Source organism: Carcharhinus amblyrhynchos, chromosome 12, assembly GCF_965287045.1.
Source record: "Carcharhinus amblyrhynchos chromosome 12, sCarAmb.v2.hapA, whole genome shotgun sequence".
Taxonomy (NCBI): Eukaryota; Metazoa; Chordata; class Chondrichthyes; order Carcharhiniformes; family Carcharhinidae; genus Carcharhinus; species Carcharhinus amblyrhynchos.
In genome coordinates, this window is record NC_137335.1 from 19,175,353 (window position 1) to 19,290,389 (window position 115,037).

At 42.5% G+C, this 115,037-nt stretch overlaps 2 protein-coding genes across 3 annotated transcripts; both read right to left on the minus strand.

The window, feature by feature from the left end:
- Positions 1-24,509: 24,509 nt before the first annotated feature.
- On the minus strand, positions 24,510-71,940 carry LOC145350556 (protein SPEC3-like). 2 transcript variants are annotated; one of them, XR_013888221.1, is made up of 4 exons: positions 71,330-71,940; positions 55,343-55,540; positions 36,068-36,218; positions 24,510-24,578 (listed from the first exon to the last, which is right to left on the minus strand). XR_013888221.1 is itself a non-coding variant. In XM_080199755.1 (3 exons), exons 1-3 carry the CDS (start codon positions 71,658-71,660, stop codon positions 36,142-36,144), a joined length of 606 nt encoding a protein of 201 aa, XP_080055881.1. In that variant the 5' UTR covers positions 71,661-71,940; the 3' UTR covers positions 35,799-36,141. The 2 variants fall into 2 exon arrangements, 1 of the variants encoding a protein (XP_080055881.1); XM_080199755.1 differs by lacking the exon at positions 24,510-24,578 and having other exon boundaries at positions 35,799-36,218.
- Positions 71,941-81,531: 9,591 nt separating this feature from the next.
- On the minus strand, positions 81,532-114,760 carry LOC145350822 (heterogeneous nuclear ribonucleoprotein L-like). Its single transcript, XM_080200158.1, has 13 exons — positions 114,302-114,760; positions 105,860-106,044; positions 100,655-100,892; positions 100,274-100,361; positions 98,343-98,437; positions 98,178-98,250; positions 93,577-93,636; positions 89,082-89,281; positions 88,606-88,727; positions 88,313-88,514; positions 84,999-85,056; positions 84,140-84,235; positions 81,532-82,150 (listed from the first exon to the last, which is right to left on the minus strand). The coding sequence occupies exons 1-13, from the start codon at positions 114,449-114,451 to the stop codon at positions 82,095-82,097; spliced, it is 1,623 nt and encodes a 540-aa protein (XP_080056284.1). The 5' UTR covers positions 114,452-114,760; the 3' UTR covers positions 81,532-82,094.
- Between the last annotated feature and the right edge of the window lie 277 nt (positions 114,761-115,037).

Below are 115,037 nucleotides of genomic sequence, written 5' to 3' on the forward strand. Positions count from 1 at the left end.
GGTGGGGAAGGGATGAGGGCTGAGATCTTTGAGGGAGGGAAGGGAGGGGGCTGTGATCGGTGGGGGAGAGAGTGAGGGGGGCTGCAATCAGTGGGGGGGAGAGGGAAAGGGACCTCGATCAGTGGAGAGGCTGCGATTGGTGGGGGTGGAGGGAGGGGGCCATGATCAGTGGAGGGCAGGGGAGGGAGGGCTACGATCGGTAGGGGGTAGAGATGTTTGTGGGGAGGAATGGAGGGGAGCACGATCGGGGGAGAGGGGGGCCGTGATCCGTGGGGGGGAAGGAGGGCGGGGGAGTCGCGACCAGTAGGGGAGGGAGGGGTGGCCTCGATTGGTGGGGACGAGGGGGGCAGCGATCGGTGTGGGAGGGAGGTGGGGCCATGATTGGTGGGGGACAGAGGAAGTCAGTGGGGCTGCGATCGATGGGAGATGGAGGGAAGGGGCCACGATCAGTGGGGAAGGGAGGGAGGGAGGTGGGGCCGCGATTGGTAGGGGATGGAGGGAAGGGGCAGCAATTGGTGGGGGACGGATAGAAGGAGCCACGATCAGTGGGGGATGGAGGAAGGGGGGGGCCGCGATTGGTGGCGTATCGAGGGAAGGGGCCGTGTTCAGTAGGGGATGGACAGGGGGGTGGAGCTGCAATCAGTGGCGGAGGGATGGGGGCCGCAATCAATCTGGGCGGCGGGGAGGTCAGCAGGAGCTGCATCTCAGGCCGTGGGCCCTTGTGATTGCCGGGCTGGGGGGAGCTGTAGGAGCTACTTGAGGCTGCCTGCAGTAGCAGGGGCCTGACAGCTCCCTCTCTGTCTGTCAGACCCCTACAGTTGTTAATGCGTACGTGCAGCATCAGAGATCTGCACTTGCACACTATCTCCCTCTGCAGACTATTGGGGCATTATGGCCCATGGCCTCTCTGGCTCGGAATAGCGTAGTCCAAAAGTTTGCAGACAGAATGCATAAGATTGGGTGTGAAAACTCACCCAAAAAACGGATCTGGAACTCTTCCAGTTTCATGCCCCCTAACACTTAGAAAAAATCTTGTAAAATTGCACCCAAAGTGAACTACTTCTCCAAATGTGTACTTCCATATTCTGACAGATATATTTTAATGGTCGTATCGGATAACTGATACAATGTTTAGTATCCATAACTTTTATTTCCAAGGGTCACAATGTGCAGTATGTGAAATATTGTTATTGTCATGCAATATCTTTCTTGTACGTGATTCCCTCATGGACTGCTGAGTTGCAGAAAGGTCCAAGCTGTAACTTAGTAATGCAGGACTGTCTGTCCTAGTGTGTTAAAGGTTGCATCCTTGCAGCCCTATCAGGTTGGCAGCAACATTTGCTGACAAGCTATTTATCATGGTGGCTTGAGAATTTACTGTCATTGATAGAAGCATTTTCTCAATTCCTGTTGGAACAAAGCCACTGTTCTTTCTACTCCAGTTTAGACATTTTTGATTTAGTATAACAAGAGACTTGTTCAATTGTTATTGCTCATATAATAACAAACTTATTTTCCTTGGCATGTTGCACAGGGCCATGATAGCAATTGATTTAATCCTTTTTAAATTTATTTTTAAATTCTGTTTAATGGGAGCAACAATGTAGCAACCACTAGCAATGCATGTGGTCAGGATTCTCCTCTTTTCCCACTCTCTCTTTCCCCCCCCCCCATATATCTTCTAGAAACTCACTATCCTCATTCAAAATTGTCTGAAATTGTGATAAGTAATGGGTGGCCTAGTGTGCTGCAATGTAAATTGTAACCTTGAGGCACTGAGTTGACATTATGGTCTTGTTTGCTTTTCAGAAAAAAACAAACATGATTAGATATTTACTGAATTTCTTTGCAATAGCATTAGTTTCTATGTGTGTGTATCAAATCTGATAATCCAACTCCTGGTAATGCTATGAAGGAAATATTACAGTTGCAATTGTACAGGCCTGTGCAATTTAGTAGCTATTCTAGCAATCGCATAAATGAGAATCTCATTATACATCCGGAAAATAGTGTTTAGATAACACTTTATGCCCAAATTAAATTTTCTGCACTGTCAGATTTTCAACCTTGGCACTGTTTATTTCTCTGTTAAGTTGTTTGCTGGTTCTCAATTTTTGAACTTGTTCTAAGATGAAACACTAGCAAACTCAAACAATTTGGTGGGATAAGAAGTGGGAGGTGGAAGCAGATTTGGAAATATTTTTAAAGAAAGGAAAATGTAATAAGACTTAAATGCAACGGAAATAAAAAATTAACACATTGCAGTTACAAATATTGAAAAGAATACGTCACTGTCATGGCATCATATTCAAGTAACCTACCTGATGTATTGCCATGATTATGACAGAAATGTAGTTTATAGGTGATCTTTGCGCATCTTTAAAAAGTAGACTATTTTAAGGGGAGTCACCCTTCTCAAAATGGTTTCTGCCATTGCATGATGGAAAAATTGCTTTTCTGTATAGCCTTGCCTAAGGCATATTGTAAGTCAGTCAAGGAATTGATTGTCAACAGATCTGAAAAATACAAAGACTCAAGTGTTTAAAGCAATTAACAAATATTGCTAGCTGATTAATATCAGGTCAATCCTGGGTTAAACAGCATTTGTTTAAACACTTCTGCCTTTGACTCAATCACATCTGCCCTTTCTTCGCTCTTTCTTCCCCATTCTCTGCTTCTGTATTGCTTAAAAGCTTTTACATCTGTAACACTTATTCAATTCTGATGAAAGATAATTGATTTGAAACTTTTTGTCCAGAGATGTTGCCTGATCTACTCAGTATTTCCTGCATTTAATGTTCACATTTTCATCATCTGCAGTATTTTATCTTTTGTATTAGTGTTTTAATTCTAAGGAATTCCCACCTTGAAAAAAATCTCACCCACAGATTTCCACTTGTCTCTTTTCTCTCGCTCACTTTCAGTGTCCCCTTTTTTCCCCCTGTTTGATTGATTATTAAAATCCACTTTTACAGCCACATTTTGTTCCTCAGAAACTGCTTCCAGCATCCACTTACTCCTGTATATTCCAACAGAAATTACACCCTTTGTAATTCAGTAATTATCACTCTCCGTAATATTCAGCATTCTTCAAATTACTGCTCTCACAGCTTCTCACGATCCAAACTTTTTTTTTAGCATAGTGGTTAGCACTGCTGCCTCACAGTGCCAACGGTTCGATCCCTGACTGGGATTACTGTCTGTATGGAGACAGTATGTTCTCCCCATGTCTGCGTGGGTTTCCTCTAGGTGCTCCGGTTTCCTCCCGCAGTCCAAAAGATGGTTAGGTGCATTGCCCACACTAAATTTTCCCTCGGTGTACCTGAACAGATGCCAGAATAGGGCAACTAGGGGGTTTTCACAGTAACTTCACTGCAGTGTTTATGTTAGCCTGCTTGTGACAATAATAAATGAACTTAAAAAAAACTCAGCACTGCACTATGTGCTGCTCAAGTGCCTGCATTTTATTATCTTCAGAAGAACTTACTCATGGGCCAGGTTCTCCCAAAAAAGCTCTAACTTCTAAATTTGTGGGAAAATTGGTGTAAATCACGATTGTTTTTTCAGTGGGAGTGCAGACTCTAATCTTCCACACTCTGTGCAATGCAGAAGTCACAATCATGAATATCACTAAAACCTTGAGGGGGTGGGGTCTATTCACACCGGAGTTTGACAATTCCAGAACTCTGCACATGCGCAGTGGCCCCGATCTGTCAGCCTCCCATTTGCTGGCCAGCTCAATCACTAGCCAGCTCGGGACCACCTCAGTGCTGCCCCTCCACATGACCCAATCGCGGCCTCCACAACCATTCCCACGTCAGCCCCAACACCCTCCCCATCCCAGACTGCCCCTATTTCCAGCAGCCACCACACCCCCCATCAGTGACAATCCCCTCCAACTCCCACATGGGAGGCAGACCCCGCCCCTCTCCCAGGAGGCAAACCCCCCTGGCATATCAGCCAGCCCCAATCACTGTCCTCTTTCCAACCTCAACTGATCCCCATCAAGAATGGCAGTGGGATCCCCCCCCATCCCCACCAATCACCATAAACCCTACACCCTAGGCCCCACTCCCTTGGCATTGCCCAATGCCCAGTGGGCAGTGCTAAGGTGCTCCCTGGGCTTGGGCACTTTGCCCCTTGAGCAGTGCCTGTGGGCACTGCCAAGTTGCCCATGCCAGGGGCTGCCATCCCCACCACCTGACACCCTGGGGGGCCCCCATTGCCCCCTCTTCACTCCGGTGAGGTCTCCCACTAGCTCCCCGAACATAGGGAGCTACTCTAAACCCCGCCGGAGTGAAATACACCTGGCAGGGTGAGAGATGCTATCGGGCCCAGAGAGTTCAGTCCTGGGCTTGATAATCACATTTAAATTACATTAAAAACAGATTACAATCACTTACCTTGTCTTCCTGCCAGTTCCGAGTGTCAACTTGACTGTGCCTGCTCTCCGGCAGTGGGAGACACACATGCATTGGGAACACATGCGCGAGTCCAGTGAAATGGCTGGCACTCGCTTCTCTCAACCCGATGTGCCAAAAAAATCAGCGTGTTGCATTGGGAGAATGGGCCCACATTCTCTTAACCACCTTGGTTTGCAGGTTTGTATTATTTTTCACCTCCTCAGTCCCTTTAACAAAGCTTTTTTCCAATGTCACGGACCGGGGGACAGGGGTGGGATTCTCCCATCCTGCTGCGCTAATCACGTGTCCATCAATTTGCGGGATTCACACATGCATTCCTGATGCGTTCATAGATATCTATGTCTCTCTAAATGCTCCTTCCCCTTTATTTTTCTCTGATCCCATCCCTCCTGATCTCACCCCTTGCCATGTCTTTACATTCCCACCGACCCAAAATGATCGGTCTCAGCACTGTGGCCAAATGGACCAGCTAAAATGGCGATTTACAGAGCATGCTGGGATAATTGGACAAGCACTGAAACAGGCTGCAGCTTAAAAAACAGATAAACAGGCTGCAGCTCAGACGACTGAATACACAGGAAATAGGCCATCCCAAAGATAATAGACACTTACTGGGCAAACATACCAGACAAAGCAGCACCTTAACCCCTTATTTGGGAGGGAAGTATGTGACCTATGTGCCTCCAGCACCTACAGACATGGGGACACACCCAGATATCAGCGTGGCAATACCTGATTGGACTGTTATCAATTAAGGTGATCAAGCCCTGATTGGTTGATTGCCAAGAATCAGGAGACTACCCAAAAGGACACAAAACCAAGGAGGGATAAAAGGTGCTGCACAACAGAAGAAGCTCTGTCTCTGACCCTGACCCTGTGAAGGAGCTACAACAATAGTGATCATTGCTCTTGGCTAAGATCAAGTGTAGTATTGACAAGCTGTACTTGGTTGGAGTCATTCAGTTACATTTTAGCTTCATTTGAAGCAATTTTTTTAAAGCAGCATCTTGTCCTTGTGGCTAAGTTGCAAATGAGATCAAGCCTTAGAGGTGGAGCTACACCTACTCCAATCAGCTTGGATCATGTAGGTCAAGCCCAAGACAGGAGGTGAGAGCCCTGTCTTGTCAGCTTGGATCAGGAATGTCCCAACTTGTTGGGACTCTGAATTGGACCTGATTTGATTGAATTGAAATAAAAACAAAAAAAAATGATGACCATTGAACATAAGAACATAAGAAATAGAAGCAGGAGTAGGCCATCTAGCCCTTCGAGCCTGCCCCGCCATTCAATAAGATCATGGCTGATCTGTCGTGGCTCAGTTCCACCTTCCCGCCCTCTCCCCATAACCCTTAATCCCCTCTCTTATCAAAAACCCATCAACCCGCGTCTTAAAAATATTTAGCGAGGCAGCCTCCACCACTTCAACGGGCAGAGAATTCCTGAGATTCACCACCCTTTGAGTGAAGAAGTTCCTCCTCAACTCCGTTCTAAACCGCCCCCCCTTTATCTTGAGGCTGTGCCCCCTAGTCCTACTGTCTTTTTTGAGCGGGAAGAGTCTCTCCACCTCTATCCTATCCATCCCATTCATCATCTTATACGTCTCAATGAGATCTCCCCTCATTCTTCTAAACTCCAACAAGTACAAGCCCAGTTTATTCAGCCTCTCCTCATAGCTCAACCCCCTCAACTCCGGTATCAGCCTAGTAAACCTCCTCTGCACTCCCTCCAAGGCCAAAATATCTTTGCGCAGGTGCGGTGCCCAAAACTGCACACAGTACTCCAGCTGTGGCCTCACCAATGCCCTATACAGCCGCAGCAAGACCTCCCTACTTTTATATTCAATCCCCGTCGCTATGAAGGCCAGCATCCCATTCGCCTTCCTGACCACCTGCTGCACCTGCAAGCTGGGTTTTTGCGACTCATGCACAAGGACCCCGAGGTCCCTCTGCACCGTCGCCTGCTGCAGTTTTTCGCCTCGTAAGTAATAGTCCTTCCTACCAAAGTGGACCACCTCACACTTGCCAACATTAAATTCCATTTGCCATTTCCTGGCCCATTCGCCCAGCCTATCTAGATCCTTCTGCAGACTCTCCACACCCTCTGCACAATTTGCCGTTCCACCAATCTTGGTGTCATCAGCAAATTTCGACACCCTACACTCGGTTCCCTCCTCCAGATCATCTATATAAATGGTAAATAGCTGAGGCCCCAGCACCGACCCCTGGGGCACTCCACTAGTCACCATCCGCCAATCCGAATAGCACCCGTTGACCCCCGCTCTCTGCCTCCTATTTGACAACCAATCCTCTATCCACGCTAACACCCTACCCCCAACTCCATGTCCCTCGACCTTCTGCAATAACCTCTTGTGAGGTACTTTGTCAAACGCCTTCTGAAAATCCAGAAAGACCACATCCACCGGCTCTCCTCTATCCACCGCCCTAGACACATCCTCATAGAACTCCAGTAAATTTGTCAGACACGACTTCCCTTTAATGAAACCATGCTGCGTCCGCTCTATCAAGCAATTGCCTTCAAGATGCCTCGCAATTTCCTCCTTAATGACGGATTCTAACATTTTACCTACCACAGACGTTAAACTAACCGGCCTATAATTCCCCGCCTTTTGCCTGGCACCCTTCTTAAACAACGACGTAACATTAGCCGTTTTCCAATCATCCGGCACTGCCCCAGAATCCAGCGACGTCTGGAAAATAACCACCAAGGCATCCACTATCACCTCCGCCATTTCTTTCAGAACCCTTGGATGCATTCCATCCGGTCCTGGGGACTTGTCCACAATCAGCCCCTCCAGTCTGTCGAGCACCGCCTCTCTAGTAACAGCAATGTCATTAAGACCCTCCAGTCCTACCACCTTTCCATCACTAACACGCGGCAAATTATTCACGTCCTCCTCCGTGAAGACAGAAACAAAAAAGTTATTCAATACCTTAGCCATATCCCCATCCCCTACCACTAGGTCCCCTTTCTCATCCTCTAAAGGACCAATGTTCACCCTAGCCAGCCTCTTCCTTTCTATATATTTATAAAAACTCTTGCTATCCTTTTTTATATTAAGCGCTAGCCCAGCTTCATAGTTTCTCCTACCCTTCTTTATCAACTTCTTTGTCAATCTTTGTTGACATTTAAACCTCTCCCAATCCTCTTCTCGTCCACTACTCTTAGCTACTCTAAATTCCTCCGCTTTTAATTTAACACTTTCCTTCACCTCCTTCGTTATCCACGGCTTATTACCTCTCCTCCTACTGTCCTTTTTGACCATTTGGAATAAATTTCCGTTGAGCACCAAGAAAGATCTCCTTAAAGATCCTCCACTGCTCCTCAGCAGACCCTCCCTCCAACGCGCTCCCCCAGTCAACATTCGCCAATTCTTCTCTCATCCTACCGTACTCCCCTCTATTCAAACAAAGTACGCGTGTCCGGGAACCCACTTTCTCCTCCTCCATCTGCACTAGAAACTCCACCATACAATGATCACTGTCCCCAAGAGGATCCTTCAGCGCAAGGTCCCTAATTCTACCCGCCTCATTACATAGCACGAGATCCAAGATAGCTCGCTCCCTCGTCGGCTCCAACACGCACTGTTCCAGGAAACTATCCCGGCAGCATTCCAAGAACAACTCCTCGAGCCCTCCGCATCCAACATGAGTCGACCAATCAATATGCAGATTGAAATCCCCCATAACTACGGCCGTCCCATTCCTGCACGCCGCACTTATTTGCGCGTTAACAGCCCGCCCCACCTCCAGATCATTATTCGGGGGCCTATAGACAACACCCACCAGCGTCTTCCTCCCTTTGCTGTTCCTAATCTCCACCCACAACGATTCCACGTTCTGCTCCTTGGCTCCAATATCATCCCTTGCTACCACCTTGATGCTATCCTTAATCAGCAGAGCTACGCACCCCCCACTTTTCCCTCCTGCCTATCCTTCCTAAACACTTGATAGCCCTGTACATTCAGCTCCCAGTCCCTGTCACCTTGCAGCCACGTCTCTGTAATGGCCACCAGATCGTATCCATTTGTGTCGATCTGCGCCACCAGCTCATCCACTTTATTCCGAATGCTTCGTGCATTCAGATAAAGCGCTTTCATCCCAGCCTTCACCTGGACCCTATTTGCCGTAACGCCACCAACCATACACACGCCCCCTACTCCCTCTATTATTGGGACATCCTCGGCCTCTTCCCTTACCTGTACCCTATCCTTAACTTTAGACCTCGTAACGTCACCTACCCTCGCACCCTCTTCCCCCCCCCCTAATTAGTTTAAAGCCCTGTCTACAGTCCCCTTTACTCGATTCGCCAGCACTCTGGTCCCAGCACGGTTCAGACCAACCCCATCCCGCCCGAACAGGTCCCACCTACCCCAATACTGGTGCCAATGTCCCATAAATTCAAACCCATTCCTCCCACACCAATCCCTGAGCCACCCATTCACTTCCTTAATCCTGTCAACCCTACGCCCATCTGCACTCGGTTCAGGCAGTAGCCCAGAGATGACCACCTTTTCGGTTCTACTTTTTAATTCCATTCCCAGCTTTTCATACTCCCTCCCCAGATCCTCAGTCCGCATTTTGCTTACGTCGCCGGCACCCACATGTACCACAACGACCGGATTCTCACCCTTCCACTCCAGGTTCCTCTGCAGCCCAGCTGCGACATCCCGGACCCGAGCACCAGGCAGACAACACGCCCTTCTGTGCACTTTGTCATTGCGACAAAGGACAGTGTCAATAACCTTCACCCCACTATCCCCAATCACTACTACGTTCCTTTTCCCCTTCTCTTTGCCTATGTCCTGCTGCATCACTGTACCGTGTGCAGTTTGCTCACCAACCTCACCTGCCTTGTCCTCTTCCAGACTGGAAGCAAGAACCTCAAACCTGTTATGCAGATTAAGAGGCTGAGGCCTCCACTCCCCACCCTCCTTCCTCCTCTCCCCACTCTCCTTCCTCCGCTCCTCACCCCCCTTCCTCCTCCCAGCAGCCCCCTCTTGTCCCTGACCCTTAGAGTTAGCCAGTCTAGGGGGGGTGGTTGTCTCTTGCACCCCATTGACAATGGCACCCTCTCTCCCCCTGATGAGCCTCAGTGTCTGTAGCTCAGAGGCCAGCTCATCCACCTTGAGCTGGAGCTCCTCCAGCAACCTGCACTTACTGCAGACATGGTCACTGGGATGGACCCTGGAGTCCACCAGTTCCCACATCATACAGAAACCACACATCACATGCCCCTCCATTATTCACTGTAGTAGTGTTGAAAAAAGATTTTTTTTTCCTTGTTTTTCAAACGAACTCACCTGGCCTTTTTTCCTTCCAGCCCTTTTTGATATTAAGCCCTAATAGCTCACTCTGCTTCCCTCTCACTCCACTGCCTGCTCCAACGCTGCCCGCTGTCTACACCAGGCCTCCTTTTAAACCTGGCGCTGATTTAAAGCTGATGGCCCACAACTGCCTGCTAACCACTCCCTCAGAATTCTTAAAGCAGTAAATACAATAAATAAATGCTTTAAACAGTTCTACAAAGAACAACAACCAGCACGAGGAGAGCCACCACACCCAAGAAGGAAGGAAGATGAGAGTCAGTGTCAGACCAGACAAAAGGACCAGACTACATAGACAACTACCAAGACCAGTGCACAGATAAAAGCTAGTATTTGCCTGGGTATTTGCCAGTCACACAAAATTATGTCAAGGTCTAGTGTTGGACTTGAACTTTAGTATTTCTGTAAGATAACTTATTGTTGGTTGGGTGGGTGATTGTTGATTGTGAGTTTAAATAAATATTGTTGTATTAACAAGAAGTCTACTCACAATTCTTTGCCTACTGCATAAGAGTTAAAACAGACTGTGCAGTACACACAGTCCCTTACAACCTCGAGTCAATACATTTCAAGCCTGATGCTGAAATCTTCTGTCAGCTTAATTTCCAATCTTGTAACTTTGAACTTGAGTCTTTTTCCCTCCTGCCCCAACATTCCATCTGGTCCATTTCCTCTGGCTTCTTAATTTTTAAAAAAATCTCTTCATTAGAAACTCTGTCTGTCTCCTACCATATTCTCCTCATTTGATCAACCTACCTATAGCACTGCATTCTCTCAGATCCAACATGACATCTGCTGACGAGAGTGGTGATGTTTCATGAACAGACCTCTACCTTGCAGCAACTAAACACCACTTGCCCATTACCTCCAACTTCCCCCTGGACTCTACTACTGAACATCAAGCCATTGTTTCATAGAATCACTACAGTACAGAAGGAGGCCATTCAGCCCATTGAGTTCCTAACAACCACAAGCCCATCTAAGCCGTATTCCTGTAACTATCATATACCCTGCTAACCCCCCCGACACTAGGGTCAATTTAATATAGCCAATCAACCTAATCCGCACATCTTTGGACTGCGGGAGGAAACCAGAGTACCCGGAGGGAACCCACGCAGACACTGGGAGAAAATGCAAACACCGCACAGACAGTGAACCGAGGCCAGAATTGAACCCGGGTCCCTGGTGCTGTGAGGCAGCAGTGCTAACCACTGTGCCACCGTGTCACCCTGATGGTTTGGTGGGCCATCACTAATCAAATTCCCCTCACAGTTTCCAACCTCATAATTCCCTATACCCACACAGCCTGCTTTCAACCTATTTCCCCAGATTCATAAACATGATTCCCTGGCAGCCCATCGCTTCAGCCTGTACTTGCCCCATGTAAATTATTTCTTCTTCCTACTTTTACTTTTCTTCTCTCTGCTTTGTTCAGTTCCTTCCCCCAGATTGATAATTCTAACACCATCAAACTCTTAAACTAGCTGTCTCCTTTAGAACCATGGATGTTTACTTCCTCTACACCTTCGTTCCCCCATCCAGCAATCCAAATGCCCTCTGCCTCTCCCAAAACAACCAGTTCCCATCTATCAAGCTCCTCCACCTAGCTAAACTTGTTCCTGCATTAGAGAACTACTTTTATACTTCCCATTTCCTCCAATTCGAAGATACGCAATGGAAACCTGTATAGTCCGAGCTATGCCTCCCATTTTGTGGGACAGATCTTAAATTTCAGTCCCCTCCCTCAGCTTTCTTTATAAAAACTGTATCGATTCTGCTTTTGTCTCAAATGGAAAATTTCAACAACTTGGCTTCAAATTTTCAGCCTTTTGTGTCTTCCTCGACTCCTTTATCTGCATTCCGATGGATAAAGTTTAAACCAATATCTACCATAAGCCAACTGACTCTCAAGACGATCTTAATTACATTAGTTGCCAAGCTGCTATCTTTAAACAATGTTCCGTTGTTCAAGTTACTCTGTTGCATATGTTCTAATGATAATTCCTCCCCCCCAACTGAGTACTTCCGATAATGCCATTTTCCTCAACCAAGAATTCCCCTTCTCTGAGTTTGATAGTGCCCTTGACTGTGTCTCCTTATGTAATTAGTTTAAAGTTTGTTTATTAATGTCACAAGCAGGCTCACATTAACACAAAATGAAGCTATTGTGGAAATCCCCTAGTCGCCACACTCAAGCTCCTGTTTGGATACACTGAGAGAGAATTTAGCATGGCCAATGCGCCTAACCCGTGTGAATTTCGGACTGTGGAAGGAAACTAGAGCACCTGGAGGAAACCCATGCAGACATGGGGAGAATCTGCAGGTTCTGCACAGACAGTGACCCAAGCCAGGAATCAAACCTGAGTCCCTGGTGCTGTGAGGCAGCAGTGCTAACCACTGTGCCACTATGCTGTGAATTACTTCTGTAAATCAGATTATAAGGGCTAATTCAGTGATCCAACAGGTGAGACAGTTCCTTTGTAAAGTTTAAAGGGGAGTTGAGATGTATTTGAGGGTGAATTACATCCTTTATGGTGGAAGATGATCTGTTGAATGTGAAGATTGTTGGGTGACAGGTGAGAACAAGGGGAGTTGAGGGAGTGAGGGGGAAAGGATGAGGGTAGAATTGTGAGAAACCATGGTCACTCTTCCATCACCCTTCTCGTTGTTTGTTTCCATGCAAGCACAGGAGATGCAAGGACCAGCCTTTTCACCTCCTCCCATCCAGAGTCCCAAACACTCCTACCAAATGAAGCAGTGATTTACTTTTCAGTTTCGTATTTTCCACTTGCTGCTGACAATGCAGTCTCCTGTACATTGAGGATTCCAAACACAGATTGGGTGATCACTTTGTTGAACATCTGAGTTCAGTTCCCAAGCTGATGTTCATGAAGTCATGTCTGATTTAAATTCCCCGTATCTCTGATCTCTTTGTCCTCTGTACAACACCAGAGGAAAAAGTCTGACAACACCAGGTTTAAGTCCAACTGATTTATTTGATAGTAAACTCACTAGCTTTCGAGGTTACCCTCTTCGTCAGGAGAATGGTAACCTTGAAAGCTAGTGAGTTTACTATCAAATAAATTGGTTGGACTTAAGCCTGGAGTTGTCAGACTTTTTACTGTGTTTACCCCAGTCCAACACCGGCATACCCACATCAATACCAGAGGCCCAGACTAATGCCCTGGGAATATAGGTTCAAATCCATTGAATTCAGTTAATAAAATCTGGAATATAAAGCTGATCTCAGTGATGGTAACCATGAAGCTATCACTGATCATTGTAAAAATTGATTCACTAATTGATTCTTAGGAAAGAAAATGTGTCATCCTTACCTGGTTTGGCCTACATGTGACTCCAGAACCATAGCAATGTTGTTGAATCTCAACTGCTGTAATATCCTCCAGCCCATAACCCTCCAAGTTGTTTCTGTTCATCAAATTCTGGCCTTTTGAGAATCCTCAATTTTAATAGTTCCGTTATAGATGGCCATACCTTCAGCTGCCTGGGTCCTTTGTTCTGAAATTCCCTCCCTCAACCTCAACCTCTGTATCTCGCTTTTCTCCTTCATAATGTACCTTAAACCTTTCTTTAACCAAGTTTTCCATCATCTGCCAAATTTGGCATTGTGCCACGCCTTTTTTTCAATAATAGGTTTTTTGAAATTTTTTGGACATGTTATTGCATTGAGGGGGCTATATAAATACTAGTTGTTGTGCCTAATAGTGAGTGGGAATTTGGGGTTTTGTTTACTGATGTCGCCATTGGTTGGATCAACCACAAAAAACCTGACCTGAAATGGGTTGTGTTGATGGCCTCCTCACATCATTCAATTGTAATAACATCAGGACACTATGGAAAATATACTCCACAGTCTTCATTTTATATATTACTTTAGTAGCTAAGGAAAAAATAGAAGCACCTTTCCCTTCCCCATGGCAAAATGCTTCATTTGTGGCATGATTCTTAGTTAAGAAACTTTTTCTCTTCAAGTACAAAATGAATATTATGCTACTGGGCCCTTAGTAGATGTTTTAAGAGTCAGATCTGTGATTAAGTAATTCCTCATTAACATTCAATAAAGATCATAAGATATAGGAGCAGAATTAGACCATTCGGCCCATCAAGTCTGCTCTGCCATTCAATAATGGCAGATAAGTTTCTCAGTTTCATTCTCCTGCCTTTTCCCAGTAACCTTTGATACCTTCACCAATCAAGAACCTATCTATCTCTATCTTAACTGCACTCAATGACCTGGCCTCCACAACCTTCTGCAGCTATGATTTCCATCGATTCACCATCCTCTGGCTGAAAAAATTCCTTCTCATCTCGGTTCTAAAAGGCCCTTTACTCTGAGACTGTGCCCTCGGATCCTAGTCTCTCCTAGTACTGGAAACATCTTCCCCATGTCCACTCTATCCATGGGGCCCAAAATTGCTCACAATATTTCAAATATGGCCTGATCAAAGCCTAATAAAGCCTCAGCAGTACATCTCTGCTTTTGTATTCTAGGCTTCTCGAAATGAATGCTAACGTTGCATTTGCCTTCCTAACTACCAAGTCAACCTACAAGTTAACCTTAAGAGAATCCTGAATTAGGGCTCCCAACTCTCTTTGGAATAATAAAATCATTTTAATTTACATAACCTTTACAGATTAAAGAGGAGGAGGCGCTGGCTGTCTTGAGGCAAATCAGAGTGGATAAATCCCCAAGACCGGACAGGGTATTCCCACGGACCTTGAGGGAGGCTAGTGTTGAACTTGCAGGGGCCCTGGCAGACATATTTAAAATACCAATATTCATGGAGGAGGTGCCGGATGATTGGAGGGTGTCTCATGTTGTTCCGTTGTTTAAAAAAGGTTCCAAAAGAAATCCGGGAAATTACAGGCCAGTAAGTTTGACGTCGGTGGTTGGCAAGTTATTGGAAGGTGTGATAAGGGATAGGATCTACAAATATTTGGATAGACAGGGACTTACTAGGGAGAGTCAACATGGCTTTGTGCGTGGTAGGTCATGTTTGACTAATCTATTAGAGTTTTTTGAGGAGGTTACCAGGAAAGTGGATGTAGGGAAGGTGGTGGATGTTGTCTACCTGGATTTCAGCAAGGCCTTTGACAAGGTCCCTCCTAGGAGGTTAGTTAGGAAGGTTCAGTCACTAGGTATAGATGGGGAAGTTGTAAATTGGATTAGACACTGGCTCAATGGAAGAAGTCAGAGAGTGGTTGTGGAGGATTGCTTCTCTGAGTGGAGGCCTGTGACTAGTGGAGTGCCGCAGGGATCTGTGTTGGGTCCATTGTTGTTTGTCATCTATACCAATGATCTGGATGATAATGTGGTAAATTGGATCAGCAAATTTGCTGATGATACAAAGATTGGAGGTGTAGTGGACAGTGAGGGAAGTTTTCAAAGCTTGCAGAGGGACTTGGACCAACTAGAAAAATGGGCTGAAAAATGGCAAATGGAATTTAACACAGACAAGTGTGAGGTATTGCACTTTGGAAGGACAAACCAAAGTAGAACGTACAGGATAAATGGTAGGACTCTGAAGAGTGCGGTTGAACAGAGGGATCTGGGAATACAGGTTCAGAATTCCCTAAAAGTGATGTCACAGGTGGATAGGGTCGTAAAGAGTGCTTTTGATACATTGGCCTTTATAAATCGGAGTATTGAGTATAAAAGTTGGAGTGTTATGGTAAGGTTGTATAAGGCATTGGTGAGGCCGAATTTAGAGTATTGTGTACAGTTTTGGTCACCTAGTTACAGGAAGGAGGTAAATAAGGTTGAAAGGGTGCAGAGAAGGTTCACAAGGATGTTGCTGGGACTTGAGAAGCTGAGTTACAGAGAGAGAGTGAATAGGTTAGGACTTTACTCCATGGAGCGGAGGAGAATGAGGGGAGATTTGATAGAGGTGTATAAGATTTTGATGGGTATAGATAGAGTGAATGCAAGCAGGCTTTTTCCACTGAGGCTAGGGGAGAAAAAAACCAGAGGACATGGGTTAAGGGTGAAAGGAGAAAAGTTTAAAGGGAATATTAGGGGGGGTTTCTTCACGCAGAGAGTGGTGGGAATGTGGAATGAGCTGCTGGATAAAGTGGTAAATGCGGGGTCACTTTTAACATTTAAGAAAAACTTGGACGGGTTCATGGACGAGAGGGGTGTGGAGGGATATGGTTCAAGTGCAGGTCAGTGGGAATAGGCAAACAATGGTTTGGCACAGACAAGAAGGACCAAAAGACCTGTTTCTGAGCTGTAATTTTCTATGGTTCTATGGTTCTAGTTATTCTGCCTTTTATCACGGCTTCTAATTTGTGCACAATGAAGCAATTCTCCTGTAGTCTTCTGTTCTGAAGGTTTACAGAAGGAGGCGCTCAGCTGTTACATCCAAAGAAAGCTGCTTGACAACAGACTGATCATTTGTGGAAAAAGTTATATTGACCTCTTTATGTTTCAGGGATGGCAGTTCAGGCAGTAAGCTGCATCTCCTGTGGGATGTATGTGGTGAGGGAATCTAGTAGTGTTTCAGGTGATTTTACTTGTAGGAAGTGTGTTAGATTGCAGCTTCTGGAGGAGCGTGTAAAGGAGCTGGAGGTGGAATTAGAGGAACTCCGCATAATTCGGGAGGCGGAGGTGGAAATTGATAGGAGTTATAAGGAGATTGTCACTCCTAGAAATGAGTCTTGGGTAAATGCCAGGAAGAGGGGAAAGAAGCAGGTGGGGGGACAATCCCCTGGGGCTGTTCCCCTCCAAAATAGGTTTTCGGTCCTGGAGGCTACAGTTGAGGAGGAATCAACTGGGGATAGCCAAAGGGAGCAGGCTGCTGGGGGTGAGCCTAGTGTGAAAGCTCAGGTGGTTAGGGGCTGTAAAAGATTGGGCCTCGTGATTGAGGACTCCACAGTTAAAGGGACAGATAAGAGAGTTGGAAGTAAAGGTAGGGACTCAGGGCTGGTGTGTTGCCTACCAGGGGCTGGTGTCCGGGATGTATCGGAAAGGGTATTCAGGACTCTTAGGGGAGAGGGAGAACAACCCCAAGTTATAGTTCATGTGGGGACACATGACATAGGGAGGTTAAGGGAAGGGGACATTAAGCAGAGATTTATGGAGTTGGGGTGGAAGCTAAAGGCCAAGTCTGATAGAGTGGTTATCTCTGGACTCTTGCCTGTGCCACGGGATAGTTTAGAGAGGAATAGAGAGAGGGAAAGTTTGAACTCGTGGCTGAGGGGTTGGTGCAGGAGGGAGGGGTTCAGGTACTTGAGCAATTGGGGCTCATTCTGGGGAAGGTGGGACCTCTATATGAGGGATGGTCTGCACCTGAATCAGAGGGGGACCAATATCCTGGGTGGTAAATTTGCTAAGGCTATCCAGTTAGGTTTAAACTGATTCGGAGGGGGGGTGGGATCCTGAGTAGAGGGGTTGAAAGTGAGGGGGGCATAGATGGGGACTGCAATGCACAGCATCGCAGGGGTGGGGTGGAGCAGGGTTTGAAATGTGTATACTTTAATGCGAGGAGTATTCGCAATAAAGTGGATGAACTTGCAGCGTGGATCAGTACCTGGGACTTCGATGTTGTGGCCATTTCAGAGACATGGATAGAGCAGGGGCAGGAATGGTTGCTGCAGGTCCCGGGGTTCAAATGTTTTAGTCGGAGTAGAGAAGGAGGTAGGAGGGGGGGAGGGGTAGCTTTATTGGTCAGGGATTGTATCACAGTGTCAGAGAGGAAGTTTGATGAGGACTTGTCTGTTGAGGTAGTATGGGCAGAGATTAGAAATAAGAGAGGAGAGGTCACCCTGTTGGGAGTCTTTTATAGACCTCCTAAAAGTTCTAGAGAGGTTGAGGAAAGGATTGCGGAGACGATCCTGGTTAGGAGTGAAAGTAATAGGGTAATTGTTATGGGGGATTTTAACTTTACTAATATTGATTGGAATTGTTATAGCTCTAGCTCGTTAGAGGGGTCAGTTTTTGTACAAAGCGTGCAGGAAGGTTTTTTGACTCAGTATGTAGATAGGCCAACTAGAGGTGAGGCTATATTGGATTTGGTGCTGGGAAATGAGCCAGACCAGGTGCTAGACTTGGAAGTTGGTGTGCATTTTGGTGATAGTGACCACAATTCGGTTACGTTCACCTTAGTGATGGAAAGGGATAGGAATGAACCTCGGGCTAGTGGTTTTAGCTGGGGGAAGGGTAATTATGAGGCTATTAGGAGAGAATTAGGAAGCATAGGTTGGACTAGGAGATTACAGGGACTGGGAACGTCTGAAATGTGGAGTTTTTTCAAGGAGCAGCTACTGCGAGTCCGTGATAGGTATGTCCCTGTCAGGCAAGGAGGAATTGGTAGGGCTAGGGAACCGTGGTGCACCAAAAAAGTTTTTTCATTGGTTAAGAGGAAAAAGGAGGCTTATGTTCGGATGAGACATGAGGGCTCGGGTAGTGCACTAGAAAACTTTAGATTGGCTAGGAGGGAGTTGAAGAGTGAGCTAAGAAGGGCTAAAAGAGGACATGAGAAGACTTTGGCTGATAGGGTTAAGGAGAATCCTAAGGCGTTCTATAGGTATGTTAAGAACAGAAGGTTGGTTAGGGCAAGATTAGGGCCAGTTATAGACAGCAGAGGGAAGTTACATGTGGAACTGGAGGAGATTGGAGAGGCATTGAACCAATATTTCTCTTCGGTGTTCACGCAAGGGGACATGGATATAGCTGAGGAGGACACTGGATTGCAGGGGAGTAGAATTGACAGTGTTGCAGTTGATAAGGAGGATGTGCTAGATATTCTGGAGGGTCTGAAAATAGATAAGTCCCCTGGTCCGGATGGGATTTACCCCAGGATTCTCTGGGAGGCAAGAGAAGTGATTGCAGAGCCTCTGGCTCTGATCTTCAGGTCGTCGTTGGCCTCTGGTATAGTACCGGAAGATTGGAGGTTAGCGAATGTTGTCCCATTGTTTAAGAAGGGGAACAGAGACTTCCCCGGGAATTATAGACCGGTGAGTCTCACTTCTGTTGTGGGCAAGGTTTTAGAAAAAATTATTCGGGATAGGATTTATAGTTATTTGGAGAGTAAAGAATTGATTGGAGATAGTCAGCATGGTTCTGTGGCGGGTAGGTTGTGCCTTACTAACCTTATTGAGTTTTTTGAGAAAGTGACCAAAGAGGTGGATGGGGGTAAGGCAGTGGACGTGGTGTATATGGATTTTAGTAAGGCGTTTGATAAGGTTCACCATGGTAGGCTTCTGCAGAAAATGCAGATGTATGGGATTGGGGGTGATCTAGGGAATTGGATCAGGAATTGGCTAGCGGATAGGAGACAGAGGGTGGTGGTTGATGGTAAATATTCATCATGGAGTTCGGTTTCGAGTGGTGTGCCTCAGGGATCTGTTTTGGGGCCACTGCTGTTTGTAATTTTTATTAATGATCTGGATGAGGGTATAGTTGGGTGGATTAGTAAGTTTGCTGATGACACCAAAGTCGGAGGTGTGGTAGATAGTGATGAAGGGTGTCATAGTTTGCAGGAAGACTTAGACAGGTTGCAGAGCTGGGCCGAGAGGTGGCGGATGGAGTTTAATGCGGAGAAGTGTGAGGTAATTCACTTTGGTAGGAATAACAGATGTGTCGAGTATAGGGCTAACGGGAGGACTTTGAATAGTGTGGATGAGCAGAGGGATCTAGGTGTATGTGTACATAGATCCCTGAAAGTTGGGAGTCAAGTAGATAAGGTTGTTAAGAAGGCATACGGTGTCTTGGCATTTATTGGTAGGGGGATTGAATTTAGGAGTCGCAGCGTCATGTTGCAACTGTACACAACTCTGGTGCGGCCGCACTTGGAGTACTGTGTGCAGTTCTGGTCCCCACATTATAGGAAGGATGTGGAGGCTTTGGAGAGGGTGCAGAGGAGGTTTACCAGGATGTTGCCTGGTATGGAGGGGAGGTCCTATGAGGAGAGGCTGAGGGATTTGGGGTTGTTTTCGCTAGAAAGAAGGCGGCTAAGAGGGGATCTTATTGAAACATATAAGATGATTAGAGGTTTAGATAGGGTGGATAGTAATAGCCTTTTTCCTCTGATGGAGAAATCTAGCACGAGGGGGCATGGCTTTAAATTAAGGGGTGGTAGTTATAGGACGGATGTCAGGGGTAGGTTCTTTACCCAGAGGGTGGTGAGGGATTGGAATGCCCTGCCTGCTGCAGTTGTAAATGTGCCTAGTCTGGGAGCGTTTAAGAGATCTGTGGATAGGTTTATGGACGAGAAGGGATTGGTTTAGGTTAGTGGGTCATTGTTTTGTAACTGGTCGGCGCAACATCGTGGGCCGAAGGGCCTGTTCTGCGCTGTAATGTTCTATGTTCTATGACCTGATTCTGTTATTTCTAACAATATTCCACTGTTTCTATACTGTTGCTGTGTATTTTTGCTTGGATGTACGCAGGGTGTGGCATAGTGGCACAGTGGTTAACACCGCTGCCTCACACTGCCAGGGATCCAGGTTCAATTCCCAGCTTGGGTCACTGTCTGTGTGGAGTTTGCATGTTCTCCCCGTGACTACGTGGGTTTCCTCCAGGTGCTCCAGTTTTGTCCCACAGTCCAAAGGATGTGCTGGTTAGGTGCATTAGTCATGCTAAATTCCCCTTCAGTGTACGCAGGCAGGCGCCAGAGTGTAGCAACTAGGAGATTTTCAGAGTTAATGCAGTGTTAATGTAAGTCTACTTGTGATGCTAATAAATAAGCTTTAAACTTCATTAATGAATAAAAATGTACAAGAATGAACAAGAATTCTACAGCAGCCTCATGGTTGTATCTAGTTCCCAATATGTCCCTGCCTCAGAGCCTGTCTCACCATGAGGTGATACCACACTGAGTCCTGAGTTATCACACAGACCATGTGACCCTTACTCTGCTGTGCTGCCTTTAAAGGGACATTCACCATTTCGTATTTTATCTCTAAGGTAAATCTAAACAAGTCAATTTTACATCTTCTGTGATAACAGGAGAATGTGCTGGAGATCCAATGTTAGCCGTTAAACTTGGGTTACTCCAATCAATTCACAACAGAAAATAAAAATCCGTCCTTCAGTTTGTAAAGTCACTGCTTTTGAAAACTGTTGATTAGCTATAAACAAATGAAGGAGAACAAGAATAAACCATTATTACAACTGATAACAAATGTGCACTTCTTCCATCATTGGAGAGGCGATGTCGTTGTGGTAATGTCACTGAACTAGCAGAACGTGGAATCGTTGTGGGTGGAGATTAGGAACAGCAAAGGGAGGAAGACGCTGGTGGGTGTTGTCTATAGGCCCCCGAATAATGTTCTGGAGGTGGGGCGGGCTGTTAACACGCAAATAAGTGCGGCGTGCAGGAATGGGACGGCAGTAGTTATGGGAGATTTCAATCTGCATATTGATTGGTTGACCCATGTTGGACGAGGTGGGCTCGAGGAGGAGTTCTTGGAATGCTGCTGGGATAATTTCCTTGAACAGTGTGTGTTGGAGCCGACGAGGGAGCGAGCTATCTTGGATCTGGTGCTATGTAATGAGGCGGGTAGAATTAGGGACCTTGCGGTGAAGGATCCTCTTGGAGAGAGTGATCATTGTATGGTGGAGTTTCTGGTGCAGATGGAGGAGGAGAAAGTGGGTTCCCGGACACGCGTCCTTTGTTTGAATAGAGGGGAGTATGGTAGGATGAGAGAAGAATTGGCGAATGTGGACTGGGGGAGTGCGTTGGAAGGTAGGTCTGCTGAGGAGCAGTGGAGGATCTTTAAGGAGATCTTTCTTGGTGCTCAGCAGAAATTTATTCCGATGGTTAAAAAGGACAGTAGGAAGAGAGGTAATAAGCCATGGATAACGAAGGAGGTGAAGGAAAGTGTTAAATTAAAAGCGGAGGAATTTAGAGTAGCTAAGAGCAGTGGGCGAGAAGAGGATTGGGAAAGGTTTAAATGTCAACAAAGATTGACAAAGAAGTTGATAAAGGAGGGTAGGAGAAGCTATGAGGCTGGGCTAGCACTTAATATAAAAAAGGATAGCAAGAGTTTTTATAAATATATAAAAAGGAAGAGGCTGGCTAGGGTGAACATTGGTCCTTTAGAGGATGAGAAAGGGGACCTCGTGGTAGGGGATGGGGATATGGCTAAGGTCTTGAATAACTTTTTTGTTTCTGTCTTCACGGAGGAGGACGTGAATAATTTGCCAGGTGTTAGCGATGGAAAGGTGGTAGGAATGGAGGGTCTTAATGACATTACTGTTACTAGAGAGGTGGTGCTCGACAGACTGGAGGGGCTGATTGTGGACAAGTCCCCAGGACCGGATGGAATGCATCCGAGGGTTCTGAAAGAAATGGCGGAGGTTATAGTGGATGCCTTGGTGGTTATTTTCCAGACGTCGCTGGATTCCGGGGAAGTGCCGGAAGATTGGAAAACGGCTAATGTTACGCCGTTGTTTAAGAAGGGTGCCAGGCAAAAGGCGGGGAATTATAGGCCGGTTAGTTTAACGTCTGTGGTAGGTAAAATGTTAGAATCCGTCATTAAGGAGGAAATTGCGAGGCATCTTGAAGGGAATTGCTTGATAGGGCGGACGCAACACGGTTTCATTAAAGGGAAGTCGTGTCTGACAAATTTACTGGAGTTCTATGAGGATGTGTCGAGGGCAGTGGATAGAGGAGAGCCGGTGGATGTGGTCTTTCTGGATTTTCAGAAGGCGTTTGACAAAGTACCTCACAAGAGGTTATTGCAGAAGGTCAGGGGACATGGAGTTGGGGGTAGGGTGTTAGCGTGGATAGAGGATTGGTTGTCAAATAGGAGGCAGAGAGTGGGGGTCAATGGGTGCTATTCGGATTGGCGGTTGGTGACTAGTGGGGTGCCCCAGGGGTCGGTGCTGGGGCCTCAGCTATTTACCATTTATATAGATGATCTGGAGGAGGGAACCGAGTGCAGGGTGTCGAAATTTGCTGATGACACCAAGATTGGGGGAAAGGCAAATTGTGCGGAGGGTGTGGAGAGTCTGCAGAAGGATCTAGATAGGCTGGGCGAATGGGCCAGGAAATGGCAAATGGAATTTAATGTTGGCAAGTGTGAGGTGGTCCACTTTGGTAGGAAGAATGGTAGGAAGGACTATTACTTACGTGGCGAAAAACTGCAGCAGGCGACGGTGCAGAGGGACCTCAGGGTCCTTGTGCATGAGTCGCAAAAACCCAGCTTGCAGGTGCAGCAGGTGGTCAGGAAGGCGAATAGGATGCTGGCCTTCATAGCGAGGGGGATTGAATATAAAAGTAGGGAGGTCTTGCTGCAGCTGTATAGGGCACTGGTGAGGCCGCAGCTGGAGTACTGTGTGCAGTTTTGGGCGCCGCACCTGCGCAAGGATATTTTGGCCCTGGAGGGAGTGCAGAGGAGGTTTACTAGGCTGATACCGGAGTTGAGGGGATTGAGCTATGAGGAGAGGTTGAATAAACTAGGCTTGTACTCGCTAGAGTTTAGAAGAATGAGGGGAGATCTCATTGAGACGTATAAGATGATGAATGGGATGGATAGGATAGAGGTGGAGAGACTCTTCCCGCTCAAAAAAGACAGTAGGACTAGGGGGCACAGCCTCAAGATAAAGGGGAGGCGGTTTAGAACGGAGTTGAGGAGGAACTTCTTCACTCAAAGGGTGGTGAATCTCTGGAATTCTCTGCCCGTTGAAGTGGTGGAGGCTGCCTCGCTAAATATTTTTAAGAAGCGGGTTGATGGGTTCTTGATAAGAGAGGGGATTAAGGGTTATGGGGAGAGGGCGGGAAAGTGGAACTGAGCCACAACAGATCAGCCATGATCTTATTGAATGGCGGGGCAGGCTCGAAGGGCTGGATGGCCTACTCCTGCTCCTATTTCTTATGTTCTTATGTTCTTAGAGGCCCAGACTAATGCTTTAGGGTGGCACAGTGATTAGCACTGCTGCCTCAGCATGCCAGGAACCTGGGTTCAATTCTAGCCTTGGGTGATCGTTTATGTGAGTTTTCACGCTCTCCCTTGTCTGCGTGGGTTTCCCCTGGGTGTTCCTGTTTCCTCCCACTGAGCAAAGATGTGCAAGTTAGGTGGATTGGGTACGCTAAATTGTCCCTTAGTATCTCAAAATGTGTAGGTTAGCGGGATTAGCAGGGTAAATACATTGGGTTACCAGAGTACGGCCTGGGTAAGATGTTATTTTGGAGAGTCAATGCAGATGGCCTCCTTCTGCACTATAGGAATTCTATGATTTTAACTGCAGTAATGAATATAAATAACACAATCCTGATGGCAGGAGAAGTTCTAACTTTGATTTGTTTTAAATAGACACAATTAAAATGGATATTGTCTTCCCTTTGGGCTTAAGGCTCGCTGTATTTGAGATATGTGTAGTTTTTTAATATTAATGTGAGCATCACACTATGTATAAGTTTCTGAGTTACTCTTATTAACTGGCACAAATTCATAATTGAACAGATGGGAGAAGATTAAGTCGGCAGGAGCAAGCAGCAAAAAAAAGCACCAATTTATGAAATTCAAAATGATGATTCAAAGATGAGTCAGCAACAAATATCAAGGTTAAAGTTTATTAGTCACAAGTAAGGCTTACATTAACACTGCAATGAAGTTGCTGTGGAATTCTCCTAGTCACCACAGTCTGACACCTGTTCAGGTCAATGCACCTAGCCAGCACGTCTTTCAGAATGTTGGAGGAAACTGGAGCACCCGGAGGAAACCCACACAGAATCGGGGAGAATGTGCTAACTCCACACAGATAGTGACCCAAACTGGGGATCGAACCTGGGTTCCTGGTGCTGTGAGGCAGCAATGCTAACCACTGTGCCACCATGCCACTCCTGCAAAGGAAAAAGAATTGCATTGCTCAAGAATATTTTTGGAAATCAGCTTTGGTAATGTTACAAACCACACTAATGTTAAATGTGAAGGTATCCTAAAAACCAGAAAGGTAACTTGGAATAATGGTTCATAATGGTGTTTTTTTGGTATTATGTGAGAAATGCTGTACAACCCAGTGAGGAAACAGTCCAGTCGTTATGTGAAGAACTAAGAAAAAAATAAAAACACACATGACAAGAAGAACTATAATATTCTATGACACATAAAGATACTGATTGCTACGCACACAATTTTACATGAAACTATCCCTTGGATCTTTTATCTGAGCTCTGAGACATCCCTTTTCCCAAACAACATCCAATAACAAATACATCAAACAAATAAATACCACAACCATGGTTAAGGTGGTTACATCTAGGAAAAAGTACTCTGGTTCAGCAAAGGTGGAAAATGGTGGCTTCTCATGAGAGACTACAGCTGCAACTTTCTGCAATTCTAATGTTAGCTGTTTCTCGTGCTTGTCTTCCTCGGGTTCTACAATTATACCATTTCTTTCCCTTTGATTTTATCACCTTGTGAAGTCAGATTTTGCCAGGTACATGTCAATTTCCTTATTTCTCCACTATGAAGTTACCACTTCCATAGCCCCATTGTTTACGCGAGGGACACATGTAAAATATTTATTTCCCAAAGATAGGCTAACTTACATCTCATCAGTTCTCCAGTCGCCTGCCTCTAATCAACTCCCTGCTTTGACTTTTTTAGAAACATAACAGTAGCCAATTTGGATTCTCCACTAAGCATTAGAATATAAGGAAGAGGAACAGGACTGGACTTGTGGCCCCATGAGTCTGCTTTGCTATTTACTATAATTATCACTAATCTACCCCAACTCTACTTTCCTGCACACTCCTCATGTAACTTGGTGAAAAATCTATTGATTCCTGCTTTAAATATAGTCAATGAGGACTGATGATTGGAAATTGACAAATCTATTGGAATTCTTTGAGGATGTAACTAGTAGACCAAGGCGAACCAGTGGATGTGCTTTATTTTGACTTTCCGTAGGTTTTTGACAAGGTCTCACATAGCAGATCACTAGTAAAGTTAAAGTGCATGGGATTGCAGGTAATGTCTTGATATGGATAGAAAGCTGTCTACAGACAGGACGCAAGGAGTTAGAATAAGTGGGTCTTTCTCTGATTGGCAGGCAGTGACTAGTGGAGTACCTCAGGGATCTGTGCTAGGACCCCAACTGTTCACATTATATATTAACGATATGGACAAGGAAACTAAATGTATTATCTCCAAATTTGCAGATGATAAAGTTAAGTGGGAGGATGAGCTGTGAGGAAGATGCAGAAATGCTTCAGTGTGATTTGGACAGGCTGAGTGAGTGGCATATGCATGACGGATGCAGTATAATGCGGATAGATACGAAGTTATCCACTTTGGTAGCCAAAATAGGAAGGCAGATTATTTGAATGAGTGTAAATTGAGAGAGGTGGATATTCAGAGAGACCCTTTGCGTCCTTATGCATCAGTTGCTGAAAATAAGCATGCAGGTACAGCAGGCAGTAAAGAAGGCAAATGGTATTTTGGCCTTCACAGTGAGAGGGTTTGAATACAGGATTAGGGATGTTTTACTACAATTGTATAGGGCATTGGTGAGGTCACCTGGAGTGTTGTGTGCAGTTTTGGAGACCTTAACTGAGGAAGAATGTTCTTGCTATAGAGGAGTGCAGCAAGGCTTTATCAGGCTGATTCCTGAGATTGCAGGACTGTCATATGAGGAGAGACTAATACGGTTGAGATTATATTCATTGGAGTTTAAAAAAGTGAGAAGGGATCTCATAGAAACTTACAAAATTCTAACAGGATTAGACAGGGTAGATTCAGAAAGACTATTCCTGATGTGGGGGAGTCCAGAACTAGGGTCACAGTTTGAGGATAAGGGGTAAATATTTTGGAACAGAGGTGAGGAGAAATTTCTTCACCCAGAGAGTGGTAAATTTGTGGAATTCACTACCACAGAAAGTAGTAATGTGATTTCAAGAAGGAATTCGATATAGCTTGAGGCTAAAGGGATCAAGGGATATGGAGGGGAAAGCGAGGTTGATATTGAATTTGATGACCATAATGAATGGTGGAGCAGGCTCGAGCAGGGCCTACCCCTGCTTTTATTTTCTAGATATGTTTTTATGTATGGATTTTTAATGTAATAAAACCGAGGAACATAATTAAGCTTGCATTGTCAAGGTATTTTTCTTAGAGCTGCTTTTAACAATGTTTTTTTCAATGTTGCTTCTAGGTGCGTAACTGTCTTTCTTTCCTTACCTAAATGCTGTCCCTTACACAACATGATAATTAAACTTAGGATTATCTTTTACAAAAATGCTGACAACATCCACTCTAACACACTACCAATTTTGATCTCTTTCTTGTCCTACCTGATTTTCTGTCCATTTTAATTATTAGACAGCAAATTGGATTAGCTGTGCTGCTCGCTACAGATGTTTATGTACTTCATATGTCAGGCAATCCAAATCTGAGACAATGTTTTAGGGAATGAGATGTTAAGGATGACAATATAATAATCATTTAAGTCTCTCTGATTGTAAGACTCGATTGGCCTCGAGGTAACGTGCCTGCAGATGGATATAAGGCTGAAACTGGCAGCCAGCAGACACAATAATGGAATACCTTAGTCCCTGGCCCTGTGAAGCAGCAGTGCCAGCCACTGTGCCACTTACCACTCACTGTACAGGCCAGATCAGGGAGGGGTGGCAGATTCCTTTATTGACTAACTTACTATCTCTTATGTATCTGGATGCCAGATTTACTTTTCAAACTAATCCATTTGATCATGCCAGCAGACAGGTGGTTATTAGCAAAGCATTGCTGGTACTTAATCTACACAATTTACACAGCATATGTAAGTTTTTCATTGCTGGTCTAACTCAGATTACGCCATCCACTAATGCAGGTACATTGATGAACTAATTGGATTTTAGTGACTATCCAGCTGTTGTTAATGATTATTTTCTCAAAGTCCATAAATTAGCAGAATTATTGAATTTAATTTCACAACTTGGATGGAATTATGAGCTCCTGACCCACTTGGCTGCTATATTTGATTTCTTGAGTTTGAATGTCTGCATTTGTCTTTCTTCAGCTGTTTAATGTTTGTCAAAAGCAGCCACCAATTAATACCAACAGATTAACACAGTTTCCAGCTCATTTCCAGTCTAATCTTTTTTAGGGCCCTTTTCCTTTATCCATGTCATGGAGTGCATTGCTGCGAAGGTTGTCCCCTGGAGTTAATTGCACTTATTTCCAACTGGCTTTGGTGCACAATTTTAATTTTTTTCCTTCAGATTTCGTTCTTCTCAAACACAGTCCTGGCAATAAATTGATGAATAGTCATGAATAAGTTATTCTTCCACCTCTGAAATCTAGGCTCAAATGCACCTCAAATATCTGGGACAAGAGCCTTTACTGGGCTCTGGGTCCTCCGTTCCAGAGGCGTGTATGTTTTCAAGCCAGCTTCTGGAGAGACAAGCTGGATTGTGACCCAAACTGACGATTTTGCTCAGTGGGCTCAAGGACAGCTAATCCGAAACAGGGAAGTGTAAAATAGTTCAATAAGATGTAAAGATTAAGTACCACTGTCAGCATAGAAAGAGACATCCTTACTCTGCAACAAGCTGGTAGGTAAAACATGGGTGTATGAAAGGGAGAATTTTGGTTTGATTTATTATTGTCACATATATTAGTGTACAGTTAAGAAATATTGTTTCTTGCATGCTACACAGACAAGGCATACTGTTTATAGTGAATAAAATGAGAGAGTGCAGAATAGTGTTACAGTCATTGCTAGGATGTAGCGAAAGATCAACTTAATGCAAAGCAGGTCCATTCAAAAGTCTGACGGCAGCAGGGAAGAAGCTGTTCTTGTGTCGGTTGGTACATGAGTCAGGCTTTTGTATCTTTTTCCTAATGGAAGAAGGTGGAAGAGAGTATGTCCGAGGTGCGTGGTGTCTTTAATTATACTGGCTGCGTTGCCCAGGCAGTGGGCAGTGTAGACAGAACCAATGGACGGGAAGCTGGTTTGCGCGATGGATTGGGCTACATTCAGGAAACTGTTCCATTTTCTAGTGTTGCTATCCCTAAACGTAAATATATCTAGAGTTATTTTCAAAGCATATCTCCAACACCTGAACATCACATCTTTAATGTGCATTCCAATCACTCGAACATTTTTATAATAGGGCACAGCTGATTAGGTAGGAAATTGCAATAAATTATATTCGGTGTGTGTTATCAAAAAAATTAAAGTCTGTGTCCAACATTCTTCTACATTTTTTCTTCAACTTACTACTCCACTGTTTATTTGAAAGAAAACAACTCACCAATTGTGCTGCTTTTTGGAACAGCAGTTTCAAATGTAATATGTTGGAGTTGAATTAACAGTGATGTCTGCGTACAATCTTTACTGTAGTACTTGAAGATTGGATGCAGAACACCAGATAGCTAACCTATTTGACAGACTATTGTTGTAAGCAGATATTTTAAGGTAATTCAGCAGAATTAAACAGTAACTACTAAGCGAAGCGCAGCAAAATCCATCTATTTCTTAAAGAATGAATCCCCTTCTCCCTGGTATTGTATTGTACTTATATCCTTTATAAAAAGCTATAGTATTTATAGATTGCATAGGACAAAAAAATCTCATTTGCAGTATTGATTTGCTTTCTTGTACATACTGTGCATTTGGTTTTAGTCAATTTCTCTAGTGCATGTAAACAAAGCATGCTGATTACAGGCTTGTATTTACGTCATGATTTTCAGGACCTCTGGACATCCCAGTGCTCTACATCGAGGTGCTTGTTGAAGTGTACTCACTGATGTAATTTTGGAAACAAGGCAACTGCAAGCAGCAATGAGATAACAAAATAATCTAGTTTAGTGACTTCTTTTGTAGGTTAAATGTCGGCTAGAACACAAATGAGACATAATTGTTCTTCTTTGGAATAGTGGCATGACCTTGCAGAACCAATTACATTGGCTTTGGGGCAGTAAACAATCAATTATGGAGATGAGCAGCTAATATGCACCAAGGGGTAAACATTTCTTTGGGCTCTGTTGTGTTCACCTGAAAAACTCAATGGGACGCAGGGTCTGACAGCACTTTAAAGCAACAAGAGTGTACTGAATATTACATCTCCCAAGCTAATAACGTAATTTTCCAACTAAGTGATGTCAGTATCCTCCCCTCCCCACTGAGAGTTGATATAAATTCAGCTGCACAGCATCCTGATCATTATTTTTATTGGTCAGAAAACCATAGACTCCCTCCAGTGCAGAAGGAGGCCGTTCAGCCCATCAAGCCTGCACCAACAACAATCCCACCCTATCCCTGTAACCTTACATATTTAGCCTGCTAATCCCCCCAAAACTAAGGTCAATTTAGCAAGGCCAATCAACCTAACCTGCACAACTTTGGAGCGTGGGAGGAAACCGGAGCACCCAGAGCAAACCCATGCAGACACTGGGAGAATGTGCAAACTCCACACAGTCACCCAACACTGGAATCGAATCTGGGTCCCTGGCACTGTGAGGCAGCAGTGCTAACCACTGTTCTCAAGAGTGGGCAACAAGCTCCAGTGGGAGCTTGATGACAAGAAAATTATGACAAAACAGTGACTCATGTTTGGTGCCAGGAGCCTTGATCATTATTTATGAATGAGGACCAGACAGTAAATGTTGATAGGATGTTTGATTACAACTGATGGGGGCACTCTGCTGAAATCAATCCTGTCTTTTCCCAACATTTATTTTGGCCTTCTCCAGTCTGACAATTACAGCATCCTCGCAATAAATTTTATTAAAGATTAATTATTTTCACATTACACATTCGTGTGACCTTGAGGATAATGTGGAAAATTTACTGAAAATCCGTGAGGAAAAACCTACCTCTTTGGATTTTCTATTAAAAAGTACTTGGTACATTTTTTTCCCCTTCTTTTTCTATATCTTACAAACAGTGCAGCATAATTTCTGTTGGAACACATCACTGTCTCAAAAATGTAATTTTTGGTTTGGCTGTAACATCATTGTGTTGAATGTGACATTCAGCTGTTCTCTTTTCCCAGTAACAAAGACAGTGCCACTGCAACAACAGATTCTGCACACATACTGTTCAGGCCATGCACTTATTGTCATAGCATAGTGGGCTGCACAGTCTCAGTCCTGGATTCTTGGGAAGCCTGTCACTGCATGAGCATTGAAGTATCCTGACATGCCAGAGGCAGCACAGTGGTTAACGCTGCTGCCTCACAGCACCAGGGACCCAGGATCGATTCCTAGCTTGGGTCACTGTCTGTGCGGAGTCTGCATGTTTTCCCTGTGTCTGCGTGGGTTTCCTCCCACAGTCTGAAAGACGTGCTGGTTAGGCGCATTGGCCATACTAAATTCCCCCTCAGTGTACCCGAACAGGCGCCAGTATATGGCCACTAGGGGATTTTTATAGTAACTTCATTGCAAGTCTGCTTGTGACACTAATAAAGGAACTTGAAAACGTCCTGTTCTATAATTCCAAATGCCAGAATGTGAGCAGGTGAGCACAAATCAGCCTGGACCAGTCCTTTAACAAAACAGACTAGAAAGCTCAAAGATAAAGGCAGAATACTGCAGGTGCTAGAATATGAAACAAAAACAAAAAATGCTGGAAAATCTCAGCAGGTCTGACAGCCTCTGTTTTGAGTCTGAAATGTTGGCTCTATTCTGCCTCCACAGATGCTGTCAGGCCTGCTGAGATTTTCCAGCATTTTCTGTTTTTGTTGTTGAGGTTGGAAAGCTCCTCTTGGTTCAAGGCTAAATTTCTCACTAACTCTTGTTCACTGCGACATATCAACAGCATTTTGTGAGGCTTCACTCAGTAGCTTGAGAGATTGTAAAACCCAGCACGCCTAATTTGTTGTGTATTTCACCATGCACAATGCAGTGGAGTTGCAGGAAACTACACAACTAATATGTGTGAAACTTATACAACAAAAGACCAAGCTCAGTGTCAGATTTTCATAAATTTGGGCAAGGCTCCATTGTGGCATTACCTATATATATAAAAAAAAGTGCAAGGCCTGCACACTGGTCTCCAGTAGAGCCAATTTATTATTTTTTGTCTGTTCTTTGATTTTGTTTGGAGTACTTGGTTATACATACATTGTCTGGGCTCTTTGACATGGACCTACTTCACAATTCCACTCCTGTACTGTAAACACTGTGAAAATACAAAACAATTGCTGCAATCATAATAACACCAGTGATGGCTTGGCTATGTCGACTTCAGTTCAGTTATAACCTGGATGTGGAGGACCACTTCATGATGCCACGTTACCTGTCCAAAGTGTGCATGTCTGCTTCAGTGCAGGTGCAGTGATAGATCCCCAACTCCTGATGGCCTGATAAATGGTTTTCATTTGGACATTAAGCTGTTTGGAATTTTAGTGCTGTTAGGTTAAAGAGTTATAGTAATTCAGGGATCTAGATTAATAAGCTGTTATATGGGAGTTCATATTCTGTGTATCCTCTGCCACCCTGGCCACCACAGCAATTCATGAATTTGAATTTTTTCTGGAAATTAAAAAGCTACTGATAGTTTTTAAAAATGACCATGAAGTTGTCTGATCATTGTAAAAAACCTAATTAATTCACTAATGTTCTTCAGCAAAGTCTACATGTGACTTCAGAGCCACAGGATGGGTGACTCTCAGTTGCTCTCTGAAGTTGAGAAGCCAGTCTGATATCAAACTTGTACAAAGAAGAAGGTGGCTCTTCACTGTCTCAAGGCATCCAAAGATGGTCAATGTGATCTTGCAGGTGATGCTCACACCCTGGGAATTAATTTTTCAAAGCCATATTGCTGATCACACGGCCAATAGGAATACAGGTAGACCCAATGCACCAACTATCAGTGCATACAATAATTCGGCATGCACTCAAATGGAGAATCAACATCAAATCACTCCCTTCTGTCATCCTGAGTTCAAGATGCAATATGCAACACCTCCTGCACTAACATGTCTAAAAGAAAAAGTCACAGCAGCCCACCCCCCTTCACCCCCATTTCCCCCATCCCTTGTTGCACTATATATGTTGACTTATGACATTACCTTCCATCTCCAAAGTCTTAGAACCGTAGTCACTTCCCAAACTTGTGCTGGATTTTCCCTGAACCCTGTGTTTGAATCCCTTTAATTGGTTTTCTGCCTTGCCACAGTACCAAAATAACTATCGAAAGCCACAGATGGCATCCTATATGACTGTGAGGCTAACTGTATTTCCTTGTCTTTCTCATCCTGTCTACAGCTGGCCTCACCATCTTCATCTAACTCCATTTATCATTATCCAGCTGCATGGAACTGTAGGCATCTGGTTTCTTTCTTATTCAACAGTAGCCAGAGTGTCTCCTGCAGTGGCTTCTCTTTCCACACCTGCATGGTTAACCTTTGGTGTTTCCCTAGGTTCTGTTCTTGGCATCCTGCTATTTCTCATCTACATTCTGACCCAGCCCCAGCTCAACGTTACCTTGTGACCCCTTCACTGCCTCAAAATCGCCAAGCAGCTTGTCTGACATTCAGAAATAGTTGGGCAGAAATTTCTCCAATCTAAACACTGAGAAAACTGAAACCACTATCTTCATTCCCTCTACAAACTCCATTCCCTAGCACTAACCGCATCATTCTCCCTGACAACTGAGATTAAACCTATCTGTTTACGGCCAATCAACTATCCACACCAAGACTGCCTACTCCCACCTCTTTAACATCGCCTGACTCCTGTCACAGCTATCTGCTACTGAAGCCTTCGCCTATATCTTTGTTCCCTCTAGATTTGACTATTCCAATGCACTCCTCCCTGACCTCCAAAATTCAACCCTCTGCTAGCCAAAACTTGGCTGCCCATGTCCCAACTCGCATAAAGTCACATTCACCCATCATCCCTATACTCATTCACCTATATCGGCTCATGCTTAAGGAATATCTCAGCTTTCAAGCTCTCATCTTTGTTTTAAAATCTGTCTAAGGCCCAGGCCTATCTTTATATCTGTAATCTCCTCCACAACCCTCCCAAAATATCTGCACTCATCTAATTTTGGCCTTTCCAGCATCCCTGATTTTAATTTCATTATCATTGCTCTCCATGTTTCCAGCTATCTTAATCCTAAACTCTAATTCTCTCCCTAAACCACTTGGCATCGCTACCTTTTTTACCTTCTTTAAGACACTCCTTAAACTCAGCTCATAGGCGAAGGCTTGACCAATCTGCCTGAATAACTCTCTATGTAGGATGTTGCCAAGTTGGTTTAGTAACACTTCTAATCTGTGAGTCTTCCTATGTTAATGACACTACATAAATACAAGTTGTGGTTGATGAAGATAAGCAATTGTGATTGCTTTACAGGGCTTTTCTCACATGTAGAAGTACAAAAGCAATGTTTAGGCAAACACTACTTTCAAATCAGACACCAAAGTGTTTTACATAATGATATTCAAAGTTAACATGCAAAATGCATTAATGCAAAATTTAGATGATTTAAAAGGTCATGATTAAAATGTTTAAAATTATTTGCATTTTTAATGGATACACAAATGACTACTGATCAATGCCAGATGTTACACAAGTATCAAGTTGGAACAAGTGCTGGCATTACAGCAGCAACATCAATTTTTAACCTTGCTTTTACTGCCATCTTAAGAAGGTAGTGACTCGTGATGAAATATAACCCTGCAGTTACTGGCAGGTTTCTGATATCTTGTCCAAGTAGCAGTTCATCATAGTTGATCTCCCAATAACGATGTCGGCAGGGTATTTGTGAGGAGTTATCTTTACTTCACCCAATGTCCACATGTACACTTCCTATCAAGCACCGTTGGATGCCAATCAGGAACAGGAAATCCAATTGCATCTTTTCCTTTTCCCTCGTGTGATGACACTTGTGTCAACTCTAGAACTCCAACTGTGATTGACTAATAAAATGAAGATTAAGGATTTAATTTGGGTCTTCTGAACACTCACAAAACCATTGGGATTTTTTTAATGTTTTGTCAACAAAACGTCCGCCTGATAAATAGTGCCAAGCGCTTTAATATGCCCCACCCTCAATCATTGCAATAAAAGTGAATAGAATAAATTAATAAGGCATTACTCTGAAGCAAGGATGCATGCACGCCTCAGAGTATGGACAGAGTATGAACAATTATCAACTACTGAGAGATCCAATACCACAGATGGTCAAAGGCTTGTCAAACAGATGGTTTCACATGAAACCAATGTCACGGAAGGAAAAACAAGCTGACAGTCAGTTCATTGTCTCCTCCTTTGTAAACTGAGAAACAATGGTGACAGAGTAGCAATCAGCAGAATTGAATAAATGGATCCAAATTCAAACTCTCCAACTCCCCTGAGTTCACAATGCCTTCCAAAAAAAGCACAGGAAATAATAATCACTAGGTTTGTGCTTCTGCTGAAGAGTAGAATTGACAAAGGGATATAAATTGGCTGTCTGGCTCCAAAGACATGCAAAGTATGTAGCTCAGTAAGACTTCCATAGGGAAGAGGGAATTGAAAAATGTCAACTATTCAAATCCAGATGGGATGACATCACCTAAAGAGAAAAATTTGCCTTTAGGCCCTGGCAGTGAAATGAGAACGAAATATGATCAGCAACATCTGTTAACTTTGGCTCAGTTGGAAGTAATCTTGCCACTGAGGCAGAAGGTTCAGCATTCAATTCCCACTCCAGAGATTTGAGCACCATGTCCAGTCTGATACAATAGTGTGGCATTGAGGGACTGCTGCTTGCTAAGGTTCTGTCTACTGATGAGATGTTCATCTGAGCCTCATCCTCCCTTCTTTTTGGTTGGGGGGGGGGGGTTGTTGGGAAAGATTCCACAACATTTTTTTCAAGAAAAGCAGAGAAATTCTCTTGATCAATATCGATCTTATGACCAATAGCATAGAGATAGATCATCTGGTCACTTGTTGCTGTTTATGGAACATTATTGTGTACAAAACAGAATGTTGTGTTTCCATCAATACAACATTGACTACACTTGAAAAGGGCTTAATACCCTTTGTGAAAGGAGCTATATGAATGCAAGTTCCTTCTTTAGCATTTAAGGGATTAGAAAACATAAATGCGGATTTCAAAAATGGAAAAGAAAACATGTTTTTATTTAAAATAAACATTATCAGTGGTAATTAAGCTCCTATTTACCTGGATACATTTGTCAATTTCAGACCCATAATATAATGCAATATATTAATATTCTAAAAAATTCCTCTACATCAAAAGATATCCCCTGCTATGAACTTGAAATGTCCATGTTTGTGCAGGTGATCTATCGCTTCGACACTAAGTGGAGCTGTCAATGTAAGCCGTGAACCCCTAATTTATAATAATTACTGAAGGTAGGTGGGTTACCTGATTCCTACTATGCCTTCTGCTGGTCAAACACTGAATAAAAGTCCAATTAATTGCATTTTACTGTCATTGATTCAAGAAGGAAGGAATACAGTTTCAGTTTTCGTCTCCATGGTAACAGCCCGTGCTTCTCCACCATCTCTCTGTTCATCTGCAGTAGAGAAAAAAATATGCAAAATTTGTCAGATGCTTTAACTTAATGAAACGCAAAAGCATAAAATCATACTAAAAAGTGTTTTGGATTTTAAATTGGGTATTCAAGTTGTGAAGGAGGTAATTATTTTGTTCTTGGAACTTGATGTTCACATTGAGTAGAAGATAAGCACAGTGCATAGCTAAACCTTTTCTACATTGCTTCAAATACTTGCCTCAACCATAGCCTAAGAAGGGAATGCCATATTGCACAAATGGATGCTTAAACCTTTTGAAAATTTCAACATAGCAACAAAATGATTAATGACAGACCGCTCAGAAAAGTAAAAGCCCATGGGTCCAAGGGAGAGTAGCAAGTTGGATCTAAAATTGGCTCAGTGACAGAAAGCAAAAAGTATGTACGACAGGTGTTTTTGAGCTTAAAGAACGTTTCCAGTGAGCTTTGTACGAGGCCCTTTGCTTTTTGTCGTATATATCAATGGTTTTAGATTTAAATGTAGGGAATCTGATTAATAAGATTTGCAGGTGATACTAAAATTGTCCATGTGATAAACAAAGATAGTAAGGAAGAAATTTTTACTCTGCAAGAAGATATGAATGTTTTCATAAAGTGGGCAGAAGTGTGACAAACTGAATTCAACGGAGAACTTTAGATATAAGGTAAGATTAGATCATTTAGTGTTCTTTTCTTTGGAACAGAGGAGTTTCAGGGAAAATTTAACTGAAAAGTTTTTTTTAAAGTTTATTTATTAGTCACAAGTAAGGCTTACATTTACACTGCAATGAAGTTACTGTGAAATTCCCCTAGTCTCCACACTCTGGTGCCTGGTCAGGTCAATGCACCTAACCAGCACATCTTTCAGACTGTGGGAGGAAACCAGAGCACCTAGAGGAAATCCACATGGAGATGGGGAGAATGTGCAAACTCCACATAGACAGTGACCTAAGCTGGGAATCGAACCCGGGTCCCTGGCGCTATGAGGCAACCACTGTGCCACTATGCCAAAATGGAGGCGCCTAGATAGACTGGTTAGGAAAGGCATATTTCTCTTAGTAGAGAGATCAATAACCAGCAATAATAGATTTAAAATGTACTGCAGAAGGTTTAGTTTGGGAGTTGAAAAATTATTTGCCCTATAGGCTGGTGTGGGTCTGGAACTCACTTTCAAAAATATGGTGCATGCAGAAAACCTTTTCACGTTTAAAAAGTACTTGGATATGCGCTTAAAGTGCTGTAAACTACAAGGATATGGACCAGAAAACAGTAAATGGGATGAGATTGGATAGATTTTTTTGTCAGCAGTAACACAAGGGCTGGATGCCTTCCTTCTAAAATTCCATAAAGTTCTACAATCAAAAACAATGTGATTAGCTTTCTTTATACACTGAATAAATCTTCCAATATGCCGACACATCAATCTGGTTTGGATTAGAAAACATTTAGAGATTGATCTTTGTCTCATTTAACCCTGTTTGCAATAACCCGTTTTGAAGTGGATAATTTAAACTGGATGAACCCAAAATGTACTCAGTTTGGATGGCTAACGGTGTTTTTTGATGTATGTTAAGAATCCCAAGTCTGGAAAAGTGCCTTTTCCAGTGTCCAAAGCCCAAAGCTGCTGTCCCATTTGTTACTTTTAACTATTTTGCTGGTTAGTTTAATCTAGAGAATACTTGATTGGATGATATACGGCAAAGCTATACCAGAGAGACTACTGCACCTTGTTTGCCACCGTGCATCAGTGTTGGAGGGAGTGTATGTTTAAGGTAGTGGATGAGGTGTCAATTGAGTGTACTGCATTGTCCTGGACACTCATAGAAATCATAGAAACCCTTCAGCACAGAAATAGACCATTCGGCCCATTGAGTCTGCACCAACTGCAATCCCACCTAGGCCCTACCGCCATATCCCTACATATTTACCCACTAATCCCTCTAACTACGCATCTCAGGACACTAAGGGTCAATTTTAGCATGGCCAATCAACCTAACATGCACATCTTTGGACTGTGGGAGGAAACTGGAGCTCCCGGAGGAAACCCACGCAGACACGAGGAGAATGTGCAAACTCCACACAGGCAGTGACCCAAGCCGGGAATCGAACCCAGGTCCCTGGAGCTGTGAAGCAGCAGTGCTAATCACTGCGCTACCGTGCCATCCCAAAGCTGTCAAGCTCCTTGAGCTTGTTGCAGTTGTACTCATCCAAGTAAGTGGAGAGTACTCCATCACACTCCTGACTTGTGCCTTGCAGATGGAAGACAGATTTTAGGAAGTCAGGAAGTGAGTTACACGTCACAAAATTCCTGGTCTGTGATCTGCTCTTGTAGCCACAGTACTTATATGGCTGGTCCAGTTCAGTTTCTGGTCAATAGCAAGCACCAATATGTTAATATGATGGGTGTTCAGCGATGGTAATGCCACTACCATCATTTACCATTGTTTTAGCAAAGCGTTTGATAAGGTTCCCCATGGTAGGCTACTGCAGAAAATACGGATGCGTGGGATTGAGGGTGATTTAGCAGTTTGGATCAGGAATTGGCTAGCTGATAGAAGACAGAGGGTGGTGGTTGATGGGATATACTCAACCTGGAGTTCAGTTACAAATGGTGTACCGCAGGGATCTGTTTTGGGGCTACTGCTGTTTGTCATTTTTATAAATGACCTAGATGAGGGTGTAGAAGGATGGGTTAGTAAATTTGCGGATGACAGTAAAGTCGGAGGAGTTGTAGACAGTGAGGATGGATGTTACAGTTTACAGAGGGACATAGATAAGCTGCAGAGCTGGGCTGAGAGGCGGCAAATGGAGTTTAATGCGGAAAAGTGTGAGGTGATTCACTTTGGTAAGAGTAACAGGAGTACAGAATATTGGGCTAATGGAAGGACTCTTGGTAGTGTCAATGAGTAGAGAGATCTCGGTGTACATGTGCATAGATCCCTGAAAGTTGGCACCCAGGTTGATAAGGTTGTTAAGAAGGCTTATGGTGTGTTAGCTTTTATTGGCGGAGGGATTGCATTTCGGAGCCATGAGATCATGTTGCAGCTGTACAAGACTCTGGTGTGGCCACACATGGAGTATTGTGTGCCGTTCTGGTCACCGCATTATAAGAAGGATGTGGAAGCATTGGAGAGGGAGCAGAGGATGCTTACCAGGATGTTGCCTGGTATGGTGGGAAGGTCTTATGAGGAAAGGCTGAGGGACTTGAGTTTGTTTTCGTTAGAGAGAAGAAGGTTAAGAGGTGACCTAATTGAGGCATACAAGATGATCAGAGGTTTAGGTAGGATGGACAGTGAGAGCCTTTTTCCTTGGATGGTTATGGCAAACACGAGGGGACAAAAATTGAGGGGTGATAATTATAGGACAGATGTCAGAGGTAGGTTCTTTACTCAGAGGGTAGTAAGGGCATGGAATGCCCTGCCTGCAGCGGTTGTGAACTCGCCAACTTTAAGGGCATTCAGATGGTCATTGGATAGGCATATGGATAATATTGGAATAGTTTAGGTTAGAGGGTCATTAGATTGGTCCCACAGGTCGGCGCAACATCGAGGGCTGAAGGGCCTGTACTGCACTGTAATGTTCTATGTTCTGTTAAATGTCAAGGGGAAATGGTTTGATTCTCTCTTGCTGGAGATCGTCATTTCCTGGCACTTGCGTGGCACAAGTGTTACTTGCCAATTATCAGCCCCAGCCTGAGAACATAAGAAATAGGAGCAGCAGTAGGCCATCTAGCCCTTTGAGCCTGCCCTGCCATTCAATAAGATCATGGCTGATCTGAAGTGGATAAGTTCCACTTTCCTGCTTTCTCCCCATAACCCTTAATTCCCTTGTCTGTCAAAAACCTATCTACCCATGACTTGAAAATATTTAGCGAGGTAGCCTCCACCACTTCAACGGGCAGAGAATTCCAGAGATTCACCACCCTTTGAGTGAAGAAGTTCCCCCTCAACTCCGTTCTAAACCGCCCCCCTTATCTTGAGGCTGTGCCCTCTAGTCCTGCTATCCTTTCTAAGCAGGAAGAATCTCTCTGCCTCTACCCTATCCATTCCTTTCATTATCTTATACATCTCTATAAGATCCCCCCTCATCCTTCTAAACTCCAGCGAGTACAGAAATAGATGAGTACAGTCTATTTAGTCTCTCTTCATAGTCCAACCCCCTCATCTCCGGTATCAACCTAGTGAGCCTCCTCTGCACTCCCTCCAAGGCCAAAATATCATTGCGCAAGTGCGGCGACCAAAACTGCACACAGTACTCCAGCTGCGGCCTCACCAGTACCTTGTGCAGACTGGATTTTTGCGACTCATGCACAAGGACCCCCAGGTCCCTCTGCACCGTAGCATGCTGCAGCTTTTCGCCCTTTAAATAGTAATCCCTCCTACTATTATTTCTGCCAAAGTGGATAACCTCACACTTGCTAACATTATACTCCATCTGCCAGGTCTTCGCCCACTTGCTCAGCCTATCCAGATCCACTCATCTTCGTGTCATCAGCAAATTTCATCACCCTACACTCAGCCCCCTCCCCCAGATCATCTACATAAATGGTAAATAGCTGAGGCCCCAGCACCGATCCCTGCGGCACTCCACTAGTCACCAACCGCCAATCAGAATAGCACCCATTGATACCAACTCTCTGCCTCCTATTAGACAACTAATCCTCTATCCACGCTAACACCTTACCCACAACTCCGTGCACCATGGAGTGTTGTGCGAGTCTTATAGACACAGGTTGTTTCAGTTTGAGGATTAGTGAATGGCGCTGTTCATTGCAAAATCAACCAACATCCCCAATTCTGACTTTATGATGGAGGGAAGTTCATTAATGAAACAGCTGAAGCTGGTTGGGCCATTGGACATTATCCTGAGGAACTTCTGCATTGATATCCTGGGGATTAGATGATTGACCTCCAACAACTTTTGTGTTGGGTATGACTGCCCCCCCAAACCACTTTGGAGAGTTTTCCCCCTGATTCCAACTGACTGCAGTTTTGCTAGGGCTCCTTGATGCCACACTTGATCAAATGCTCCCTAGATGTCAAGGGCAGTCACTCTCGCCTCACCTCTTGAATTCAGCTCTTTTGTCCATGTTTGGACGAAGGCTGTAAAGAGGTAAGGAGTTGGGTGGCACTGGTGGAACCCAAACTGAATGTCTGTGAGAGGTTATTGCTGAATAAGTGCCTCTTGATAGCACTGTAAACAGCAACATCCATCATTTTGTTAAGTAAACTGATGGGGTGATAATTGGCCGGGCTACATTTTTCCTGCTTTTAGTGACACAATTCTGGGACTCAAGAATGTATTAAGTTTTAGGAACGGTAAAAGAACCATTTGGCTCAAAAAATTGTGTCTTTCCCTAACTGATTTCAATCCCATCTTCTCACCACATGTCTTCATCTCATTATTCTCCACAAATATGTATTATTGTCCCAATTTATACTATATACACATCTCTGGCTTTCAATTGTAATATTTCACAAGGCTATTATTTTCATTGTGGGATTGTTCTTTACAAATTTCTTGTTTTCTCATAATTTCTAACAATTTTTTCCTAACCTTTGAACTTTGGAACAACTTGTTTTGGATCAACTTCATTAGACTTAGCCATAATTTTTAACACCTCTGTTACATCACCTCAAAGTTTCTTCTTTTCCAACAGGGATAAGGCTAATTCCCTGATCTCATAACTTAGAAACTTGGTTGTGCCATGCTGCACCCTCTCCTAAGTGACATTATTGTTTCTGCGATATTCATAGAGTCATGGAATCCCTACAGTGCAGAGAGACCAGTGGTCCATCAAGTCTGCATCAACAACATTCCCACCCTTACATTTAGGGGCAATTTTAGCATGGCCAGTTAACCTAACCCACACATCTTTGGAATGTGGGAGGAAACCGGAGCACCTGGAGGAAATCCATGCAAACATGGGGAGAATATGCAGACTCCACACAGGCAGTTACCTGAGGCCAGAATTGAGCCTGGGTTCCTGGCACTGTGAGGCAGCAGTGCTAGCCACTGTGCTGCCCACTGATTGTGACTGATACAGTACTCCAGGTAAGGCCTCATACACTTTCTTTGATTTACCCCAAAACCTAATTTTCTCTCTCATACCTGGCATATTCCTGATTTCAATTATTTTAGAAGCATAGAAATACAGAAGATAGGAGCAGGAGGAGGCCATTTGGCCCTTTGAGCCTGCTCTGCCATTCATCACAATCATGGCTTCATCCTGCTTTCTCCCCATAACATTTGATCCCATTTGTCCCAATTTTCTACCATTAACTCCCCCCTTAACTCTTTCATGGCTGTTCATTCAGTACATACTCCCTAGTCTGGTCTAATTATTGGATATGTTTCTATGTTGAAAGGCACATACTATCTCCTGGTGCAGTTTCCCAAAAGTTACATACCTTTCAGAATCATTTTAATATTTATCTTTCAAAGATATCCACATCGCTTGGATATACCCTACAAGTAATAGGGTCTTTCAGGAGGGAATCTCAAGTTGCAACTCTAACATCATTGCAGTTACGACTTCCCTATTTCACAACCGTTTTTGAACCACAGGAACAAATGGATTTCAAGATTAAAAAAAGAAGTTGCACAATACAACAAGAGTTGTGGAGTAATCACAGCTGTCTGCCTCTGTCTGTTGGTTTACAACAGACTTAGACATGACATGAGAAAACCTCTATGGTGCGAAGTTTTGGAAATCATGAGTTCTAAGTCATCTGCTCCTCCTGAGCATACTACAGTTACTACATTACTCATATACTATATCCCAAAGAGTTAATGTCTGAAGGAAATGCAAGACTAAAGTCTGATTGATGAAGAGAGCCCTCTCTTAAGTTTCTCCTAAATATGGGCCTCCTGTACACAGGTGTTGCACATGTGTAAAGCCCCTCTTTGTATTGTATGTGTTGGAATCTTTGGAAGGTATATCCATCTTCCCTGAGAAAGAACGGGCATGGACAAAACAAAAAGTGGAGGGTGATGAGGTGTGATGGAGGATCAGCCAATAAAGCCACCTCGTACATTCACACATCATGAATCCTGACTCTGAGTTCAGTTTGGACTGACGTGGTGAAGGAATTCACTCTCAGTCAATTGTGAAAAGTCCTACCTAGGGTGAGATTGGACAACGTCATCCAAGAAAGGCTGATAAGATTAAATAAAGCGGCTTTTATCATGAACCCAAACAGAAAATGCTGGAAAATCTCAGCAGGACTGACAGCATCTGTGGAGAGAGAATAGAGCCAACATTTCAAGTCTGGATCCAGACTTGAAACATTGGCTCTATTCTTTCACTACAGATGCTATCAAACCCTGCTGAGATTTTCCAGCATTTTCTGTTTATGTTTCAGATTCCAGCATCTGCAGTATTTTACCTTTGGCTTTTATAGTGGTTGTTTTAATGTCAATTCCAAGTTTGATTCCTGACACTTACCCTTTCTCCAGCAGAGTTTTATATGTGCTGTTCTTTCATGAGTCTATGCATCTGATGCTAGGTAGGAGATTGGCGATGGAGTGAGTATTGAAAATACCAAAGTGAAGTCAAAAATGCTTAGAAGATCAAGGAGTGATCCAATGGAGATGTTTAAAATGACTGAAGGAATTGACAGAGTAGATTTAGAGAAAATATTTCCTCAGGAGTGGGGTTGGGATCCCAAATTGGAATCATTCAGGAGTAATGTCAGGAAGAACAAATCTGGATCTTGAGGCTGGATCTAGTGAAAATTTCCAAAATGAGTTTGATTGATTTTAGTTAGGCAAGAGTACTAAGTTTAGGATGTAGACAAAACTGGGATAAAAATCATCCATTGAAAGGTGATGTAGGCTCAAGGTGCTGATTGATCTATTGCAATTCCTATATTCCTATGCAGGGGTCCTGGGATTAGAATGAAAGCAAGGCTGATGTAAAATTAATTAAACATTTTACGCAGTGCAGTTATAAGCCACATATCTCAGCAAGGTTCCAAATGTGAGCAGTAATCTGTACTGCAGGAGAATATTGGGAATATTGTTATTTGTCTCTACATACCTTAACTAAGGAAGGTGTTAAAAAACACTCTCTTGATAATTATCCAGGGATTCCTGCTGAAAATTGAACATATGCAGGCTTAGTGAACAAGTTTAGCTTCAGTTGGGTTCCCCTTGTGGATGAACAACTTACTCATTAAGAATTAGAACGGTCAGTTATTCAAGCTCCTAAGAGTATTGTTAGTGTACAAGACACCACACTTTCTAGTGGGAAGGAAAATGTAGGGAGTAGGTGGAATTCTTGCTGCGATAAATCCACAAACCCCAGCAGTTCACTTGCCATACATACTTGTGGTACGAGTTAATACTGGGAATTTTTGTTTTATAGCACCTAGGCTTTCCTACTTCAAGTGTTTCTCCAGTAATATCTGATGGAAAATGTGTGGATATTTGGTGAGAATTGGATTGTTCTGGGCTAAATCGTCCTCTGGAATAATCTGGCATAATTGATTGTTTAACCATGGAGCTGCTATCTGAGTTTTACAGAGATTTCACACTTCTCTTAGGAACTTAGGGACAGGAATAGGCCATTCAGCCCTTTGAGTCTGCATCATCATTTAATATGATCATGGCTGATCAGACGCCTCAATGCCTTTACATCCACTATCCCCATAACCCTTTATGTTTGGGGTGGCATAGCGGCATGGTGGTCAGCACTGCTGCCTCACAGCACCAGGGACCTGGGTTCAATTCCGGCCTCAGGTCACTGTCCGTGTGGAGTTAGCATGTTCTGTCTGCGTGGGTTTCCTCCAAATGCTCCAGTTTCCTCCCACAGTCCAAAGATGTGCGGGTTAGGTGAATTGGCTGTGTTAAATTGACCCTTGGTGTCAGGGGGACTGGCAGGGTAAATACATGGGGTTTCAGGAGAGGGCCTGGGGGGGATTGTTGTTGGTGCAGGCTTGATGGGCTGAATGGCCTCCTTTTGCACTGTGGGGATTCTATGTTTATTAGAACAAAGAACAAATACAGCACGGGAAACAGGCCCTTCGGCCCAATGAGCCCGCGCTGCCATTTTAACATTGAGTGCCCTCCTCTACCTATGACCTTTGTCTACGCCTATTGGGGAAGATTGAGGGAAGACTAATTTAGGGACAATTTGTTACACCAATCGGCCTAAGAGCATGTTTTTGGGGCGTGGGAGGAAACCGGAGCGCCCGGAGAAAACCCACGCAATCACGGGGAGAATGTGCAAACTCCCGCAGACACTGGCCCAAATCCATGCATCTGCACAGCAAACAGTGATAGTCACTGAGCTGTCACGTTGCCCATCAGATGATCCAGTTTAAGCGCACACTAACGACATGAAGCACTAGGCAACTCTTAATGTTAATTAGAAATATAAACATACTCTTTGACTGGGATTGGGCTTCTACAGCTCTCTAGAGTGAGAATTCCAAAGATTCACAACTCTCTATGTAAAGAAATTTCTCCTCATCTCAGTTCTAAGTGGCATCCCCCTTATTTTGAAATTGCCCCCTTGTTCTAGACTCCCAGCCAGAGAAAACACCTTATTTGCATCTACCCAGTCTATTCCTTTATTTCAGATTATAAGATTATACTTATTGGAAAAGCATTAGCAGGAAGCTGGAACAATAAAGCATTTTTATTTCTGCCCAGCTTCCAACTCCTCCCTTCTACAGTAATGCTTTTGTAAGCTCTAAGTGCTGGCATGGAATGATTGAAGTTGGGGGGAAGGTAAATTTAGATGGTGGAAAGACTGGAAAGGTCACAGTAGGTGAGAAAAAGGAAGAACATCAACAAAATGTAGCCATTAGCCTCCAGAAAACATGTACATACACACACTCATGGATGAGGTTTCTAGGTCGCAGCAGTGTATTGGCAGGCGGGAGGGTGGTTTGAAGTGTGTATACTTTAATGCGAGGACCATACACAATAAGGTGGACGAACTTGCAGCCTGGATTGGTGCCTGGGACTTCGATGTTGTGGCCATTACAGAGACATGGATAGAGCAGGGACAGGAATGGTTGCTGCAGGTTCCGGGGTTCAGATGTTTCAGTCAGAGCAGAGAAGGTGGTAGAAGAGGGGGAGGCGTGGCATTGTTAGTCAAGGACAGTATTACGGTGGCAGAAAGGACGTTTGATGTGGACCTGTCTATTGAGGTAGTATGGGCTGAGATTAGAAACAGGAAAGGAGAGATCACACTGTTGGGAGTTTTTTATAGGCCTCCAAAAAGTTCCAGAGATGTAGAGGAAGGGATTGCAAAGATGATCCTGGATAGGTGCAAAAGTAACAGGGTAGTTGTTATGGGGGACTTTAACCTTACAAATATCAATTGGAAAAGCTATAGTTCAAGCATGTTAGAGGGGTCAGTTTTTGTCCAATGTGTGCAGGAAGGTTTCATGACACAGTATGTAGATAGGCCAACAAGAGGTGAGGCTACATTGGATTTGGTACTGGGTAATGAGCCAAACCAGGTGTTAGACTTGAAGGTAGGTGAGCACTTTGGTGATAGTGACCACAATTCGGTTATGTTTATCTTAGTGATGGAAAGGGATAGGCATATACTGTAGGGCAGAAGTTATAGCTGGGGGAAAGGTAATTATGAGGCTATTAGGCGAGATTTAGGATACATAGGGTGGAGTAGGAAATTGCAGGGGCTGGGAATATCTGAAATGTGGAGCTTATTCAAGGAGCAGCTACTGCGAGGCCTTGATAAATATGTACCTGTCAGGCGGGGAGGAAGCGGTCGAGCAAGGGAACCGTGGTGTACTAAGGAAGTTGAATCTCTGGTGAAGAGGAAGAAGGAGGCTTATGTAAAAATGAGACATGAAGGCTGCAGTTAGGGAACTGGAGAGTTACAAATTAGCCAGGAAGGAGGTAAAGAGAGAGTTAAGAAGAGCTAGAAGAGGACATGAGAAGACTTTGGCGGATAGGATCAAGGAAAATCCTAAAGCTTTCTACAGGTATGTCAAGGATAAAAGATTGGTTAGGGCAAGATTAGGGCCAGTCGGAGACAGCAGTGGGAAGTTGTGCGTGGAGCCTGAAGAGATAGGAGAGGCATTGAATATTTTTTGTCAGTATTCACGCAGGAAAAAGTCAGTGTAGTCGAGGAGAATACTGCGATACCAGGTAATAGACTAGACGGGATTGAGGTACATAAGGAGGAGGTGTTGGCAATTCTTAAGAGTGTGAAAATAGATAAGTCCCCTGGGCCGGATGGGATTTACCCTAGGATTCTCTGGGAGGTTAGGGAGGAGATTGCAGAGCCTTTGGTTTTGATCTTCATGTTGTCATTGGCTTCAGGTATAGTGCCGGAAGACTGGAGGATAGCAAATGTTGTCCCCTTGTTCAAGAAGGGGAGTAGAGACCATCCTGGGAATTATAGACCAGTGAGCCTTACTTCTGTTGTGGGCAAAGTTTTGGAAAGAATTATAAGGGATAGGATTTATAATCATCTAGAGGGAAATAAGTTGATTAGGGATAGTCAACATGGTTTTGTGAAGGGTAGGTCGTGCCTCACAAACCTTATCAAGTTTTTTGAAAAGGTGACCAAAGAGGTGGATAAGGGTAAGGCAGTTGACGTGGTGTATATGGATTTTAGCAAAGCATTTGATAAGGTTCCCCATGGTAGGCTATTGCAGAAAATGCAGATGCATGGGATTGAGAGTGATTTAGCAGTTTGGAATTGGCTAGCTGATAGAAGACAGAGGGTGGTGGTTGATGGAAAATATTCAACCTGGAGTTCAGTTACAAGTGGTGTACCTCATGGATCTGTTTTGGGGCCACTGCTGTTAGTCATTTTTATAAATGACCTAGATGAGGGTATAGAAGGATGGATTAGTAAATTTGCCGACGACACCAAAGTTGGAGGAGTTGTAGACTGTGAGGATGGATGTTACAGTCTGCAGAGGGACATAGATAAGCTGCAGAGCTGGGCTGAGAGATGGCAGATGGAGTTTAATACAGAAAAGTGTGAGGTGATTCACTTTGGTAAGAGTAACAGGAGTACAGAATATAGGGCTAATGGAAGGACTCTTAGTAGTGTTGACGAGCAGAGCGATCTCAGGGTACATGTGCATAGATCCCTGAAAGTTGGCACCCAGGTTGATAAGGTTGTTAAGAAGGCGTACAGTGTGTTAGCTTTTATTGGTAGGGGGATTGAATTTCGGAGCCGTGAGGTCATGTTACAACTGTACAAAACTCTGGTGCGGCCGCACTTGAAGTATTGCGTACAGTTCTGGTCACCGCATTATAAGAAAGATGTGGAGGCATTGGAAAGGGTGCAGAGGAGGTTTACCAGGATGTTGCCTGGTATGGTGGGAAGGTCTTATGAGGAAAGGCTGAGGGACTTGAGGTTTTTTTCATTGGAGAGTAGAAGGTTACGAGGTAACCTGATTGAGGCATACAAGATGATCAAAGGATTGGATAGGGTGGACAGTGAGAGCCTTTTACCTCAGATGGTGATGGCTAACACAAGGGGACATAGCTTTAAATTAAGGGGTGGTAATTATAGGACGGATGTCAGAGGTAGGTTCTTTACTCAGAGGGTAGTAAGGTCGTGGAATGCCCTGCCTGCAGCAGTTGTGGACTCACCAACTTTAAGGGCGTTCAAATGGTCAGTGGATAGACATATGGATAACATTGGAATAGTTTAGGTTAGAGGGTCATTAGATTGGTTCCACTGGTCGGCGCAACATCGAGGGCCGAAGGGCCTATACTGCACTGTAATTTTCTATGTTCTATGTTCACTCACACCCATTCATTGAGGTACACTCATGCTGATAACCAAAGAAGGACCTAAACATGGTGAAATAGATTAATTCCCATGTAACATCACTGACATTGTTTAAACATTTGATTCAGAGGCAAGATTACTAAATTAGGACAGGTCTTCTTGGATTTCTCTCTCCACAGATTTAGTAGTATAAACTATTAAATTGTAATAGAAGCAACCCTAGCACTGACATATGAATAAATCTATGGTTTGTTGCTTCAGTGAGAACTCTACGCAGATAGCTTGTTGAATGTCTATTGCGTGCACTGACTTTGGTTTCAACGTCTGCATTTTTGAGACAGTGTCTCTTTCAGTTAGTGACTAAAACTTCAGATGTCTGATAAAGAAGTTTGTAAATTTAAGTTTCTGGCTGTGATAATTTCTGAGAAATCAGACTGCGACTTAAGGTTGACAAGGAAATGGAGGTCAACTGAAACAAAAAGAAAAACATTGAGATCCCAGAGATCTGGTTTCAGTAGCATAGGAGTAAAGGCAAACTGAAAAGAGGGCTTGTGTGGGACAGCTGAAGGCTGGATTTAGCAGCTGGGATAATGAAGTAAAAGTTCTTGCTACTGCTTTAGTTACTTTAAAAGGATTGATTAACCAAGGCTGGTTATCAGATTACCTGATAAATCAGAGAGATCCATCTTTGTAGTATCAGCTATTTAAAATATAATTTATAGTTATTATTGAATATACATTGTTAATCCATGTTTATTTACTTTGATTTTGATCATAAAAGTGAAATCTTGTCCATCGGTTTCTTCTACTTGGGTCATTTGGCAAGTTTGGTTCATTTAGTTGATTGAAACTTCATAGGGATCATAATACGAGGATAGTAAAAGAGTTTGAGCAGAATTTCATGATTTTATTACCATGATGCAGAGTCAATGTCTCTTGAGTTCAGGTTGTGCTTGCATTCTCTGTTCTTATCTATATTTTAGCATTGAATTTGACAAACTGAATACATAAAGTAGATGGAGGCCAGACTAGTTACACTGTGTGGCCAACTTCCCTCTGGTATTAGCAACTTATTGGTCACTGTTTGTGCTGTAGCTCAGGCAGAATGTCGCCTGGGTCTTAGTTACATGAGATGTCAGAATTGGGTTTGATCTACCTTGAGCTGCAGCAACACATGACAACTTTTCCTGCATGATTCACCAAATGGTGATCAAGATCAGACGCCCTATCCCATTGATTTTCACCTTTCTAGCCCAGAGCACACTGAAGATAAATGTGGTGACTTCAGCCTTCTGGACAACTAACTCCACACAGTCCAGGACTGACTCATACCTCTCTGATCTGTTTGGTTTGACACCACACTATTGAAGTTAGAATCATACAGAACAAATGGAGGCCATTAGGTCCATCACCCACTTCAGGAGGCAGTGGTGTTATGGTATTGTCTTTGGACTAGTAATCCAGAAACCCAGGGCAATCCATTGGGGTCCCAGGTTTTGAATCCCACCACAGCAGATGATGAAATTTGAAAAAGTTTAATGATGACCATGAAACCAGTATTGTAAAAACACATTTGGTTCACTAATGCCCCTTAGGGAAGGAAATCTGCTGTCCTCACCTGGTCTGGCCTTCATGGAATTCCCAAACCTCAGCAATGTGGTTAACTGTTAAATGCAGTCAAAAGTGGCCTAGCAAGCTATTCAATTCAAGAATATTCAGGGATGGGCAATGCCCACATTCCATGAGTGAATTTTAAAATTTGTCTTATGGTTCTTTGAAAGAATTATCCATTTAATCCCATTTTCCTGCTATTTCTTGGTTTTACTAGCTAGAGAAAAACTACTTCCTCCGTGAATAACTATAGTCCATAGATTCAAAATAATTGGCAAATGGTCTACAGAGAACCTGAGGAGAAATCTTTTCACTCAGAGAATTTGGATTGCTTCACTTGATAAAGTGGCGAAAGCTGATAGATAAATAATCTGAAAAGAGATTTGGGCAAGTTCCTGTGGGTGAGAAACCTACACACAGGCAATAGGTGAGGATATCAGACTAAGCACAGTTAAAAGCACCTTTAAAAGAGCCAGTACAGGTATGATAGGCCAAATGGTCTCATGTACCATTACTTTCTTCGACTGGGATTTTTGGTGGCACCAGCCACAGGAGATCCAGTGGCTCAGCCAAAAATCCATTGACTTCTGGCAGGACCAAGCGATCCCAGTGGCAGGCAGGACTGATGCCATGAAGTCCCCTTTTGAAAGTTATTATCAAAACTGCTTTCAGGCAGTGCATTCCAGATCATAACAACTCACCTGTGTAAACTAAACTATCCTTATCCACAGATATCAGGATATTGGGTGGGCACCAGGTTGGGCTCTTTTGTAACTCAGACCTGTACCCTGTGATTGCACAGACTGTAGACTCTCATTATTCAGACTGGGATATGGAATTTAGTCACTTGGGCAATTTAGAACAGGACTGTAGATGTCTTTAGACAATCAGTTGCCTCAAGGGAGGAAAAAGGAGAAAATCCAAAACAAGTTTGAACCAAACACATCAATTTATTTTTTGCTGATGGGGTTTATAATAGTCGGGTAGAAATTCCAGTTTGCAGAAAGATATGAGCACAGCTGTGATAAGTTCCTGCCCTTTAATAATATTAACTTGATTTGGGGCAGGATGCTCCTTGGATCTTCCCCTATTACATTAGTGTTTCTGAGGAACTGTTTCTGGGCTCCAGTCCCAGTCCAGAACTTGAGCACAAAAATCAAGGTTGATAATCCAGCTTGGTGCTGAGTGAATTCTGCATTTCTGGAGATGTTGTCTTTCAGATGAGAGATTAAACTAATCTTCCATCTGTTCACTCAGACATAAAAAATCCCACGACACAATGTTGAAAAGCAGGGGAGAGTTATCCCCTGACACCACAAAACAGGTTATCTGGTCATCATCACAATGTTGTTTGTGGAAGCTTGCTGTGCACTAATTAGTTATTGTGATTCCTTTATTACAATAGTGGCTAAGTATTTCATTGGCTGGAAAGTGTTTCGGGATGTCCTCTGATCGTTAAAGACATTAAGTGCAAGTCCTTCTTTCTACTCTGGAAACACTGTCTAGCTATCCTGTGCTACCTCATCAGGGACTTGGGTTCAATTCCTGGCTTGGGTCACTTGCTGTGTGCAGTCTGTACATTCTCCCTGTATCTGTATGGGTTTCCTCCCACAGTCCAAAGATGCGCTGGTTAGGTGCACTGACCATGCTAAATTCTCCCTCAGTGTACTCCAACAGGGGCCAGAGTGTGGCGACTAGAGGATTTTCACAGTAACTTCATTGCAATGTCAATGTAAGCCTACTTGTGACACTAATAAATAAATTTAAACGTAGTCTGAAGAGAATCTGTTACACCAAGGGCAACATCAACCCATATTTTGAGTCTTAATTACCTTCAGGTGCCCTTACGTTCCCTGAGGATGGCAGCAAAAAAATTACTGATCCTTTTTATTTCTTTTTTAATCATTTGTGGGGTGTCACTGGCTGACCAGCATTTATTACCCATCCTTAGTTGCCCTATTGGAGGGCAGTTGAGAGTCAACCACATTGCTGTGGCTCTGGAGACACATGTAGGCCAGATCAGGTAAGGGCGACAGATTTCATTTCTTAAAAGACATTAGTGAACCAAATGGGTTTTTCCCAACTTTCAACAATGATTTTATGGTCATTGGTAGGTTCTTAATTTCAGATATTTTTATTGAATTCAGATTCCACTGTCTGCTGTAGTAGGACTCAAATCTGGGTCCACAGAACTTTAGCTGAGTTTCTGGATTAATAGTCTAGTGATAATATCACTAGGCCATCACCTCCCCACGCTGAATTGGGCCAAAGGTATCCCCTATCTGAGCAGCATCATGTTCCAACGGCTTCAACAGGGCAGGGACTGCCCTTCCTGAATATACAAGCAACACCTAAATCCTTTCCAATGATTCCAAGATTGGGAATTGCTTTGGGATCAGTTGCTGTCAAAGCCACATGCAGGAGTTCTGTCTCTCACCCTTTGTGGAATTTCTCCGGTAGCATGTCAGGATAGAAATTAAAACCAGTTTCGCAGTGTGTCATATTGATTTTTACCATCTGTAGTGTACGCCCTTGACTATTTACTGACCTTGAGACCCACCCCGATCACCCGAATATGATCTTGCTCCATGAGTAACACTTGATTTCCATTACATTTACATGAGACTGGATATGAATAAACACAAACGATTGCAAATGTCTGGAAAATAACACACTTGGAGGTTTAAACACTCCACCAGGGAATTTCAGACAAACGTGGTAACTAATATACAAGAAGATACTCAAAGATAAAATTTCAAAATGTCCAGGCGTTGGAGAGGTTTGAAGAGTATATTTATGAGAATGGTACCAGGGATGTGGGACTTTGGTCAAGTGAAGAGACTGTGGGATTTGGGTTGTTCTCTTTAAAGGATATATAATAAGTGTTTTTATAGAGCATATAAGGAGAAACCACTTCCACTGGCAAAAAAGTTATGTTAACCAAAGAACAGAGATTTAAGATAATTGGTGAATGAACAGGGGAAAATTATCCCAATTCAGATAACGAGGTGGTGAAGGATAAAATGGAGTCTAGTCTTTAAGCACTTACTCATGCTCAACTTCTGAACACACTTAAATATCCAATCACTATACAATTAGCAGAGAAGCGTGAATTGTTAAAATCTGGAATGCATTACCAGAAATAGTTGTGGAGGAAGATTCAGTTCGTAGAATCCCTACAGTGCAGAAGGAGGCCATTTGGCCCATTGAGCCTGCACTGACAACAATTGCGCCCAGGCCCTATCCTTGTAACTCCATGCATTTACCCCATGAATCTCCCTGACACTAAGGGTCAATTTAGCATGGCCAATCAGCCTAACCCACACATCTTTTGAGTATGGGAGGAAACCCATGCAGACACAGAGAAAATGTGCAAACTCCACACAGACAGTCTGTGCCAAGGCTGGAATCTAACCTGGGTCCCTGTCGCTGTGAGGCAGCAGTGCTAATCACTATGCTACCATCCACAGTTGAGCTGCAAATTTCAAAAGGGGATTGGAAAAAAATTTGAAAAGGAAAATGTTGTCGAGGTATGGGGAAAGAACAGCCCTGGGGAATTAATTGGACAGTTCTTTCCAAGCTGTCACAGCCATGATGATTGGCCTCATTCTGTGTTATGTGATCCAGGACAAAGCAACCCTACTGATTGGGCTCTATTGATCAATATTCACTCTCTCCAGCACTGACATGCAGATGCAGCAGTGTGCGCTGTTAAGTGTACATTACAGCAACCCACCAAAGCTCCTTCTACAGCACCTTCCAAACCCATCAAGAAGCAGAAAGGCAGCGTATACATGGGAACTCCATCACTAGCAAGTTCCCCTCCGAGCCACCATCCTGACTTGGAATTATATTGCCATTTCTTGAGCGAGTAAAACTCCTGGAACTCCCTTCCTAACAATACGGTGGGTTTCCAACAACACATGGACTGCAGCGGTTCAAAAAAACAGCTCACCATTACCTTGTCAAGGGCAATTATGGATGGGCAATAAATGCTGGCCTAGTCAGTGACGTCCACATACTGTGAAATAATTTTTTTAAATGTAGATAATTGTGTCCTTAGCAACTGAAAAAGTGCTACCTAACTTAATCCACTTTCCAGCCTCCAGTCTGTACGCCCGCAATTACATAGCACTTCAAGTACAGATCCATTTCATTTTGAAATGCAATGAATTATTTGGTCTCTACACCCTTTCAAGCAGTGAGCTCCAGAGCCCATTCTCTGATTCCATAACTATGAGTTTCCAAATTAAATGAGATCAAAAAGAATGTGCTTTATTTGTGAGATAATTGTTTCAAGAAACAGAAATTTTTTTGTCCTGGACACCATTTCTACATAAACACTGAATTTCTCATACTAAACTTCTACTAAGCATATCTTCACATGCATACACTTAGTTTCACTTCGGGAAATAATGTGAAGTGGTTAACTGCAAATCAAAGTGCTTTCTGCAAAAGTTTCTTTCTCTGCTACAGACCCAGGACTGCACGTAAACCACATAATCACATGACCTTGTCAATTGCTGCAATCAGAAATCCCAAGAGAATTTGAATAAACAAACATCTCTTAACTCTACTTAACATAACCACTTACAGGGCGAAAATGCTCTCCCATGGTCTGAGTTGCATTTCCTCCAGAAATACCAACTGCCTATAGAAGAGCTGATTTGTTTAAACATTCCCCTTAAGCAGAAAACAAATATATTTGCACTACCATCACCACAATAAATTCCTTGTAAGTGTAAATTACCAAAGACATTTTCACAGGGGAAGCACTTACGGGATAAATTTATCATCATCACTCCCCAGGTTATGCTCCATAGCCAGCCCACCAAGAGGAAGGGGACAGTGAAAAGTTGTGAGATTCCCACCCACACATTGAGGCAGACGAGGGCCAATATCTCATCACTCGTCTTGCGGCCAGTGGGTGTCGCTGGTTCAGAACAGCACAGAAGTGTAAACCCGGATAAAATGGTACCTGAAAGATTAGATATGGAGAGAGAGAGAGAGATTAATAAAGCACTCTGTCATTTTGTCACACCAGACAATCAGCAAACAACAAGGCAAGTTCATATCTGTAAAATGCAGTCTACTCCGCCAGATTTTTACAAAATTTAAAGTGAATTACAGGTTCTTATTTCAGAATGTTACACGTTACACAAATGACAGAAACTTTAATTATCAAAAAGAAAGACTTGTACTTTATATGACACCTTTCTTAGAAAGAAGTGAACCTCTGCATTGGATGCAGTGGCTGCTAACTCTCTTCATGCCTCCATGAGAGAACTAGATTGGGCCCCAGTTGCCTCCTGTAGGAGGTAAGTGGATTTACAATTATTCCACATAATGCCAATTTAATCTTCTGTGCCTGTTTTGCTAGTCTGAGAAAGTTGGGGAAGGACATCAAGAGAGGATTTTTCCCCCTTGTTGGCTTGTACTTTTGCCTCTCTCTGTGAATTAAATGGCTGTGGAAGGAGTAGGAAACACTAAGTTGTGATGCTCTAGGCATCATGAGTTTGGGGTAGATTTGATGGACCAGATGGTTTTTTTCTGCTCAGTAGGCAGGGCATTTGCTATTTTTGCTAGCTCTATGAAGCAGCAGTCGCACTTAGTCCTACCTACCCATTTTCTCTCTGTACCCATTGTTATGGTCCTGGACCAGATCCCAACATTTTTCTAATTAGAAATCAAGAACCTTTTGTTTAAAGATGACAAAATTTAAGATCAAGGCACTTGCTAACAGAATAAAGCCACAAGATTCCATGCTTTTTGAACATATAAAATAAACTTTACCTTACACAGCTAGAAAGCTAATACAATTTATAATCTTTAATTAGCTTCATAGTTTCTCCTACCCTTCTTTATCAATTTCTTTGTCAATCTTTGTTGACATTTAAACCTCTCCCAATCCTCTTCTTGCCCACTACTCTTAGCTACTCTAAACGCCTCCTCTTTTAATTTAACACTTTCCTTCACCTCCTTCGTTATCCACGGCTTATTACCTCTCCTCCTACGGTCCTTTTTGACCATCGGAATAAATTTCTGCTGAGCACCAAGAAAGATCTCCTTAAAGATCCTCCACTGTTCCTCAGCAGACCTACCTTCCAACGCGCTCCCCCAGTCCACATTCGCCAATTCTTCTCTCATCCTACTGTACTCCCCTCTGTTCAAACAAAGGACACGTGTCCGGGAACCCACTTTGTCCTCCTCCATCTGCACCAGAAACTCCACCATACAATGATCACTCTCCCCAAGAGGATCCTTCACCGCAAGGTCCCTAATTCTACCTGCCTCATTACATAACACCAGATCCAAGATAGCTCGCACCTTCATCGGCTCCAACACACACTGTTCAAGGAAACTATCCCGGCAGCATTCCAAGAACTCCTCCTCGAGCCCTCCGCGTCCAACATGGGTTGACCAATCAATATGCAGATTGAAATCCCCCATAATTACGGCTGTCCCATTCCTGCACGCCGCACTTATTTGCGCGTTAACAGCCCGCCCCACCTCCAGATCATTATTCGGGGGCCTATAGACGACACCCACCAGCGTCTTCCTCCCTTTGCTGTTCCTAATCTCTACCCACAACGATTCCACTTTCTGCTCTTTGGCTCCAATATCATCCCTTGCTACCACCTTGATGCTATCCTTAATCAGCAGAGCTACGCACCCCCCTTTTTCCTCCCGCCTATCCTTCCTAAACACTTGATACCCCTGGACATTCAGCTCCCAGTCCCTGTCACCTTGCAGCCACGTCTCTGTAATGGCCACCAGATCATATCCATTTGTGTCAATCTGCGCCACCAGCTCATCCACTTTATTCCGAATACTTCGTGCATTCAGATAAAGTGCCTTCATCCCAGCCTTCACCTGGATCCGAGGGTTCTGAAAGAAATGGCGGAGGTGATAGTGGATGCCTTGGTGGTTATTTTCCAAACGTCGCTGGATTCCGGGGAAGTGCCGGAAGATTGGAAAGCGGCTAATGTTACGCCGTTGTTTAAGAAGGGTGCCAGGCAAAGAGCAGGGAATTATAGGCCGGTTAGTTTAACGTCTGTTGTAGGTAAAATGTTAGAATCTGTCATCAAGGAGGAAATAGCGAGGCATCTTGAGGGGAATTGCTTGATAGAGCAGACGCAGCACGGTTTCGTTATGGGGAAGTCGTGTCTGACAAATTTACTGGAGTTCTATGAGGATGTGTCTAGGGCGATGGATAGAGGAGAACCGGTGGATGTGGTCTTTCTTGATTTTCAGAAGGTGTTTGACAAGGTGCCTCACAAGAGGTTATTGCAGAAGGTCAGGGGACGTGGATTTGGGGGTAGGGTGTTAGCGTGGATAGAGGATTGGTTGTCAAATAGGAGGCAGAGAGTGGGGGTCAATGGGTGTTATTCGGATTGGCGGTTGGTGACTAGTGGAGTGCCCCAGGGTTCGGTGCTGGGGCCTCAGCTATTTACCATTTATACAGATGATCTGGAGGAGGGAACCGAGTGTATCGTGTTGAAATTTGCTGATGACACCAAGATTGGTGGAACGGCAAATTGCGCGGAGGGTGTGGAGAGTCTACAGAAGGATCTAGATAGGCTGGGCGAATGGGCCAGGAACTGGCAAATGGAATTTAATGTTGGCAAGTGCGAGGTGGTCCACTTTGGTAGGAATAACGGTAGGAAGGATTATTACTTACGTGGCAAAAAACTGCAGCAGGCGACGGTGCAGAGGGACCTCGGGGTCCTTGTGCATGAGTCGCAAAAACCCAGCTTGCAGGTGCAGCAGGTGGTCAGGAAGGCTAATGGGATGCTGGCCTTCATAGCGAGGGGGATTGAATATAAAAGTAGGGAGGTCTTGCTGCAGCTGTATAGGGCATTGGTGAGGCCGCAGCTGGAGTACTGTGTGCAGTTTTGGTCGCCGCACTTACGCAAGGATATTTTGGCCTTGGAGGGAGTGCAGAGGAGGTTTACTAGGCTGATTCCGGAGTTGAGGGGGTTGAGCAATGAGGAGAGGCTGAATAAACTAGGCTTGTACTCGTTAGAGTTTAGAAGAATGAGGGGAGATCTCATTGAGACGTATAAGATGATGAATGGGATGGATAGGATAGAGGTGGAGAGACTCTTCCCGCTCAGAAAGGACAGTAGGACTAGGGGGCACAGCCTCAAGATAAAGGGAGGGCGGTTTAGAACGGAGTTGAGGAAGAATTTCTTCACTCAAAGGGTGATGAATCTCTGGAATTCTCTGCCCGTTGAAGTGGTGGAGGCTGCCTCGCTAAATATTTTTAAGACGCGGGTTGATGGGTTTTTGATAAGAGAGGGGATTAAGGGTTATGGGGAGAGGGCGGGAATGTGGAACTGAGCCACGACAGATCAGCCATGATCTTATTGAATGGCGGGGCAGGCTCGAAGGGCTAGATGGCCTACTCCTGCTCCTATTTCTTATGTTCTTATGTTCTTATCGAAAAGAATCTTAATTGGGTTCCTTCTTTGGGATGCCTCACCGTCTCCTCTCCCTGGGGTTTTCAATCTTAAAAGAATATTTTAACATTTCAGGGTTAAAATGAGGTACATGTGAACTAACAGGCAAACTGGCTGACCACACTACACTGTACAATAAATGGCAAAAGCAACGAAGACAGATCCCATGGATTTCTCATCAACCCTCCCAGATGTCAGTAAACACTGTGAATCGACCAATCTCATTGTTTCTCACAGTCTTCACCTTCAAAAGTCTGGCCTTCTCTCAGTCCAAGTTGAACTGAATAAATTACTGCACAACTCATAGGGTTTCCACTGCATCTCCTGAGCATCCATTCCCTGCATTCCTGAGTCTGTGCTGCAGCGCCAACTTTCACCACTTCAGCACCAAGCAGAGTGATACTGCTCCAAAGAGTTACCTTTGCCACTGCAGCCTGAAGCATGGAGTCACCAACATTCTGCTGCCCTCTCTAATCTCCAGATTCAGAGCTTCTCCCAAGCCCTCATTTACTTAAAATTCGTCAACCCCAGCACTCCTATTACTTGGAGCCTCTTTCCTGTGGTGCCTATTAGTGGCCTCCTCCTCCCAGTAATTCCATCCTCAGTTCTCTCTCGCGCTCTAGGACTTCTCCCTGTCCTCCTTCCTGGCTTTCCTCCTTAGGTTCCTTCTTTGAGATACCTCACTGTTTCCCCTCCGTGGGGTTTTCATTTTTTTTTAGTGCAGGTGCACTGGGCCCATCTCCTCAGCCCCAGATACCGCAAACATGGACTGGCTGTACGTACACGAAAACTCCTAGGGCCTGTCAGGACTCATAGTCCCTGCTCGACGATAAGGTGAGTTGGATCTTATAACACCATAGAAGTTTCTCAATCTCTATCCAACTTGCTCTTAAGATTATTAATGGAATGAATCGGTTTCTGCCACCTTTTCAGGTAGATCATACCGAATGTTGAATACACTGACTAAGAAAATGTCTCCCCATGTGCTTCAGTCATACAGGGGATTGGTGAGACCATGGCAAGAATTTTGTGTTGCTCACGTGAGCATGCACCCAATCTGAAAGCACGTGAAATCACAGGAAAAGGCGTGCGACCCAAAATCATCGTGCACTTGAGCAATACTTTGGTTGGCGGGTGCAGGCGCGAGTTGGAGGCACACCCACCGACAATCAAGCAGATAACTGATTCCATTAGAGGGCAATTGAACATTATTTTATACGGCCCATCTGCTTTACAGCTGACAGGTGGGCCCATTGGCCTTTACATTTTAGCCTCAACCTCATTCTAGGGCAGGATGAATTGTCTGGGCTGGGGCGGCATGGTGGCACAGTGGTTAACACTGCTGCTTCACAGCACCAGGGACCCAGGTTCAATTTTGACCTTGGGTGGAACCTTATGGCTTGGGGGGAGTTTGCATGTTCTCCTCGTGTGCTCCGGTTTCCACTCTACAGTCCAAATATATGTGGATTAGCAGAGTAAATACATGGGGTTATGGGGATAGGGCTTGGGTGAGTTGCTCTTTCAGAGTGACAGTGCAGATTATATGGGCTGAATGCCCTGTTTCTGCACTGTAGGGATTCTATGATCTTGAATACTCCAATTTTGATCTCTATATTTAAGGAAGGATGTTAATGCATTGGAGGTGGTTCTGAGGAGGTTTACTAGATTGTTACCTGGAATGTCTTGTAAGGCAAGGTTGGACAGACTGAGTTGTTCCTACTGGAGTTTAGAAGAGGGAGGGCTGACTTCATTGAAGTATATAAGATCCTGAACAATCTTGAAAAGGTAGATGTGGAAAGGGTGTTTCCATTTGTGGGTGAGTCCAGAACTAGGGGGGCATTGTTTTAAAATCAGGGTTCACCCTTTTAGGACAGAGATGAGGAGAATTTTTTTCTCTTGAGGGTCATGTGACTTTGGAACACTCTGCCTCAGAAGGCAGTGGAGGTGGGGGGTCATTGAATCGTTTTAACGCAGAAGTAGATGTTAGGCAAGGGAATCAAAGATTAAAACACAAACACACCAACCAAAGTCTTACTGAATGGCGGAGCAGGCTTGAGGGGCTTAATGGCCTATTCTGTCCCTATTTCATATGTTTGTATGTTTTTACCTTTTATCAGGCTTGTGCACTGCAGACAAGCCTAATGCTCCCTGTGGATCGATGTATTTCAGCAAACATCAGTTTTAGTCAAAGTTATATGAAAAGTCTAGCACAGTTGCATTCTATTTGTTATCACTTCCAACCATGGCTTTTTGTTGAAACTAACCAACTGAATCTAAGAATACTGATTTCTCTAGCCTGGTTTCCATGGCAGTGAAACCATAAGTAATTTCCAGTAAAATTGAATTCAAGACACAAACCCAGTATTATGTCTATTCCAACCTTATTCATAATTTATAACCAACATTTCTTCACGACTCTAGTCTACCATCCCTGGTGAATGTCCCTAGTCTGCTTTCTAAGGCCACTACATGATTGTGTACTTATTTCTTATGCTTGAAGAGACAATCTTGTTAATTGTTGGGTTCTACAGATTCTTCTGCTGGAAGGTCAAGTGTTTGAGTATTCCAGTAAACTGCACTGAGCTGCCAGTTAAAGGAATGCATAGCATCAGGAACAGGTGCAGGGCAAAGAAAATGTTATTGCTTAAGCTTAGGTTGTCTCTTCTTCCCCCAACCCACTCTACGCAATCTTTTCTCAAATATGAAGCAAATGGCGGAAATAAAACTGCCACAATCTACGAAGGCCCCAATCAAAGCATCATGGGTTGCTTTGGGAATGCAGTTTTTAAAAATGCTGGAAACAAGGACAACATACACTGGAAATTTGCAGTAATTCTGTCAACATTACAATTCCAATGCAGAATTCTCCATCTGAAACCTTAACCTTTGTTTCTCTTTACAAATGAGATTGGACCACTCCAGCGTTGAGTGTTTATCTCTTGCTTAGTACTAGTTTTTATTTGTTAACATTGCCAGGGCCAAGTGTGACCTCCAAGCATCATAAGTTTTTGGAGCAGAATTAGGCCGTTCGGCCCATTGAGTCTGCTCCGCCATTCAATCATGGCTGACATGATTCTCATCTTCATTCTTCTGCCTTCTCCCTATAATCCCTGATCTCTTTATTGACCGAGAACCTATCTATCTCTGTCTTAAAGACACTCAATGATCTGGTCGCCACAGCCCTCTGTGCCAATGAGTTCCACAGATTCACCGCCCTCTGGCTGCATAAATCCGTCCTCATCTCAGTTTTAAAGGAGCATCCCTTCATTCTGAGGTTGTGCCCTCAAGTTCTAGCCTCTCCGACTAGTGGAAACATCCTCTCCACATCCACTCCATCGAGGCCTCTCAGTATTCTGTAAGTTCCAATTAGATCTCCTCATCCTGAATTCCACTGAGTATAAACCCAGACTCCTCAACTGTTCTTCATATAGCAAACCTTTCATTCCTGGAATCATTCTTATGATCCTTCTCTGAACCCCCTCCCAGGCCAGCACATCCTTCCTTTAGTATGGGGCTCAAAAGTGCTCACAATAGTCCAAATGGCATCAAAATAATGCTTTAGATTTCTCAAAGAATATTCTTTTCCTCTTTCTGTTGGCGTTCCATATAAATATATTATATCTGGTCTCCTGGCAGATACCTTAGAGGAGGAGAGTAAATGGGAATGGGGAATGTTAAACAGAATGACTGCACAGCAAGGGAGAAAGAGGTTGAGTTCAAAAGGGAGGGGGCAGGGGTAATGATAAAAGGAGGTGGTGGTGGGAAGGAGGCGGAGAACAACAAGAGTGAAGCTTTGGAGAAAACGTTTGTTCTTGCACCTGAAGAGGAAGAAATCTGTGAAGAGTCACCCTTTCCCCACAACCACCACCCCAAATGCAACCTACAATCATATCAACATCCAAATTAGGAGCAGGAGTAAACCATTCAGCCTGCTCTGTTATTTGTAGATCATGGTTGATCTGATTGTGGATCACTGCTAGCGGTCATCCCCATCTCACTATACCATGGCACCTATACTAGTTGCACCTGTTTGACAGCACCTCCTCTGGCGGGAGGATATAATTGCTACATGACAAATGTAGGCAGCTCCCATTATTGATGTAGGAAATTATGATGGTAAAAGTTGGCAAGAAGTTCAGATAATCTAAATGTAAAATCTGCATATTGCACACATTTGTGACAAAAATCTCTAATTATATACTGTACATCTGGACACTAAATTCTAATCATAGAGTCCCTACAGTGCAAAAGGAGGCCTAACAGTCCATCAAGTCTGCACTCTCCAACATAGCATCTTTCGCAGGCCCACCCTATCCCCAATCCTTCGCTCTTGCTATTCTATGTTTCCTTCCCACCACCTTCTCTTCCGGTAATCCCCTGCATTTACCCCACTAATCACCCCAATTGACGCATCTTGGGACAGTAAGGGGCAATTTAGCATGGCCAATCCACCTAATCTGCACATCTTTAGCATGTGGGAGGATACCAGAGGACCCGGAGAAAACCCATGCAGGCACAGGGAGAGCCTGAAGGCTCCAAACAGATGGTCACCCAAGCCGGTAATCAAACCGAGGTTCCTGGCACTGTGAGACAGCAGTGCTAACTATTATGACACCGTGCCATGTACGTTTATTAATAATTAATAGTTGATTTTTCATAGCACTATTTTTGGAAAGTCAGCATGTGTACACTGTAAGAAAGATGGGAATATTGTACCAATCAAAATATAATTTATCATTCTACCACAGAAGTGCAGATATGCGTCTCTTTAAGGCTGCAAGGTGTTACTTAAGGGACTGCAGATATTCTGGCCTTGGTATTTTGTGTTCCTAAAACGTACTTCTGCTCCTTTACAGTCTTTTTGAAATGTGCCACAGTGGCACAGTAGTTAGCACTGTTGCAGTGCCAGGGACCTGGCTTTGATTCCCGGCTTGGGTCACTGTCTGTGTGGAGTTAGCACGTTCCCCCTGGGTTTTCCTCTGGGTGCTCCGGTTTCCTGTCACATTCTGAAAGACGTGCTAACCAGCACATGGTGCATTGACCCAAACAGGTGCTGGACTGTGGCAACCAGGGGAATTTCACAGCAACTTCGTTGCATTTGAAGTTGCACTGATACAAAATATGGTAGTGAGGTAGATGGATTTGATCAGATATATATTCTAATTATTCATTTAGTGAGATACAAAATGGATTGGTTTCATAGAATCATGGAATCCCTACTGTTCAGAGGAAACCATTCAGCCCATCGAGTCTGCACTGACCACAATCCCAACCAGGCCCTAATCCCATAACCCCACACATGTGCCCTGCTAATCCACTGACACTCGGGTCAATTTAGCATGGGCATTCAACCTAACCATTTAATTGAGAAAATAACATATTGGAGATACTATATATAAACAATTTCAGACACGATGTGGTAAACTTGGCATGACTGAGGGGGAGATGAGTGACTCTGTGTTTGTGGTACCTAAAGGTCACCAACCCCTCTACAGGAATCTAGTATTTAATTCCATTGGACTTTGTAGCTATAACAGGGCAGATATCTGCACTTCAGTAGGTGAATGATAAATTGTGTATTATACGGTATAATATTCCCATCTTTGGACATTGCATATCCTCTAGCTTAGAAAGAAATGATTTGGAAAATATGATAATTAACTATTATAAAGGATGTCCATTTTCGGATGTCATATTTTACTGTATTTCTCATCACATGTGTCTGTTGTAGATGAATTGATGGAGATTGATTGTTATGATAAAACAACAACTCTAATATAGTTTGTCACTGGACTTGAAATCCAGAAACCCAGGGTAATGCTCTGAGGACACGAGTTCGAATCCCACCATGGCAGATGGTGGGATTTGATTTCAATAAAAATCTGGAACTGGCAAGGCCCATGAAAGAATAAAGGAAGAAAAATGCCACAGTTCTGTGGATTTCTATAGCAAGGAAATTATAACAATATAACAGTTTGCTCCTTTCAGTGTCAAATTCATTGGATCTGGAGTGACACAATAGCTGGCACTGCTGCCTCACAATGCCATGGACGTGGGTTCAATTGCCAGCTTGAGTCAGTCTGCAGAATCTGCACATTCTCCCCGTGTCTGCCTGGGTTTCCTCCGGGTGCTACGGTTTCCTCCCATAGTCTGCAAAACAGGCTGGTTAGATGCATTGGCTGCGCTAAATTCTCCCTCAGGGTACCCAAACAGATGCTGGAGTGCGAAGACTAGGGGTTTCTCACAGTAATATCGCAGTGTTAATGTAAGCCTATTTGTGACGCTAACAAATAAATAAATCTAATTAAAGGATATTATAGTAATGAAGTATTGGTTAACAGTTAAAGAATTACTATATAATTTACACCAAATATACATTTGTTTAAGGCACAAAATCCTCACTGAAAAAGTGATTGACAAGTGGAGTGAACGTTAGAGAACAAAGAAACTTATAATGTTTGCAGAATGTATAGTGTAGTAATTTTCGAATTCAACAAAGGGGGACAAAGTCATTGATAAGAAGAAAGAGAATATGAGAGCAGACTGGTAAGGTCTATAAAAACAGATTGTAAATGTTTCTGTAGGAATGTAAATGAAAGAGATTGCTGAAAGCAAACATGGATCCATTAAAGCCAGATGGAAGTGAAATTATAATAGGGAATAGGAAATCGCTGAGATACTAAACAATTAGATTGTCTCAACCTTTCAGAGCTACAAAGTGCAGCAGATTAAGAACAGTGAAGCTTAAAATTGCAGAAACTGACTGGGGAATAGGAAAGGAGTCTCACTGGCAGAGAAAAAAAATCATAATGCCTGGGTACAGAGGAAGCAACAGATCAGGAACTGCCCCACATGTATTTACAAAGGATGACTCCAATCCCAGCACACCTTGGTGGTGAAACTGCCAAGCAAATGTAAAATATTACCCATTAACAGTTCAAAATTGATTAAAAAATGAAAGTTTTCTCGAAGAGTGGAGAATAATATTTAATTAAATGATCACACTCCATTTAACTCGAGTTAAGTACTTGCGCACAGTGTGAATTAATCCTTTAACAGGGATAACAGTGCCCTCTGGTGAAAGATTGGGCAATTGCCTTCTTGGCCTGCTCAGATTTCACACCATTTCAGTTGTACAACTTCCTAAAATCAATTTCAAACAAGAAGTCGCGCTGAAAGTTTACCATTGCCTGTGAGCTGTATATGTTTGCCTGTATTTTGCTTGTGTTTTTATCACATTGCAGTGTTCTAGTATTTATTAGCCAACAAAGGCTTCCTTCATGGCAATTTTAAAAATCAGCTTTTCCAACAAATCCTTGCGGATTTTGCATTCAGCACTCTAAATGTCCAGTGCATTTACTTGCTGAAAGTGCCTCTGGTGAACGAACCAATCTCCTATGTACTTTTAAGAACAGTACATTTTGTCTGTATTTGTTTAAAATCATTTATGGGACACGGGCATCGCTGGCTGGCCAGCATTTTTTGCCCACCCCTAGTTGCCTTTGTTCGGAGGGCAGTTGAGAGTCAACCACATTACTGTGGCTCAGGGGTCACATGTAGGCCAGACCAGGTAAGGAAGACAGATTTCCTTCCCTAAAGGGCATTAGTGAACCAGATGGGCTTTTCCCAATCGACGATGGTTTCATGGTCATCAGTAGCTTCTTAATTCCAGATATGTTTTATGGAATTCACATTCTACCATCTACCATGGCAGGATTTGAACCTGGGTCCCCAGAACATTTGCTGAGTTTCTGGATTAAGAGCCTGGAGATAATATCAGTAGGCCATCACCTCCCCCACTCTCAACCAGCTTTTCCATCAAATCCTGAATGTCCACTCTGAATATCCAGTGCATTTACTTGGCTAAAGCCAATCTCCTATGTATTTTGTGAACCTTCTGTTTTGTCTGTGTAGCTCACAAGAAACATACTTTTCACTGTATCCCAGTACATGTGACAATAATAAATCAAATCAAATACCTGGTATGTTATCCAGGCTGATACTCCAGTGGAATACTGAGGTAATGTCCTCTCAGATTGACGTTAAACATCCCATGCCATTATTTTGAAGAAAAGAGCGTTTACTCTTGTGTTCTGTCCGATATTTATCCCTTAGGTCAACCCCAGATTTTTTTTTATCTTTATTGTACTGCAATTTATAAGACATTGCTTTGTGAGGACTACCTGTTGTATTTTCAACATTTCAAAAGTATTTAACTCCCGATAAAAGTGCTTTGGCATGTCTTGGGATCATGAAAAGCTCTTTCTAAATGCAAATGCTTCCTTTCATGGGGTGGAGCCTTGCCTTGAAATCAATCTTGATGTTTGGATGTCATGTTCTGCTCAGAATCAACATATTAAATCACTCATGTGGCACACATTGGACTTTGGACTCCATAAACCAGAGATGTCGGTTCACCAGAAACCACTAAACCACTGATGTGCCTTTCCCTGGATGACTTCAGCCCACCTGATGTCTTCCCTCACCTCTGTTTCCAGGAGACCTCATTCACAGTTCACAACGGGGCAGAAAAACAAGACCAACTTTGAATGTTATTTTTTAAAGAACCACAGAACCCCTACCGCACAGAAAGAGGCCATTTGGCCCATCGGGTCTGCACCGACTCTCCAAAAAAGCATCCCTCTCAGGCCCTCCCCTCCGCCCTCTCCCCATACATTTACCATGGCTAATCCACCTAACCTACACATCTTTAGACACTAATGAGCAATTTAGCATGGCCACTTCACATAACCTACACATCTCTGGACTGTGGAGGAAACCAGAGCATCCAGAAGAAACCCACAGAGACACAGGAAGAACATACAAATCTCCAGCAAGAATCTAATCAAGCAGCATTTGATGTATCTCAACCTTTCAGTTATGTCTCAGTTTGTAGCACTCTCACCTCTGAGTTAATATATTGTTTGTGCAAATTCAAATCTAGAGACCTAAGTACAAAATGTAGGCTAGCACACCAGTACAGTATGGATGGAATGCTGCACTGTTTGAGGCGCAGTCTTTCAAATAAAATGTTCAAAATCTTTGTTCTCTCTCAGACAGCCCTCCTTAATGAACACCTGGGGAGTTCTCCCTAGTGCCCTGGATAACATTTATCCTTCAACCATAATTACTTAAACATGTTTGTCATCACGTTAGTATTTATGGGATCTTATTGTGCACAACTTTGTTACAGTATTCCCTCAAATAGTGGGAAGCAATTCATTGCTTGTAAAGCACCGAAGGGCACCCAGAGGTCATGAAAATTGCAAATCTATTTTTAATATATTTGGTTAAGAAGAGCTTTCATAAAAAAATTTAAAAAAACACCAAAGTCGGAGGTGTGGTAGATTGTGAGGAAGGGTGTCGAAGTTTGCAGGGTGACTTGGATAGGTTGCAGAGCTGGGCCGCGAGGTGGCGGATGGAGTTTAATGCGGAGAAGTGTGAGGTAATCCATTTCGGTAGGAATAACAGATGTGTTGAGTATAGGGCTAACGGGAGGACTTTGAATAGAGTGGAGGAGCAGAGGGATCTAGGTGTATGTGTACATAGATCCCTGAAAGTTGGGAATCAAGTGGATAAGGTTGTTAAGAAGGCGTACGGTGTCTTGGCGTTTATTGGTAGGGGGATTGAATTTAGGAGTCGCAGCGTCATGTTGCAACTGTACACAACTCTGGTGCGGCCGCACTTGGAGTACTGTGTGCAGTTCTGGTCCCCACATTACAGGAAGGATGTGGAGGCTTTGGAGAGGGTGCAGAGGAGGTTTACCAGGATGTTGCCTGGTATGCAGGGGAGGTCCTATGAGGAGAGACTGAGGGATTTGGGGTTGTTTTCACTGGAAAGAAGGCGGCTAAGAGGGGATCTTATAGAAACATATAAGATGATTAGTTGAGTTCTTCGATAATGTGACTGAACACATTGACGAAGGAAGTGCCGTGGACGTAGTGTACATGGACTTCAGCAAGGCGTTTGATAAGGTCCCCCATGCAAGACTTCTTGAGAAGGTGAGAGGGCATGGGATCCAAGGGCCTTTGGCCTTGTGGATCCAGAACTGGCTTGCCTGCAGAAGGCAGAGAGTGGTTGTGGATGGGGCTTTTTCTGAATGGAGGTCAGTCACCAGCGGAGTGCCTCAAGGATCTGTTCTGGGACCCTTGTTGTTTGTCATTTTCATAAATGACCTGGATGAGGAAGTGGAGGGATGGGTAAGTAAGTTCGCTGATGACACGAAGGTCGGTGGTGTTGTGGATGATCTGGAAGGATGGCAAAAGTTGCAGCAGGACATAGATAGGATGCAGGACTGGGCGGAGAAGTGGCAGATGGACTTCAACGCGGATAAATGTGTTGTCGTCCATTTTGGCAGAACCAACGGGATGAACGAGTACACTATTAAGGGCAGAAGTCTGAGTAGTGTTGAGGAGCAGAAGGATCTTGGGGTCCGGGTCCACAGGACTCTTAAATCGGCCTCGCAGGTGGAGGAGGTGGTCAAGAAGGCGTATGGTGTACTGGCCTTCATTAATCGAGGGATTGAGTTTAGGAGTCGGGAGGTAATGCTGGAACTTTATAAGACCCTTGTCAGGCCTCATTTGGAGTATTGTGCGCAGTTCTGGTCGCCTCACTATAGGAAAGATGTAGAAGCTATTGAAAGGGTGCAGAGGAGATTTACAAGGATGTTGCCTGGACTGGGAGGCATGCCTTATGAAGTTAGGTTGAGGGAGCTGGGACTCTTTTCCCTGGAGAGACGAAGGTTGAGAGGCGACCTGATAGAAGTTTACAAAATGTTGAGAGGAATAGATAGGGTGGACTCTCAGAGGCTATTTCCCCGGTTTGAAATGGTCGCTACGAGAGGACACAGATTTAAGGTGCGGGGAGGGAGGTTCAGAAGTGATGTTAGGGGTAAGTTTTTCACTCAGAGGGTGGTGAGTGAATGGAATCGGCTGCCGTCAGTGGTGGTGGAGGCGAACTCGCTGGGGTCTTTTAAAAGACTTCTGGATGAGTATATGGGGTTTAATGAGATTGAGGGTTATAGATAGGTCTGTAGGTTGGTAGGTGATGTGGTCGGCGCAACTTGTGGGCCGAAGGGCCTGTTTGTGCTGTAGTGTTCTATGTTCTATGTTCTATGATTAGAGGTTTAGATAGGGTGGATGGTGATAGCCTGTTTCCTCAGATGGAGAAATCTAGCACGAGGGGGCATGGCTTTAAATTAAGGGGGGGTAGTTATAGGACGGATGTCAGGGGCAGGTTCTTTACCCAGAGGGTGGTGAGGGACTGGAATGCCCTGCCTGCTGCAGTTGTAAATGCGCCTAGTTTGGGGGCGTTTAAGAGATTGGTGGATAGGTTTATGGACGAAAAGGGATTGGTTTAGATTAGAGGGTCAATGTTTTTTTTAAAAAATAAGACTGGTTGGCGCAACATTGTGGGCCGAAGGGCCTGTTCCGCGCTGTAATGTTCTATGTTCTATATTTGATCAACTTATAAGCACATGATACAACGGATATTAAAATGGGGCATTACCTCAATATTACATATTTTGACTCATTTCCCTTTGGGTCTATGCTTGGGCTAAATCCGGTTTAAAACAGCAAGTATCTCAGCCATGCAAACCAGCCTAAGTCTTGCTCCTTGACTTGAGTAGACCTAGCTGATCTCAGCTGGAGAGGCAAGATCACTGCAATAGACCTCAGTGTCCCAGATTGGCCCACTCCTGTTTCAGCAAACGTAGAAATCGCTGAACACGTACAGCAAACGTGGGCTTGGCCGTGAAGTATTATAGAGAGGAATAGCTTGCCTGAGTTCAGACTTGAATGCACATCTGGACGAGAACAGCCAGGACCTATGAATTTGATCCTGATGGGCTTCACAGCGGCAGGGGTCCGGAGTCAATTCTGGCCTCAGGTCACTGTCTGTGTGGAGATTGCACGTTCTCCCCGTGTCTGTGTGTGTTTCCTCTGGGTGCTCCGGTTTCCTCCCATAGACCATAGATATGTGGGTTAGGTTGATTAGCTATGGTAAAATTGCTCCTTATTGTCGGGGCGGTTAGTAGGGTAAATATGTGGGGTTACAGGGATAGGGTCTGGGTGGGGTTGTTATCGGTGCAGGCTCAATGGGCCAAATGCTACCTTCTGCACTGTAGGGATTCTATGAGGCATTCGGGAAAGAAGATTTTTTTTAAAAATGCACAAAACACATTTTTCTCATAAACGCAATGTTCCTTTAAGAAGCAGCTCATTATTAAATCTGTTCAAGAAAGGGTTGCTAAACAGAAGTTGGACAAAGTTCTGGTTTTGCTATCTATTTGAAGGCATGTATACCTGTTCCGGGGAGTATGATGTTCAGCACCAGGCAGAAGACAGCCATCCGTCTGCTCATGTAGGGGATCGCTCCGGTAATCTTGGTGGGCTTCATCTGAGGGTCATCCGTGTCGTTCTCGGAATCCTCCTCTTCCTTCTGCAGGGCGCCCCGGACCAATGTCACCAGGTTGTTTCTGGAGTCAGTGAGAGAGGCTCTCCTGAGGTCGAGGTGAGCGACAGACAGCCCATCCCAAAGGTTCACTGTCCGGGACCCCAGTGAGGGACTTGGTTTGTCTCCAGAGGGAGTCTCTTGGAGGTGGGAAATGAGAAGTGTGGGACACCCTTGGTTCATATTTACCTTTCCTTGGAAAGAACAAAATCTCTTCAATGCTGGTCAGTCCCCTTAACTTTTAACCATTCTCAGCTCCATCTCTCATTCCTCTTGGTTTTAAAATCTAAAAAAAGTAAAATCAATTTTGTTTTTGTATACTCTCTATTTTCAATCTCTCCAGGTCAGAGGTAGTTAGTGGGAAAGCAAGGATTCCAGCTAATTCTCGCTCCCTCCTGTTCCTCTCTCAGACTGGCTGCGATTTGAATGAAATGAAGGTTTAACTGCAACTCTTGGGTCACATTGTTTCACAGTTGAGTGTGCCTTTAACCAACCAGATCAGTCACTTAACTAACAGGCCAGCTATCATGATACTGTGATTTATACATATGACCCCCTCAAAAAAGGGAGTGTGAGATAGGTGGAGGCCAATAATAAATAAAATGGAACACAGTAACCAGTCCAAAATGTGCTCAACAGTGCAAAACATTTACCTTCCTATGACAGTGATGAATGTTCATGTTTATTAATAGACGCTTTGGGGGTTGGTTAAGAAATAAAAAATGCTAATGTGGGAAAAAGTAGGACATTAAAAGAAAAAAATATAAAGAGATCATACTAGGACTAAAAAAGCCACCAGAGATCTTTGAAAGAAATACATATTGTTCATCAGTTTAAACAATAATTTATCACAGTGTGAATATGTGGGCTGGAATCGGTTCCTCTCTCGTTTTTATTTATCATGCAGTTTCCAGCAGGTTAATCGGTTTTGTCACTAGTCCAACCTTTGGCATTAATTGCTGGGAGATCACATTTTCCACTTCAGTTAAGCACCACCCACAGTGGATTGGTGTACAGATACTCAAACACCCACTCAAGCTGCATGAAGAGGAGGAATCTACCTGAAATAAGCAAAGCTGTTATTTTCCACATTTCCTCAATTCCAATTAAACGAATTGCCAGTGAGGCAGATTTGCTGCAGGATGTGGTACCTCCTGCAATTCCAAACTGAGATATATTCAGAAATCCATCACATATATTTAAATTCCTCCACACCGGACATTTTAGTGCCTTATATAATTCTTGAGATAGTCACCATTTTTTTAATTTAAACACTACCGACAATAATATATTACTGACATAATTGTTAATGTTGAAATTGTACAGCAATGTAGTTCATGCTTTAAGTTGTTTGTTAGGAGCAGTTGTCTCCAACTGGGGACATAGACTCAAGATAAGCGGCATCGGGTATAGAGGGGACATGACGAAGAACTTATTTTCACAGAGGTAGTGGGTGTCTGGAATTCACTGTCTGAGATGGTGGTGGAGGCAAAGACCCTAAACTCTTTTAAAAAATACTTGGATCTGCCACCTTAAGTATAGGGCTATGGGCCAGGTGCAGGAAGATGGGATTAAAAAGTGCTGTAAATTTTCCACGTTTCTATGGTTCTCTAAGTGTTAGAGCTTCCATAAGAAAGTATAAAAAGGTGTTCACAATGACTGTTAGGAGGGAGTTGGAGGGGTCTGTGTCTTTACTCTGCAGGTTTGGAATGAAATCAGTTACATTTCGGACTGGCAAGCTTCAGACCTATTCTTTCGTTAACATATTGTTATTGGATTCATACGTGCATGATCCTGCTTCACCTTCTTGATTTATCTGTAACTTTGAGACACTCGGACACACCATCTTTGTTCAGTTCCTATCCTCTATCACTCAGCTGTTCTGTTGTTATCCATCAGATGTAACCTGTAATATTTTTCTCCTAGTTCCATGATCTCTGGAATCTCAGAGAACTCCCTCCTATTTATCATCTACATGCTAGCCCTCAGTGACATTCTCTGAAAGCACAACATCAAATTCCTTATGTATGTTATCAACATGCAGATAGATCTATCTCATCATCACCTCTCTTGATCCTTCCAAGGCCGTTGATTTGTTATACAGCTAGTCTAACATCCAGTATCAGACGAGTTGAAATTTCCACCAATTAAGTTCTAGGAAAATCAAAGCCAGGGGCTGGAATTCTCTGACCTCACCCACAGCTGGGATTATTGGATCCCAGTGCAGTCCCCATGGAGATTTGGCTGAACATCAAATTTTCCATTCTTGTTGGCAGCAGTAGCAGGACGTGTGAGGCGGGAGAATTCCAGCTTGGAGCTTTACCAGAAATTCAGTTTCCTACCCATTGGCTCCATCCCTCTCCCTGGCCACCAAGACTAAAGTAGACTGTTCGCAATGTTGGCATTCAATTCAGGCCAGAGCTAAGCTTCCAAGCCCGTACCCTCTCCATAATCAAGGCTACCTATTTCCATATTGCCACATCACCAGTCCCCACACCCATTGCTGAAACTCTTACCCATGCCTTTGTATCAAGAGTCTAATTATTCCAGTGCCCTCTTGGCCAATCTCTAGCTTCCACACTCTGTAAATTTCATCTCCTCCACAACTCTGCTGTTCCTATCCTATTCCTACCTGTATCCCACCCTCTCATTACTGCAGTGCTCAGTGACTTCCATTCGCTTTTGATCCAGCAACACCACAGAATTAAAATGTCCACCCTTCATTTAATCTCTGCCTGACCTCCTCCCTCCCCATCTCTGTAATCTCCTCCACTCCTGCAACTCTTCTTGAACTTTGTGTCCCTCTTGTGCATTCCCAATTTTCTTTGACACACCATCAGTGGCTGAGCTTTCAGCTTTAAACACCAGAATATCCTCCTAAATCTCTCTTCCTCACTCATTTAATCCATTTTTTAAAATGTGTCTCATTGGCCACAGTTTGCTCACCTATCCAAATATCATTTACATGGTTTGATGTAAAGTTTTGTCTGATAACTCTCCTGTGGAGCACATTGGGATGTTTCACTATGTTAAAGGTACGATATAAATGCATATTTTCATTGACTTAAAGTGGCACAAGAAACTAAAGCATAAATGGGATTTGCCTTCCATTCAGCTAATCTTATGAATTACTTGGTAACAAGAAAGCAATTTTCTTCATACTCATCGTGGGGAAAATTAAGTTACTAAGACAATAAATGTAAATCATGTGTACATATTTAAATAATTTATATAGTACTTTATCAGGTTCTAAATCTTTCCGGGCACTTCATGCCATGCATTATTTGTAAGGGTACATGAATAGGAAAGGTTTAGAGGGATATGGGCCAAATGCAGGCAAATGGGACTAGTTCTATTTAGGAAACCTGGTTGGCATGGAGGGGTGGGGCCGAAGGTCCTGTTTCCATGCTGTATATCTCTGTGACTCTTTTTCTGTATTGCAGAATCTTCTTACACAGGAATCCAATGGCAAGGCAGCTATCAATTAAATCCAGGTTAAAAATTGACAGACCCTCCTTGTGCACTGTAAAAATCCTGAGATTGTGTTGAACCCTTCAGAAGGTGAGAGTGCAGAGCACCGGACTCTCCGAGAAGGTGTTTCTCAATTAGACAAAAGAATCCAAATGCCACTGACTTTCTCAAAGAAGGTTTGAGTACCTGGACACAAAAGTAAAACATGGGCAGAAAATCGACAGTTAAGCCATAACAATATGCTGCAAGGCAAACACGAAAAGATTAACTTCATTACCAATAATCAATACTGTAAAGATGTTCACAGTATTGATAACTGGTCATGAAGTTGATTGCTGGTTGGAATGTATCAACAATATGGATATTTAAGGCAGTCCCCTGGAAATGTTCTGCACTGTTAGGAAAGTTATTTTGTTTGGTATGTTTCACAACCTCTGGACACCCCCAAGTGCTTTACATGTGCTATTGAAATGTAATCACTTCTCCACTCCAGAGGTTTGTTCCAGCATTGGATACATATAAGGCTGTGATAGACCCACAGGAAATTAAAGGTTTTGGAAGGAGTGGGTGTAGGTGGGGAAATGAAGACCAAGATCAGCATTGAGCATACTGAATGGCAGAGGCAGGTTGTTGGGCCGTGTGGTCTACTCCTGCTCGTAATTCTTGTATTCACGTAGAAAATTGGTTTATGCACAGTAAGCTTCCAGAAACAGCAGTGTGAGAGACAACCAGATTATGTGTTTTCAGTCGTGCTGTTTGAGGGATAAATGTTGGCCAGGTCACTGGAGGAGAATGTTCTCTACAAACAGTTAAACAGTAGTATAAAGCTTATTACACTCCAACACGATCTGATTGAAACTGAACTTTTCTGGCATGCATTCTCTATATTTTTCTTTGCAAAAATGACAGAAATGATAAATTATAATGCCTCAAGCAAATGGCAAGTCATACAATGACTTTGTGCAACAGTCAGTCATCTCATTGCACTCTTTCCTGTATACAAAGTTGTACCATGGCAACTTTATCCAAACTTACCAAAACAAAGAGGCCCCACATGAAGTAATGTATTATATACAATCTCCTATCCACCTTCCCTGCTGTAATGTAGAATCTGCCCTTGTGTATCTGTGACGACTTTTCCTCGCCAAAGTGGCTATTTCATTTATTTTGTCATCACTGGTGAGACTTAGTACTTGATACTTAGTACTTATAATCTAAGTGGTTAATGGCACTGCCAGGTCTCAGGCTGGATCCAAAGCCAGTGTTGGGTTAATCAACAGTTGGCCTCAGTATCTCTAGGATGACAATCTGGTAAATTGTCTGCTGATGATCACTGGGATGCAAAGTGTGCAATTTAACAAAAACACAGGCCTATATTACAACAGTGGTTTCATTTCAGTGACTGTAAAACATTTTGGATGTTCTGATTTCATGGGCATCATATACATCCTTTTTTTTTCATTCATGAATACTTGTGGGTTGAAAATTTAATCTGAAACTCTAAGGTCTGACCACCAATTTCTAAATTAAACTCCCAGCCCTGTTCATTGCTGCTATTCGGGAACACTAAACAGCCTTTGAGCTGTGCTTCTTCATTGGCTTAACTAGTGGGTAACTGAGCCACAACAGATAACAGGAAACTTCCCAGTTTCAATTCCCACTCCATACAGTTAACTGCTCACTGCCAGATAGTGTTACCCCAGGCTAGGTGGAGTGGAGGAAAATAAACTCTCGTTTCCACTCTTTCAGGTATCAGGTGAGAACAGGACAGGACTTGGCTGTGATGCTTCCCATAGTTGAACACCCCATCAGTCTACACAGCGATATACTGCTCGAAACACAGCTCCATAAAATAGGGCTTCTTCTAAAAAATTCTACTGCCCCTCTCCCAAGACAAATTCTATTAAACAATCCAACAACACTGCACGTCTAGTGCCATTAACTTAGTAGAACATTCCTAAGGTACTTCATTGGAATTTATCACTGAATTTGACACTGAAGCACCCAAAGAGATATTAGGACAGGTGGCCTGGGAGGAAATAGAGAGGAGGGAATTCTGGAGCTCAAGTTCTAGGCAGCTAAGGGAACAGTTCCCAGTGATAGAGACATCGAAATCAGGAATGTGCAAGAGGCTAGATTTTTTTAAATTACCGTCACAAGTAGGCTTACATTAATAGTGCAATGAAGTTACTGTGAAAATCCCCTAGTCACCACACTCCGGCACCTGTTCAGGTACACTGAAGGAGAATTTAGCATGGCCAATGCACCTAACCAGCACCTCTTTTGGACTGTTGGAGGAAACTGGAGCACCCAGAGGAAACCCACACAAACACAGGGAAAACGTAACGTGCAGACTCCGCAGTGATCCAAGCTGGGAATTGAATCCGGGTCCCTGGCACTGTGAGGCAGCAGTGCCAACCACTGTGCCACAGAATTGCAGGAGAGTCAACATCGCAATTGTTGCAGGGCTGAAAGCGATTACAGAGACAGAGGTCCATGAAGGAATTTATAAATGGATGAGAATTCTAAAATCAATGCATCATCAGACTGCAAGTCAATGCTGACATGAGCACAGGTGAGATCCAGCAGCAGATCAGTAGAACTGGAAAAAGAAGTCCCATTTATATAATTTTAATATTAGACACGTCAGAGAAACTGGCTCCCTGAATAATCTAAGTGGTTAATGGCACTGCCAGGACTCAGGTTGGATCAAAAGCCAGTGTTGGGTCAATCAACAGTTGGCCTCAGTATCTCTAGGATGACAATTTGGTAAATTGTCTGCTGATGATCACTAAGATGCAAAGTGTGCAAATTAACAAAATAGAACAGGCTCAGGCCACCATGGCATTTTATACAGTCTCATGGTATGTCAACATTCAGATATGAAGAACTTGCACTTATATTGCATCCTCACAGCAACTAGACATCCCAAACTACATTACCTCCAATTAAGTACTTTTTGAAATATATCACCGTTGTAATTCAGAAAATGCAGAGACATTTTGCACACAGCAAGGTCCAAACAGCAACGTGATATTGACCAGATATATTTATTCTTTTCAGGTGATAGGTTCCTGGATAAACACAGGACACAAGAGTATCCCATGTTCATCTTCCAAATTGTGACATAAGACCTTCGACTTCCATTTCAGAGGGCAAATAGAGACTTTGTTTAAACTCTCATTGAAAGATGGCAACTCCAACAGTGCAATTCCCTCCCTACAACTTTGCACTGTCACTGGAATGAGACTTGAACCCACAATCTTCCAACTCAGCTGTGGTCACCTGTGCACGATATATATGAGAGCTGTGGCAGATTCAGCATCTGCAGGAGAGGACTAGTAAGAAACAACAGGATATCAGATACGAACTGCGTTGATTTTGGATTTATTAACAAGATCCATTCATTTATTTAAACATTGTTCAGAGTCTTCTATCAGAAAAGGCAATAGTATTTCATGTGTCTGTTTCGAATGCCGACGACCCACTGTCATGATGCAAACCTCTGGCCACAAGGGAGATCAAAAGTAATGCCTCCATCAGCTTGCAAGTGTAACCCCACTCTGTGTTCTCTGCCTCCTATGCTGTTCCATTGAAATTCAATGGTAAGGATCATAAGTTTTAGCAACTGGGTATCAACGTGGAACCGTTCAGGATTCTTCTTCATTTCCCCTAACCATATCCCTTCTTCCAATTATAGCCATTTCAATGTGTTCACAATCATCTCTTACTTTTCCTTTCTTTTGGCACTGAACAATCAGTCCTCAACAAAGGCCTTAGTGTCATACCCTTACACCTGCACCCCAATCATTTCAAGCTGGCACAAAATGGAGCTCTTCTTCCAATTCCTTCACTTCCCTACACACTTTGTGTTCACATAGGTGACTCTTCCTTCTGTATTCAGAATTCTTATTCCACGTGGACCTGTCCTTCTGGTCTCACTCTATCAGTGTGACAATGGCTGTCTTAATTTTTCTGCTCTCCTCATTTGTTTAAACCTATTTCCCTCTGAAATTGCAACACTCATCTTCCATAGTCTCACAATGTCAGCCTGCTTTTACCTCCTTTCCAAAATCCACACACAGGACTGCACTGGTAGACCCATTGATTCAGCCTGTTCTTGTCACCCTCCCCCCCCCCACCCCTCAAATTATTTCTTCCCATCTTTACTACTTTTGTCTTGTCTACTCTTTTCTTATGTTTGTAACTTCCAATGCCCTCCATCACTTTGATAATTTCTTGTTCTCCTGGCCCTAATCTGTTTTTGATTTGATTACTGTCACATGTATTAATAAAAGTGTTGTTTCTTGTGTGCTAATACAAAGCTTACTGTTCATAGAGAAGAAAACAAGTGTGCAGAATGCAGTGTTAGTCAGAGCTAGGCTGTAGAGAAAGATCAACTTAATGGAAGGCGAGTCTATTCAAAAATCTGACAGCAGCAGGGAAGACGTTGTTCTTGAGTTGGTACATGACCTTAAGACTTTTTGCATTTTTTTCCCCAAAGCAAGGCTGTGGCAGAATGTCTAGGGTGCATGGGGTCCTTAATTACACTGGCTGCTTTGCTGAGGCAGTGGGAAGTGTAGACAGAGTCAATAGTTGGAAGCATAGATGTTCAAATTCTTGACAATTCCCCATCAGGATGGTTTGCAGGCTATCTCTCCTCCACCTGGCTACACTTGTTCTCACACTGGACTACTTTTAACTCTTGATTACTTTGTCCAGATAAAAGGAATGCGATGAGGACATACTTGGGTTCTTGGTTTGCCTGTTATTTTATGAATTTTTTAAAAAAATTCATTAGTGGGATCTCAGCATTGTAGACAAGGCCATAATTTATCATCCATTCCTAAAACCTTTGACAACCACCTTTTTAAACTGGTGCTATTTGAATTGCTGCTGTAGGTCCTGTTATGGAGGAACTACCAGGGTTTTTAACTCAGTAGGTGAAGAAATGGCAACAGAAGTTCAAAGGCAGGATGGTGTGCAACTTTGCAGGTGATAGTGTTCATTTCATTTGGTGCCCTTGTTCTTCCAGATTGTAGAGTGATTGGTTTGGAAGGTGCTGTCAATGATTTGATGAGTTCCCACAGAGAAATTTGTAAACTATATATACCACCACAAATTGGGAAGGCAACAGATGTTTAGGATGGTGGATGGGGTGCTGAAAAATGTGTTGTCCTGGATGGTGTTTAAGCTGTACTCATCCAAGCAAAGACAGTATTCCATCACACTCGACTTTACCATCTAGAAGGCAAAGTCAGAGATTCAGGGTGATAATAGTATCGAACCTCAAATGTGGTTTAAATTCTCTTTTGTTGAAGATAGTCATTAATTGACACAAATTTTATCAGCCCAAGCCAGAATATTGTCCAGGTTTTGCTGCAGGAAGCGTGCACAGCTTCAGTGTCTTGAGATATTGCAAATGGAGCAGAACACTGCATTTATCAGTGAACAGCCATTAAGTTGAAGATAGCTAAGCAAACAACACTACTCTGAGGAACTTTAGTGATGTCCTGGGGCCGAAATGACTGGCCACCAACAAGCCTTTGACTTTAATTGCATTTATAGTATGGCTCCAGCCAATGGTGGGTTTTCTCCCCTTGCTTCCTTAAATTTTGCAATGCCCCTTTATGCTACACTCAGTTGAATGCAGCCTCTAGAATTCAGCTCTTTGGACCAAAACCATAATGAGGTAGCCTTGATGATCCGAGCATGGTTAAGACAAGTAAGGAATTCCTTTTTTCCTAACTCCAAAGATTCATGATGTGTGTTGTGCAGGCTGCCATAGAATATATTCATAGCCAAGAAAATACATTTTTACACTTTAGGGAAGACAAAGAAGCAGGAAAGGAATTTTGATCTTATTAATCCACAAGAAAGCCTTTTCAATGTTCTTGTCATTTAATCTTTCCTATCTTGCATCCTATCTCAGACTTTCCCTTAAGTTTATTCTTTCCCCCATTATACTTTACACCTGCTACGTTTTTCCAGATTATCAAATTAGTCAGAATTCCAGCATCAGCAAGATTTTGCTTTTGTTAGTTTACGAAGTGTACCATTCAACTCAAAACACACATGATTCTGCGATGCATATTGTTAAAAAGGTCCCTTGCATGGTGCCAGGCAGTTGTCATAACTGTTTGATAATTACTTTGCTGTTGCCATTTACAGCTTGTCATATGCAAAGGAAAATACACTTTTATTACAGAGCAAGTATTATGTTCACATGAAGGAGAGCAGTAACTTGGTTAACAAGCAGTTTACAATTTAATACGGTCTAACATTTTCTCTAAGAATATCAGTACGTCTTTAACTAAGTGGCTCAAAAAGAACACGCTTGGCAGTGAAATCTCAGAACTGGGGAAAATAAGCTAATAAACAGCCCAAACTTGAAGATCAAACCACAGAACAGGTTTTCCCCACATGCATCATACATCAGATAGTGTGGGGATGTAAGGGGAGAGGGAGAAGAAATAAATAGTAAGAGGCCTAGTTACAAAATTAGCTTTTCAGTTCTAACAAGTTGACCAATTTTAGTTTCATAACCTTTACTTATTATTGCTAATAGAGAAACACTCCACAGTTACTGGTAATAATTCTTTAATGAGTACTGAACCACAGCAAGAATTAACATGTGGCAACAAGCCATACATATACCAAGTACAGGTATAGTGTTCAAAATCACTATGCTGGCACAGTTTGTAGTACACAGAACTCTCCAGATGACAACAGTATTTAGTTTCAAGTGAAATTAACTTGCAAACTACATTTCCCAAAATGATAATTCTAATTATGTCACTGGAGAGAAGTACCTTTAAATTGATGAAAATGCCTCAAGCAGATTTTTTTTATTAAACCACTTGCATAGTTCTAATTTACAAGGTCACTTGCATAAACAATTAAGCTAAGTACTGACACACTGACTGCAAAGAAAATTACTGAGAAAAGGAACACTTAGTTAAATGTCTACTTTTACACTGATACAATTCTGAAAAAAGTTACAATTTAAACTGACCAAAAAAAATCTTTCACTTAGTAGGTGCAAGACAAGACACTAGAAATCTAGATATTTCAAAATTTGAAAAGGGCCCATTTAAGTTGACTACAAGTGTTAATTCAAAATCCTCTTCAAACTTTAGTTGATCTTCATGCATGAGACATGGTGGAAAAGCAGAGTTTCAAGGTGTAAGGATATGGCCCATCTAAAAATACAATTGAATTTCATTTTTAAAAATTGCATTAAACAGTGTAAACAAATTAAAATATACATTTAAAAACAATGTTACCATCTGCAGAATCCCATGCCATTAATTCATAAATTGGAATTAAAAATCAGTTTATTCCTACTTATAAAATTTCTCATTGCATAGATATTATGTAAATTGAAATCATTTGTGAATTCAAATATTTAGTATAATTCTATTATTTTGCCATGACCTACTGTAACAATGTAGCCATAGCATAAATCAAAAATTCATCCTATACTAAAACGTTCTGAAATTATTGAAGCAGTAGCTAGCACTGCTGCCTCAGAGCACCAGGGACCTAGGTTCTATTCTGGCCTTGGGTGATTGTGTGGAGTTTGCACATTTTCCCTGTGTCTGTGAGAGTTTCCTCAGTCCAAAGATGTGCAGGTTAGGTTGACTGGCATGCTAAATTGCCCTATAGTGTTGGGGGATTAGTGGGTTTAACAGGGATGGGGCCTAGGTGAGATAGTTGTTGGTGCAGACTTGATGGGCTGAATGGCCTATTTTCCACATTGCAGGGATTCTAATCATTCACAGGCTATTTTGACAACATCAACCCATTAGTTATTTGCTTTAGGACTTTGAACAATGTAGATATACAACTTTTACAAAATGTTCAACTTCAATCAATTGCTATCTTTGTTCACTAAAGTTACAATTAAATTCTGCCATTCACAACCAACCAGAAATTTCTGTAATGTACAACTGTCCAATCCAAAAATTGCTTTAGCAAAATTTAAGACACTAGACCAAGATGTGGAATTCAATTCTTCTGAACATACAAGCCTGCCTCAACAAATTCCATTACTTCAAGCCTAAATTGAAAAAATACTCCGATATTGTTACTGACAACATAGTAGCAAATGTGATAATTGCCCTCTAATATTCAGTTTTTTCTCCAATGCCCCAAGAAAATCTCAAATACTGCTCCCAATACTCATTCTTGTTTGCCTTTTTGAACTAACCCTCTCCCATCGAAAATGTGCAAACTCATGTGGTGATTATCTGTAATCTGTACAACATGAGGATTCAGCTTTCTGGCTGTTTTCTGTCAATATTTCATGACTTGCATGCATATTTCACTCCCCTTTTTGAGGGAGGTGACCTTCACAACTAGTGCATACCAACTCCCCATACAACATGCAATCCTAAGTACTGATGTATTTAAAATTTCACACTTGTAAATGCTGTGATCATATAAAATTGTATGGAAATAAAGGCTAATTATTTATTTGAATGTGGATTTATACAAAAAAAATTTAGCTGGCTGTTTTTGTTAGTTGCCTCAGAATTCAGAAGAAATATCTTTAGCTGCATTTACAGCTGGGAGAATGAATGAGCAAACTCACTGTATCACAGCCAGTTTCAGATTCCAAATAAAAACAGAAAATGCTCGAAAATACTCAGATCTGGCAGCATCTGTGGAGAGATGTTTCAGGTCTTAATAAAGGGCCACCAACTGAAACATGAACTTTGTTTCTCTTCCACAGATGTTGTCAGACCTGTTGGGTATTTCAGACCCCAGCTGTGCCACCAGGACATAAATGAGCATGATTAAGTGTGTCGGCCCCCTCCCCTAAATGAATAAGGAACAAAGTGGGCTACTCTTTTACCCTCCCTGAAGGATTTGTACACACAATGAATTAGGAAACAGTTGCTGTCCAAAGCACAGGCAGGATAGATGTCACACTCTGGTCTCATTCACAACTTGAGAAATGCAGTCCTAATGACAGCTGAGTAGCATTTTCCCCAAACTTCCCACATTAGCGACCATGGGGCAGAAAAGGCCACCAATTAGGCCTCAGGTAACTGGAAGGCCATTTAAATTCACCATACAAATGTATCCACTTCAAGCTCAGGCTCCAGAGGCAAAGAGAATCCTTATCTGTCATACAATCTGAACATTTTAATCTTTGATCATCCCATTTATCATGGAACACTTACTTGTGTTTTTCATCTGGAAATGATTCAGAACAGTTAGTGCTTCCACAGCATCGCTTTTCGACTCCCACTCCAACAGGCCAGACAAACTCCTGTCAGCTAGAAAGTAGACAGATCATCGGCATCCATTAAAGCAATACTAGAAAGCCACTGTAATCTGGTGTCAACACTATCTGGTCAGTAGTGACTTCACATGCCATGTAGTCTGAAAATGGTCACAAGCCCACCTTTACGCATTGTGGGCCCACCATCAAAAAACCTTTCTGCAGATGAAGGCGAGGTTGAAAACATCACAAAATCCAGGCTTTAAAACCAATTATCAGCTCAAAGTACATAGACTTTAAGATCCTACTCTACGTGGCTTCGCTCCACCCATGAAACTACCTTTGAGCCAAAAAACAGGCCAAATTTAGATACCTCTGCTCCTCTTCCATCTCCTTCAAATCAATACTTTTATTCTGGAGCTCCCTTTCCTAAATCAACATCCTGAAAAGCCTGCTTTTCTTCATCTAGGCAGTGACTTTCCCGAAGCTCCACTTTCTAAACGTTTGTTCAACGCCCAACTCTTAAAAAAAACCTCATGGATATATAGGTTAATGGTATCAAACTGAAGGGGATGTACAGCTGAAACTGGATTCAAATTACCTCAAATGCAAAGCCAAATAACATTAGAGTCAACAATGACAATACTCAAAGTTGATCTAGTTAAAAAAAAACAAAGCATGGTTAATTCTCAAAACATTAATGAAGATCTTTATCACAAATTAAGTTTTTACAAACTAGCAGAGGATAGAATTGAAGTACTGCCCAATAATTTATTAGACAGTTTTCAATGTCCCAATTTCAGAATTGTATTACTTACATTTCCCAGTAAATGTCTTGAAAGTTCTAAAAGGTTTCAGTTCGCAATCCTCACATACCTAGGCAAGAGACAGAATTGCAAGTGTGAAATATATTATAAACCATGAGGCCAACATCTCAGTACACAACCACCAGTGTAGTATTCTTAATGAATGCAGAATTGTGAACTTTACTCTTCTTAGTACACACTTTTCCTTCCCCTTTATTCCCAAAAGAAAACAATGGATGTTCCTAAAGGAAATGAACCTGGTTTGGGCCTCAAATTGAGCCAAAGCAGTCCTCCAGACTAGATTTTATGTTGTCCCTTTAGCAGTCCAACTAGTCAAACCCCAAAATATTCAGAAACTCCACTGCCAGCATCCTACCCAGTGAACACAGTCTTATTAATACTCTGCAGAATTAGCAGACAGTACTGACAGGTAATTTAGTTGAGTTCAAATCCCAATATCATCAAATTGTGGAATTTAATTAAACAAAACTGCCAATTTCTGTGATGGGGCAGTCAGTTCCAGCTAACCCTGAAGGAACCTAACACCTGGAGACTGGTGCCCAAGTTAGCAGCAAAATACTAAAGACTAGTAAAGTAACATAAAAACAAATTACTGCAGATGCTAAACTAGTTACTAGTAAAGCAACAGCCCGATGATGATCTCTCAGAATCACATCCAACCTCCAAGACTCCAACATCGCTTGGGATTCATCCCATTGGCAGAAACGATCCAGAGGTAGGGAAACGAGGAGGCCAATTGTGTTCACATCAACCACCTGAAATAAGAACTCACCCAGTCTCACACATCCTCCCTTTCCGCTGCAAATTCCCTCCTCAGGCAATTATTTAATTTTATTTCGAAGCCCACAACTGAATCTGATTCACCACACTCTCAGGCAACGTATTCCAGATCCTAACTATTTGCTACACAATAAAGTTTCTCACGTTGCCTGTAGTTTTTGCCAATCACCTACACCAGTGTCCTCTGCTTTACAATCCTTCTGCCAAGGGAAACAATTTATCCTCAACAGACTCATGATTTTCAACGTGTCGTCACCTCCAATGCACCCACAGTTGAAACCTCAGTATCCCTATAATGCAGAAGAAGCCATTCAGCCCATCAAGTCTACACCAACTCAGAGCATCTTACTCCCCTGCCTTATCCCTGTAACACCACACTTTTACCATAGCTAATCTGCCTAACTTAAACATCTTGGGAGAACAAGGGGTAATTTAGCAAATCTGCATGTCTTTGGACTGTGGGAGGAAACCAGAGCACCCAGGGGAAATACACCCAGACACGGAGAATGTGCAAATTCCACACAGACAACGCTAGAATTGAACCAGGGTTCCTGGAGCTATGAGCCAATGCTACTCACTGTGCCATCCATCTCCAGAACTATCCTTGCCTTCACACCCTTCCTAAAAATGGGTCCAGAATTGAATGCAACAGTCCAGCCGACACCAAACTAGCTTAGAGGTCGCCCCAACTTTCTCACTTTTGTACTCAATGCTTGCATTTAAACAGCCCAGGATCATGAATGCCTCTTCAATCATTTTCTCAACCTGCCTCTCCATCTTCAACAATTCCTGCACAAAAACTCAACTCTAACCTGCTCCTACAAGCCTTTGAGAATTGTGCCCTTTGTTTTATCTCTGACTGTTCCTCATGAACCTAAAATGTACCACTTCACAGACTCCAGATCCAAGAAAGCATCTGCTGACTATCACTTCAAGTGACGAAATACAAATACTCTGTTTAATGCCATTTACAGTATGCAATGGCCAAAGGCACAAAATTTACCATTTACAGATGTGGGAAAACAAATGACCAAGAGTCAGCAATGGTGGCACAGTGGTTAGCACCACTGCCTCACAGTGCCAGGGACCCAGTTTCCATTCTGGCCTCTGGTCAGTGTGGAGTTTGCACATTCTCCCCTCGTCTGTGGGGGTTTCCTCAGGGTGCTCCGGTTTCCTCCCAGAGTCTAAAGATGTGCAAGTTAGGTGAATTGGGCATACCAAATTAACCCTAGTCTCCAGGGATTACCAGGGGTTACAGGAATAGGGCCTGGGTGGGATTGTGGGTGGTGCAGACTCAATGGCCCATATGGCCTCATCCTGCACTGTAGGGATTCTAAGAGTCGCTTAGTATCTTCACTGATGAGCTAGCCGAGTGGTATAGTTGCAGGTTGGACTGCAAGAGAACCAATATGAAGTTTGAACTGAGCATTTACCTACCACAGATACAACCGCTTGGATAAGTGACCACAATATAACTTTTAAAAAGGTGAGACTGTTGAAGACTTCCTCCACTGTGTTGTACAGTACAATTGCCATGGAAAGTAGGACATAGCAACCCAAATTGGGCATCTTTTTGGTACTAAGAATCACCGAGAGACTTGCACATCACCGAAGTCTGCTACTTCTCAGGCAAACTCATACCGCACCTCTTTGCTCATCAAACCAAGTCAGGCGCAGAACCTGAACTTCAGGAGATGCAGGCATTGCCTCTTAAACCACCCACATAAATACAAAAAAAAATTAAGTGCCCAGCTGCACACCAACAGAAATAACATTTGTGCAGCCTCTATGAGGAATTTAAAGTTGCTATGCAACTCCATGGTGAAGGGGAATGTTGCCAAAAACTCTTATTACAGCGGCGTACAAGTTTCATTCTGGTGGCACTTGGCAAAGTCTTCACTAATCAATATTCTGGATGGGACAGGGTCATGACAAATCCAGGCACATTAACACAAGAGCAGGTAAAAGTCAATTACTCCAGTTCACCATCTACCACCTTTCTACAAAGGTTCAAAGCAGGACTGTAACAGAGCACTTATCACTAACCAGTATAGTTGTGTTTGCAGCAATAAAACAGCTGGCTTGGCTATTCCAATATTCACTCTCTCCACACTAGAGCCCTTTGGTTGCAATGTGCAAGAACTACAGGATATACTTCAGTGTTAATGTCTAACTGAGGAATCATGGAACTTGGAATTGAATTCATTTATAGAATCCCTGCAGTGCAGAAGGAAGCCATTTGGCTCATTGGGTCTGCACTGAGACTCTCCAACACAGCATCTTATTCAGGCCCAACTCATGCCCCATTCCCATGACCTCATTTACCCTGCTAATACCCCTAATCTATAAATCTTTTGTCTGTGGGATGAAACCAGAGCACCCGGCGGAAACCCACACAGACAACATGCAAATTCCACCCAGTCACTCAAGGCTGGAATTGAACCCAACTCCCTGGCACTATCAGGCAGCAGAGTTAACCACTATGCCGCCTCTTTTCTGCCGCTCCTTCGTACCATAAATCTTACCTCTTGAAATATTTCTTCTGTTACACAAGGTGGAGCATTGAAGAAATGAAGCACATTGGAAGGAGGCTGGATCCTGTTTTTGGCTGCTTGGCCAGGATTAGTGAAGCGGTTATTCCTTGAGTTGGTGAACTCCTTGTAACTATCAGTGCCATCTACCAACTCATACGATTGACTTGGTACAATTGATGCCTGCTTAGAGACACTATATTACAGTTTAAAATATGGAAATTATTAACAGTATGAACATCTAAACTCTTATTTACAATTACACAAAATCTTTAAAAAGTGCTTACCACAAGTTAAGTTTCTTTCCAAACATCTCTACACTGTTTAGATGGGTGATAGCTCGCTCCACAGAAAATTCATCACCCATTTCGACCATGGCAGCATCAGGCATGCTCTTCATGAATTTGACCTAAGAAAAACAAGATTTATAGAACAAATAATAGTTTATTTTTTTTTTTAAAATGGCAGCAGTATCCTGGAGAATCATACAAATTTAGTTACTTTCAATAGCAAATTAGTTTTCTTCATTCTCATCTCCCCAATTTGAATGGCTAAGTAATCTTCAAATACCATGGTTCCAATGTTTTCGATTGTTGGAACAATGCATAGTTTAAAAATGGGATCTGTGCAGAAAAAAAAAATCAACTACTGCTTTGATTCTAGAGTACAGAACTCACTTCAATTCAGAAAAACTTCAAAATTAGATAGAAGCTACAAGCAGGTCTTATCAATCAAGACCAAATAGAAACAAGTCAAGTCTCACCTTTTCAACGTTGCCATAAAGGCAGAGAAGATTGAAGATTTTTTCACAATTCATTTTGTGTGGATTAAGTCCATAAATCATTATAACTTTGCCTTGAGGTACAAACTCAAAGTCAGGAGCAGAGTAGAGATGCATGGGCCTGCTGTTGGAGGAGCGAGCATCCATTCTGTGCGTCAATGCCAGTGGGTTTGGTTGAAAGCCTGTTCGAAGATTGATAAAATTACCCTGTGCCCAATACATACAGCACTTACGAATAGATATAGTAGTAGCAGAAATAGAAACTTTTTTTTGTTTTTATTCCAAGTCAATCAAATCAAGTGCAATTCAGAGTCCCAACAAGTTGAGACATCCCCGATCCAAGCTGACAAGACAGGGTTCTCACCTCCTGCCTTGGGCTTGATCTACATGATCCAAGCTGATTGGAGTAGGCATAGCTCCTCTTCCAAGGCTTGATCTCATTTGCATCTTAGCCAAAAGGCCAAGATGCCACTTTTAAAAATTGCTTCAAAACGAAGCTAAAATGTAACCTAATGACTTTAACCAAGCACAGCATGTCGATACTACATTGATCTTAGCCAAAAGCGCAGCAGTTTTTATTCATGAAGTGTTAGCATCCTTCTCCCTTCTTGTCTTCCATTATTTTATAACTTTGTTTCTTTTAACCTTAGTTAAATATATAGTTCTGTACTACAAAGCAACTACATAAAGGAGTCTTATCTATATTTATTTCCTTCCATTTTTGCATCTGCAACCATCATCACAATTACAGCAAATATTTAAATGTTAACAGCAAGTTAATGACTAATGAGACAAAATTAGTAGCGTACATAACCATACAGTAACGTGCCCATTCTTACCCCCAACTGTAGATAAAACCATGCAGAATACCCATACTACTTACTGGTTTTCACTGACTTCCGAATTACCAGAGTTAATCAGTTGGAAGACACCAGTAGGATGCCGGAGTTCCAAGAGAGTCAGGGGGCACAGGTGAGTGTAGTGGCCATCACTAAAGAGAAGTTTCTGGGGAAATTGAAAGGTCTGAAGGTGGATAAATCACCTAGACCAGATGGACTACACCCCAGGATTCTAAAAGAGATGGCTGAGGAAATTGTGGAGGCATTGATGGTGATCTTTCAGGAATCACTGGAGGCAGGAAGGGTCCCTTTCCAGAGGACTGGAAAGTAGCTAATGTAACACCGTTCTTTAAGGGAGGGAGGCAGCAGACAGGAAATTATAGGCCAGTTAGCCCAAGGTCATCGGCAAGATTTAGAGTCCATTAATAAAGTTGAGACCACAGAGTACTTGGAAGTGCATGATAAAGTAGGACTGAATAAGCACAGCTTTGTCAAGAGTCATGTCTGTCAAATCTTTTAAGAGTTCTTTGAGGAGGCAAGAAGAAGTTAGATAAAGGAGAACCAGTGGATGTGATTTATTTAGATTTCCAGAAGGCCTTTGACAAGGTGCTGCATAGGAGACATAGTATTAAGGGTAAGATCCTGGCATGGACAGAGGATTGGCTGACTGGCAAAAGGTAGAGAGTGGGGATAAAGGGTCTTTTTCAGGATAGTAGCCGGTGACTGGTAAGGTGCCTCAGGGATCGGTGCTGGGACCACAACGTTTCACAATACACATTAACAATTTGGAGGAAGGAACTGAAGGCACTATTGCTAAGTTTGCAGATGATACAAAGATATGTAGAGGCACAGACAGTATTGAGGAAGGAGGACTTGGACTAACTAAGGGAGAGTGGCCAAAAAAAGTGGCAGATGGAATACAACGTGGAAAAAGTGTGAGGCTGTGCACTTTGGAAAGCGGAATGGAGGCATAGGCTATTTTCTAAATGGTAAAATGCTTAGGAAATCAGGAACAAAGGGACTTAGGAGTCATTGTTCAAGATTCTCTTAAGGTTAACATGCAGGTTCAGTCAACAGTTAGGAAGGCAAAAGTAATGTTAGCACTCATGTCAAGAGGGCTATAAGAGCAGGGATGTACTCCTGAGGTGGAATACTCCATTTGGAGCATGGAGTATTGTGAGCAGTTTTGGGCCCCACATCTAAGGGAGGATGTGCTGGCCTTGGGAAAGGTCCATAAGAGATTCACAAGAATGATCCCCAGAATGAAGAGCTGTCGTATGAGGAACGGTTGGGGACTCTGGGTCTGTACTTGTTGGGAGTTTAGAAGGATGAGGGGGATCTTATTGGAAGTTATAGGATACTGCGAAGCCTGGATAGAGTGGACATGGAGAGGATGTTTCCACTAGTAGGAAAAACTAGAACCAGAGGGCACAATCTCAAGCTAAAGGGGTGAGGAGAAATTTCTTCAGCCAAACAGTGGTGAATCTGTGGAACTCTTTGCCCCAGAAGACTGTGGAGGCCAGGTCATTGAGTGTCTTTAAGACAGAGAGAGATAGGTTCTTGATTAATAAGGGGATCAGAGGTAATGGGGATAAGCAGGAGAATGGGGATAAGAAAAATATCAGCCATGGTTGAATGGCAGAGCAGCCTAATTTTGCTCCTATGTCTTATGGTCTAGTTCAAATTAATTTATAATTCGGTTATTGCATCTATGCGCTTAGTCGTAATGATAGGTGATGTGTAGAAGGTACTGAGATAATGAGACAGGTATATTCTGGTTGGCAGTTTAAAGCTTTCTGCAGAGATGGGAACGGCTGTAGGTAAAAAACATGGACTGTTCCAGGTCAATGCTCCATTTATTCTGCAGCATCAAGACAACGAGAGCAGGGGAAAGGGCACCAGCATGAAGCATTAGAGAAGATGCAAGGTGGCAAAATGCATTAGAATCAATAGTAGTTCAAAAACAAAAGGGTAACGTGTGAGGCAGATTTAGAGAATAAGTAAGTAAATGTATGGAGCTTCTGTTGGTGCAGACAAAATAGCCACACGACATGATATTGTGGGTAATAAGGGAGTTGGCTTAAGAAAATGAAGGGATGGGCACAGAATATTCCTGGTTACGATATATTTGGAAAAGGTATAACAGGGTTAGATGGTAATATCAATTGAGCTGTTGGTACAGCACTGGTAAAGAATGCTTATTGAAGATTCCAAGGCAGGATCTATTTGGTTAGAATGAATGAAGAAAGGTATTATCATACTGCTGGGTGCATTATAAGCCAAATACTAGGAAGGTGATGGAGGAATAAATTTTGGAAAGTCCAGAAGTAGGTGTTAATGATAATGGAGTGGTGGTGGGCCCTTCCATTAATACAATGCAAATACCACATCAACAACAAGGTGATAATCCTGACACAAACTTTTAATTTATACAATTAACAGAAGTGATTGCATGGATTAAAAAAAAGGCTAAAGGGTTGGAGGGGAGTTTAAAAAAAAAATCACCTGGCTTGGATAGAAGATATAATTTTGCAGGTGACAAAACTCAATTTTGGTAAATTTGAGGATAGTAGGGAACTTCAGGGCATTCATTGCAGCATGAAGTGAATTATTTTGGTGAGAGAAATATAGAATAGTAATATAAATTAAATGACAGTATTAAAAGAGTGGCTGTGAAGGCTGCAAGGTATAGAGAATCTCAGTCTTCTAGAGGCAGAATGCAAATTAGGGAGGTGCAAAGATTTACTAGCACAACAGCCAGAAGTGAAAGATTTCAGTTATTTGGAGAACTACAGAAAACTGTACTGTACTTTTTAGAACCAAGGTTAATGGGAAATGACGACATGAAGGATTTGGGAGATGAGGAGAAAGCACTTCCAGTGGTAAAAAGCTTGGTAACTAGCGGTTTAAAATGATAGGTCATAAGAGCAGAGATGATCAAGAAAATAGTCTTACCAGCAAATTATGCTAACTCTGGAATGTGCTGCCTGAGACCACATGTTTCCTTTTTTGAAAGTTACTAAACTGGATAATTATTGTGCAGCTGTAAACATTGTAGAGCTATGGGCTAATTGTATAAGCTTTTCAAAAAGTTGACATCAGCACAATAGGTCTATTGGCATCATTTGAAATTCTATAGAAAGGAGAACCTCCTTACAACTGCAAAGCCAATAGAATCATGATTAATATTACAGGGCAGATTCAAACATCAATAAATAGTTTCCTCAGTGGCAAATAGAAATTTAAAAGTTAAAGTTAACTTTAGTGTCATAAGTAGATTTACATTCACACTGCAATTTAAGTTACTGCGAAAATCCCCTAATCGCCACACTCCGGCACCTGAGGGAGAATTTAACACGGCCAATTCACCTAACCTGCTCGTCTTTGGACTGTGGGAGGAAACCGGAAACCGAAAACCCACGCAGACACAGGGAGAATGTGCAAACTTCACAGACAGTGACACAAGCAGGGAATCAAACTCACTGAAGCAGCAGTGCTAACCACTGTGCCACTAAGGATCGTATCCAAGGAACCCATTGCATTTTCTAATAAAGACTAGAAAGAAAGTTCCCCACAGATTAAAAGATTACCAAAGGGGGGGGGAGAATGTTCCACAAATAAAATAGGTCAAAGATTACCCCCATATGTAGAAGGGTGATCTCCCAAAAGGGCTGGCTGTCCTTGTCGCCTTCTTTCATCTACAATCAAGGAAAGGTGAAATTTAGTGGGTGCAGATGTTTGCGCAAGTATACAAGTACTTAAATTCAGCACCTAGGTTCCCTCTGCAGTATTCAAAAAAAAACTACACATTTTCCATCAATATATTGTACAGAAAGTTGAAACATTTGTACATATGGTCAATTTACAATTGATAAAAATACAATTTTGAAAAAAACAGTACCTGTTCTTTTGTACCATAAGCTTCAAACAGCAAGATAGAGCAGTTTCAAAACGGCCTTCTTAATAACTTGCAGGAGGATTCAGCAAAAGCGTGATGCTTCGCCCCTGCATTACAGTTTTATAATCAGTAAATACAGGGTTTTAAAAGGTGAACAAATTATTTTTTTAAAAAAACTTTACACATGGTAAAAACAGGAGAACACTTGGTTCACCAAATCCAATGGCTTTAAACCATTACAAATAACCATATTTACCCAGAAATTTACTTAGATCATTAGTCAGTGACTTCTCTGCCAAACTGATGCATAAAGTTAAATGCTAAAAAAATCCAGATTTGCAGCAGAATATTGAACAAATCTTGTGGCTTTGAAACTAAAGCCAAAAGATATGGACTTGGTCAACCAACACTGAAGCTTTTTCACAAATCCAGAAACAGTTTAAATGTAATGCAAAAGATGGAGTAAAACAAACAGCCAAAATACTTACACAACTTTTAAGACCCAAAAAACTCTGCCTTTCATAGCATTTCCTTACAAACACAATTTATGAAAAAAACATTTAATTAGTGTCACAAGTAGGCTTACATTAACACAGCAATGAAGTTGCTGTGAAAATCCCCTGGTGGCCACATTCCATCATCTGTTTGCGTATGCCGAGGGAGAATTTAGCATGGCCAATGCACCTAACCAGCACATCTTTCACACTGTGGGAGGAAACCAGAGCAGCTGAGGAAACCCATGCAGACATGGGGAGAACATGCAAACTCCACACAGACAGTGACCCAAACTGAGAATAGAATCCTGGTGCTGTGAGACAGCAGTGCCATATTTAGCAGATTGATGCCTCAGTACATTTTATAGCAAGAGGTTAGGTTGAAAAAGATCACTGAAAGATCCACTGAATAAGAGTGACTTCCTAGTGAATTACTGACACAATTCTTTAGCCAGTAACAAGTTAGACCAAGACAAGTATGTACAACATTACCACTCAACTGTAAAAACAAAAGTCCAGTTGTGATCTGGGCAAAGACACTTTTTTCCCCAATGTAGAAGGTATTAAATGTAGGGAAGTGGTTAAAACTGGGAACAAACATTTTTCCTTTGTTTTAGGGAAAGGCCAACACACCTCTGCCTATATATCCACATACAGAAGCCAGAGCACAGCAGGGGCTGGTGCTTAAGCAAAAAGCAGACCACATTTCCTCTTTTTGCTGCAAGTGGACTAAAGGAAACTTTACTGAGAAAGGGTTCAAACGAGTGTGTTTGGCCAAAGTTCATCCATTATGCCTTAAGCACTGCTTCACGCAGTCAGGTGCCACATGAGTCAGAACCAGAACTATGTTCCTTTACTCTGTCCCATTTACATCAATATTTGTGAGCGTGCACCACGATTTATACAACTGCTATACGCAGCTGGTACAGGGACTGATCCATCAGTTTCTTCTTCCCCCTTTAACACCTGATCCCAAGGCAAGTGAAAATGACTAGTGCTCAATTCATTGAAGATCAATTCATATTTTGGGTTAGCTCAGTTACACCTCATGCAGAACACCACTGAATCTCATTATTAGCACAATTCTGATTTTTTTTTTTAAAAAGTTTTATTTCCTGAATGTAGCATTTGCCAATATTCAGATTTATTTTAATGGGAATTTTTTTATTCCCATTGTGTAAATGTTATAAGGCTGCATCAACAGAAGGACTTTTATATATTGTTATGAATCACCTTGGAATACCCCAAAGTGCATTACAGCCAAGTAACTACTTTTTGAAGTATAGCTGCATAGCCATTATGCAGGAATATGGTAATGAAAGATAATTGTTTTATTCAGGATTGGATGAGGTCATGAGGAGAACTTCCCAACTTGAATATTTGAATAAATCCTTGCACATCCATTGGACAGGACCCAAATTTAAATCCTCTCATCTAAATGGCAGTACCTGAAATAATGCAGCACTCCCTCTTGTACTGCAGTGAAAATGCAGCCTGGATAACAAGCTCAAGTTTCTGCAATAGGACTTGCATACCCATGGCCTTTTGGATTCAGTCAAGAGTGTTATCTACCGTGCTACAAAGATAAAGGACTTAATAACTGGAAGCAAAGTAAAAGAAAATACAAGTTCCTGAAACATCATGCACCACTGATATTTTAGGTCTTAAAAGTATGTATAGTATTAATGTGGGGAATGTGGTCATTTAAAAATTACAGTATCAATGATCATTACCCCCTTAAACACACATTATAACGGTTATATGGCGTTAACCAAAAGAAACAATTTGAGTCCTTAGAGCCCTCCATCCAGCAGGTATTCAATGGTTCCTGGATTTGTCAAAAAGCTTGTTACTTCAGTCTCAAACATCAGAAGTCTCCACGATTTTTTAAAAAAGTCATTAAGTGGACTTCTTCTCTTCATTTGAAATTTACAACGGTTGTTTTCTCTTTAATGATTTATTTCACAGCATTTAATTCATTCAAATAGTATTTCATTTCAGTCTTACGATGGCACCTTGCAAACATATCCTCTGTGCACCGATGAATGTGAGAGAAAGAAAAGTGTCCTTCCTGATCAAGTTTCCTGAGGATGTGTTTGCATGCAGTCTGGGTGAGCTGAGATTTATTAAGAGTCTGTTCTGTTTCTGAAGGCTGGATTGCTGTCATTTGTAACTGCGAAATGCTGGCATTCGTTGGCGAGGTGCATGAAGTGGTTAGTTTGCCTGGCTTGCCCCTCTTCTCTCTGTGGTGTCACTTCGCTGGTGTACCTGAGAAAATGTCTTGCTCCAGTAAGGAGGGGGGAAAAGATCAATATCCTTTCGGCAGTGAAGATATTAATCTGCAGAAGGTGAATGTAGCTTTGAAGATTTAGTATCTCTGTAACTGAAGTCTTGGTTCTCTCTTTCCCCTTTGAGTGAAATGTTCTTGAGTACTGCGTGCGACTTTGAAAGCTGCGATTTTCTATGCCGTAGCCTTGTTTGCATGTACAGTTCATGTAGGTGAGCTGCAGCTACAGTGCTATAACAAGTGTTGCAAGTGAACTTCAAAACATCCAGCAGAGGACAGTGCAGTTCACAGGTAGCTAAACCTTGAATATTTTTTCCAAACAGATGTTAGACTACCAGCAATTACTGTACAGAAATACAAACCATCAAGTAGCAAGTGGTTACAATAATTAGGAAATTACTGTGCATCAATAGCAGGAACCATAAAGAACTATAACTTTGGATCATATTTTCAGCTCCTATAGAATGAGTGCATTAAATTTCACTCCTAGATAAAAACTAAAGATAGCTAATTTGTTTGGCCTATTCAGTGAACAGGTTTCATACCTCAAAACTCCCTTCAAAAATTTAAAATCTTTTGATTAGTTTACAATCTGGGTGGGGCAAACTTTGAAAAAAAACAAAGCAATAAAGTAAACCATATTAAAACTTTTTTCTTTTTAAAAGTTAGAGTAAAACATCTGAGTGTTGCACTACTGAAAAGTTAAAGATATGAATTCCATCTACCCCCTCCCCAAAGAATTAGCCACCCCCTCATTTTTATACAAGAGTTGGGTACCTCAGTTTGAACCATGGAACTGTTCTAGCAAGCTGCACCACTCAGATCACAAAGTTGCACCTGATGTCTCCCTGCATTTCCTACTCTCTTCTGAAACGAATAACTCTCACAAGGCTTTGGTTCTACAAGCGAGATTAGCTACTTTCTACAAATAAAGACCAACAATTCCAACAGCCTCTTTCATGACCTCAAGATGCCTCAAAAAGGTCTTTACAACCAATGATGCATTTCTTGAAATACAGACACTGTTGTATGGTAGAAAAAAATACCAATGCCTTGTGCAAGTCAATTAATTCAGGAGAGAAATATGTTTCACAATATTAATATAGTGTGATTTCCACTGGGAAGCCACAGAATAGCATTGAGGAGAAGAAACCCACTTCAAATTCCACCTTTCTGCAGCTTGGAACACCAAAACCCAACTGTCACCATCCCTGTTTAAAAGATCAATTCTCCAGTTTCTGTTTGGCATGGGCAAAATACATCTGTGAAGTTTAAAAACAAATCCTCAGTTTCTAATTAAAACATATAGCAGTTAGTCTATTTTATGTGCGCAAACCAACCAAAATTAGAATATGGTAACGTTGCAGACTAATACGGCTTTTAGTAGATCCTGATTTTAGCACATTTCCTGTTGCTAATTAGAGAAATTTCTCTCACTATTCCAATCCTGGATTCAAGACAAAATTGGCATTCGTTGCTGGAGGTCTAACATGGAAAACAGGATTCTTCATGCGCACATAAAATCTAAAAACCTACACAAATAATGAGGGAACACCATACCTCGTGCAGTCAAATCAGGATTAGTGTAGTCCCAGGACTCGCTATCATTCTTGAACACATTCAGTCGTGTAGGCTAGTGAATTGAAAGAACATCTCTTTGTTTTAATGTGAGAAAAGAAACACAATTGGCATTTAGAAAAAAAAACAAATGCTTTAACAGATTACCTTTGCATACTCTATTTTTAGTGTGCAGCAACCAGAATAGATGTCTGCACCATTCAAAGAAGCCTTAGCCTTCTGGGCACTTTGGACTGAATCAAATGTGCATGGTGTTAAGGAGTCAACGATCATTTAATGTTAACAACTAAGCAACAGTCATGGCCAAACCCATTCTATCCTATTAATAAGAATACATGTTCGCTCTCATCTCCTTCCCACCATCTCTCATATTCCCCACATACCCTCCAACTCAATTTTCCTTCCCCAACAAATAAGAGACTTGGATCCAGTATAAAGACTAGACAGTTTCGGATGAAGTAGTAATTTACGTGGAGGGCTGTGAATAGTTGGAATTCCCTATACCTATGAATGGTTAGTCATTGAGTACATTCAAGACAGATAGACTTTTGCACACTATAGGAATCAAGGGATATGGGAAGAGAGCAGGAAATGGAGTCATGTTAAATGATCAGTCATGATCTGGTGCAGGCTCAAGGAACTGAATGGCCTACTCATGCTATATTCTACCAGGCATCTTTCAAAATCTCAGAACATCCCAACAACCTTTACAGCCATTAAGTACAGTTGAAATATTGTCACCGTTGTAATTAGGAAGCTCAGTAGTCAATTTGCAAACAGCAGGTTCCCATGAACTGTGATGAGGCAACTGACCAGATAAACTGCTTTACTGACACTGAGGGCTAGATTTCTGGACTCCTTTGAGGGGAAGACAAGTCCTAGTTTAATTCCACATCCAATAGTGCAGCCCTCAGTACCAACACAAGGCTGAATGGAATTAGAATTTCTGAACTAGAATCACAAAATGGGTGAAGTCATTCAGCCTGTTGTGTCCAAGTCTGCTCTCTGGAAAACCAATTCACTTGGTCCCAGTCCCACTTCTTTACTCTATTAGTACATAAATTCTTTCTTCAGGTTATTATTCAATTCCCCTTTAGAAACCATGACTGAATCTGCCACCATCATACTCTGGCAGTACATTCTAGATTTTGACCATTCACTGCATAAGAAAGGTTTTTGCTAATCTTACTTTTGGTTCTTTTGCCACTCTAAACCTGAGCACTCTTATTCTGAAACTTCGCAAAAATTATTCCCATTGACAATCTACTCTATCCAGACCCTTTAGTTTGAACATATCCATCAAAACTCCTCAACTCAGGATCTCATGTATATTAACCACTTTCTCAACTTGCACTGCCAACTTCAGTGATTTATGCATTTATATGTCCATGGGTTGCAAAAGACATGGGTTTGGCCATAACTTTTGCAACCCTTTAAAAAATTATCTTCTTGTCCTTTATACAAAACATATTACTTCACGCTTCATTAAATTTCACTTAAAACAGTCACTCATGCCACCAGCCCATTTCTCCTTAGAGTTTATCATTATCTTCCTCACGGTTCACAATACTTCCAAATTTTGAAATTATGCCCTGCAAACTCAAATCTAGGTCATCAATATACACCTTGAAAAGCAATGGTCTTAGTACTCCTGGGAAACCCCAATACATATCCAACCCAGACTGAAAAAATACCCCACTATCCCACAACTGTTCCCTGACATGCAACCAACTTCTTCTTATCCATGCTGCCCTTTTATTCCATGGGCTTCAATCTGGTTGACATGTGGAACTTTCTTCACCACCACTACTCCCTGCTCCCCCAGCCCATTTACACTACATCAATTGCATTAACTACACCAATCCCACTAACAACGCATTTGTGGTTATACGGTTGTGTTGATGACAAATGCAGGTAATTAATAGTGTTCTAAAGCATTTACTAGGATGCATGCTACAGGTCAAAAGAATCCAAAACCAATTCCCCAACTCTTTAACTGGGGAATTAAACTGGAACTGAAAGAAAAATCAAATCAATGTGCATATTTGGCCAATGCCTTTCTGCTACCACAAAAAGATATTCAACCAGAGCCTGTATTCCATTCTTCTTGAATATTACAATACGCAGGACTGGACCACAAGCGTTGCAGACAGTGTATAGAACATCCTGAAAGATAAGACATAAGGATTGGTTTGATAGAATTTTGCATACAAAAAAAGCAAACAGAGTTAAAATGCAACTACTTTAAAGATCTACCTTAAGATGCTCCGTTTGAATTTGTTTTAGATTGCAATTAGCTTGTTTTTTTCAAACATGAAGACTTAACTTAAAGACAGACATCTTCCAATAAAACAAATAGTATTAAGTTACCAATAGTCAGTACACTTTACTATAAGTTGCAAGGAATTAAAAGCAATTTGGCAAAGTTAGCGAACTCTTTCAGTAGAAAGCAAACTTACCGTTGTGATTGGATACAGAGGATTCTGAATGGATAAAAATAGAACGTTGTTGACATGCTTTGGATCTTCAGGACCCCCAGGACGAGTGATTCGTTGACTGGTAGAGAAGTTGAAGAAAGCAGGATGTCCAGCAATATTGACAATCCGGCGTTTAGAGTAAGCAACACACTTCTGAGCACTTCGTAAATCTTGAAACTCCACTAAAGCTTGTCGTTTGTTGGGCAACATCATCACGTAGCTGGAATAATAAATTCATCAGCTTTTAAGAACTGCTCTTAAATTTCCTTGGGACTAAAAACACTGCTGCAGCCCAAGAAGCTTATGAGACACAGGACATCTCTTTGATCACCCCAAGAATCCCCTTGGGCATGATGGAAATCAGCACAAGTCAACATTCACATCTGAGCCAGGGGTTCAGATTAATACAATGATTAGGTCCCCACAAGCAACCCAAGACAAACTGCGTACTGACTATAAGAAATTTCATAAAATATTCCAAACATTGAGATTTAAATATTTATGAAATAAAAGAGCAAATAACCATGTTTCTTTTTGTAATATTAAATTCTGTAATCATCTTAAAACCAGCTGGAATGGGGCTGTTTACCTTGGACCTTAAGAGCAAATCTGATAATGGTAGTCAAATTCATGGAGTCTAAAGAATAAATAAGAAAAAAAAACTGTTCCTACTTCAGAAGAATCACATAAGAACATAAGAAATAGGAGCAGGAGTAGGCCATCTAGCCCTTCGAGCCTGCCCCGCCATTCAATAAGATCATGGCTGATCTGTTGTGGCTCAGTTCCACTTTCCCGCCCTCTCCCCATAACCCTTAATCCCCTCACTTATCAAAAACCCATCAACCCACGTCTTAAAAATATTTAGCGAGGCAGTCTCCACCACCTCAACGGGCAGAGAATTCCAGAGATTCACCACCCTTTGAGTGAAGAAGTTCCTCCTCAACTCCGTTCTAAACCGCCCCCCCTTTATCTTGAGGCTGTGCCCCCTAGTCCTACTGTCCTTTCTGAGCGGGAAGAGTCTCTCCACCTCTGTCCTATCCATCCCATTCATCATCTTATACGTCTCAATGAGATCTCCCCTCATTCTTCTAAACTCTAAATGAGTACAAGTCTAGTTTATTCAGCCTCTCCTCATAGCTCAACCCCCTCAACTCCGGTATCAGCCTAGTAAACCTCCTCTGCACTCCCTCCAAGGCCAAAATATCCTTGCGCAAGTACAGCGACCAAAACTGCACTCAGTACTCCAGCTGCGGCCTCACCAGTGCCCTATACAGCTGCAGCAAGACCTCCCTACTTTTATATTCAATCCCCCTCGCTATGAAGGCCAGCATCCCATTCGCCTTCCTGACCACCTGCTGCACCTGCAAGCTGGGTTTTTGCGACTCATGCACAAGGACCCCGAGGTCCCTCTGCACCATCGCCCACTGCAGTTTTTCCCCACGTAAGTAATAGTCCTTCCTACCAAAGTGGACCACCTCGCACCTGCTAGAGAACATCACGAACTAGAGAACATCAATTTAGGGTGAATGGCAAAAGAACCAGAACCATGAGGGAAATCTTTTGAAGAAAACAGAGCAAGTGGTTAGGATCTGGAGTGTGCTGCACAAGCGAATGAGTTGTAGCTTTCAAAAGGAAATTGTAGAAGATAGGATTCATACAGGACAACAAGGAAACAGCAGTGAAGTAGGACTACCTACATTTTTCTAGAGCTGGTTCAGACAAACTGGACATGACCGTTTGATATTGCAATCTGGTTTTATATTCATGTACAGTAAGCTTTAAGACTCAAGTCAACATCTGACCCAAATACTATTCTATATATAATTAGATCAATTACATACTGAAGAAAGTCAATAAAACAGAAAGGAAAGGCAAGAATTACTCAAAGAACAATTTAGGTATGTACTATGAAGACTAGCAGAAAAACAGCAAATTAGTTTATTGCCAAGATTACAAGTACCTGATGTCACAAAAGATGTTATCGGTGAAGGTGGTTCGTGCTAGTGTAAAATTTTATTTTAAGGTGGAGTTGTGTGAAACCTCAGTGAGAACAACTAACCCAGTTGTGGTATAAAGACCATTAAGAACCAATACGCATAAAAAGGGTTAAGACAAGTATAGAAATCACTAAACTCACCCAGTTTGTGTGGCTATTACTTCTTGTTCCAAAATATTTCTACAACCCTGAACTCCTTAAGACTTCCTCCTTCCCAAACAACATCCAAATTAAATAAACCTACAAGTCAAGTTCAGTTTATAGTAAACACAAATTACAAGGCTGACGACCAAATCTGGGAATTTTTTTTTCCCCTGGTACAGCAAAGATATTTAAACTGCCTTTACAAAGGTTTCAACACTGCCTTGGCACCAAAGACCTGATGTGGGCCTGCTCTCATCAGCTGCAAGATGTGGGCCTGTCCTCTCTGCTTTCGAGGGTACTGTCAATAATACCATTTTTCCTCTGATACTTCATTCTGTATTTGGCTGCTTGTATCAAATTTCTTGACTCTAGAAATTGGCATACGTATACCTTCACTGATAGCTCACTCATCTAGGTAAGCTGTTTCCTAATAGGGCAATTTAAACCTGGTTGTGTCTAGATGCCTGCTAATCTTGTTTTTGGGGAAAGTTACATCTTTTGAAATTCGGGTACTGCTGTCGCTAGACAGATTGCATTGTCATGCCTCGTTAAATTCAACTTATTTTCATTAGTTAACTTCAATGTGTTTTAAAAATACATTAGGAAGAATTGCCCATAGAACTTTCAAATGCTTGGAATAATTTATTTGAATGGCGAAAGTATTAGGGATGCAGAGAGATGAAAAATATTACAATGTATAGTTAGGATAATAGGGAGAACTTGACAATCCAATAGGAATTTTCAGGTCCTCTACCCCCCATCAATTCAGCCAAAAGCAGATGACAAAAGTGGGTGATTTAATTCAGCTGAAATATATATACTTTTCTTAAAAAAAAAATCACATTTAACAGTAACAGGCATTAAAGCAGACCAATAATTTACAGAAAGTTACTTTCTGTCTAGCCACCCCTAAGGCCATTGAGATTATTTTCAACCATCTAGGAAGCTGCAGTATACACTGAAGGAGTGTACTTCTATATCTTCTGTACATGTATAGTGATGCTGCGCTAGCAAGTGCCTGTTTCCTCAGCAGGAGTTTTTTTAAAGAAAACCAGAACAGGCTACAATATAGGGAAAAAATTATATACCTCAAATGTCACATTCCACCACTCATTTCACTTCATAGTATTTTAATTCAAACTCCAATTTTCGCAATGGTGGAGTATTTCTTGAGCAACTGTCTGAGGGTGTCCTGTCTGATCACCTGTCTTTCCTAAACCCAATCACAGCACTATATAAATTCTCTCCCTCATCCATTTCATCCCAGAATATGGACAATGGGGAACCTGTAGATGTGATGTATCTGGATTTCCAGAAGACATCTGACAAGGTGCCACACCAAAGACTGCTACATAAGATAAAGATGCATCGTGTTACAGTTAACATACTAGCATGGATAGAGGATTAGTTAAGTAACAAAAAGCAAAGAATAGGGGTAAATGGATGTTTTTCTGGTTGGCGATCAGTGACTAGTGATGTGCCTCAAGGATCAGTTTGGGGCTGCAGTTGTTTACGATTTACATAGATGATTTGGTGTTGGGGACCAAGTGTAGTGTATCAAAATTCACAGAGGACACTAAGATGAGTGGCAGAGCAAAGCGTGCAGAGGATGCTGAAAGTCTACAAAGGGATATAGATAGTTTAAGTGAGTGGGCGAGGGTCTGGCAGATGCAGTACAATGTTGGTAAATGTGAAGTCAGCCATTTTGCTTGGAATAACAGCAAACTGAATGATTATTTAAAAGGTTAAAAAATTGCATCATGCTGCTGTGCAGAGGGACCTGGATGTCCTTATGCAGGAATCTCAAGGAATGGGTTTGCTGTTACAGGTTAATTAAGAAGGCAAATGGAATTTTGTCCTTCATTGCTAGAAGGATAGAGTTTAAAAACAGTGAGGTTACGTTGCACCTGTATAAGGTGCTAGTGAGGCCACGCCTGGAGTACTGTGTACAGCTTTGGTCCCCTTACTTGAGAAGGGATATACTGGCACTGGAGGAGGTGCAGAGGAGATTCACTAGGTCGATTCCTGAGTTCAGAGCGTTGGCTTATGAGGAGAGACTGAATAGAGTGGAATTATGTTCATTGGAATTCAGAAGAAAGAGGGGAGATCTTATAGAAACATACAAGATTATGAAGGCAATAGATAAGATAGAAGCAGAGAAATTGTTTCCACTGGCTAGTGAAACTAGATCTAAGGGGCAGAGCCTCAAACTAAGGGGAAGCAGATTTAGAACTGAGGGGAACTTCTTCACACAAAAGGTTTGTGAATCTGTGGAATTCCCTGCCCAGTGAAGCAACTGAGGCTACCTTATTGAATGTTTTTAAGGCAAGGACAGATAATTTTTTGAACAGTAAAGGAATTAAGGGTTATGCACAAAAAGATCAGCCATGATCTTACTGAATGGCGGAGCAGACTCGAGGGGCCAGATGGCCTACTCCTGCTTATAGTTCTTATGTTCTTATATGGCTAAGCTACATTGGCACTGCAGCCCTGAGAATTAATATTGCCAGGGAGGGCAACAAGAGAAAAGCCAAATCATTCCAGGTGGTGAAATATTTTACCTTAACCACTCAAGAACAATACTAAGAATTTACTATTTTAATTGTAGTGCACACGTACAAAAAAATGCCAACTGAAGCAGCAATTCCCATACTAAAAACTGGTGACTACAGTGCTGCCAGGGTAACACCACACAGGAAAACATTTAATTAAACAGCTCAACAATAACCTAGATTGCTATCTAAAACCAGCCGGTACATATTAGAGATCAACATTCCAGTTCAGGAAAGAGGTTAGGTCCCAAGATTACATGCTCACAATTCTAGTAGCTGAATTTCCATTTCAAGAAAAAGTATCTTTTGACAGACCACAGCAACGAAGGAGCACATCAACAAATAAAACTTAAGTCATGAGAAAAGAGCATTTTACAGTAAAATATCTGGTTCTTTTCAACAGCATTGTTCAATTTTATTTTTGAAACTGAAAATGAATCATATAAAGCCATTGGGAATTCTAATTACTCCAAGCCACGTAAGTGATTAATTTACCTTATGAGTCCAAATCTGTCAACACCCTTCACCAGGTCAGCTTCGATGACAGAGTCACATAGAGCACGGACATGAACCACAGGTGATGGGGCAGTCTTGTATTGACTCCTTGGTCGATCACGATCTCTATCACGGTCCCTGTCTCTATCTCTATCTCTGTCACGGTCCCGATCTCTGTCACGATCCTAAAATTGAAATGTTGTTGCTGTAAATAAATCTTCAAAATATATTCTCCCATTTTAACCACTGTGTGGAATAATACTTCAAATCAAAAATCTATGAAGTCTCACAGGTACTAGTTCACGGCAGTGTGAAACACCAGGCTGTAGATATTTACTTCCAACAAGTCTGCAGCGACCAGACGTGCTTCAACTGTTGTTAACTGACAAATGTGACATCAGCTGTGGCTCGGTAAGCCGCACTCTCACTTCTTGAATCAGAAGGCCATGCATTCAAGTCCCAATTCAGAGACTTGGGCACTTCAATCCAGACTGATACCGAAGCACAGTGGGAGTGTGTTGGGGTCACCTTTCAGATAAGATTAAATCACAGCCTACTGACCTTCTCAGGTGGAGGTAAAAAGTCTCAGCACTATTTCGAAGTGCACAGGAACATTCCCCAGTCAATATTTATCCTTCAGATATCAGCAATACAGATTCTGATTACATTTCTATTTGAGACCTGTCTCTGCAATTTGGCTGTGCTTCCTATATTACAATGAATGACGAATACACTTTAAAAGTAATTCTTTGGCTGTAAATACTTTGTTTTGAAAGGTACTATACAAGCATTATAAAAGCAAAATATAGCAGATGGAGATCTGAAATAAAAACAAAGTTCTGCAGAAACTCAACCAAGCTGACAGTGTGAGAAATATGATGTGGAGTTGCCTGTATTGGACAGGGGTAGGCACATAAGTTGTTTCACAACACCAGGTTAAAGTCCAACAGGTTTATTTGGTAGCACAGGCTTTCGAAATGCTGGTCCTTCATCAGATGAGTGAAGAGTTTGGTTCACAATCAGGGCATATATAGACACAAACTCAATTACAAGATAATGGTAGCAATGCGAGTATTAACATAAAATCAAATCTTTTCATGTGCAGGCAGTGAGTGAAGAAAGGGTTATGCACAGGATAAAGAAACGTGAATTGTCAGGACAGGACAGTTAGTGCGATTTTGCAAGCCCAGGCAAGTCGTGGGGGTTACAGATAATGTGACACGGACCTAAGATCCCGGTTGAGGCCATCCTCACGTGTGCGGAACTTGGCTATCAGTCTCTGCTCAGCAAATCTGTGTTGTCATGAAGGCCGCCTTGGAGAACGCTTATCCGAAGATCAGAGGCTGAATGCTCACGACTGCTGAAGTGTTCCCCGACAAGAAGAGAACACTCCTTGCTTGGTGACTGTCAAGCAGTATCCACTTATTCGTTGTCGTAGCGTCTGCATGGTCTAACCCTCTCTCCATTCACATTGTCTGCACCTGACAAGACTTGACTACCTGTTAAGACTCACATTCCAACCATTACCTTGTAATTGAATGTGTCTCTATACGTCCTGAATGTGAACCAAACTCTTCACTCACCTGGAGTGGCACTCCAAAAGCTCATGTTACGTAATATACCTGTGGACTTTAACCTGGTGTTGAGACTGCTTACTATGAGAAATATGGTTAACGTTGAGTTCAATAGGATTTCTATTGAATGCAAAAATCACAAGGACTTGAAACATTAAATTTTTCTCCCTACCCTATGAAGGAGTTCATTCTTTACATTAAACTAAAAAAATCCCTCTTGTGCATTCATTGGTTCAACAAGTACATCAAAACAGAACCATTATATAAACCTTGAATCTCCAGTTCTTAAGCAAATAACTGGACAAACCCAAAGAAAGAATCCCATCTTCTCCCCACATCCTTCTTTTTCAGGTAACAGTCTAATTCCTTTTTCAATATTTTGATTGAACCTAGTTCCACCACACAAATCAGGCAGTGCATAAGCTTTCTTCTTATACCATGTTGCCAATTACTGTAAATCTGTGCCCCCTTGTTCTAGATCTTTTCACATATGGTAATAGTTATTCCCTACCCCACATGACTGAATACCTCCATCATATCTCCCCTTAACCTTTTATTCCCAACTTCTCCAATCTATACTATCAACGCACTCTCTCCTAGTGCCTTCACATCCTTTCTGAAGTGCAGCACTTAGTACGCAATACTACAACTGAGGGATTAACTTCTGATACAAATTCAACATATGCTCTTAGTTTGTGAATGCCATAGATCCCACACGTTGACACGTGGAAAAATGTTACAGTATTTTATGAAGAGTGATGAGGCAATCCAGAATTGTTACTGAACAAGGCTGAACTAGGGACATTGCACCAAAATAAAATGGCTATATTTTGCCAAATTATATTTAGTTCTGCATAGTATATAGTTCTTGAAAGTAAATAAGCAGAGTTCACAGCTACACAGTGCCCCTTTAAAGAAAGGTGGCAGCCATTAACCTGGGCCCATCAGCATACAACTACACAACTGGCAGTGAGCATTTTTTTCTAAGGTGTTCCCTCTCTCTAGATTCTTCCTACCAAAATTAACCAGAAACTGAAGAGTGTGGATACAAGAACAGGCCAGGGGAACAAATTTCTTGACAACTCGCCTCCCAACTCTCCAAAACTTATCTACAGGGCACAAGTCAGGGATGTGATGGAATCACCTGGGTGACGCCCTTCCAACAAAACTCAAAGCCACTTGATTGACAACCCATCCATCAATTTAAACTCTCCGCTACTAATGGATATTGTACACAATGCTGCCACTTTGCAAGTGCAGTGCAGCAATTCACCTTCAGTGGCATCTTGCAAATTCACAACAGCTGTCACCTAGAAGGACAAAAGGAACAGATGCATGGGAACACCACCACCTGCAAGCCACTCATCCAGAATTGGAACTACTGTGCCTTTCCTTCCTACACTGTAGGTGTAGCTATAATACATGGACCCCATCAATTCAAAAAGGCAACTCACTACCATCTCAAGGAATTAGGGGTGGACGATAAATGGTGGCTTAGTCAGTAATACCCACAACCAGTGAGCAAATTAGAAAATAATCACATTTCTATGCATTGAAATTCATTTAGTATCTTTTGGCTCATTCCACCAGATTGTCTATGGCCTTTTAAAACTCCAAACAAGCCTCCTCAGTTTACAATGCTTCCAGGTTTCATATTTGTGCCCTGCACACCAAGGTCCAGGCCATTACCAGGAGAAGCAAGGGTCCTGGGGAATTCCATGATAAACCTTCCTCCAGTCCAAAAACACCCAATGACCACTACTTTGTCTCCGTCAGTCAATTTTACATTACTTTACCACATCTTCCATAAAACTAGAGTAGAGACAAGGCAAGAAAGGTATTAATATGGGAAATTACAGACCATGACAGAAAGGAACAGAATGCAAACATAACAGCAAATCAGATGGTTAAAAGGGTTTAAATGAAATAAGAAACAAAAGTAAAGGCTATACCTGAATGCATCAAAACAAAAATAAATAAATATGATCTGATATCCCTTAGAAATACAATATATAGGATGACACAAGTTAGGATCTGAATATTGAATAGTACTTTCAAGTTCAGGAAGCTAGGGAAAGTAGATTGGGGGGTTCTTAGCACAAAAGAGGGGATGACCAAATTTCAGGAAACCAGGCTGTAGGAGGGTCTTGGATAGATACGGGAATTGAGGAATACAAGAAGTCACGTGTATTGTATAGGACCTCAAACAGGAACCATACATTATACAGAGTATAATGGAAGAGATTGTCATTAAGGTACAGCAATGATCATGCTGACCAGAAAGATCAGATGGAAAAAGATGACTAAATACAAAATTAATAAGGTTTTTGAGTTATTGAACAGTGGGGCAGGCTTAGAGGCCGAGTGGCCTAACTCTGCTCCTAATTCTTATGTTTATATGGTTTAACTTGCTGCTCAGAATGGCGAGGCCCTCCTTCAACTCAATGCTAGGTCAGTAGTTTTTAATGATTTCCAATTTTAACAATTTGATTTCCTTTTGTCATTACTTTTAATCCCACCATCCTGAACCCTTGGTCCCTTGCCAATATCCCCTTTATGGACTTTCCTCTTCCATCAAATGCTGTTTCTAGTGGTACTGAGTAGGGATGAGAGCCACAAAACCAGTTCACCGAAAGGATTAGCCAGTCTTAATGCAAAAATGACTAAACTGAAGGAATGAACTATATGAAAGAACTGAACACTTAGACTCAAGATAATAATTCGCAAAAGAATGAGGGGAAGTTATTTAACATAAAGGCAACAAGTTGTGAACAGAAATTCAATACTTGTGGAAACAGCTTCAGTAGTTTATTTCTGAATTACATACAAGTAGCGAACATTGTGCAGCATCTCCAAATGGCTAGCACAGGCACACAAGGTCAAATGGCCTGTTTGATTCAGTATGTACTCACTGCAAACAGAGTAACTTAAGAGTGTATAACAATTACAGAATTGCGCCCACAACAAAAAAATCTCAACCTGCAGAATACAATTGCAGAATGATCAAGACCTTAAGCAGCCTGCCCTGGCTCTATACAGTAAAGCACCCACTTCTCTTCCACAGCTCTTATTTTGCTACACCAAAAAAAACTTAACAGGGTACACCCCATATCGACAGTGGGAGTTGTATTTTGCAAATGTATACATCTCCCAAGAGAACGAAAAGAACTTGCACTTAACAAACTTTTCATTACTTTGAGGCATTCCAAAAGTGAGACTTGGCTGCAAAGCCAAAAGACATTGTTTTAAGTGTAGAAAATCTGGTAGCCAATTTACACAGCATTTTGCTATTTGTAGGACCAGATAATTGGTTTTGCTGATGTGAATTATGAAATTAACACTTATCAGGTCATCTGCCCTTCTTCAAAACAATGTTGCCTAATCTTTTACATCAACTATGGGGACAGGCCATGGTTTAAATTAATTTCTGAGGCACGTGTCTCTAGCTAGCCAACATTTATTGCCCATCTCTAGTCACCAGAGGGCAGTTGAGCCAACCACATTGCTGGGTTCTGGAATCACATGCAGGCCAGATCAGGTAAGGACAGCAGATTTCTTTCTCTAAAAGACATTAGTGAACCAGATGGGTTTTTCCTGACAAATCAACAATGGTTTTATGGTCATCGGTAGATTCTTAATTCCAGACTTTTTTTTATTGAATTCAAATCCAGTCCAGAGTGTTAGTTGAGTTTCTGAATTAACAGTCTAGCGATAACACCACTAGGCCATCACCTCCCCTGTACAATTACAAGTACGGCACTGCACTGAAACGTCCACCAAGATTAAGTGTTCAAATCTCTGGAGTGGGGCTTGAAACCACAACCTTTTTGATTAGAAGATTGTGTGCTATCAGTAAACCATGGATGACAAACTGGAAAATAGCAGAGACTCTAAGGGGGAAAAAAAAGTATCTCCTTTCCTTCTCTATGAATGGTATGCTTTGTCTGCATAAAACACAAGAACCAATACTTTTCACTGTATACTAGTATGTGATAATAATAAATCAACTCATTTTCTGAACTTTCAATGGCAGTCCAACTTGCAAGTTGTAGAATCATTGTTTAGAACTATTTGATGACAGGAATCTGGAAACAAACTGCCTGCATACCACAAAAACCAAAGTCTCAACACTGCAATGGGAAGATGGATGGTGAAATCTTAAGCTACATAAACTCCGGCTTTAAAAAGGGTTATTTTTGCTGAAAAATTTAAGAAAAAACATAATCTCAGGTAATTATCAAGATCAAACAAGGGGCTCTTTTGTTTAGAAAGCCACCTTAAGATTGGGGTGGGGTTTGATAGAAGATAAATATGCTAGTTATTAATATATCAAAAAAATGTACCTAGAGAGAAACTTGATATCCCTTAGAGGTGTTCGGCTTTTATACTGAACAAAGCTATGAGTCATTCGCTGAGGTGTATATTCATTTTTAACTTCCAGTACATCTGTGGCAAGTAAATCAGCATCAAGTATTTGGCCACAGCTTTGGCTAGAGTCACTGCCTAGTTACTGAACTTGGCCTTGGAAATGTGAAAAATTGGCCACTCCTTTCGGAAGGTTCACCTCCAGGACAGAGATCAAAACTGAGGGAATGTAAAAAAGTTCAACACCTATTCCTATCTTTTATTTATTACACATAAAAAGTAGCCTTTTTATATATTCCATATCCTGTGAGAATTCACAACACGAATAGCTTATTCTTGGTTAAAAAACCTCATGGTTGAACACTTATCTTGTCCTTCAATTACTTAATTTACTTTCAATGATTCAATTTAAAAGGACTAGCTAACTTTTTAAAAAAAAATACAACAGGCAAAACTTAGTCAATACAAATATTGACAATTCCCCAAATGCCAAAACAGGAAATCTGATAGATATATTTAGATTTTGTGTTCCCCTCAAAGTTCTAACAGCAGCAAGACAATCTCTGGTACTTTTAAGAATGCAAAAAAAAATAAAATGTACTTGTTTTACAAATTCACTAAAATCAATAAATGCTATGATTTAAAATATGTTTCAATAAATTCTACTGGAGTTTCAAACACGAGTTTGAAAAAAAGCATCTTGAGGAACTACTATCTGTAATGGCATTCCACCCATTAACTTGCAATATTGTGAATTCATGTGAATTTAAATCTCAATCTGTCAAAGTTCTGCAATTTACAGTTCAAAACATTCAAAAGAGGAAATATGAAAGGCATGTCAGGAAATCCAAAGATGTGCAGGTTAGGTGAATTGGCTATGTTAAATTGTTCCTTAAGTATCCTAAGGCGTAGGTTGGGGAATTAGTGGGGTAACTACATCGGGTTGTGGGGATGATGTCCAGGAGTCACTGCAGACTTGATGGGCCAAATGGTATCCTTCTGCAGGGTACAGGATTCTGAGTTTCCAAAAGAGCGGGAAATTCAGCAATTCCCAACATTCATTACCTAATTTGTTTGTCTATTTGGTTTGATCTTAGAAGAGGCCAACATTCATTATCTTCAGTTCCAATCACTTGTTTTAGAACCTGAGCAAAAACGTCCCCACCAATTAGTGAGCCTGCATACCATAAAGTTTGCAGATTTCCATCGCTCAGAGCTACTGCACTTACTCTTCAGGATACCAGAACGTTGATCAAGTTACGTCGTATAATGTAAGTTGTATCATACTGCTGATTTACAAAACCATAATAGATTCACCCAATATGGCTGGCGTATTTACTCAGTAAACAGCCACGTTTTACCTACGCTGAACACCACTTTCCAAGGGCTTTAGTTACGGAACACTTCGCAGCAAAGATACAACCACACAGGATTTGTAATAGAATCTTTATTTCAGAATGCAATTTATTTTTAATCAAATTAGATTGATATATGTAGTCAAATAGGATGGGCGTAAAACATTTAGTTTTTAAGACACCATTCCTCGGTTTGAAGTGTCTTCATCATGAATGAAACCAACAAACATAGCACCCAACATGTTTATCCGCATGATAAGCGAAGTGGACGGGTTATGCCAACTCGCACATGCAGAAAAGCCTCTGCCACTCTTTCCGCGCGATCACAATAAACCGGTGATCGTGTCAGATTGACACCGCTTTACATAATATATTACAAGCTTCAATTTCAAACTGCCAACACCCCCCCCCCCAAAAAAATGAACGCACCCGCGTTAAAATACAGGTCAGCAACTGCACTGGGGAGAAAAAGTGTCACGCTGGCACATTTGGTGCACTGCGAAAAAAGGGTCAGCTTAAAGGATCATAATGGAATGGGAGACGACGCAGAGAACAGGGGAAGAATAAACCGGGACTAAATAATTTAAGGAAAACACAATGAGTTATTAAATAAGGACGCTATGTCCAGGGCGCCAGTGTTTTCATTTTAAGTGCAGTTTGTAACGAGCCCCTCCATCCCTATTACACAAACGTTCGGACACCCGCTCTGGCTCCCGGCCCCTCCCCCACCCCACCCGCTCTGGCTCCCGGCCCCTCCCCCACCCCACCCGCTCTGGCTCCCGGCCCCTCCCCCACCCCACCCGCTCTGGCTCCCGGCCCCTCCCCCACCCCACCCGCTCTGGCTCCCGGCCCCTCCCCCACCCCACCCGCTCTGGCTCCCGGCCCCTCCCCCACCCCACCCGCTCTGGCTCCCGGCCCCTCCCCCACCCCACCCGCTCTGGCTCCCGGCCCCTCCCCCACCCCACCCGTTCTGGCTCCCGGCCCCTCCCCCACCCCACCCGTTCTGGCTCCCGGCCCCTCCCCCACCCCACCCGCTCTGGCTCCCGGCCCCTCCCCCACCCCACCCGCTCTGGCTGCCGGCCCCTCCCCCACCCACCCGCTCTGGCTGCCGGCCCCTCCCCCACCCACCCGCTCTGGCTCCCGCTTACCCCGGCGTCTGAGCCACCGCGTCCTTCATCGTCGTCGCTGTCGAAATCTGTGTCGCTCTCGTCGACCTTGAGCCGTTTGGACGGGTGGCGGGAGGACTCGTAATACTCGTCCGTATAGTCTGTCGACTCGTAGTAATCCACCGAAGACATTTTTTCCCCTCTTCCCCCACCTCAATGTACTCGAACTCGACTTCGTCGACTGAGGCCGCGGCTGTTATGTAACTCGGTTAAAAACTACAGACGCTTCACACAAAAAATACCAGCGCTCAATTCATCAATTCGATACGTCGAGACCTTTTACCAAAGCCCTCGATGCTACCGTTCAAGCTCAAAAAACAACAAAAGACGGTTTGAGTGAAACACGTCTCTTTCCCCTCAGCTCCTGCTCCGTCCTTTTGTCCGCGACCCCGAAACTGCAATGCTCGGGCTCAGCTCGAGGCGCATGGACCCGCCCCCCAGCCTTCTCCTGATTGGTCCGATTCCCACCCGGCGTCCACTCCGCATTGGTCGCTGGAACAAAGGAGGCGAAGCCTGCTGGCCGTCCCGCGCTCTGATTGGTCCACACAAACGTCCATCATTCCACTCCGGCCCCGCCCTTTCACCCCGGTGCTGTTGCTACAGCATTAGACCAATGGAACGGGAGGTCGTTCGGCCCCTCACCCTTCTACCCCCATTCAGCCTCCCTAACCTGTTCCCTTCTCCTCTATTCATTGGCCGTTCAGCCCCCGCAACCTGT

Coding starts and splice junctions, on each gene's coding strand:
- LOC145350556 (XM_080199755.1), bottom strand. CDS start 71,660: ATGAACCAAGGGTGTCCCACACTTCTCATTTCCCACCTCCAAGAGACT. Junction 55,541..71,329: donor CATCATACTCCCCGGAACAG/GTATACATGCCT, acceptor CTAATCTTTCAG/GTACCATTTTATCCGGGTTT. Junction 36,219..55,342: donor GATGATGATAAATTTATCCC/GTAAGTGCTTCC, acceptor TCTCTACTGCAG/ATGAACAGAGAGATGGTGGA.
- LOC145350822 (XM_080200158.1), bottom strand. CDS start 114,451: ATGTCTTCGGTGGATTACTACGAGTCGACAGACTATACGGACGAGTAT. Junction 89,282..93,576: donor TCACCCTTCTACATATGGGG/GTAATCTTTGAC, acceptor ATCTTCGAACAG/GCTTTCAACCAAACCCACTG. Junction 85,057..88,312: donor CAGAAGAAATATTTCAAGAG/GTAAGATTTATG, acceptor TCTCTTGCCTAG/GTATGTGAGGATTGCGAACT.